The sequence below is a fragment of the Bos indicus x Bos taurus genome, chromosome 3 (genome assembly GCF_003369695.1).
Source record: "Bos indicus x Bos taurus breed Angus x Brahman F1 hybrid chromosome 3, Bos_hybrid_MaternalHap_v2.0, whole genome shotgun sequence".
Classification (NCBI taxonomy): domain Eukaryota; kingdom Metazoa; phylum Chordata; class Mammalia; order Artiodactyla; family Bovidae; genus Bos; species Bos indicus x Bos taurus.
In genome coordinates this window covers 54,857,345-54,963,600 of record NC_040078.1, presented here as the reverse complement: position 1 = coordinate 54,963,600, position 106,256 = coordinate 54,857,345, and the positions used below count along the sequence as shown (strand labels likewise).

Here is a 106,256-nt window from a genome sequence, read left to right as displayed (position 1 = left end):
TCACAGTTCATGTATTGCTGAAGCCTGGCTTGGAGAATTTTGAGCATTACTTTACTAGCATGTGAGATGAGTGCAATTGTGCGGTAGTTTGAGCATGCTTTGGCATTGCCTTTCTTTAGGATTGGAATGAAAACTGACATTTTCCAGTCCTGTGGACACTGCTGAGGTTTCCAAATTTGCTGGCATATTGAGTGCAGCACTTTCACAGCATAATCTTTCAGGATTTGAAATAACTCAACTGGAATTCCATCACCTCCACTAGCTTTGTTCGTAGTGATGCTTTCTAAGGCCCACTTGACTTCACATTCCAGGATGTCTGGCTCTAGGTCAGTGATCACACCATTGTGTTATCTGGGTCATGAAGATCTTTTTTGTACAGTTCTTCTGTGTATTCTTGCCACCTCTTCTTAATATCTTCTGCTTCTGTTAGGCAAACCACTTCAGTATTCTTGCCTTGAGAACCCCATGAACAGTATGAAAAGGCAAAATGATAGAATACTGAAAGAGGAACTTTCCAGGTCAGTAGGTGCCCAATATGCTACTGGAGATCAGTGGAGAAATAACTCCAGAAAGAATGAAGGGATGGAGCCAAAGCAAAAGCAATACCCAGCTGTGGATATGACTGGTGATAGAAGAAAGGTCCGATGCTGTAAAAAGAATATTGTATAGGAACCTGGAATGTCAGGTCCATGAATCAAGGCAAATTGAAAGTGGTCAAACAAGAGATGGCAAGAGTGAATGTTGACATTCTAGGAATCAGCGAACTAAAATGGACTGTAATGGGTGAATATAACTCAGATGACCATTATATCTACTACTGCAGGCAGGAATCCCTCAGAAGAAATGGAGTAGCCATCATGGTCAACAAAAGAATCTGAAATGCAGTACTTGAATGCAATCTCAAAAACGACAGAATGATCTCTGTTCGTTTCCAAGGCAAACCATTCAATATCACAGTAATCCAAGTCTATGCCCCAACCAGTAACACTGAAGAAGCTGAAGTTGAATGGTTTTATGAAGACCTACAAGACCTTTTAGAACTAACACCCAAAAAAGATGTCCTTTTCATTATAGGGGACTAGAATGCAAAAGTAGAAGTCAAGAAAAACCTGGAGTAACAGGTAAATTTGGCCTTGGAATATGGAATGAAGCAGGGCAAAGTCTAATAGAGTTTCGTCAAGAAAATGCACTGGTCATTAAGGTCAATAGACAGGTTAAATATTTCATGATGCTCCAGTTCAGTTCAGTCACTCAGTCATGTCCGACTCTTTGCGACCCCATGAAATAGCACGCCAGGCCTCCCTGTCCATCACCAACTCCTGGAGTTTACTCAAACTCATGTCCATCAAGTCAGTGATGCCATCTAGCCATCTCATCCTCTGTCATCCCCTTCTCCTGCCCCCAATCCCTCCCAGAACCAGAGTCTTTTCCAATGAGTCAACTCTTCACATGAGGTGGCCAAAGTGCTAGAGTTTCAGCTTTAGCATGAGTCCTTCCAATGAACACCCAGAACTGATGCTTACAATACTTTTTTTTTAAAGCTGTTAACAATGTTGTGATAGTGTCAGGTGGACAGCAAAGGGACTCCGCCATACACATACATGTATCCATTCTCCCCCAAACTCCCCTCCCGTCCAGGCTGCTGCATAACACTGAGCACAGTTCTGTGTGCTGTACAGTAGGTCCTTGTTGGTTATCCATTTTAAATACAGCAGTGTGTATATGTCCATCCCAAACTCCCTAACTATCTCTTCCCCATATCCTTCCCTGCTTGCATCCATAAGTTCATTCTCTATACGATACTCTTAAAACTATGCTGGTGCATAGCAAATTCTAGATAAATATTCCTTTACAAGTGAGTGTCTCTGAAGACAGGGAGGGTCATTTCTGAATGAAAGTGGAGGCTTTAGCCTGAAACAGCAACATTTCCCTCTCTAATTACAAGCAAGTGGGAGGACACAGCCCAAGAGGAAGATGAGCAGGCTGGGGAGATCCAGTGGGAACAGCTGAGAGGCAGGACGGTGATGTGGGGAGAGTCAGGCTGGAGGAGCTCAGAGCTGCCCAGCGAAGTCCAAGTACAGATTTTGGAGTTGGGCTGCTAGAGTTCAAACCTGAGGGCTCATGTCACTTATTTTCTTTTGAGACCCTGAAAATGAACTTAACTCTGTAAGCCACCATTTTCTTATCAATGTTGTAGGAAAAATGATAATTCCTACCTGATTCATTACTGTACAGCTGATAACATATAGACTCTCTGAAATTTTTAAAACTTTTTTTCATTAACGTACAGTTTCAACAGCAAACAAGTTAGACAATGTGTTATAATGTATCAGTGCTTTATGTAAGCTGCAAATTGCCAAGAATTGTAAGGTATCTAAAAATCCTTTTGTCAGAAAAAAGCATGAATTTTTTTAAACATAATGCCTCTCTAAAATTTACCTTTTTTTTTTTTTGAAATCTAGAGTGGGTTGGGAGCAGAGTTGGGAGAATAAAATGATCTTTTACTTCTGTGTTAATGTGAGAATTAATAAAGGGATGCTACTCATATCGAGTCAGCTGGCCAGAAAGAAGAGCTCTCAAGTAATATGTTTGGAGGTCAGTTATAAGAAGAACTGTCATTACAGACCCCAAGGGAAAAATCTTCAATAAGGGAGTCATCAGTGACAGTCTCCAACAGGAAAAGATGTACATGGCGTCTGCTAGAAGAATTGACTCCCCAACAACTCAGCCAATGAGGATGAGTTATCACCGTGAGCTCTTATGTTTTACCAATGGACTTGTTTTGAAAATAATCTTTCCCAACTCCTTCCTTTTCTCCATTAAATAATATTCTTCTTTGTTAGATTTGCCCATGGCTTTTCTATAGCTTGCTATTCTGGAATTAGACTTCCTTTGCTATTCCTGAATAAACTCACTTTTACTTGAAAAATAACTGCTTAATTTTAAGGTAAGCAGCTATAAACAAGAGGAATTGTAGATTCCCTTTCTGATATTAAATACTGATAAAGTTTTGTATAGGAGCTCTAGAGTTTACAATGTATTTTTTTTTTTCATTCAAAGTACACTGAGGTACCTAAACGAGAAACTTCAAAACTACCCAAGTAGAATGAAATAGTGTTATTAGATGGTAGAAGATGTCCAGTGTTTTTCAAAGATTATTGTTCAGGAGAGTTCTCTAAAGTAATAGTTAAAAGTACAGCAATTGTATTTTCAGCTAATACCACAAATTATTCTGAGGCAGTAACTGAATGGGCCAGGTATTAAAAACGGTGCATGATAAACCAACACAATTAGACCTTAACATATTATTTATAGTTGATTAGTGAGAAGGAAATTGAATAATTCTGTACAATAGAGTTGTGTAGTATTTGAGATGCTAAATACTTTAAAAAACTTTTTATTTTATATTGGGGTACAGCTGATTAACAATGTTGTGATAGTTTCAGGCGCACAGCAAAGGAACTCTGTCATACATATACATGTATCCATTCTCCCACAAACTTCTCTCCAATCTAGGCTGCCTCATAACACGGAGGAGAGTTCCATGTGCCATACAGTAGGACCTCATTGGTTAGTCATTTTCAATATTGCAGTGAGTACATGTTGATCCCCAAGTTCTTAGCTATCTCTTCCTCCCATTCTTCCCCCATGGAATATTAATATTTTTAATACAAAAATAATCCTGTCTGTGTTTTAAGATTTAAATAGTCTGTATGTTAAGGGCCTTCTTTTCTCTCTCTTTTTTTCCAGTGCCCAGCAAGGAATAGTCAGGATGCAGTCAGAGTCGGGGAGATAGGGACAGGGGGAAGCGACCTCAGCCAGTGCCTCTCTGAAGAGGTAGGCGTTGGGTCATGCAGTCCTAGGAAGGACTTCAGCCCCCTTTTCTCAGAAGAGTTAGGATGCACACCTCCTTATTCCATGGTGGGCTCCTTTCTGCACTCCTGGATGGATGCTGGAGGAGGAGCATCCATCCAGGACACGGTTGCATAGGCTGTTGCCTCCCAGCTGCCTCAGGTCCAAACTGAGAGGCTGAGTGGCAGGAGAAAAGCTCCCAGCAGGCTGCTCATCCTTTGCTCCTTCCATGACCCCTTGCCTCCCTTCCCGAAGTGTGGGTTCTGTGCTGGGGGATTTATTGCTCTTTCTAGTCAATCAAAAAGTGTTCATAAGTAAATTTTAGGAGTGTACTTGCTTTGTGTGTATTCTGCAGCCAGGGAACGATTTCTCACCTTTCTTTGCTTATTTCTGGAGCCCCTCCTGTGTTTGGTTCTGGGGAAAATGCTTCTCTTTAGAAACAGAAAACGGAACAGGCTGTTACATCCATCCTATAATGGACTGGGTTGATAAAAAGAGAGGAAATCAGGTCTAAGCCACATGACCTCTTTTGGAGAGGTTAGTTAGATTGTCTTTCTTTCTTCGTTTCTGTTTTCTGCTCTGAGGCACGGACACCAGATGAGGTGCGAAGAGTGGCATCCCTTCCTCCACACTCAGGCTTACAATCCCACCCTCAGTCGTCCTCCCCAGTTGGCTTTTGGGGGTCTTTTGTGTTTTCATACAGAATGAAAACCTTTTTCTTCTAGGTCTGTGAAAAATTCTACTGGTATTTTCATAGGGATAGCACTAATCTGTAGATTGTCTTGGTTATCATGGCCCTTTTTACAATACTGATTCTTCCAATCCACAAACATGGTATATCTTTCCATTTGTTGGTGTCATCTCTCATTTCCTTGATTAATGTCTTATAGTTTTCAGAGTACATATCTTTTGCCTCCTTAGGTAAGATTACTCTTATGCTGTTTACTGTTTTTGATGGAATGGTAAATGGGGTTGTTTCCTTCTCTTCCTGATGGCCCGTATTCAGTGTACTGAGTGCAATAGATCTCTGTTTACTAATTTTGCATCTCCTTCCCAATTTTAAGATGTTTTAATTCTATTTCTGGGAGAAATGCCATTGGTAACTTGATAGGGATTGTACTGGGTCTGTGTATTGCCTTGAGAAGCACAATCATTTGACCAATATTAATTCTTACAACACTTAACATGCATCTTTTCATCTATTTGTCTTGGTGCCAAGATGAAGATGTCCAGGAGACCTCACACTGATTAATATTCTTTGAGACCTGAAATTCTCTGTTAGTCCAGTGGATTGGACTCAGCACTCATACCACAAGAGCCCAAGCCCAACACTTAGCTTGAGAGTCAAGCCTCTGCAAGCCAGGCTGAATGGAAACAAACAAAAAGCAAAAGACAGCAACAGTAAAGAAAAGAATAATAACAAAGAATAAATACTAAGCTAAAAATAAAAAGAACAAAAACATACATTAGAAAAAAATAGCAATAAATATGGAACAGCAGTATTCAAAGTAAAGAAATCCACAATAGCAAAAAAAAAAAAGTGAAAGTGAGCGAAAGTCTCTTAGTCATGTCCGACTCTTTGTGACCCCAAGGACTGTAGCCTGCCAGACTCCTCTGTCCATGGCATTTTCCAGGCAAGAATACTGGAGTGGGAAGCTGTTCCCTTCTCCAGGGAATCTTCCCAATCCAGGGATTGAACCCAGGTCTCCTGCATTGCAGGTGGATTCTTTACATCTGAGCCACCAGGGAAGCCCAAGAAACCTGGAGTGGGTAGCCTATATCTTCTTCAGGAGACCTTCCCAAACCAGGGATCAAACTGGGGCTCTTGCATTGCAGGCAGCTTCTTTACCAGCTGAGCTACTAGGGAAGCCCACAATGGCAAAATAAATATAAGTCAGAAAGAAAAACACCAATACAATATTATACTAGCATATATATATGGAATTCAGAAAGATGGTAACGATGACCCTATATGCAAGACAGCAAAAGAGACACAGATGTATAGAACAGTCTTTTGGACTCTGTAGGAGAGGGCGAGGGTGGGATGATTTGAGGGAATAGCATTGAAACATGTATATTATCATATGTGAAATAGATGTCCAGTCCAGGTTCGATGCATGAGACAGGGTGCTCAGGGCTGGTGCACTGAGATGACCCTGAGGGATGGGATGGGGAGGGAGGTGGCAGGGAGGGTCAGGATGGGGAACACATGTACACCCATGGCTGATTCATGTCAATATATGGCAAAAACCACTACAATATTGTAATTAGCCTCCAATTAAAATAAATAAAAAAAAATTTAAAGACAAAAAAGTAAAAAAATAAGATAAAAAACTAAAACAATATTAATAATAATATAATTTTTTTTAAAGTAAAAAATAAAATAATTCCCTGGTGCATCCTCTCTCAGGATCCTTGCCCCCATGGTGAGCTACAACATATATCTCTGCCTCCCAGGCAGGCCGCCAAGGCCTCTAGGCAGCTCTCTGGACCTGTTGTGTCATCCGACCTCTGTGTGTGCTCTTCTCACCAGCGTTTACTCCTGGAGCTGCTTCTGCTCACATGTGCCTATGCAGGCTGTCAGGGATGCAGGTTTCCACAGGTACCCCATAAGGGCCGGTGCAGCTGGAAGAAGTCTTGGAAGGTGGTGATGTTCAGCCTTGGTCGAGTGGGGGCACAGGAGGTGCAGCTCAGCCCTGGGGAACCCCTGCAGCCGGGAAAGACCCTGATGGTTGGATGTGGTCCAGGGCCAGGGGCCTATCTGGCTGGAAGAGGCCTTGGGAAGGGTGCTATTCTAGCTTTCATTTGATTTCGATTAGCATGAAATCTCTTTTTCCATCTGCTCACTTTCAAACTGTATGTGTCTATAGATCTGAAGTGAGCCTCTTGTAGGCAGCATATACACAGGTCTTGTTTTTGTATCCATTCAGCCACTCTATGTCTTTTGGTTGGAGCATTTTGGATATGTACACTCAAGATAATGATCAATATGTATGTTCTTATGGCCAGTTGGTGAATTGTTTTGGAAATGTTTTTGTAGGTCTTCTTTTCCTCTTTCTTCATCTTTTGCTCTCTTCTTTTATGATTTGATGACTAACTACAATGTTGTGTTTAGATTCCTTGAGTTATTTGTGTACATCTATTACAGATTTTTTATTTGCAGTTACTGGGAAGTTTCTTTTTTTAATTAAAGACTATGTTGCCAACAAAGGTTCGTCTAGTCAAGGCTATGGTTATTCCTGTGGTCGTGTATGGATGTGAGAGTTGGACTGTGAAGAAGGCTGAGCGCCAAAGAATTGATGCTTTTGAACTGTGGTGTTGGAGAAGACTCTTGAGAGTCCCTTGGACTGCAAGGAGATCCAACCAGTCCATTCTGAAGGAGATCAGCCCTGGGATTTCTTTGGAAGGAATGATGCTAAAGCTGAAACTCCAGTACTTTGGCCACCTCATGCGAAGAGTTGGCTCATTGGAAAAGACTCTGATGCTGGGAGGGATTGGGGGCAGGAGGAGAAGGGGACGACAGAGGATGAGATGGCTGGATGGCATCGCTGACTCGAGGGACGGGACTCTGAGTGAACTCCGGGAGTTGGTGATGGACAGGGAGGCCTGGCGTGCTGTGATTCATGGGGTCGCAAAGAGTCGGACAGGACTGAGCGACTGATCTGATCTGATCTGATCTGATGTTGCTGCTAAGTCGCTTCAGTCATGTCTGACTCTGTGCAACCCCACCAGGCTCCCCGTCCCTGGGATTTTCCAGGCAAGAACACTGGAATGGGTTGCCATTTCCTTCTCCAATGCTTCAAAGTGAAAAGTGAAAATGAAGTCACTCAGTCATGTCTGACTCTTAGCGACCCCATGGACTGCAGCCTCCCAGGCTCCTCTGTCCATCGGATTTTCCAGGCAAGAGTACTGGAGTGGGTTGCCATTGCCTTCTCCAATGAAAGGCTATGTATGTATATATATATTTCAAGTTATTGATCTGTCATTTTCAAATACATTTTCAAAACCCTGCATTTGTATTCTCCTTCCTTCAAGATTACAATTTTTGATAGCCTATTTTGCATCTCTTTATTTTGTGTATCCTTTAATTGCTCCTTGTGGTTAGAGACCATTTTACTGCTTTTGTCCTGTAATCTCCATATTAGATTTGTGTGTGGCTTATTTCCTGCCTTTACTGTTGAGCCTTTCATTTCATAATTTTCTTGTTTTACTTATGGCCATTTTTGCCTAGAAGTTCTTTTATCATTTGTTGTTATTATTGTTTGGTGGTATTGAACTCTTTTAGCTTTTGCTTATCTGTAACACCTTTGAACTCTCCATCAAGTCTTAATGATTGCCCTGTTGCACATAGCAGGCTTAGTTTTGTTTTTTCCCTTTTATCACTTTAAATATATGGTGTCTATATATTTCATCTAGTCTGCAGTTTCTGCTGAAAAAATAGTTGATAGCTTATGGAAGTTCTTTTGCATATTATTTGCTTATATTCCCTTGTTTCTTTTAGTATTGCCTCTTTGTCTTTATTTTTTTTAATTTTTGCCCATCTTTTATTTTATTTTAAATTTTTATTGAAGTATAGTTGATTTACAATGCTATGTTAGTTTAAGGTGTACAGCAAAATGAATCAGTTATACATATACATATATCCACTTTTTTTTTTAAAGGTTCTTATCCCATATAGGCCATTACAGAGTACTGAATAGAGTTTCCTGTGCTATACAGTAGGTCCTGAGTAGTTATCTATTTTATATATAGCAGTATGTATATGTCAATCACAATCTTCCAATTTATCCCTCCCCTCCTATCCCTTGGTAACCATAAGTTTGTTTTCTAGGTCTGTGACTCTACTTCTGTTTTGTAGATAAGTTCATTTGTACTCTTTTTGTAGATTCCACATATAAGAGATATCATATGATATTTGTCTTCTTGTGTCTGAATTCACTTAGTAATGACAATCTTCAGATCCATCCATGTTGCTGCAAACGGTATTATTTTGCTCTTTTTATGGTTGAGTAATATTCCACTGTATATACGTACCACATCTTCTGTATCTGTGCCTCTGTTGAGGGACATTTAGGTTGCTTCCATGTCCTGGCTATAGCAAATAGTGCTGCAATGAAAATTGGGGTGCATGTGTCTTTTTGAATTATGGTTTTCTCTGGGTATACGCCTAGGAGTGCAACTGTTGGTCATGTAGTAGTTCTCTTTTTAGTTTTTTAAGGACCATCCATACTGTTCTCCATAGTGGCTATGCTGCGCTGTGCTCAGTTGTGTCTGACTCTTTTGTGACCCCATAGACTAGCCTACCAGGATCCTCTGTCCATGGAATTTTCCAGGCATGAATACAGAAGTGGGTTGCCATTTCTTTTTCCAGGGGATCTACCCTAGCCAGGGATTGAACCCTAGTCTTTTTTGTCTCCTGCACTGGCAGGTGGATTCTTTATCCCTGAGCCACCCGGGAAGCCCCATAGTGGCTGTACCAATTTATATTAATTTTATTTCATTTTATTTTTTAATTTATTTATTTTAATTGGAGGCTAATTACTTTACAATATTGTAGTGTTTTTTGCCATACATTGACATGAATCAGCCATGGGTATACATGAGTTCCCCATCCTGAACCCCCTCCCATCTCCGTCCCCATCCCATCCCTCAGGGTCATCCCAGTGAACTGGCCCTGAGCACCCTGTCTCATGCATCGAACCTGGACTGGACATCTATTTCACATATGATAATATACATGTTTCAATGCTATTCTCTCAAATCATCCCACCCTTGCCTTCTCCCACAGAGTCCAAAATCTGTCCTTTACATCTGTGTCACTTTTGCAGTCTCGCATATAAGGTCATCGTTACCATCTTTCTGAATTCCATATATATGCGTTAATATGCCTGGAAAATCCCATGGACGGAGGAGCCTGGTAGGCTGCAGTCCATGGGATCGCGAAGAGTAGGACACGACTGAGTGACTTCACTTTTACTTTTCACTTTCATGCATTGGAGAAGGAAATGGCAACCCATTCTAGTGTTCTTGCCTGGAGAATCCCAGGGACGGGGGAGCCTGGTGGGCTACCGTCTATGGGGTCGCACAGAGTCGGACATGACTGAAGTGACTTAGCAGCAGCAGCATACAGTATTGATGTTTTCTTTCTGACTTACTTCACTCTGTATAATAGGCTCCAGGTTCATCTGCTTCATTAGAACTGATTCAAATGCATTCTTTTTAATAGCTGAGTAATATTTCATTGTGTATATGTACCACAGCTTTCTTATCCATTCATCTGCTGATGGACATCTAGATTGCTTACATGTCCTAGCTATTGTAAACAATGCTACGATGAGCATTGGGGTACATGTGTCTCTTTCAATTCTGGTTTCCTTGGTGTATATGCCCAGCAGTTGGATTCCTGGGTCATATGGAAGTTCTATTTCCAGTTTTTTACGGAATCTCCACACTGTTCTCCATAGTGGCTGTACTAGTTTGCATTCCCACCAACAGTGCAAGAGGGTTCCTTTTTGTTCACACCATCTCCAGCATTTATTGCTTATAGACTTTTGGATAGCAGCCATTCTGACTGGCATGAGATGGTACCTTATTGTGGTTTTGATTTGCATTTCTCTGATAATGAGTGATGTTGAGCATATTTTAATGTGTTAGTTAGCCATCTGTATGTCTTCTTTGGAGAAATGTCTGTTAGTTCTTTGGCTCATTTTTTGGTTGGGTCATTTATTTTCCTGGAATTGAGCTTCATGAGCTACTTATATATTTTTGAGATTAATTCTTTGTCAGTTGCTGCATTTGCTATTATTTTCTCCCATTCTGAAGGCTCTTTTTACCTTGCTTATAGCTTACTTCATTGTGCAAAAGCTTTTAAGTTTAATTAGGTCCCATTTGTTTATTTTTGCTTTTATTTCCATTACTCTGGGAGGTGGGTCATAGAGGATCTTGCTGCGATTTATCTCAGAGAGTGTTTTGCCTATGTTTTCCTCTAGTTTTATAGTTTCTGATTGTCTTTTTTTTTTTTTTCCAAAGACATTTATTCAGCGTCATGATCAGACTATTACATTTAGCAATCAACAGCATGGGTGCAAAAAAAAAAAAAAAAAAATCTACATTAAAACCCTTTGTTGGAATGCTTTACACTTTCCACAGAACAGAAACTAAAATAACCTGTTACATAATTAGTCACAAGTACAGTCCTCGAGTTTTTTTGCTCATACACATGAGTATTGTCTAAAACATGTCTTCTCTGTAGCAGCTAGGCCCTGCCATCACTGTGCTTGGCTGAGTTCACAAATCTGTGGTAACCTGTAGCTTCCATGTCACTTCTCTGGCTCTCCTCTCCTGCTAAGCTTTGTTTCCTGGCAGTAATTAAAACCTCCTGCCACTGCCATAGCTACTGCTGCTGCTGGAGCCACCATAGCCACCTTGGTTTCATGGTTTGGCAAAGTATTGGCCTCCATCACCATAGGGGCCAGAACTTCTGCCTCCAAAGTTTCCTCCTTTCATGGGTCCAAAATTTGAGGATTGATTGTTGTAATTGCCAAAATCATTGTAGCTTCCGCCACCTCCAAAATTGCTTCCATCATTACCAAATCCATTATATCCATCCCCGCTGCCACCATATCCGCCACCACCACGGCTGCCAGCAAAGCCACCTCGACCACTGAAGTTTCCTCCACGACCAAAGTTGTCATTCCCACCAAAACCACCTCCACGACCGCCATCAAAGTTTCCAGAACCACTTCGACCTCTCTGGCTGGATGAAGCACTAGCCATCTCTTGCTTAGACAGGGCTTTTCTCACTTCACAGTTGTGGCCATTCCCAGTGTGGTATTTCTGAAAGACAATCTTGTCTACGGAGTCATGGTCATCAAAGGTTACAAAAGCAAAGCCTCTCTTTTTGCCACTGCCTCGGTCAGTCATGATTTCAATTACTTCAATTTTTCCATACTGTTCAAAATAATCTCTCAGGTGATGTTCTTCAGTGTCTTCTTTAATGCCACCAACAAAAATCTTTTTCACAGTTAAGTGGGCACCAGGTCTTTGAGAATCTTCTCTTGAGACGGCCCTCTTTGGTTCCACAACTCTTCCGTCCACCTTCTGTGGCCTTGCATTCATGGCCGCATCCACCTCCTCCACCGTGGTGTATGTGACAAACCCAAAGCCTCTGGAGAGCTTGGTGTTTGGATCCCTCATTACCACACAGTCTGTGAGCGTTCCCCATTGCTCAAAATGGCTCCTCAGACTCTCATCGGTTGTTTCAAAGCTCAATCCTCCGATGAAGAGCTTCCGCAGCTGTTCCGGCTCTTTGGGAGACTCTGATTTAGACATGATGGCAGTGGAGGTGGGGAAGACTTCAACGATGCTTTCTCGGTGGCGTCCACGGGCAGAAAGTTGGTTGTCTTTTTAATTATAATGTATCTTGGTGTTTTGCTCTGGATTCATGTTATGTGAAACACTCTCCACTTCCTAGATTCTAGTGTCTGTTTCCTTTTCCAGGTTAGGGAGGTTTTCACCTATGATGTCTTCAGTTATATTCTCATCCCCCTCCCTCTCTCTCTTCTCCTCTAGGACCCCTATACTACACTGAAAATATGTGTCAGCTTAATGGTATAGGGTCTCTCAAATTGTCTTCAACCTTTTGGGTAGGGACAGATCTTGGCACTGAAGAGTCCATGTGGCAGCTGCCAAGAGTGTTCATGTGGTTCAAAGTTCCTCAATATGGTTGCCACCCAGAATCCGTGTCTCCAGGGTGATCTACAATCACCACCTCGCCTCTGCAGGAGACTCCAAAATTAGCCAGTAGGACTGGCCCAGGCTCCTATCAAATTGCTGCTTTTTCTCTGGGTCCTCATGCGAGTGAAATTTTATGTGTGCGGTTTGAGACTGAGTCTCTATTTCCCAAAGTTCTGTGGGATTCCTGAAACTATGCCCTATTGGCCTTCAAAGTTAGATGCTCTGGGGCTCATCTTTCTGGTATTGGAGTCCTGTGTTCAAGAGCCTGAAGTGGGGCTCAGAACTCTCGCTCCTGCAGGAGAACCTCTACAATATGATTATTCTCCAGTTTGAGGGTTCCCTCACTCAGGGTGTATGGGATCTGATGATATTGTGATTTTGCCCCTCCTACCAATCTCCTTGTCATTCCCTCCTTATGTCTTTAATTACAGAAGATCTATTCTGGTATTTTCCCATCTTTTCCATTGATTGTTTCTCTGCAAGTAGTTTTGGTTTGGTGTGCTCATAAGTGGAAGAAAGCTCAGATCAGATCAGTCGCTCAGTCGTGTCCGACTCTTGAGCTCAGGGTCTTTCTAAAATTCCATCTTGGCTGTTGTCGAAAGTTATTTCTTAACTAAGCTTTCAAGAAATTGGTGTCAGGTTCTCAAATGACATATCAGTGTGTCCATAGAATTTAAGGCTGTATTTAAGTCTAATTTGAGAAAATCTGGGCAACAATGCATGAATTCTGCCTGTCTCCTCCCTTGTTTCCTTTCTTGCTTTGTTTGATTAATATTTTGTAAATGATAAGTTCTAAAGTTTATCTCGACCCTTCTTCATGAATGTAAAGTGCTGTTGTCAATTTTTTTTTTTAATTTTATTTTTAAACTTTACAATATTGTATTAGTTTTGCCAAATATCGAAATGAATCCGCCACAGGTATACCCGCGTTCCCCATCCTGACCGACCTCCCTCCTCCCTCCCCTACCCTCCCTCTGGGTCATCCCAGTGAACCAGCCCCAAGCATCCAGTACCGTGCATCGAACCTGGACTGGCGACTTGTTTCATACATGATATTATACATGTTTCAATGCTATTTTCCCAAATCTCCCCACCCTCTACCTCTCCCACAGAGTCCATAAGACTGATCTATACATCGGTGTCTCTTTTGCAGTCTCGTACACAGGGTTATTGTTACCATCTTTCTAAATTCCATATATATGCGTTAGTATACTGTATTGGTGTTTTTCTTTCTGGCTTACTTCACTCTGTATAATAGGTTCCAGTTTCATCCATCTCATTAGAACTGATTCAAATGTATTCTTTTTAATGGCTGAGTAATACTCCATTGTGTATATGTACCACAGCTTTCTTATCCATTCATCTGCTGATGGGCATCTAGGTTGCTTCCATGTCCTGGCTATTATAAACAGTGCTGCGATGAACATTGGGGTACACATGTCTCTTTCCCTTCTGGTTTCCTCAGTGTGTATGCCCAGCAGTGGGATTGCTGGATCATAAGGCAGTTCTATTTCCAGTTTTTTAAGGAATCTCCACACTGTTCTCCAGAGTGGCTATACTAGTTTGCATTCCCACCAACAGTGTAAGAGAGTTCCCTTTTCTCCATACCCTCTCCAGCATTTATTGCTTGTAGACTTTTGGGTCGCAGCCATTCTGACTGGCGTGAAATGGTACCTCATAGTGGTTTTGATTTGCATTTCTCTGATAATGAGTGATGTTGAGCATCTTTTCATGTGTTTGTTAGCCATCTGTATGTCTTCTTTGGAGAAATGTCTATTTAGTTCTTTGGCCCATTTTTTGATTGGGTCATTTATTTTTCTGGAGTTGAGCTGTAGGAGTTGCTTGTATAGTTTTGAGATTAGTTGTTTGTCAGTTGCTTCATTTGCTGTTATTTTCTCCCATTCTGAAGGCTGCCTTTTCACCTTGCTAATAGTTTCCTTTGTTGTGCAGAAGGTTTTAAGTTTAATTAGGTCCCATTTGTTCATTTTTGCTTTTATTTCCAATATTCTGGGAGGTGGGTCATAGAGGATCATGCTGTGATGTATGTCAGAGAGTGTTTTGCCTATGTTCTCCTCTAGGAGTTTTATAGTTTCTGGTCTTACGTTGAGATCTTTAATCCATTTTGAGTTTATTTTTGTGTAAGGTGTTACAAAGTGTTCTAGTTTCATTCTTTTACAAGTGGTTGACCAGTTTTCCCAGCACCGCTTGTTAAAGAGATTGTCTTTAATCCATTGTATATTCTTGCCTCCTTTGTCAAAGATAAGGTGTCCATAGGTGCGTGGATTTATCTCTGGGCTTTCTATTTTGTTCCATTGATCAATATCTCTGTCTTTGTGCCAGTACCATACTGTCTTGATAACTGTGGCTTTGTAATAGAGTCTGAAGTCAGGTAGGTTGATTCCTCCAGTTCCATTCTTCTTTCTCAAGATCGCTTTGGCTATTCGAGGTTTTTTGTATTTCCATACAAATTGTGAAATTATTTGTTCTAGCTCTGTGAAGAATACCGTTGGTAGCTTGATAGGGATTGCATTGAATCTATAAATTGCTTTGGGTAGTATACTCATTTTCACTATATTGATTCTTCCAATCCATGAACACAGTATATTTCTCCACCTATTAGTGTCCTCTTTGATTTCTTTCACCAGTGTTTTATAGTTTTCTATATATAGGTCTTTAGTTTCTTTAGGTAGATATATTCCTAAGTATTTTATTCTTTCCATTGCATTGGTGAATGGAATTGTTTCCTTAATTTCTCTTTCAGTTTTCTCATTATTAGTGTATAGGAATGCAAGGGATTTTTGTGTGTTGATTTTATATCCTGCAACTTTACTATAATCATTGATTAGTTCTAGTAATTTTCTGGTGGAGTCTTTAGGGTTTTCTATGTAAAGGATCATGTCATCTGCAAACAGTGAGAGTTTTACTTCTTCTTTTCCAATTTGGATTCCTTTTATTTCTTTTTCTGCTCTGATTGCTGTGGCTAAAACTTCCAAAACTATGTGGAATAGTAATGGTGAAAGTGGGCACCCTTGTCTTGTTCCTGACTTTAGAGGAAATGCTTTCAATTTTTCACCATTGAGGATAATGTTTGCTGTGGGTTTGTCATATATAGCTTTTATTATGTTGAGGTATGTTCCTTCTATTCCTGCTTTCTGGAGAGTTTTTATCATAAATGGGTGTTGAATTTTGTCAAAGGCTTTCTCTGCATCTATTGAGATAATCATATGGTTTTTGTTTTTCAATTTGTTAATGTGGTGTATTACATTGATTGATTTGCGGATATTGAAGAATCCTTGCATCCTTGGGATAAAGCCCACTTGATCATGGTGTATGATCTTTTTAATGTGTTGTTGGATTCTGATTGCTAGAATTTTGTTAAGGATTTTTGCATCTATGTTCATCAGTGATATTGGCCTGTAGTTTTCTTTTTTTGTGGGATCTTTGTCAGGTTTTGGTATTAGGGTGATGGTGGCCTCATAGAATGAGTTTGGAAGTTTACCTTCCTCTGCAATTTTCTGGAAGAGTTTGAGCAGGATAGGTGTTAGCTCTTCTCTAAATTTTTGGTAGAATTCAGCTGTGAAGCCGTCTGGACCTGGGCTTTTGTTTGCTGGAAGATTTTTGATTACAGTTTCAATTTCCGTGCTTGTGATGGGTCTGTTAAGATTTTCTATTTCTTCCTGGTCCAGTTTTGGAAAGTTGTACTTTTCTAAGAATTTGTCCATTTCTTCCATGTTGTCCATTTTATTGGCATATAATTGTTGATAGTAGTCTCTTATGATCCTTTGTATTTCTGTGTTGTCTGTTGTGATCTCTCCATTTTCATTTCTAATTTTATTGATTTGATTTTTCTCCCTTTGTTTCTTGATGAGTCTGGCTAATGGTTTGTCAATTTTATTTATCCTTTCAAAGAACCAGTTTTTGGCTTTGTTGAGTTTTTCTATGGTCTCTTTTGTTTCTTTTGCATTTATTTCTGCCCTAATTTTTAAGATTTCTTTCCTTCTACTAACCCTGGGGTTCTTCATTTCTTCCTTTTCTAGTTGCTTTAGGTGTAGGGTTAGGTTATTTATTTGACTTTTTTCTTGTTTCTTTAGGAATGCCTGTATTGCTATGAACTTTCCCCTTAGGACTGCTTTTAAAGTGTCCCACAAGTTTTGAGTTGTTGTGTTTTCATTTTCATTAGTTTCTATGCAAATTTTGATTTCTTTTTTGATTTCTTCTGTGATTTGTTGGTTATTCAGCAGGGCGTTGTTCATCCTCCATATGTTGGAATTTTTAATAGTTTTTCTCCTGTAATTGAGATCTAATCTTACTGCATTGTGGTCAGAAAATATGCTTGGAATGATTTCTATTTTTTTGAATTTACCAAGGCTAGATTTATGGCCCAGGATGTGATCTATCCTGGAGAAGGTTCCATGTGCACTTGAGAAAAAGGTGTAATTCATTGTTTTGGGATGAAATGTCCTATAGATATCAATTAGGTCTAACTGCTCTATTGTATCATTTAACGTTTGTGTTTCCTTGTTAATTTTCTGTTTAGTTGATCTATCCATAGGTGTGAGTGGGGTATTAAAGTCTCCCACTATTATTGTGTTATTGTTAATTTCTCCTTTCATACTTGTTAGCATTTGTCTTACATATTGCAGCGCTCCCGTGTTGGGTGCATATATATTTATAATTGTTATATCTTCTTCTTGGATTGATCCTTTGATCATTAGGTAGTGACCATCTTTGTCTCTTTTCACAGCGTTTGTTTTAAAGTCTATTTTATCTGATATAAGTATTGCTACTCCTGCTTTCTTTTTGTCCCTATTTGCATGGAAAATCTTTTTCCAGCCCTTCACTTTCAGTCTGTATGTGTCCCCTGTTTTGAGGTGGGTCTCTTGTAGACAACATATGTAGGGGTCTTGTTTTTGTATCCATTCAGCCAGTCTTTGTCTTTTGGTTGGGGCATTCAACCCATTTACATTTAAGGTAATTACTGATAAGTATGATCCCGTTGCCATTTACTTTATTGTTTTGGGTTCGAATTTATACACTGTTTTTGTGTTTCCTGTCTAGAGAATATCCTTTAGTATTTGTTGGAGAGCTGGTTTGGTGGTGCTGAATTCTCTCAACTTTTGCTTGTCTGAGAAGCTTTTGATTTCTCCTTCATATTTGAATGAGATCCTTGCTGGGTACAATAATCTGGGCTGTAGGTTATTTTCTTTCATCACTTTAAGTATGTCTTGCCATTCCCTCCTGGCTTAAAGAGTTTCTATTGAAAGATCAGCTGTTATCCTTATGGGAATTCTCTTGTGTGTTATTTGTTGTTTTTCCCTTGCTGCTTTTAATATTTGTTCTCTGTGTTTGATCTTTGTTAATTTGATTAATATGTGTCTTGGGGTGTTTCGCCTTGGGTTTATCCTGTTTGGGACTCTCTGGGTTTCTTGGACTTGGGTGATTATTTCCTTCCCCATTTTAGGGAAGTTTTCAACTATTATCTCCTCAAGTATTTTCTCATGGTCTTTCTTTTTGTCTTCTTCTTCTGGGACCCCTATGATTCGAATGTTGTAGTGTTTAATATTGTCCTGGAGGTCTCTGAGATTGTCCTCATTTCTTTTAATTCGTTTTTCTTTTATCCTCTCTGATTCATTTATTTCTACCATTCTATCTTCTAATTCACTAATCCTATCTTCTGCCTCTGTTATTCTACTATTTGTTGCCTCCAGAGTGTCTTTAATTTCATTTATTGCATTATTCATTTTATATTTACTCTCTTTTATTTCTTCTAGGTCCTTGTTAAACCTTTCTTGCATCTTCTCGATCTTAGTCTCCAAGCTATTTATCTGTGATTCCATTTTGATTTCAGGATTTTGGATCAATTTCACTATCATTATTCGGAATTCTTTATCAGGTAGATTCCCTATCTCTTCCTCTTTTGTTTGGTTTGGCGGGCTTTTATCCTCTTCCTTTATCTGCTGGGTATTCCTCTGTCTCTTCATCTTGTTTAAATTGCTGAGTTTGGGGTGTCCTTTCTGTATTCTGGCAGTTTGTAGAGTTCTCTTTATTGTGGAGTTCTCTTTATTGTGGCATTTCCTCGCTCTGTGTGGGTTTGTACAGGTGGCTTGTCAAGGTTTCTTGGTTAGGGAAGCTTGTGTCGGTGTTCTGGTGAGTGGAGCTGTAGTTCTTGTCTCTGGAGTGCAATGAAATGTCCAGTAATGAGTTATGGGATGTCTATGGTTTTGGGGTGACTTTGGGCTGCCTGTATCTTGGAGCTCAGGGCTGTGTTCCTTGCTGCTGGAGAATTTGCTTGCTATGTCTTGCCCTGAAACTTGTTTCACCCAGAGAGGTTTACAGCGTTATATGGAGAAGAGAAGAGTGAGGAGGGAGTTAGAGGTGACCCGAATGAGATGAGGTGGAGTCAATAGAGGAGAGAGTGGGCTCTTCAGTAATCTCTTCCTTATGTGCACTCCACAACTGGACCGCTCAGAGTTGTTCACAGAGTTATACAGAGAAGAGAAGAAGGTGGCAGAGGTGGCCAGGAGGATAAATGGGGGGAATGAAAAGGAGGGAGACAGATCCAGCCAGTAATCAGTTCCCTAAGTGTTCTCCACCGTCTGGAACACACAGAAATTCACAGAGTTGGGTACAGTAGCGAGGGGTTAGGGAGGAGACACAGGCGACCTAGTGGAGAAAAAGGAGAGTCCAAAGGGAGAGAGAGCAGTCAAGCCAGTAATCTCGCTCCCTAGTGAAAAATGGGTACTGAAGATTGGGTTCTTAAAGGTACAAAATTGGTATCAAATACATAAAAGCAAAAATTAAAAATCTAGAGTAGAGTTTGGAATTTCAAAAATACGATGTTAAAGAAAAGACGAAGTAAAAGAAAGAGAGAAAAAATGAACAAACAAAAACAAACAAGGTCGCAAAAATTATAAAGAAAATATAGGTACAAAATTGATAACTAATATCAAAAAGCAAAAGTTAAAAATCTAGAGTAGAGTTTGGAATTTCAAAAATACAATGTTAAAAAAAGAAGAAGAAAAAAGAAAGAGAGAAAAAAACAAACAAGAACAAACAAGGTCGCATAAATTATAAAAAAAAAAAAATACAGGTACAAAATTGATAACAGATACCAAAAAGCATAAATTAAAAATCTAGAATAGAGTTTGGAATTTCAGATATACAATGTTATTTAAAAGAAGAAGAGAAAGAAACAGAGAAAAAGAAAAAATAAAAAAGGGTCACAGAAATTATATAAAAACAAAAACAAAACAAAACTCTAGGTACAAAATTGATAACAAATACTAAAAAGCTAAAATTAAAAATCTAGAGTAGAGTTTGGAATTTCAAAAAATACAATGTTAAAGAAAAGAAGGAAAAGCAAAAAAAAAGGTCAAAAGATTATTAAAAATATATATATATGAAGTTTGCTTTAAAAAAAAGTGTCTTTTTTTTTTTTTCAAAGTAATTGGTTATAAAAATGGAAATTAAAGGAATAATAGAGGACTTAATTTTTTTTTTTTTTTTAATAGGCTCACTTGTTCAGTCGCACTGAGGGGAGGTAGGGAGGGAGGCTGCAAACAAATAACACTGGCGTGTGCTCGCAGTGCCTCAGTCACACTGGGTCTGCCCCCAGTTCACGGTGCGTGTAGCCTCTCTGCCCACGCTGCTCAGGCTCTAGGCTGCTCCACCGCGAGCCATTCGCCCCCCGCCCTGGGCTGCCTGTACTTCCCAGGTCCAAGCTGCTCAGGTTCAGGCACTCGGGTAGTCCTCAGAGGCGCAGACTCTCAGTTGGGCCTGTGTTTTGTGCCCTTCCCAGATCCGAGCAGCTCAGGTGATGAGGTGTTTTGAGCGCGTAATTGCTGCGACTTATCGCCTCCCCGCTGCTCGGTTATCTAGTTGTGTACAGGCACACCTTCTCAGGCAGATGTTGACCGTCCAGACCCCCAATAAGTTTTAGTTAGCAAAGAAGCCTGCTTACAGTTTTATAGATAATGTCTCTCTGGGGCTGCGATTGTCCCCTTCCGGCTCTGGCTGCCTATCACCGGAGGGGGATGGTCTGCCGCCGGCTATCTCTGTTCAGTCCTTTATTCCGTGCGCGGGCCTGGCGGTGTCATAGGTTAGGACTGGCTTTTCGCGTGGTAGATATCCCACAGTCTGGTTTGCTAGCCCAAGTTATTTCGCTCAGATAGTGCTCGGGGTATTCAGGCCAGATTCTTGCGATGCAGCCCGCGCCGCGCCTCCCTGCCCAGCCCCCGCTTGCTAATGGTGTATGCAGGCGTCTGCGCTGCTTCTCTGCTGGGGGAGTTACCGTAGGGCTCGCAATGTGCGGGTTTTAATTATTTATTTTTCCTCCCTGTTATGTTGCCCTCTGTGTTTCCAAGGCTCAGCGCAGATTCGGCAGTGAGAAGGTTTCCTGGTGTTTGGAAACTTCTCTCTTTTTAAGACTCCCTTCCCGGGATGGAACTCCGTCCCTCCCTCTTTTGTCCCTTTTTTTGTCTTTTATATTTTTCCCTACCTCCTTTCGAAGACTTGGGTTGCTTTTCTGGGTGCCTGATGTCCTCTGCCGGCATTCAGAAGTTGTTTTGTGGAATTTACTCTGTGTTTAAATGTTCTTTTGATGAATTTGTGGGGGAGAAAGTGTTCTCCCCATCCTACTCCTCCGCCATCTTAGCTCCTCCCCCGCTGGTGTCAATTTTAGGACAAAATGTGAAGTACAGTTTATGGTTAATAGAAGTGAAATTGAAAATGAAAGTAGGGCAGGATTACTTTGAAATAGGTCTAATGCTTGGAATCCAGCTTCTTATTTTGATAAAAAAATGTACTGTTTATGTGGGAAACAAACCAAAACCTTGATACCAGGGACAATTGAAACTTTTTGTAAATTGCATATAATATCAAGGTAAACGATGGTGAATTCTTTAAGTTTATAACCTGAAGAAAGTTCATTTTCCCACCTCTCTTTTAGAGTGTTTCTTTTGAGATATTTGGGCAAATGTACTTTCTCTATTTTTATAACTATGTTTCATGTGTACATCACTATAATTTGACATCGGTATATAGAAATAAATGATCACTACCACAAATACACTTGTCATTCATCACTATACAGTTGATTTTCTTCACCAATTTTGTCTGCCCCCGGCACCGTTTCCTCTTGTAATTGCCAATTGTTCACTGAATCTATGGGTTCATTTTGTTTTACTTTGTTTGCTTATTTGCCTTTTCTTTTTTGTCTCCTCATACGAGTGAAATAATATGGTATTTGTCTTTCTCCACTTGATCTGTTTCATTCAGCATAATAGTGTCAAGGTCCATCAGTGTTGCAAATGTCAGAATTTCATTCTATTTTATGGCTGACTAGTATTTATTGTATTTATATATAAAACATCTTTTTTGTCCATTTATTCATTGACAGGCACTTAGGTTGTTTCCATATCTTGACTATTGCCAATGAAACTGCAAAGAATATAAGGGTGCCTGTATCCTTTTGAGGTAGTCCCTGGTGGCTCAGATGATAAAGAGTCTGCCCGTAATGTGGGAGGTCTGAGTCAATCCCTGGGTCCAGAAGATCCCCTGGAGAAGGAAATGGCAGCCCACTCCAGTATTCTTGCCTGGAAAATCCCATGGATGGAGGAGCCTGACAGGCTACAGTCCATAGGATCAAAGAGTGATCACACGACTGTGTGACTACACTTTTATACCCTTTTGAATTACGTTTCCTATTCTTCGGGTAAATAACCAGAAGTGGAATAGCTGGGATATATGGGATAATGCTTAGGATCCTTCAAGCTAGGATTCAACAGTACATGAACTGAGAACTTCCAGATGTACAGATTTAGAAAAGGCAGAGGAACCAGAGATCAAATTGCCAACATCTGTTGGATCATAGAAAAAGCAAGGGAATTCCAAAAAAAAAAAAAAATGTACTTTTGCTTCACTGACTACCCTAAAGCCTTTGAGTGTGTGGATCACAATAAACAATAAAGTGTGTGGAAAATCCTTAAAAAAAATGGGAATACCAGACCACCTTATCTGCCTCCTGAGAAACCTGTATGCAGGTAAAGAAGCAACAGTTAGAACCAAGCATGGAGCAATGGAGTGGTTCAAAACTGGGAAAGGAGTACATCAAGGCTGCATATTGTCACCCTGCTTATTTAACATACATGCCGAGTACATCATATGAAATGCTGGGTTGGATGACTCACAAGCTGGAATCAAGATTGCTGGGAGAAATATCAATAACCTCTGATATGTGAATGACACCACTCTAATGGCAGAAAGCAAAGAGGAACTAAAGAACCTCTTGATGAAGGTGAAAGAGGAGAGTGAAAAAGCTGGCTTAAAACTCAATATTCAGAAAATGAAGATCATGGCATCTGGTCCCATCTCTTTATGGCAAATAGATGGAGAAAACATGGACAGGCTTATTTTCTTGGGCTTCAAAATTAGTGTAGACAGTGACTGCAGCCATGAAATTAAAAGATGCTTGCTCCTTGGAAGGAAAGCTATGACCAACCTAGACAGCATTTTATAAAGCAGAGACATCACTTTGCAAAAAAAGGTACATATAGCCAAAGCTATGGTTTTTCCAGTAGTCAAGTACAGATGTGAGAGTTGGACCCTAAAGAAGGCTGAACACCAAAGAATTGATGCTTTCAAATTGTGGTGCTGGAGAAGACTGTTGAGAGTCCCTTGGACAGCATGGAGATCAAACCAGTCAATCCTAAAGGAAATCAATCCTGAACATTCATTGGAAGGACTGATGCTGAAACTGAAGCTCCAATACATTGGCCACATGATGAGAAGAACCAACTCACTCTGGAAAAGACCCTGGGAAAGACTGAAGGAAGGAGGAGAAAGGGGCGACAGAGGATGAGATGGTTGGATGGCATCACAGACTCAATGGACATGAGTTTGAGAAAACTTTGGGTGATAGTAAAAGACAGGGAAGCCTGGCAAGCTGCAGTTCATGGGGTTGCAAAGAGTTGGACATGACTGAGTGACTGAACAACAACAATGGTAGTTTTATTTTCAGGCTCCCTGACATCTTGGTGGCTTAACCTATGTTCAGTTCTGGCTGTAATCATTTCTTCTCAGGGAGCTGAGATGTAAAATTATTCTTTCCAATGAGGGCAATTAACCTAACAATAGATTACTCAGCTTCCAACTTAGCATGAGTTGAACACTATGAAGCAAGGCTCAGAAAGTTCAGCATGTAATAGCAAATTCTGCAGTTTTCATCATCTTATGGGAAAACAAGATCCCATTGATCTTAAGTAAACATGCTCTGTACTGGCTAAAAAATGCAATGGAAAGGACTTATTTGCTTTGATATATAAATGAAACCATTTTATCCTTTCTAGTCGTGTGTGTGTGTGTGTGTTAGTCAGTCATGTCTGACTCTTTGTGATCCCATGGGATTGTAGCCCACCAGGCTTTTCTGTCCATGGAATTCTCCAGGCAAAAATACTGGAATGGGTATCCATTCATTTCTCCAGAGGACCATCCTGACCCAGAGATCGAATCCAGGTCTCCTGTATTGTGGGCAGATTCTTTACCATCTGATTACAGTCTACCTATATGCATGTTCTAGTGTTATTTGCTTAGTTGTGTCTGACTCCTTGCAACCCCATGGACTGTGGCCCACCAGGCTCCTCAGTCCTTGGGATTCTCCAGGCACGGATACTGGAGTGGGTTGCCATGCCCTTCTCCAGGGGATCTTCCCGACCCAGGGATTGAACCCAGGTCTCTGTCATTGGAAGCAGATTGTTTACTGTTTGAGCCATGAGGGAACCCCATGCATGTACTAGGCCTGCTTATTCAATGATATAAAAATGTCCTCTTTTTAAATTGTTATGAAGAGGAATTTCTTTAAGAGTTTTAATTCACCAGTAATATGAAGGAATGGAATTTCCCCCTACATTTCACACCTCTTTTCAGATGACCAAGGTTACTCTCTATAGAGAAATTTTGGCATGTTGATTGTGAATAACTCAATTCATAATAGGTACAAAACTGTTCTTTTATGAAAACATTTATACATAAATAATAAACACCTGAGAATCTTGAAAATTATGTATTCCATTATAACCAGCATTTCTAGCTCATTGTTAAAATTGTAGTTTATTATTTTTATACTTTTGTGTCAATAGTGAATATTTTTCAATGATTTTGAATTCCTTTATAATCATAGTAGAATCATAGAACACACCCAACTGGAAAGTGCTTTTCCTTTGAAAAAGAGAAATCATTTATTTCAAAAGAAAATTTTCTGCTAGATGATGGGTACTTTCATATATTTTCTAGGTAAGTATTAATGACATCACACAATACCTGTTGTACAGCGTGTCCAATGTACATGGATGAATTATCTTAATAAAATTGCTTACATAAAAAGGAGGCTTCAATGAGGGATTTTATTTGTCCTTTTGGTTTGGACAGAAGCCAGGGGCAAGTAATGAAGCTTCAGGTATAATAATGATGTTTGATTCTAGTGAGCAAGTAAGAGACAAATATTCAAGTCAATGGCAGATTGTAACTGAAAAAGGTATTTCCTCCATATGGTAATTAACATTAAAATATTTCAAATAATAGTGTGCTGTGTATGTTTAGATGCTGACTTCAATTAATACCCATAGGGTGGTTAATAGAATGTGAATTGACCAAATCTAGAATATAACATTTTAGAAAAGGTGATTTTTGTACAGGAAGTCTTTTCTGAATTAAGAAAAAGAGTCTGTTAAGGGGCATAAGAGCCAATAGTAATAATGAAATCAGTGTTGCTCAAGACATGTGATATATTGGGAAAACTGAGCAGGTCCCAATCCTCTTGCACGAACAGGACATAAGGTAGGGAGGGGCCATGGCTCCTGCCAGCTGTGCTGTTCCAAGGCTCCCTTCTACTGCTCTTATTAACCACATCCCAGAGAAGACCAGCCCTTGATAGAACTTTAAGGCCAGAGGACCTGCCATAACTGGTAACCATGGACCAGGTGTTTGCTTCATAGAGCAGGGCTTCCCTAGACTGCAGATTGGTTGTTTAAATGTTCTTGCCTGTGTTACACTCAATGCGAACACAATTAGCAGAAAAAAAATCTGAGCCTGAGGAGACCAAAGGACTCTACTTGACACTTTCTTCCTAGTCCTGCTTCCTTAAGAAGCTATTTCCCATATTCTTGAAGAGAAGTCTCTTTTCCAATCTGTGTGTTAAGCTTCTGTTTTTAATTTTAATAACTGTATTTATGTTTCAATAAGTAAGAATTTCTACAAAGTATAAAAGTCACAGAGGAATGTGTCATGCAAAGTTGGTTATCCTCTCATGTCTCACATCAAATATGCAGGTCCATTCCTATTGTGCTCATGGATACCAATTTCTTCTGTATTTTCCAAAGATAGATGATAATATATGCACATATTCATTATTTTTCCATTCAGTAATATAACTATACACACTTTCTGCATCTTGAGGTTTTCTCATGTTAGCACAAATAGAGTTTCTCTTTCACTTCAGTGACTGTAGAGTATTCCTGTGTAAGTGCGTCTCAGGATTTATCTCACTACTGTATGACAGATGGACTTTAAAGTTGTTTCCTCTTCTGGTATTATAACAATCCTGCAGCAAATATACTGCTACATACGTCATTTTCAATTTGGGTAAATAAACCTGCAAGATAAATTGCTAAACGTGGACTTCTGTATCAGCAATATTTGCATTTAAATCTTTGGTACATATTTGCACCAATTTTCACTCTCCCTAGCATTTATCAGAGACCCCATTTCCTGGTACCCTTGCCAGCCTGGTACCCTTGCCTTGTCCAAACTTTTCTTTCTGGACCATCTGGGAGGTGACAGAGGTCCCTCTTAATTTTACCTTGTACATCATTTATAATCAGTAAAGTTTAACACAATTTCTCTTGTATATTTCTGCCCATTTAAAAATGTCTCTGTTGCTTTTTCCTCACTGATTTCTAAGGGATCATTATAACTTAAAGAACTGATCTCCATGACTGTATTATAGACTGCAAATGTTCTTCCTCTTCTCATTTGTTTCTTGCTTTTCTTAACACTTTTCTAGAATTAATCATTATCTTACAAGTTGTTTTCCATTTATTAAAATTAACTAATTTAATAAAAAAAAATTTTTTTTTGCATGTGAGGCCCTGGTACTCACTTTTGTAATAACTTTAAATTTTTGGTAGTCAGTTTTTATTTGTAAGCTCCTCCTGAATAAAACTATAATGATAAACATATTTTAAAATGAACGGTAGTGTTACACTACTAAAACATAAGAAGCCTTTCAAAATATACTTAGTAGGGTTTCTCAGCCCCTTTCATACGATCACTGAGAAGTTTTAGTCCCACACAAAGTGATTTATAAGCCCCAGCGAATATTGCAATTAATGTCATGCTAGCCTGGGAGCCTGGTGGGCTGCTGTCTATGGGGTCGCACAGAGTCGGACAGGACTGAAGTGACTTAGCAGCAGCAGCAGCCATATCAAGGACATTTGAAATGAAGGGCTTATTTTCAGTTGTTTCAATATCTTCTTTTAGCTAATCTATCTCTTTAGTTAGCTCCTCAGCTTCCTTTTGAAATCCTTCTGTAAGTATTTCTTTTTGCATCTGTAAAACAGGAGATTCCTCTTTTGAAAATGCCCCAGATTAGCATTCTGTACCAAACAGCTACAGGTGATATGCATGTGCATCTATTTCTCTAATACCTTAGATGCTTTTTGATATTAGTCTAATATTTGCAAACATTTGTACCAGGGAAGAGAGAATATCCAGGATTTGGAGCTTCCCATGTTCCCTCAAGACCATCTTTCTGGGCACAGAAGACTTGGGCCTAGGTCATGCCTGAAAACTACCCCAAGAAGGGGTTCCAGCCCTAAGAATACACTTTGGGAGAATATGTGAGTGAATTCTAAATATTTGTCAGTTTCACTGAGGTAGAATGACCATACATATGTCACCAAAATGGTACTCCTGACTTGCTTTAGAACTCTGTCCATCAAATTCCAGACAGACAAAGAAAGCGTTTACTCTAGGTGTGTAAAATGAATCAGGCAGATGTGGAAACAAATGTAGTAAGTTTTACAGTTTAGTATCCTGTATTTCATACTGGCACAATCTGATACCTTCAAAAGCAGATGGAACTATTCCAGGTCTCTGATGGTTGTCCCCCAAATTCTAAGGACTCTAAGACTAAGGTCCTATTCACTTGGGAACAAATGTGATGCTGTAATCACCATGAACAGCAGCCCAGGAGCCTGGGCCATGTTATTGGTCCCATTCAAACACTAACACTACAGAAGGTGCTGAGTCTTTCAGAGGTAAACCTTCAGCAAGATTCACATCTCTTTGATGTTACAGTGAATCCTACGTTTTTGTCTTTCCCTCTGGGATCTGATTTAAGGTCAAATTCCTCTCCCTTTATCCCTGAGGAGTTAGGGGTTCCCCATCAGGTCCCGCCCAGGCCCGTCTAGACTTACCTTTGGCTTGTGCTCCAGCATCGTTTCCTGCTCTCTCAGAAGGGTTTCTCTTTCCCTATCCATCTTCTTTTACAGTTGGGTGAAGTTTTCTTTGAAGCTTCTCTCTTGTGCCTCCATTTTTTGTTCCTTCTCATTCTGTTTCTCTCTTAGCATCTCTTGTTCCCTCCTGCTGCTAAGTCACTTCAGTCGTGTCCGACTCTGTGTGACCCCAAAGACGTCAGCCCATGAGGCTCCCCCGTCCCTGGGATTCTCCAGGCAAGAACACTGGAGTGGGTTGCCATTTCCTTCTCCAATGCAGGAAAGTGAAAAGTGAGAGTGAAGTCGCTCAGTCGTGTCCAACTCTTAGCGACCCCATGGACTGCAGCCCACCAGGCTCCTTCGTCCATGGGATTTTCCAGGCAAGAGTACTGGAGTGGGTTGCCATTGCCTTCTCCATGTTCCCTCTTAGCTGTATCCTTTTTGGCACACTCAGCTCTTTTACAAGAGTTTTAAAGAGGGAAGAGTTATGCTGAGCTGTCACCTCCTTTGCTCAGAGATAAAGTGGCTTTAATATTGTGGGAAGGAGTCTGACTGTTCCTGCTACCACATCAGACAACATGTTTCAGCCCATGATGTAGAAGCACTGATTGGATGTACATATAACCCAAACTCCCTCGTTTATTTCCACACGTGGCAGAGAGGTTCCATGGAAGAAGAGGAAGGTCTGGTGTCAGGACGTGTTTGTTCCCACATTTGCCAAAGGGCAGCACAGGAACCACCTTCCCCTTTGAGAGCTCAGTCCTTCCTGTACCTGCCATGGCCTTGTCTCCATCTGTGAGGGCCTGGTCTGCCTGTAGGACGGCTTAGTCTGCTCTTCCCTGTGACTGCAGGAAGCTCTGGAGGACCTCGTTGGCCTGAGGAAACAACAAGGAACAAAGACTTATCAGGCAGCAAAGATGTAGTGTCTTGCTGTGGAAATTGTTGTTCAGTAAACCTACAGACTAGATCCTGTAAATTCTCCATCCTTTGTAGGCTCCCCAAATGGTTACAGACCCTAGAATTCTGTACAGGTCTACAAAGCCCCACCATCTGTTGTTCACATCTGCCATATCTGCATGTTCTTTTTCTCTTGACTAATGCTCATCTACTGTTCCTTTATTAGGGCATCGTTTATGCATACTTCAACTTGTCCTTTCTACCTCATCTTCCTGGAAGATTTCCTAAGCTATACTCTGAGTTCTGAATGGCTGCCAAGAACTCAAAGCTACCCCACCAGTAAACCACTTGCTGGCTGTGTTGTCTTAAGCAAATTCATAATTTCTCTGTACATCATAGTTCTCAATTTTGTTATGGCATGACAGTAGTACCCAATTCATTATTCTGAGGACTAAGATCATTGTCTAGGCAATATAGTGGAGTGGAAAGATCCTGAGTTCACCCTCAAAGTCTGTTTGCAAAACAACCATTGGTGAAAAACATGGAAACTATCAGCAGAGATCTCCTATGAATGGTGATATAAAGGAGGAACCACAGTGAGATGAGTAGGAGTAGTGAAGTCTCAGTACAGTCAAATTCCACAGCCCCATGTGGGCTAGTCATGATTGAGAGGATAATTGTAACCCTAAACGTTTTCCAAGGAGTGAGAATTCCTAGGTCTGTATCACCACCACCCCTCCACCACAGCGATGGATCTAGCACCTTGAAGACAATCCTCAAGAACTTTGCTGTGAAGGCCAGTGAGGCTGACTTTCAGCAGTCCCAGAGAGCTTGGGGAAATAAGAATCCCAGCTCTTACAGGGTGCACACTAAATGTCACATGTCCCAGGACCCAGAGAATAAGCGGTAATTTGATAGGAGCCTGGGTCAGACCTACCTGCAGCGTGGGGCCTGAGAAAGGGGATTTATTGTTATTTAATGGAATGGTTTTTCCAGTAGTCATGTATGGATGTGAGAGTTGGACTGTGAAGAAAGCTGAGCTCTGAAGAATTGATGCTTTTGAACTGTGGTGTTGGAGAAGACTCTTGAGAGTACCTTGGACTGCAAGGAGATCCAACCAGTCCATTCTAAAGGAGATCAGCCCTGGGTGTTCTTTGGAAGGAATGATGCTAAAGCTGAAACTCCAGTACTTTGGCCACCTCATGTGAAAAGTTGACTCATTGGAAAAGACTCTGATGCTGGGAGGGATTTGGGGCAGGAGGAAAAGGGGACGACAGAGGATGAGAAGGCTGGATGGCATCACCGACTCAATGGACGTGAGTTTGAGTGAGCTTTGGGAGTTGGTGATGGACAGGGAGGCCTGGCATGCTGCAATTCATGGGGTCGCAAATAGTCCGACATGACTGAATTGAACTGACTCAATGGAAGTGTGCTCGGAAGGTCAAATTAAGAGCAAACTTACCTGGAGCTGCAGCTAGGGGTCAAGTCAGCTGCCCTGGCTTGTCCCTAGGGCTCCTCCTGTGTCTCGCTCCTCTTGAAACCTGACTCTTATATTCAGAAGCTGAAAAGAAAGCAAGTCATTAAAGGCCATTCAGGTATTGATGGGGATTACGAGAAAAGAAATCAAAATTGAAAGAACATGGATTAAAAAAAAAAAAAAAAACCCAGAGGTAGGAATCTGGATGAATTGTGAGAAAGACAGGGGATGATTGTTCCTCCATGCCTGGCTGGGTAAGCATTTGTCCCTCCTACACAAGTGGCTTGAACGTGGCCCAAGTAATGTGCAGATGAGTGTTTAACAGTCTGTCTCTCAGGGGTGTTTTTGTGAGAGCGGGATTTGTTTATAAATTTTTTTCCACTTGAAAAATGTTTCATTTTTTCCTTTCTAAAGTGTTTCTTCTTTTTAACTCAGTGATTTTTTAATATAAATTTATTTATTTTAATTGGAGGCTAATTACTTTACAATATTGTATTGGTTTTGCCATACATCAACATGAATCTGCCAAGGGTATATACATGTTCCCCATCCTGAACCCCCCTCTCACCTCCCTCCCCATACCATCCCTTTGGGTCACCCCAGTGATTTTTTTTTCCATTAGTAAAAGAAATATGTGTGTGTACAAAATCCTTAATTTTATAGCCCACAGTCACTATTTTTCCTAATTTTTTAATTGGAGAATAATTGCTTCACAATGTTGTCTTGATTTCTGCCGTACACCACCACAAATCAGCCATAATTATGTGTATATCCCCTCCCTCTTGAGCTTCACTATTATTTTGTTAGAGTTTTCCTCTTTTCTTTTACTAGCGTGGATCCAGATTTGGAGGTTAAGGCTTGATTCATCCTTTCCATTCTTTTCTGTATCATTTAAGGCATTGTACTAACCTGCAAGTTAAAAGTTTGACTGCTGCTGTTAGGGAACCAGGTTCTTTTGCCCAAGGAGCTGCAAGCCAAAACATTGAGACCCCAGGTTTGCAGCAGAGAGTTTATTTGTGAGGTATCAACTAAAAAAGATGCACAATTTGAGAGTTGTGAGTTAAGTCTTATTTGGGACAAAATGAGGACTGTAGCCCAGAAGGCAGCACCTCAGGTAGCTCTGAGAGACTGCTCCAAAGAAGTAGTGGGGGATGTTCAATATATAAGGTTTTGGTGAATGGGGAGTTCAGTGCAATCAAGTGTTTACTTTACAAGAGTTTTTCTCCTAGTCACGAGGATATGATGTCACCATGAATGGATTTAGTGCTTTTCTAGATATGAAGGGGCTCTTCCCTGATAGCTCAGTGGGTAAAGAATCCACCTGCAATGCAGGAGACCCTGATTCGATTCCTGGGTCGGGAAGATCTGCTGGTGAAGGGGTAGTTTACCCACTCCAGTATGCTTGGGCTTCCCTGGTGGCTCAACTGGTAAAGAATCCACCTGCAAGGCGTGAGACCTGGGTTCAATCCCTGGGTTGGGAAGATCCCCTGGAGAAGAGAAAGGCTACCCACTCCAGTATTGTGGCCTGGAGAATTTCATGGGCTGTATAGTCCATGGGGTCGCAAAGAGTCAGACACGACTGAGCGACTTTCACTTTCACTTTAGATATGAGGAGATGCAGGGATTGGTATCATAAAATCTGTTTCCCCCAAATATCCAACTATATAAAGACCTGTCCCATCAGATTCCCTGGAGCACAGAGTACCTCATTCCACCCTGAACTTCCTCAGGGATTGTTGAAGGTCAACAGCTGCAGCAGCACAGGGTTCAATCTCCTCAGAGGCAGATGGCAAATGCCCTTATTATAGTTCATTTGTTGGCAGTGCTCTTGGCAAGTGCGCATTAATAGTTGACAGAGGCAACCCAGTAAGGCTGCAGGGGCTGTGATGACAGTAGGTCATGGGACAAGCAGATCTCTTCTGAGCAGACTCTGATGAGCTATATTGGTTTCCCTGGTTTCAGCCAAGTTTGTTGTGTTACAAGAGGAAGGAGTTTTCGAACAAGCTCTTCCCTTATCTGCTGTTCTGTAAAAGGAACTCAAGAATTTCCCTTAGTTACCAGTTTCTGTTACAGGTTTTTAACCCTATGAATCAGGGTTTGGCTATCCCATCTGTATTTCAGATGGCAGTGAGGGAAAGGAAGGACATGCAGAGTATAGTCTCAAAATTCTACACCCAAGCCTCCCCAAGAGCAAGGGCAGTTGCACAAATTCCCTATGCAGACTTCTCTAGCTGCAAAGGCAGCTAGAAAAGTATAATATCCTTAGATTACCATACGCTTATTTTGTAAAATAGAATGATACGATATTTGGAGCTGCAGAGTGTGTTATAACTGTAAAGGTGTATGTGACGATATCAGGGACAGATTTTTCTTGAATTCTGAGATCACACTTAGTATATTCAAGACTTGAACCCAAGCTGGGAAGATTACTATGGCCCCATAAGCCCAAGTCACTGAGATTGATTCAGAGGGAGATTGGGCATGTGACCTAAAACCAGATAAAGCTAATCTTTTCTCAGTTACCTGTATCCAAGAAAATTTTCTCTTTTTCTCTCTCACTCTTTGTCTTTTTTGGGCTCTCTTGATCTCCTGAGAGATTTCTTCATTAACTTTTTGTTTTCATTAACTTTTTGTTGTTGTTAGCGAAGGAATAAAGATGTATGATTCAGAATGAAAATTGTAATGCCATTTAGATATGTTTGGCTCTGCAACATGATGTATGTTATAAACATGATATATATTACTACTCACAAATAAATTTGGAGTCTTTCAGTTTCCATGGTTTGTAATTGCTTCAGGAAAAATACTTTAAAAGTTATGTCCCTTAACTTTAATTCACAAAAGTATAAAGTATTAGGAAAGGAAGAATGAGTAAAATGTGTTCGTAAATGGAAGGCAGTCAATGAGACGATTTAACTGAAGATTTTTATAGTTGCTATTTATTTAACTCCAGAAAAAGTGGTCTTGCATCTTGTTTTAGAAGTTGTGCTTCTTTGTCACCTAGTAAGGAAATCAGTCCTGAATATTCATTGGAAGGACTGATGCTGAAGCTGAAACTCCAGTACTTTGGCCACCTGATGCGAAGAACTGACTCATTTGAAAAGACCCTGATGCTGGGAATGATTGATGGCGGGAGGAGAAGTGGGAAACCAAGGATGAGATGGTTGAATGGCATTGCCAACTCAATGGACATGAATTTGAGTAAGCTCCGGGAGTTGGTGATGGACAGGGAGGCCTGGCATGTTGCAGTCCATGGGGTTGCAAAGAGTCAGACATGACTGAGTGACTGAACTGAACTGAACTGAACATTAAACCTTGTGTCCAGTGAAACATCTGAGAGGAAGAATCTCATTTCCACATCCTCAGAGTTTAGTGCCAGACCACAGGGTGTGGATGGACCAGCATTATAAACAGCTCGAACATGAAGTACTTGCAGTTCAGAAATATGAGTGCAGTTCTTCACATGGAAAATGTGGGCACAAAGAAGTACTAGCTCTTTGGGGGATAAAGTTCCTAGGCTTGGGGAGCTTTAGAATTGGAAAGAGTAACCATTGAGGCAAAATGTTTATAAAAACGAGGCAAAACTAAAAGCACCTTGGATGTTGCTGAGCACAGAAATAAACAAGATAAAAGAATAGACATTCAGGACTATAAAATTGTAAGGTGATAGAGCTTGATTGCTTATTTGGCTAATAAGTATGTCACTCTGCTTGCCAGCTGGAGTGGAGGTGTATCACCTGAGGAAGTTCAGCCTCAGTGTATCTGCAACACGTGGTAAAGGGATAACTGATAGCGTTCAAGCTAATCTCTCTTTAGATCTCATTTTTAAAGGAAAAAGTTATTTCTGGCTTAAGGTTCTTTTTACCATTTTTGAAGTGTCAGAGAGTTTACATGATCAAAGTCTGCAGACTTTGAAATAGTTGGGTAGGAGTTTCGGGGGAAGGTGTCTATTAGAGCTATACAGAAACAGAAAGCAGGATCTAATACAAACCGAAAGCCCCAGGTGTCTGTGCATTCATCCACAGTTAGTCTCATTCTGTGTTGTCCGTTGTTCTGAATTTTTGGGATCCACATGTAATTCACTGGGAATGGTTACCTTCTCACTCATCTCCACTACCTTTTAAGAATATTGGAGCCAATAGTCATATCATAATTGTATTATAACCTAATTTTATTTGTATTATACAATGTAATTGTATTACATATTACAGTTGTATTTCTATGTAATACATATAATACATATAATTACAGTTGTATTTCTATGTAATACATGTAATACATAATACATATTATGTATTACATAGAAATACAACTGTAATATGTTACATATAATACATATATGTAATACATATATTCAGAAAACTAAGATCATGGCATCCGGTCCCATCACTTCATGGGAAATAGATGGGGAAACAGTGGAAACAGTGTCAGACTTTATTTTGGGGGGCTCCAAAATCACTGCAGATGGTGACTGCAGCCATGAAATTAAAAGACGCTTACTCCTTGGAAGAAAATTTATGATCAACCTAGATAGCATATTGAAAAGCAGAGACATTACATTGCCAACAAAAGCAGAGACATTACATTGCCAACAAAGGTCCATCTAGTCAAGGCTATGGTTTCTCCTGTGGTCGTGTATGGATGTGAGAGTTGGACTGTGAAGAAGGCTGAGCGCTGAAGAATTGATGCTTTTGAACTGTGGTGTTGGAGAAGACTCTTGAGAGTCCCTTGGACTTCCAAGGAGATACAACCAGTCCATTCTAAAGGAGATCAGCCCTGGGTGTTCTTTGGAAGGAATGATGCTAAAGCTGAAACTCCAGTACTTTGGCCACCTCATGCGAAGAGTTGACTCATTGGAAAAGACTCTGATGCTGGGAGGGATTTGGGGCAGGAGGAAAAGGGAACAACAGAGGATGACATGGCTGGATGGCATCACCGACTCGAAGGACGTGAGTCTGAGTGAACTCCGGGAGTTGGTGATGGATGGACAGGGAGGCCTGGCGTGCTGCAATTCATGGGGTCGCAAAGAGTGGGACACGACTGAGCGACTGAACTGAACTGAACTGAACAAGTTCAGGGCATATATGTGTCTTTGCAGACCTTGTTTTCTTGGAAGCGGAATAAAAGCACTGTTGTTGTTATTCAGTCACTAAGTTTTTGTCCAGTACTCTTGCCTGGAGAACTCCATGGACAGAGGAGTGTGGCAGACTACAGCCCATAGGGTCTCAAAAAGTTGGATTTTCTATTTGCATTTCTAATGAGTTCTGACAATTCATCTGTAACACTAAAGAATTTCCTTAATAAATACATTCTGTGAGGCCTGTGTAATACCGTCAACAGGCAAGAGACCCTCGTGAGCACACCATACACAAGTCTAAGGAGAAAGGGAAAGGGATGTAGTAATGTCCAGAGAAGCTCAGTCTTCCTGTACTAAATACTGTGTGAAAAAACGGTTGCCTTGCTGTCTTCCTCCAGAATTGTTCATCAAGTACTTGTGTAGAACTTTGATTCCATCAGTAATTTAACAAATATTTATTAATTATAACGTCTGGAAGAGGCCTGGAGCCTTAAGATATGTGTAACTTTATTCCAACAGACGACCACTTGGGACTGAACATCAGAGCAGTGCAGGTTCCTTTCTCTCTCCTTTAATAGTCCTTTCCCTCACTCCTGACCCCTTTCTTTCTCTAAGCCACAATCGCTTCATGGCACAAATGCGTGTACCTCTTTCTTGTTTGCATTACTTGTGACGTGTGTCAGGAAGATTTGATGGGGAAACAGAACTCCTCACTGCCCCCTCACCCCCTTTACCACACCATCCAGACTTCCGGTGTTCAAGATATTCCTCTGATGACACCAGAGGGTCTTTGGGGACTGGACCAGCTGAAGGACTTATTCCAGAGACTTTGGTCAGAGAAGTGGCAATTGAGCATTAACCCTGAACCCTTCAGAAAGCAGTCATCCTATAGACTCTGTAGTTTGTCAGCATGTGGGTGGCATGTTCAGTGAGAAATGGATCCTCCTCACATCAAAAGCACAGTTTTATTTCAATAGACATTCCTTGAACTGGTAACAGTTATGGTGACAATATGAATTTTGCCAATTACTGACTCTTTTGTTTGCTATTTTAAACAATATCATTGTTCTGTGAGCCAAATGTGGTGGCTTCATTGCTGGGCAAGTCTCCTGGGAGAGAAACTGGAGGAACTCAGAGCACATGTGTTATGCAGTCTGTCCCAGAGAAAAGTGGCAGGTTCAGATGGGTGTGTGTGTACTTTCTGCCTGAATTCTTTCAGTACCATTTCCTAAAATTGTGCCCTTTATTTTGAGAACACTAAGCAGCAATTAATGTAGTAAGGAAGTGACAATTTGGGCCCGTGATGGGTGGAAGCTTATGTATTTATTCATGTTTACTGTTTCAACACCTGAAGCCTCAGTGGTGGTCTTTGTGGTGGGAGCTAAGTATACAATGAAGATTATCTAGTAGACAGGATCATGAGGTGATAGCTGCTAAGTCGCTTCAGTCGTGTCCGACTCTGTGTGACCCCATAGACGGCAGCCCAGGAGGCTCCGCCGTCCCTGGGATTCTCCAGGCAAGAACACTGGAGTGGGTTGTCATTTCCTTCTCCAGTGCATGAAAGTGAAAAGTGAAAAGTGAAAGTGAAGTCGCTCAGTTGTGTCCGACTCTTAGCGACCCCATGGACTGTGGCCCACCATGCTCCTCCGTCCATGGGATTTTCCAGGCAAGAGTGCTGGAATGGGGTGCCATTGCCTTCTCCACATGAGGTGGTAGAGGAGATAAAATGTAAACAGGTCATTTCAATGTCAAAATTATATAAAAATCCTGTGCTACCGGGGTACAGCCCCGGTGGATCCAGGGGTTTCGAAGGGGAGATGGCTTTGGCGATCAGGATACGATAGAATTAAAGATATAAAGAGTGGTTAAATAAGGATAGCTCAGTGAGAAAATTCAGTGGAGAAAAGAAGCTGGATAACTTGGTTTACGTGGAAAGCTAATAAAATTCCAAGATAAGGAATTTGTGTCACCTACATAGGCCGCAGGCATCCTCCCGTTCTCCAGAAGGAGAGGAGACACTAAGGCCTCCCCAGTCAGATCTTAGAAGTCCAGGCAAAATTAGTAGGCTTGATGAGCCTCCATTCTCCAGATGGGAATTCAGCCGGAAGGTGAGAGAAAGAACGACACGGGGAGACCAAGCTTCGGTGAACAAGGCCCGCACTTTATTTTCCAAAGTAGTTTTTATACCTTAAGTTGTGCATAGAAGATAATGGGGGAAGGGGTAGAGTCAGCAGTAAGCCAGGCTTTCTTCCTGCAAACTTATCATATGCAAAAGTTTAGGCGAATTACATCGTCTGGCCAAGAGGCCTGTTAACATTTTATAATCCTTTCTTCAGAAAACTTATTTTTCTCTAAAGGTGATTATTCTAAAGTCAGGTGCCACCCTCCGAAAGCATTAGATAAAGTTGCATTCCTATAGGGCAAAGGTGTGGTGGGCTGTAACAAGAAAAGAATTAACTCAAGGGTCCAAGGTTACAAACATTAAAGCTACTACTTACATTCCTATACACCAATTATATTAATCAATACACTGCCAGGGACACAATAGGTAGGGATATGGAAACTTAGCAGCAAACATTGGCCCAACAAGTGAAAAACCCTTCACCAATACAATTTCTAATCAATCTTTTAACTGCTCAAAGAATCTGTATTTAGACAGTTTAGAACATCTCATGTCTCTCATGGTTGGGAGGCTGTGAACAATCACATGTGGCCGGAAGAACCTGTTCAGGCAGGTTAGAGGACTTCCAAAGGAGTTTGTAGGTTGAAACATTCTTGTCATGCCCAGGAATTTTATTAACTGGAGCTGTAAGTTAACTCTTTTTCAGAGAGAGGTGGTGGGGGACAGGCCCCGTAAAGTCAGAGGTGTAGGTGAGAGCACAAAGCAGTAAAGTAGGCAGACTCTGGTTTTGGGGGTAGATGTTCGAGAATTTCCAGGGGGACTCCTGAGGCTCGATCGCACCTTTGGGTATGCCGAGCCTCCTTCCTCATGACCTTTGCCATGGGCGGAGTTCCTCACGCTGGCTCCCAGCACTGTGCTCTGAGTGAAACATGGTACAGTGGGGGCACAGAGAAGGGACACCATGCCCAGTTCATTTTAAGCACAAGGCCTAGCATTAGACAGCTGAGAAGAATTCTTAAATGTTGTGTTGAAATTGAAGAAAACCTCTTTTTTGAACACACTGTCTTCATAAGGTGTAGCAGGAATTTGGAGGTCATAACATTCCAGCAGACTTTACACCTAAAAATCACTTAGGGACTAGAAGTTCAAAGCCTTAATGACAACTACAGTATGATACGCATCTGGTGCTTTCTGCTTCCTGCTCTAATAAGTAGATTCCTCTTGTGGAGTTGACTTTTGATTTCTCACAGTATTCAACACTTGCCTTTTGTCATAAGAACTATTCCATCCCATGTATTATTATTATTTCTTATTTAATGTTAATAATTCTATTTATGTTTGAATAGGTGATAAATCATACAAAATATAAAACCCACAGAAGAATATGTCAGGTATTTTTTGTCTCAAATATGCAGGTCCATTCCTATTTTGCTTATGGATACCAGTTTATTTTGTATTTCCAGAGATAGAAGATAATATATTCATATATTGATTATGTTTTAAATCAGTAATGCAACTCACAGACTTTCTGCATCTTAATTTTTTTTTTTTTTTTTACTTATGATACATCTTAGAGATTTTCTCACATTGCCACAAATAGAGTTTCCCTTTTCACTTTAGTGATATAGAGCATTCTTGTGTAATTGTGTCTCAGGATTTACCTCGCTAGCATGTGACAGGGGAACTTTAAAGATGTTTCCAGTCTTTTGGAATTACAACAATCCTTCAATAAATGTATCACCATACATTCCATATTCAGCTTGTGTACATAAATGTTTAACCTAAATCCCTAAGTGAGAACTTGCTGGATCAACAGTATTTGCATTTAAATTTTGGTATACATCTGTATCAATCTGCACTCTTCCTAGCAAATATCAGGCTGCCAATTTCCTGTAACCCTTGCCAGGCCAGTGTCCTGTCAAAACTATACTTCTTGGCCCACTGAGAGGTGACACAGTTATCTCCTAATTATACTTTGCATACCTTTTATAATCAGCAAAGTTAAACATTTTAATTATCTTCTTATATGTTTACCCATTTAAAAAATGTGGTTGTTGTCATTTCCTTGCTGATTTATGAGGGCTTGTTAGATCGAGCCTAAAGAAACTCTCTCTGTGTCTATATCATAGGTGACTGTCCCCTCTCTTTATGCTTTGCTTAAAACTTTGCTATGAATCAATCATTATCTTTTAACTCATTTTGCATTTCTTTAAATTGGCCAAGTCAATCAAAATTATTTATATATTTGGATATCAGGCCCTGATTCTTTGGTAATAACTTCTTATTTTTAAACTTTTCTTGATTGAAACTACTGTGACATATACTTCAAGATTTAGCCACCCTTACATGAAGTTTTTTTTCATGTGCTTAACAGGAATTGTCAGCTCATTTAACAACTCACCTGAGATCCATCATATCTATACACGGTTAAGAAATCTAGATCGTGAGGCCATTAATATAAGGCCAATTTGTGTCAGAAGCCTTACATTTTCTAGGAGCCTATCATCTTTAGTTCTTTCGATTTCCTTTTGTAGTCGAAGTATCTCTTCATGTAATTCACTGGCTTTCCTTTCAAATCCTTCAGCAAGCATTTCTTCTTGTACCTGTAAAAAGAAGACAGTGCCCTGTTGAAAATATCCAACTATCAGAATTTTATATCTAACAACTACAGGAAATCAGCACCAGTGTCTATTTCTATATGGCCTTAGATGCTTTTTGATGCGTTTGTCCAATATTTCTAAATGTTTGGATGTGGGTGGGTAGAAAGAGTATTCAGAGTTTATAGCTTCCCAGGATTGACCTATACCAGTGACCCCAACCTTTTAGGTACCAGGAACCAATTTCATGGAAGACAATTTTTCCACAGACCAGAGGAGGGGAGAACGGTTTCAGGATGATTCAAGCATATCGTATTTATGTGCACACTATTCCTATTATATTATAAAGGAGAATCAGAGGGAGCCCCAAGCTTGTTTTCCTGCAACCAGATGGTTGCTGCTGAGGGGATGGGAGACAGTGATGTCTGAAACGTGTTGCTTATCTTCAGTCTACTAGGTAATCTCATTTCAGTTGCTGTTACTGCAAAAATGCCTGTTTCATGAAGACAGGATGTTGAAATGGAAGTGGGCTTTTCAGTGCTTTTGTGGCAACCTCAGGATATTTCACTTTGACGTTAATCTGGAAAGTATTTGACATTTGAAGCTGTCTCAAACATACTTTTAAGGCCACTGTCATTTGGGATTTCATGCAAATTCATCCTGTTCTAGCATGGATAAAGTTGATTCATTTGGTTTATTCACAAATGGGTCTTGGATCCTTTCCTTTCCAGTTTAGGGGTCTTTGTGTTTGGGAAATGAGGTTCAAACTGTTTTGAAAGCTGAGATAGGTGTTCATACACCGGTTGGGAGAAAGAGGCCCTGGCTCAGTCTTTTTCAAAATCTCTGCTAATGTTTGAAACATGTCAAAAATCCCAGTGTTCACTCATCATCCGCATACTTACAGTTTGCCTTTGAATGCAGCCATTTTATCTGCTGACTTGAACACAGTTGTCATTCTTCCATGAAGTTGACAGATTGAGTTTGTTGAATATGTCACACAAGTAAGCAAGTTTGGGTCACAACCCATTGTGTGTCACTGAAATGTGCCGCCAGTGCTGACTGTTTTTCTAAAAGGAATCTCTGGAGCGGCTCTCTTAACTCAAAAACTCTGGTCAGGGACCTACCTTTAGAAAGCTATCCCACTTTTGTGTATAAGAAGAGATGTGTGCGCTCTGCATCTGTTTCCTCACAGAGCTGGGAAAACAGACATGAGTTAAAGGTAGATACTTTAAATGGTTGACAATTTTAATCACATCGTGCAAAATGTTGTTACATTCAGGTGACATTTTTAATCTAGCCAGCATCTTTCTAAGGACAACACAGTGCGTAGACTCACATTTAGAAGCGAGCTCTTTGACCTGAACAGTGAATCGAGAAAGCCATTCAGTCATGGCAGCCACTCCGTCCATGCACATAGCAACACAAATGCCCGATTCAGGTGTCCTGATATGTAATCATTCAAAGACTTGAATAGTTCTGTGGTTGTGGTGTTGGTTGGCAACAAAACTGCACATAACATATCCGCATGCACATCCTCTCATCCTCTGAAAAATAGGTTCCTCAAAAACAAGACTGTTGCTTTGTTGTCAACATTCATAGACTTGTCAGCCTTGATTGCATACCACCATGACTCATTAAGCTCTGACAATTGTGCCTCAATGCCCTCTGCTATTTCATCAATTCGTCTAGTTATAGTGCTAGCCGAAAGAGGAACACGTGCCACCTTCTGAACTGCAGCCTCTCCTAAAAGTTCCTGACAAATGTCCTTGGCAGTTGGCAGGATCAACTCTTCACCAACTTTTCTTAGCTCTAGCATGTGGTTAGACACTAAGAATGATGCTTTCAGTGCAGACACGTTTGATGAAGTGGTGGCCTTCAATAATTGCTTCTGTTCTTCTTGTTCACATTTTTTTCTTTTGAAAAACTGCAAAAGCTTGTCCTTTAATACAGAAGGCTTGGTTTATATGTGGCGAATCAGTTTTGAAGGTTTCATGGCTTCGATGTGTAGCTGGTCACTATATATTATTCACAGGGGGTTGGAGAATGTGAACCACCTATTGCAATGGGCCTGTATTTTAAGTAGGGCTTTTGGTATTTTCTTTTAAATGCAACTTTCATTTTGTTGGCAGTCTTAGAGTCTTCTGTGGTCTCATCATTGGGTCTTTCCCCTTTTCAAAGAAGTTCTCCAGTGACTTTTTTTTTCTTTTAAACTTATTTTGGCTAGGCTTAGCTTGTGAGCTCACCAAAACTGTGATTGAGACAAGTGAGCAGTGTGGAAAAGAAGTGGGGACAGAAGTGGTAAACAAAATAATCAGTGGGCCATGTATGGACTAAAATAAGTGTTGGATCCTTACTTGAAACCTGCCACCAGATGTGCAATTGAAGTACATCAACTCACTTGCCAGTATAGAACCTGCCACTAGATGCAGCTTAATTGTCACTTGCCACTCACTGATAGGGTTTTGATATGAGTCTGCCAGCAATTGATTTATGATGGCCCTGTGCAGTCAAACCTCTCTGCTAATGATAATCTGAATTTGCAGTCACTCCCCAGCATCACTGCCTCAGCTCCAGCTCAGCTCCAGCTCAGATCATCAGGCATTAGATTCTCATAAGGAACACGCAACCTAGACCCCTTGCATGCACGGTTCACGGTAGTGTTCAGGTTCCTCTGAGAATAGGCAGAGTTCAGGCAGTAATGTGAGTGATGGAGAGTGGCTGTAAATACAGATGAGGCTTTGCTCACTTGCTCACCACTCACCTCCTGCTGTGTGGCCCAGTTGCTAATAGGCCACAGACTGCTACAAGTCCGTGCCTGTGGGCTGGGGACCCAAGCTCTACACCATCTCCCTGGGCAGAGAGGATCTATGCCTCAGTCAGGCCTTAAAGCTATACCAGTAATGTGTTCCAGCCCTAAGAATGCACTCTGGGAGGGAATGTAGGTGAATTCTAAATATTTCTCAGTTCCCCTGAGATAAAATGGCCACACTCATGTCACAAATAATGAGATCTGCTGACCCTCTTTAGGACACTGACTATCAAACTCTAGGTTTGAACAAAGAATATATTTACTCTAGGTGTGTAAAATGAATCAGGCAGATCTGGAAACAAATGTAGCAAATTTTAGAGCATTCAGCATCCCATATATCATACCAGGCACAATCTGATACCTTCAAGAGCAGATGGAACTATTCCCCGTCTCTGATGGTTGTACCAAAAATTCTAACGACTCTAACACTGAAGTCTTATTCATGTTGGGGCAAATATGACACTGTAATCACCACAAACAGCAGTTCAGGAGCCTGGGCCATGTTATTTTCCCTTCCAAACCCTAACACTACACAAGGTCGTGAGTCTTACAGAGGTGAGTCTTCAGCACAATCCATACCTCTTTGATGTTTACATGAAACATATGTCTTTGGAGTTCTCTCTGGGATCTGACTTAAGGTTGAAGTTCTATCCCTTTATTATTGAGAAACTAGCATTTTGTCCATCAGACTCTCAGTTCAGTTCAGTTCAGCTGCTCAATCATGTCCGACTCTTTGCGACCCCATGAACCGTAGTATGCCAGGCCTCCCTGTCCATCACCAACTCCCGGAGTCCACCCAAACCCATGTCTACTGAGTCAGTGATGCCATATGACTATCTCGTCCTCTGTCGTCCTCTTCTTGTCCTGCCTGCAATCTTTCCAGCAACATGGTCTTTTACAATGAGTCAGTTCTTCCCATCAGGTGGCCAAAGTATTGGAGTTTCAGCTTCAACATCAGTCCTTCCAACGAACGCCCAGGACTGGTTTCCTTTAGGATGGACTGGTTGCTTCCCCTTGCAGTCCAAGGGACTCTCAAGAGTCTTCTCCAACACCACAGTTCAAAAGCATCAATTCTTTGGCGCTCAGCTTTCTTTTTAGTCCAACTCTCTCATCCATACATAACCACTGGAAAAAACATAGCCTTGACTAGACGGACCTTTTCTGGCAACGTAATGTCTCTTCTTTTGAATATGCTATCTAGGTTGGTCATAACTTTCCTTCCAAGGAGTAAGCATCTTTTAATTTCATGGCTGCAATCACCATTTGCAGTGATTTTGGAGCCCAGAAAAATAAAGTCATCCACTGTTTCCCCATCTATTTTCCATGATGTGATGGGACTGGATGCCATGATCTTAGTTTTCTGAATGTTGAGCTTTAAGCCAACTTCTTCATTCTCCTCTTTCACTTTCATTAAGAGGCTTTTTAGTTCCTCTTCACTTTCTGCCATAAGGGTGGTGTCAGCTGCATATCTGAGGTTATTGATATTTCTCCCAGCAATCTTGATTCCAGCTTGTGCTTCTTCCAGCCCAGCATTTCTCATGATGTACTCTGCATATAAGTTAAATAAGCAGGGTGACAATATACAGCCTTGACGTACTCCTTTTCCTATTTGGATCCAGTCTGTTGTTCCGTGTCCAGTTCTAACTGTTGCTTCCTGACCTGCATACAGGTTTCTCAAGAGGCAGGTCAGGTGGTCAGACTCTGCCCACACCCAATTAGACTTACCTTCAGCTTGTGCGCCAGCACTGCTTCCTGCTCTCTTAGAAGGTTTTCTCTTTCCACCTCGAACTTCTCTTTCAGTTGGGCTATATTTTCCTTGTGGCTTCTCTCTTGGGCCTCCATTTTTTGCTTCTCATCATTCAGTTCCTGTGTTAGCAGATCCTGTTTCATCTCTGCTGCTTGTCTCTTGGTACGTTCCTCTGTTTCACAAAAGTTTTAAAGAAATAACAGTTATGCTGAGCTATACCTTCCTGAGCTCAAAGACTAAAATGACATTAAATTGGTGGGAAGGAGTCTGACTGTTTCTGCTACCACATCCTGCTACCACATCAGACAGCCTGCTTCAGCTTATGAGGTAGAAGCCCTGATTGGATGTACATAAAACCCAAACTCCCCTGGTTATTTCCATGTGTAGCAGAGAGGTCCCACAGAAGAAGAGGAAGCTCTGGTTCCAGGAAGTGTTTGTTCCAACACCTGCCACAGGGCAGCACAGGACCCACCTTCCCCTCTGAGAGCTCAGTCCTCCCTGTACCTGCCATGGCTTTGTCTGCATCCGTGAGGGCCTGGTCTGCCTTCAGGATGGCTGCCTCTACTTCTGCCTGTGACTGCAGGAAGCTCTGCAGGACCTGGTTTGCCTGAGAAAACAACAAGAAGCAAAGACTCATCAGGCAGCAAAGATGTAGTGTCTTGCTATGGAAATTATTGTTCAGTAAAGCTACAGATTGGACCCTATAGGTTCTTCATCCTTCTTGGGGCCCCACAGTGGTTAAAGACCCTGTAATTCTGTGCAGTTGTACAAACACCAATCCTCTACTGCTTGCAACTGTAGTCTCTGCACCTTGTTTTTCTTCTAATGCTCATCTACTCTTTATTAGGATACCATTTACTGACACTCCAACTTGTGGCCTTTACCTCCTCTTCCAGGAAGCATTCTTAAGTTTTATTCTGAGTTCTGAATGGCTTCCAGGAACAAAACAGCTGCCCTGTAAGCACTACTACTTGACAGTTGTGTGATCTTGGGCAACTTAGTACATTCTCCCCATGTCATATTTCTCAACTTTATAATACAGTGATAATATCTAATTTATATTATTTTGAGGACTAAATTGATAATCCAGCCAAATCACCTAAGGTACAGTTGATGTAGTGAGTGCTTAACATACATCAGCCATTGTCATCATCACCACCACCATCACTAACACTCATCCCTATCAATGTATATAATAACCATTGTCCCACCATATCCATTGACTATTTACATGTCCTTCTCAGGTAAGACCATAAACTTCTTGGAAATAGCAGCTTTTCTTTAATTTTCCCTATTCTTTGCAGAAAGCCCATTTGAGGGAAATTTCTTTTTAAAATTTTGTTATTTTATTTTTATACAACTTTTAAAGGTTACACTGCATTTAAAGTTACTACAAAATATTGGCTATATTCCCTATACTTTGCAATACATCTTTGTAGCCTATCTTACACCCAATCATTTGTACCTCACACCCTCCCTCCTGTATTGCCCCCACTCCACATTAGTAACAAATAATTTGTCCTCTATGTCTGTGAATCTTCTTCTTTGTTATGTTTACTAGTTTGCTGTAGCTTTGGATATCAAATATAAGTGATATCATCGGTGTTTGTGTTTCCCTGTTTAAGTTATTTCTCTTAGTATAAGTCAATCCATGTTGCCACAAATGGCAAAATTTCATCCTTTTATTTTTTAAATAACTGAGTATGTAGCATTCATATATATGCACACTCCACATCTTCTTTATCCATTCATCTGTTGATGGATATTTAGGTTGCTTCCATATCTTGGCTATTGTAAATAATGCTGCTATGAACTTTGGGATGAGAGTATCTTTTTGAATTGGTGTTTTGCAAAACCTAGTACATTGTTTGAATAAAAGGAATATTCTTTTTCATCTAGATCCTTGATAATAAGTCCTGTCTTTGGGTAGAAATATTTCTGGTTTGTTGAAGAGTAGCTAGCACGCTGTAGATATAAAAGCTGAAAATGTAAAGATATTGCCATGCTCTCCTTTCTCTACAAAAGTTGTGCTATGGTCTTAGAATTTCAAAAGAACCAACAAAAACCCTTGGTCTCCAATCAGTTATTCTTTCCCAGTCCCCTTACTCCTCACCTTAACTCCTTTCCTGGGAATGAGTTTATAGTTCTCTTCAAACTTGTTCCTTGCTTCTAAGTAGCAATGGTGTCCTCCAGGGACAAAGAAAGTTCCCTCTGAAATACTCATCATTAAGGGCTCTGAAAGCTTTTTAAGCTCAGCCTGACAATATCTGACAGATGCTTCTTCATTTTGCAACAAGAAATCATCTTTCTTTTTCTTGATCATGATCTGTTGGAAAAACAAGGAGAAATGCAATAGAAAGGAGCTGTTAGAAGAAAACATCCAATTGTGATCCTCTTGAAGGAAGCAATGGGACAACATTGGCACACATGAGCCACAGAATAATAGATACAGAGTCAGGAGACTAGCTTTAGTCCCAGGTGTGACCAACTCTGTGTGACTTATAGGAAGTCCCTTAACTTTCTTGTCTCCATGTCAGCATCTGTGAAATGGTGGGTTGGCAGATGTGAATTTCATTGTTCCTTTAAAAGTAGTAGGATTAATAGTGATAAATCCATCAACAATGAAAAATAGCAAGTTCAATATGATTTGAAGTAGGCTTTTTATGCATACTAGGTGCTTTAGATAAAATATATACATAGAAAATCAACTGCCTAACATAATGAGTGAAGTATATACTGAACAGAGTTTTGAACTTTTTCTGAATTCTTGTTTCATTGAGGGTTTGATTGTGTGAAAATATAGGAACAGAAATTTCATACCTGTCCTAATAAATTACAGTTGGGCTGGTTTTGCTCTGAGAGATTTTTGTAACTTGTAGGACATACAAAGGTAGACTGAAAGACAAGGTTTCAGTGATGGTGCTAATGGTAAGTAGAATTATGAACTCTAAGAATTCTCTCCTTTGGCGTTCACACTGCATAGTCCCTGGACCTATGAACATGATGAACGTTGATCCTGTGTTTAGATTATGTCTTATGGCAGAGGCTACTTTAAGAAAGTGAGATTACCCAAGTGGGCATTACATAATCATACAAGCCCTTTCCATGCAGTCTTCTCTAGTTGGTGGCACAAGAGGTAACTGGAGTGATTAGAAACAAAAGCAGAATACAATGCACCATTGCTGGCTTGAAGATGAAGGGGGGTTCCTAAGAGCCCATATGAGTTCTGATGAGAGATATATTCACATATTTACAAACGGGGAGGACACTCTGGCTTATACATGATTTAAATTAAACTTTATGCTAAATACAATAATCTGTTTTGTGGCCTATCAAACATGTACATCTGCTCTAACCATTAAAAAAGAATGCATTTAAAAATCACAATGGAGTAACTGTTGGGCAGGATTAAAAATTGAGCTTGGTGGCCATTGTGGATGTGGTTTCAGACATGTTTCTGCATCCCTGAGAACTTGAATCTTCTGAACTGTATCAAATTCAAGGATGCCACCATCCATTCTCAAAAGAGTGTCTGCTAGTAACTGGGAGCTGCACACTTAGGAACTCAAAGTGTACCATTGTAAAAATGCAATAGTTTCAGACCCCAAACAATCCTTCTTTATCAAGCACTCTTATTTCTTTCCAGCTACAATCTTAATTCTTGACAAATAATACAGGTAATTTTGTGGGTTTTGCCTATAGTAAGGGTTCCCCCCACCCTGCATTTTGTCATGCAACAGAACAGAATTCAAGTTCTTCTTTAATCTGTATCTTCTGGGCTCTAGTCCTCATTTGGCTGAAATAAGACTCTTTTCTTATCCTGAGAAAAGTTGTTTACTGATTATTCTTGGTGGTATTGCTAAACCCATTTGAACCTTGATTTGTTTTCAGCTTGCTGTACTCTGAGCACATCACCCATACACACCCTGCACTGGTGTGTGACCTAAAAAAGTGTGAGCTAATAACTGTGTGTTGTTTTAAGCACCAAAGCACAGGGTAAGTTGTTTACAGTAGAAAATAAAGAGGCCAGTTTTTAGGGAAAAAAAAAGGAAAGTGGCCTGTAGAGTCCTGTCATTCACAAGAATCCAAACTCCTTTTACAATGAGAAGCATATGAATCATAGGTGAATAGAAGGCGCCTAAGAACATTTCTCATCCTCTGCAGAGGATGAGATGGTTGGATGGCATCCCCCACTCAGTGGACATGAATTTGAGCAAACTCCAGGACATAGTAGAAGACAGAGGAGCCTGGTGTGTTGCAGTCCATGGGATCAGAGAGTTGGGCATGACTGACATACTACTGAACAATGGCAACGACAAAGAACATTTCTAGAACCACAGGAATCAGGAAGGATATATTCTAGGCCACATTACCGCAAGCTTCAGCTGGAAATCCTGATTTTCATCCTTGAAAGAGCACTCCATGAAGACTGCAATGGCTTCCTTCTCACAGGCTGCGTGCACCTCCAACAGCTCCTGGAGCGTGTCTGTGGGGAGGCTCAGTTGCTGGGCCATCTGCTCACTGTAGTGGTCAGCTGCCTTCTGCACAGCTGCTGAGTTCTCCAGCTGGGCCAGAGTTGTTACTGCGTTCTCCAGACAAGGAACTGATCCACTATTGATGGCATTTACATAGGCCTCCACCAGAGGCCCCAGCCCTGAATAATATATTACATTGTGTTATCCAAAAAGTTCATTTAGATTTTCCCATAAGATGCTACAGAAAAATCTGAACAAACTTTTTGGCCAATTCAATATTTTGAAAATAGAATGTTGTCATTCATTTTATGAACCTTAGATCAGTATCCTAAAAATCACTAAGATTTTATTGAGCTTGAAATTTTCTTTTCTTCTCTTTCTTCTCCTCATCTTCATATCCTTCTCCTTTTTCTTCTATAATTTTCTTATAATAACACCAGTGTCCCCTATTCACTCTCTTTTATGGTTGTCAGTTCATCACAATACAATATTAACTGAATGACCTCAACAATATGTTCAAAGTTCTCCTGGAACACTTTCCCCATTGTAGCAAAATACGGAGAACTTACATATGTAAATAAATTGTGTATTTTGTGGGTACTATTTCCAAATGAAAATGCAGTGCCCCATGTAAAAATGTCATCAAGAATTTCCAGACAGTGACAAAAACATTAAAACAGACAGGGCACATCTCAGCACAGGGCACTGTGAGACTGCTTAAGTAGCCTGTGCATGAAGCCAGCTCTGTTTATAAGACTGTATTTACATTTGTTTCTCAGTCTTTCAATGAGTTTACATGGATTCATGGTGTACTACTTATTTTCTGATTCATGTGAATTCACAAAATAACTTGTATGTCCTCACTAGAAACACTTATCCACCAGATGGCTCATCATAATGAATATTTGTATCCTAAACATACCTTCAATGTAATATTGGGTTGGCCAAAAAGTTCGTTTGGGTTTTTCCATAACATCTTACTGAAAACCTGAAAGAACATTTTGGCCAGCCCTACAGTTTCATGAGATATGACAGTCTTCATAAAACCCTCATGTAGGGAAATTTTAATGAAGTAACATGCACTTCTATGTGGGGCATAAATATGTTTTTCCAAATTATATAGAGAAGACACAACTGAAAAAAAGAAAACACTATTATTGGCAATCCCAGAGGATATTCACACATTCCTCACTCACACATTCCTCACCCACACATTCCTCACCCACACTGAATCACAGAGAGTCATGCTCTATCTAGCAAAGGAGGCTCACTTTTCCCGGTGACAGTGATTCCTTCTTTTAAGGTCTTGGTCTTTGCATGGGTATAGATATATGAACAGAAATCCTTTGATTGCTTCTGGAAATTCTCATCCAGTTGATTATCTGGCATTTCCTCAAGATGGAGTAATTGTCTTTTGTTGCTTGCAGGACGGTCAAAGACAAAACACTTCCGTTTGGGAAAAAACTTCCTGATACACTCTCTGGGCAAGTTGAAATTTTGAATTTGGGGACCTTCATCTGCAAAAGTGGAAAAAGAGCAATCACAGAAGCGAAATACTTCAGATAAGGGGGCTGAGGACTTTCATTTCCAGGTATTCTTGTATTGCTCTAATTCCTGTGCCTGTAAATCTTTTTCAGTCTTATGGTACTCTACCATGGAAACTCTGTTTTTGTACTGAGCCAAGAGTGAAGAACGTACTCCTGAGGAGGAAGAAGAAGCATCCATCCCAGCTGAAGAAACCTGTGATTGTTTTCCTCAGCCATTGTGTAGTATGCCATGGATTAATTATTTATTAAGTGAAGACCTCATACAGCTTATGGCAGAAACCCTGTTGGGGATTTATACAGACCTGCCAATGAACTCCCCTTGTGGCTCAGATGGTAAAGCGTCTGCTTACAATGCAGGAGACTAGGGTTCAATCCCTGGGTCAGGAAGATCTCCTGGAGAAGGAAATGGCAACCCACTCCAGTATTCTTGCCTGGAAAATCCCATGGATGGAGAAGCCTTGTAGGCTACAGTCCATCTGAGTGACTTCACTTTCTTGAAAGATAAGCTAATACAAATAATTGTCAGAAATACTTTTCTGATCTTACAGTCTCCATTTCAGATATGAAATATGGGCTCAAAAGTAAAGAAATCATAGAAATAAGGATATTCACAGTATTTCTGGGAAAGAAACCACGCGGGAGACAAATGATACACAAGGCAGTGAAGTTTTACAAAATCAGAGTTAAAAAAATGCGCATTCTATAAATATGTTTTGCAATTACTTTAGCATACACAACCTCATGGTAAGATTGGCCTAAATGAAACTAGGACACTTCATCAGTCTTTTGCATCATTTTCTGTTGGAAGTGACAGTAGCATCCAGAGAGATTCTGGGCATATACCTGCAGTTCCATAAATATTTATTGAAAGGGCAAATAAATGATTAAACAAACAAAATACATATTTCTTCTAAGTACCACTCATTATTCTATCTGCTAATTATAATCTGTTATAACTAATTTGTTATATAATATGACATACTATGTAAGGCTCTAGAATAGAGTGTGAGATTAGGCGAAAGCATTTGAAGACCTTTCACAGTCTCAGTGAAAGGACATAGCAATGCTTTTCTTTGGAGCTAGTTTGAGGTATAAATAATCTGTCTGTGAAGAATGTATCTATATAAGATAGTAAAATACACTGTGTGAAATGTATTTAAAAATTAATTATTTTGCTTACCTTATGATTCTGTATTTACTAATTTCAATTTGATGGGTTATATTTCTCAAATAGAAGAGGAGAAACATTTAATATGAAACACAGTATATGAGCCTGTCTTTTTTGTGGTATTACTTTTTCTAAAGTCATTTGGTAGAATATGGGATTCTAAATTTCCTCTGTGAGCTTAAGTTCTGGTCGCTGGGGTTTTCCCAGTAATAATGACTGAAGCCACCTCCCAGTCATTCACCAAGTACCATTAGCATGGCCTCAAATCCAACTTCAAATCAAGTTCTGACATCAAGGGCTCCGTTGACCCCACCTCCTACTGAGCTTCCTACCACCCTGGCCTTGCTCTGATACCTGGAATCAACTTCAAGGCATTCTCCAGGTACTCATCTTCTGTGATGGAGTTCCCGTCTAACTCCAGCTCCAGCATGAAATCCCGCACAGTCCAAATAAAGTCTGGAAAGAAACTCACAAATCGGGCTGAATCCTCTACTTCATCAGAGCTGGGAGATGATTTGGTTCTGATCAGCTCTGTTAATTCAGTCACATAGCTGGGACCTTAGCTAAGGAAAAAGAAGTACTCTCCAACACAGTTTCCAGATCTCACCTCAAAACAAGTTCTATCATTATTCCCTTTTGCCCCATTTTCCATCTTCATCAACCATAAGAATGAAGTCATGGGCAAGAAAAAAGTGTCAGTTGCTATTCCCATAAACTCAATGAAACATGGTGATTCAATTCCTGAAAGGATACTGCAGCTGCTGCAAGGCCTGATCGTTGATGCTGTTCATGCTGTTGTAGATAAAGGTGCTGCTCAGGAGCACAGCCAGGGCAAAGATCCACAAGTCATTCTTGGAGTCCTCCTAGAAAGTATGTTAGAGAGTGAGGACACTACTCCTCATGCTCTCATTCAGATGTTCATTTACTATAACAGCTGTACTGTAACTCAGTTGTAAGGTAAATAAATTTTCAAGACAATGATAAATTCAAACTTTCTGGTATTGACATTTTCCCCTTCAAGTACTTCAGTGTGATTAGCTATTAACAGAAGTGAATGACATCTTATATGTGATTAAAATGTTTAATACAGTGCCTGGAACATAGAAGTTGTACAATAGTAAGTGGGCAGTGGTTGCTTTGTAAGTTTTTCTAGATCACAATGTATATTAGAGACATAAATACTATTTAATCAAATTCATCGAATGCTAACTATGCATCTAGATAACAAAAGATACTTATTTGCTTACTAGGATATAAAGTTCCACATGATAATGCCCACCCTAGAGAGATGGCTTTCTTGAGGGACAGATATACATGGGAACATACAAATCTATCCACAATGACAAACAGCCTGGCATGGAACCAAATGTTGTACTGTAAAAGACAAAGTGGGAACTCCCAAAAGACAGAAAAAAAATGCTCTATGCATTCAGAGCCAGAATTAATTATGTCTGATAGTGACATGATGGCATCAGGTTGAAAGGAACTGGGCTTTCAAAACTTGCCAGAATGTGGATTTGTGGAGTTATAGGGACTCTGCAGGTAGAAGAGCTCACAGAAACTGATCACAATTGCAAGAAAGTGTGGTCATACAGAGAAATTACAAGGTTATTTTATTTGACTGAAGCGGTTTTTAGATGTTGAGGCTAAAAATGAGATTTGGAAGGTCATGAGTGACTTTGGAATTGATTATATATATATACTACAGAAATGGGCTCCCTGCATGCCAATGCAGGGGACATGAGTCAAGAACACCCCCTGGAGAAGAAAATGGCAACCCACTCAAGTATTCTTACCTGGAAAATCCCATGAACAGAGGAGCCTGACAGGCTACAGTCCATGGGGTTGCAAAGAGTTGGACACGACTTAGTGACTGAGTTCACATGCATACTACAGAGATACATGACACACAGTGGGGCAGCAAGGAGTTCTGCTGCACAGACACAATATATTCCAAGTGATGAAAGGTGAGAACCAACAAACAAGAATATGCTACCCAGCAAGACTCTCATTAAGATATGATGGAGAAATCAAATGCTTTCCTGACAAGCCAAAAATTAAGAGAATTCAGCACCACCAATCCAGCTTTGTTTGTTTAGCAACAGCAACAGTTGCTCAGTAGTGTCCAACTCTGCAAATCCCATGGACTGCAGCATGCCAGACTTCCCTATCCTTCACTGTGTCCCAGAGTTTACTCAAATTCGTGTCCACTGAATCAGTGATGCCATCCAACCATCTCATCCTCTGTCACCCCCTTCTCCTCCTTCCTTCAATCCTTCCCCTCATCAGGGTCTTTTTCAATGAGTCAGCTCTTTGCACCAGGTGGCCAAAGGATTCAAGCTTCAGCTTGAGCATTATTCCTTCCAAAGACTATTCAGGGTTGATTTCCTTTAGGATTGACTGGTTGGATCTCCTTGCTATCCAAGGGACTCTCAAGAGTCTTCTCCAGCACCACAGGTCAATAGAATCGGTTCTTCGGTGCTCAGCCTTCTTTATGGTCCAACTCTCACATCCATACATGACTACTGGAAAAACTATAGCTTTTACTAGATGCACCTTTGTCGGCAGAGTGATGTCTGTGTTCTTTAATACACTGTCTAGGTTTGTCACAGATTTTCTTCCAAGAAACAAACATCTTTTAACTTCATGGCTGAAGTCACCATCTGCAGTGATTTTGGAGCCCAAGAAAATAAAATATGTCACTGTTTCCATCGGTTTTCCATCTATTTGCCATGAAGTGATGGGTTTGGATGCCATGATCTTCATTTTTTGAATGTTGAGTTTTAAGCCAGCTTTTTCACTCTCCTCTTTCACTTTCATTAAGAGGCTGTTTAGTTCCTATTTGCTTTCTGCCATGGCATAAGGGTGGCATCATCAGCATATCTGAGGTTACTGATATTTCTCCCAGCAATCTTGATTCCAGCTTATGCTTCCTCCAGCCTGGCATTTCTCATGATGTACTCTGCATATAAGTTAAATAAACAGGGTGACAATATGCAGCCTTGACATACTTCTTCCAAGTTGAACCAGTCTATTATTCCATATCCAGTACTAATTATTGCTTCTTGTCCTGCATACAGGTTTCTCAGGAGGCAAGTAAGGTGATCTAGTATTCCCATCTCTTGAAGATACTTCCACAGTTTGTTGTGATCTACACAGTCAAAGGCTTTAGCATAGCCAATGAAACAAAAGTAGAAGCTTTTCTGGAATTCCCTTGATTTTTCTATGATACAACAGATGTTGACATTTGATCCCTGGTTCCTCTGCTTTTTCTAAATTCAGCTTGAACATCTGGAAGTTCATGGTTCATGCACTGTTGAAGCCTATCTTGAAGGATTTTGAGCATTACCTTGCTAGCATGTGAAATGAGTGCAATTGTGTGGTAGTTTGAACATTCTTTGGCATTGCCCTTCTTTGGGACTGGAATGAAAACTGACCTTTTCCAGCCCTGTGGCCACTGCTGAGTCTGCCAAATTTGCTGATATATTGAGTGCAGCACTTTAATAACATCATCTTTTAGGATTTGAAATAGCTCAGCTGGAATTCCATCACCTCCATTAGCTTTGTTTGTAGTAATGCTTCCTAAAATCCACTTGACCTCACACTCCAGGATGTCTGGCTCTAGGTGAGTGACCACACCATTGTGGTTGTCTGGGTCATTAAAACCTTTTTTGTGTATTTCTTCTCTGTATTCTTGCCTCCTCTTCTTAATCTCTTCTGCTTCTGTTATGTCCATACTGTTTCTGTCCTTTATTGTGCCGGTCATTCCATGAAAAGTTCCCTGGTATGTCTAATTTTCTAGAAGAGATCTCTAGTCTTTCCCATTCCATTGCTTTCCTTTGTATTGTTTACTTATGTGGAAGGCAAAGGAGAAAAGGAAATATATACTGATCTCAATGCAGAGTTCCAAAGAATAGCAAGGAAGCATAAGAAAGGTTTCTTTTATTTATTTTTTTAATTGAAAGATAATTACTTTACAGAATTTTGTTTTCTGTCAAACCTCAACATGAAGGAAAGGCTTCTTAAGTGAACAATGCAAAGAAATAGAGGAAAACAATAGAGTAGGAAAGACTAGAGATTTCTTCAAGAAAAGTAGAGAAACCAAGGGAAAATTTCATGCAAAGATGGGCACAATCCAGCTTTAAAAATATTAAAGGCACTTCTCTAGGCAGGAAACACAAGAGAAGAAAAGGATCTACAAAAATAAACCCAATACAATTAAGAAAATGGCAACAGAATTATACATATCAATAATTACTTTAAATGTAAATGGATTAAATGCACCAATGAAAAGGCATAAACTGGCTGGCCTGATGAAAACATGTGCATGTACGCACTTCCACTTACCACATCACTCTACTTAACCCCCCAAATTGTATGTAATTATTTTATATTGTTAGGGTAATCATGTTTTATTATGGCTTGCAATTATCTTTTATTTTTTTGTCCGGCTATTGATTGTGAAAACTGATACACATCTTTTATTTTTGTGATTATGTAACTATTATTCCCTTAATACTATTGTATCATGCTGCTGCTGCTAAGTCACTTCAGTTGTGTCCGACTTGTGCAACCCCATAGACGGCAGCCCACCAGGCTCCCCTGTCCCTGGGATTCTCCAGGCAAGAACACTGGAGTGGGTTGTCATTTCCTTCTCCAATGCATGAAAGCAAAAAGTGACAGAGAAGTCACTCAGTCGTGTCCAACTCTTAGTGATCCCATGGACTATAGCCTACCAGGTTCTTCCATCCCTGGGATTTTCCAGGCAAGGGTACTGGAGTGGGGTGCCATTGCCTTCTCCATAGTGTATCATGATTGGTCAACAAAAAAAATAACAAAATTCTATATCAGTGCAATGACCATTTAATAGAAAACCTGTAATCACTTTTTAAAATCCAGATGCAGATCAGAATTATCTTGGAAGTTTTTGAAAAATACAAATGCCCAGGTATTGCTTTTATTCCCAAAAGCTCTAGATGTGTTTCTAATGAACAGTCATATTTAATAGCAACTGGACAACATGATGACATTTTACTTTTCTCTACTTTGTTTCACCTTTTCTATTTCATATTCAGTGCTCCAATTTAGTTTAGTTTATGCTTTCCAATTTTTTCTGTCTCTTTTTTTTTAATGTTCTTTCTAAAGTCCTTATCAAGAGTAGTAGAAAAGCTTTTGTATATATATGCACATATATATTACACATAGTGTGTATTATATATATATATATATATATATATATATTTTTTTTTTTTTTTTTAGAAAACATAAATTTTTGCCTGACTAAAAATTATGACATTTTGATTCCATTTGTTTGACTTAGTATGAATAGAGTCCTAGATTTCTAATTTATATTCAATCAAAACTTTGATATAGTTCCATGTATTTTGGCAGAAGCACGCTGGCTGCGATGGATCGCGCAGAAACGTGGCCGAAAGGAGCTTCCCGTGCCCGAGGTCAGGGGCAGTGGCTGAGAGGAGCTACCACATGCCCAAGGTCATGGGAAGCGGCCGATAGGAGCAACTCCATGTCCAAGGAGCAGCGGCTGCACGGGTGCAGGAGGGCTTAGAGGAGCTACTCCACGTTCAAGGCCAGGAGGGGTGGCTGTGAGGAGATACCCCTCATCCAAGGTAAGGAGCAGCGGCTGCCCTTGCTGGAGCAGCCGTAAAGAGATACCCCATATCCAAGATAAGAGAAACCCAAATAAGACGGGGGGTGCTGCGAGAGGTCATCAGAGGACAGACACACTGAAACCATAATCACAGAAAACTAGCCAATCTGATCACATGGACCACAGCCTGTCTAACTCAATGAAACTAAACCGTGCCGTGGGGGGCCATCCAAGATGGATGGGTCATGGTGGAGACGTTTGACAGAATGCAGTCCACTGGAGAAGGGAATGGCAAACCACTTCAGTATTCTTGCCTTGAGAACCCCATGAACAGTATAAAAAGGCAAAATGATAGGATACTGAAAGAGGAACTCCCCAGGTCGGTAGGTGCCCAATATGCTATTGGAGATCACTGGAGAAATAACTCCAGAAAGAATGAAGGGATGGAGCCAAAGTAAAAACAATACTCAGTTGTGGAGGTAACTGGTGATAGAAGCAAGGTCTGATGCTGTAAAAAGCAATATTGCATAGGAACCTGGAATGTCAGGTCCATGAATCAAGGCAAATTGGAAGTAGTCAAATAGGAGATGGCAAGAGTGAATGTTGACCTTCTAGGAATCAGTGAACTAAAATGGACTGAAATGGGTGAATTTAACTCAGATGACCATTATATCTACTACTGTGGGCAGGAATCCCTTAGAAGAAATGGAGTAGCCATCATGGTCAACAGAAGAGTCCAAAATGCAGTACTTGGATGCAATCTCAAAAATGACAGAATGATCTCTGTTCATTTCCAAGGCAAACCATTCAATATCACAGTAATCCAAGCCTATGCCCCAACCAGTAATGCTGAAGAAGCTGAAGTTGAACAGTTCTATGAAGACCTAAAGACCTTTTAGAACTAACACCCAAAAAAGATGTCCTTTTCATTATAGGAGACTGGAATGCAAAAGTAGGAAGTCAAGAAACACCTGGAGTAACAGGCAAATTTGGCCTTGGAGTATGGAATGAAGTGGGCAAAGGCTAACAGAGTTTTGCCAAGAGAACGCACTAGTCATAGCAAACACCCTCTTCCAACAACACAAGAGAAGACTCTATTCATGGACATCACCAGATGGTCAACACCGAAATCAGATTGATTATATTCTTTGCAGCCAAAGATGGAGAAGCTCTATACAGTCAGCAAAAACAAGACTGGGAACTGACTGTGGCTCAGATCATGAACTCCTTATTGCCAAATTCAGACTTAAATTGAAGAAAGTAGGGAAAATCTAGGCCATTCAGGTATGACCTAAATCAAATTCCTTATGATTATACAGTGGAAGTGAGAAAGAGATTTAAGGGACTAGATCTGATAGACAGAGTGCCTGATGAACTATGGACGGAGATTTGTGACAGTGTACAGGAGATAGGGATCAAGGCCATCCCCATGGAAAAGAAATGCAAAAAAGACAAATGGCTGTCTGAGGAGGCCCTACAAATAGCTGTGGAAAGAAGAGAAGCGAAAAGCAAAGGAGAAAAGGAAAGATATAAGCATCTGAATGCAGAGTTCCAAAGAATAGCAAGGAGAGATAAGAAAGCCTTCCTCAGTGATCAATGCAAAGAAATCGAGGAAAACAACAGAATGAGAAAGACTAGAGATCTCTTCAAGAAAATTAGAGATACCAAGGGAACATTTCATGCAAAGATGGGCTCGATAAAGGACAGAAATAGTAGGGACCTAACAGAAGCAGAAGATATTAAGAAGAGGTGGCAAGAATACACAGGAGAACTGTACAAAAAAGAGCTTCATGACCAAGATAATCACGATGGTGTGATCACTCACCTAGAGCCAGACATCCTGGAATGTGAAGTCAAGTGGGCCTTAGAAAGCATCACTACGAACAAAGCTAGTGGAAGTGATAGAATTCCAGCCGAGCTCTTTCAAATCCTGGAAGATGATGCTGTGAAAGTGCTGCACTCAATATGTCAGCAAATTTGGAAGACTCAGCAGTGGCCACGGGACTGGAAAAAGTCAGTTTTCATTCCAATCCCAAAGAAAGGCAATGCCAAAGAATGCTCAAACTACCACACAATTGCACTCATCTCACACGCTAGTAAGGTAATGCTCAAAAGTCTCCAAGCTAGGCTTCAGCAATACGTGAACTGTGAACTTCCAGATGTTCAAGCTGGTTTTAGAAAAGGCAGAGGAACCAGAGATCAAATAGCCAACATCTGCTGGATCATCGAAAGAGCAAGAGAGTTCCAGAAAAACATCTATTTCTGCTTTATTGACTATGCCAAAGCCTTTGACTGTGTGGATCACAATAAACTGTGGAAAATTCTGAAAGAGATGGGAATACCAGACCACCTGACCTGCCTCTTGAGAAACCTATATGCAGGTCAGGGAGCAACAGTTAGAACTGAACATGGAACAACAGACTGGTTCCAAATATGAAAAGGAGTACGTCAAGGCTGTATATTGTCACCCTGCTTACTTAACTTATATGCGGAGTACATTATGAGAAACGCTGGGCTGGAAGAAGCACAAGCTGGAATCAAGATTGCTGGGAGAAATATCAATAACCTGAAGTATGCAGATGACACCATCCTTATGGCAGAAAGTGAAGAGGAACTAAAGAGCCTCTTGATGAAACTGAAAGAAGAGAGTGAAAAAGTTGGCTTAAAGCTCAACATTCAGAAAATGAAGATCATGGCATCTGATCCCATCACTTCATGGGAAATAGATGGGGAAACAGTGGAAACAGTGTCATACTTTACATTTTGGTGTTCCAAAATCACTGCAGATGGTGATTGCAGCCATGAAATTAAAAGATGCTTACTCCTTGGAAGGAAAGATATGACCAACCTAGATAGCATATTGAAAAGCAGAGATATAACTTCGCCAACAGTGGTCCGTCTAGTCAAGGACATGGTTTTTCCAGTAGTCATGTATGGATGTGAGAGTTGAACTGTGAAGAAAGCTGAGCACCAAAGAATTGATGCTTTTGAACTGTGGTGTTGGAAAAGACTCTTGAGAGTCCCTTGGACTGCAAGAAGATCCAATCAGTCCATTCTGAAGGACATCAGTCCTGGGTGTTCATTGGAAGGACTGATGCTGAAGCTGAAACTCCAATATTTTGGCCACCTCATGCAAGGAGTTGACTCATTGGAAAAGACCCTGATGCTGGGAGGGATTGGGGACAGGAGGAGAAGGGGATGACAGAGGATGAGATGGCTGGATGGCATCACCGACTTGATGGACATGAGTTTGGGAGGACTCCGGGAGTTGCTGATGGACAGGGAGGCCTGGCGTGCTGCGATTCATGGGGTCACAAAGAGTCAGACAAGACTGAGTGACTGAACTGAACTGAACTGAACTGATTTTGGCATCTGGTATTACTTCTAGAAGTCTGTGTGTGCTTAGTTGCTCAGTCATTGCCCTACTCTTTGCTACCCCCATGCATGCCAGGTTCCTCTGTCCATGGAGTTCTCCAGGCCAGAATACTGGGTTTGGTAGCCATTCTCTTCTCCAGGGTATTTTTCAGATCAAGGGATTTAACCCAGGTCTCCTGCATTACAGGCAGATTCTTTACTGTTTGAGTCACCAGAAAAGTTTATTATCTTAGTTGTTTTTTAAAAAGAAGTTTTTTGAATGAGGCTTGAAACTTCTAATACAATTCCAAGATATAAAGAAATACTATGTTATAAAAAATTAGGAATTTAACATGTGATATAGTATCATTAACTAAAGTTAAGATATTGTTCAAATTTCACAAAACTTTATGCTTGTGTCCCTTGTTTTCATACCTTATTCAAGACTCCACATTGTATTTAACTGCACTGAGCAGCTTCAGCTGCATGTAACAAATTCTGGTAAATTCTCTTTTCATTTTTATTCTATTACAAATATTTTCTAGTTTTCCTTGTTATGGCCTTTTGGATATATGCTGGAGAGGGTGTGGAGAAAAGGGAACCCTCTTACACTGTTGGTGGGAATGCAAACTAGTACAGCCACTCTGGAGAACAGTGTGGAGATTCCTTAAAAAACTGGAAATAGAACTGCCTTATGATCCAGCAATCCCACTGCTGGGCATACACACTGAGGAAACCAGAAGGGAAAGAGACACGTGTACCCCAATGTTCATCGCAGCACTGTTTATAATAGCCAGGACATGGAAGCAACCTAGATGCCCATCAGCAGATGAATGGATAAGAAAGCTGTGGTACATATACACAATGGAGTATTACTCAGCCATTAAAAAGAATACATTTGAATCAGTTCTAATGAGATGGATGAAACTGGAACCTATTATACAGAGTGAAGTAAGCCAGAAAGAAAAACACCAATACAGTATACTAATGCATATATATGGAATTTAGAAAGATGATAACAATAACCCTGTGTACGAGACAGCAAAAGAGACACTGATGTATAGATCAGTCTTATGGACTCTGTGGGAGAGGTAGAGGGTGGGGAGATTTGGGAGAATAGCACTGAAACATGTATAATATCATGTATGAAACGAGTCTCCAGTCTAGGTTCGATGCATGGTACTGGATGCTTGGGGCTGGTGCACTGGGAAGACCCAGAGGGAAGGTAGGGGAGGGAGGAGGGAGGAGGGTTCAGGATGGGGAACGCGGGTATACCTGTGGTGGATTCATTTCGATATTTGGCAAAACTAATACAATATTATAAAGTTTAAAAATAAAATAAAATTAAAAAAAATAAAAGTAGACATTTAATTTCTAAAGCCATGGAATTTTTAAAGTATCTTTGATATTAATTTCTCTTTTTGATATCAATTTCTCATTTTGATATCCATTTCTCATTTAAATGTTTTCTGCTCTTCAATCACCCTCTGTGTTTTTTTCAGTCTCTTAACTTTACTGAGGATTTCAGTGGCCAAGTCAAATATCTCTCTTGGTAAATGTCACAGTGCACTTATAAGTGTGTGGGTTATTTTAACATATCTTTTGATATTGATCTCTAACATAATTCCACAATGATAAGAGAACAGACTCTATGATTTCAATACTTTTATACCATGACTCTTTCGCACCTGATCTTACATCCTTGGATAAGTTCCAGTGTCTCCTAGTTTATAACCAATGGGAACTTGGGTAGAATTTGTATTCTGTTTTGTGAAAATTGTATAAATCTTAGTTATGTTGAACTGGTTCATAGTGCCTTTCAGGTCTACTGTATCCTTCTCCTTCTCTGTATATTCATTCCATTAATTTTTGAGAGTTTGATATTGAAACTCCAACTAAAATCTTAACTTATCTACATAAAATTTAATTATAATATATAGTGGTACTATATATAGCTTTCTTCTATATTTTCCAGGTCTCCTGTAAATGTGTTATCATATTTTCCAATTTAAAAAATAAGAAAGAAAGAGGAAAAAGAGTAGAGAAGATTCTCTGCCTTACCTTCTCCACATTGCCCAGGCCTTCAGTGTCCAGAAGGACCAAGATGTGGTTCTCCTTGGAGGGGTGGGGCACACACCACATCCAGATGCCTTTGGTTTCAGACCTCACTGTGGAGCCCAGACGGAAACCTGCACAGAAAGAAGAATGCAATGCACAATAAGAGCAGATAGTCCAGGCTGCCCATGGGTTACTTTGGGTAAAATTGTCGAAATGTGAGTGCGTGGCTGGGGGAAATGTGTTTTTGTTTCAGCGAGGACTGTCAGCTCCAATGTTTACACATGCTCAGGACCTTCCCAAGAAACATTTCTTGTCCCCTATTCACTTCATAACATTAATGGCTCATACTGTGTCACATTCCAGAATTAATGTGAACTCTATTAACCTTTCTATTTTTACCAGTTCCATATCCTCCACTTTCTGATAGAGTCCCAACAGTGAGAGGTACCAGAAAGAGAGCAGAAGTCAGGTGCCTGTTCCCTTGGCTCCCACCCTGGTGAGCCATGGTGTCCTAGTACCTCTGTTTCTCTGCCTTCGTCACATCTCCTTTCATTTAGCTCCATCCAGTTGTTCTGGTCTCTGTCACATTCTGGAATCCACTAACTGCCTATTTACCCTAGAGGAATTATAAAGGCTCCCTGGTCATTGTTTCTGCCACCCTCTGAGTGCTTCTACTTCCTTCAGAAAAATGGAGTGGTTCCTTTTTCTCTGCTTGGGCCCTTGTAATTGTCACTCCATTTACGGTTACCTGTTAAGTGGATCATCTGTGTCCTTCCAGGTTCTGAACTAATACATTAGCTTTTGTTAAATTGTTTTTTCCCTCCTTGTTTCCCCTGTATTTTCCTCATTTTTCTTCTCTTCAAAAAATGATGAAATCTTTGTTCATTGACTTGGGTGGGGATAAAATAGCAGGGGATTAGGAAAGACCTGTGAGAATTGTTTGCCCTTCTTTCTAAGGCTTAAACCAACAGAACATGATTATGTGAGGTAATGGGCTTCCCTGTTAGCTCAGACAGTAAAGAATCTGCCTGCAATGCAGGAGACCTGGGTTAGATCCCTGGGTTGGGAAGATCCCCTGGAGAAGGGAATGACAACCCACTCCAGTATCCCTGCTTGGAGAATTCCATGGACAGAGGAATCTGATGGGCTATACAGTCCGTGGATCACAGAGTCAGACAGGACTGAGCAACTAACACATATATGTGTAATAAAGCAAAATATGTCTTATCTATAGTCCAAGATTTTGACTGTCTGCCAGATGCCAATACTCCCTTCAACTGAGAATAGAAATGCATATGATGAAATGCCTAGGGGAGCATGGCTTAGGCCATTCAATTGCCATGTTCTGTGTATTCTGCTCTAGCGGGTATAAGACCTGAGATGATCTGCACTCTTCTACATCGTGATGGCATTTGACTGCTATCTGATTAATACAGACAAGTCTCAGCTCCCAGTTCCCCCAGGGAGAAAGGCAGGATATAACAGTAAGTTATATGAGGTAAAGGAGAGACAACGAATCATAAGAAGGTCAGGGGAGGAGCCAAGATGGCAGAGGAGTAGGACGGGGAGAACACTTTCTCCCCTACAAATTCATCAAAAGAGCATTTAAACGTCGAGTAAATTCCACAAAACAACTTCTGAATGCCGGCAGAGGACATCAGGCACCCAGAAAAACAACCCAAGTCTTTGAAAGGAGGTAGGAAAAAATATAAAAGACAAAAAAAGAGACAAAAGAGGGAGGGACAGAGTTCCGTCCCAGGAAGGGAGTCTTAAAAAGAGAGAAGTTTCCAAACACCAGGAAACCTTCTCACTGCCGAATCTGTGCCGAGCTTTGGAAGCACAGAGGGCAACATAAAAGGGAGAAAAAATAAATAAACAATTAAAACTTGCAGATTGCGAGCCATATGGTAACTCCCCCAGCGGAGAAGTAGCGCAGACGCCTGCACACACCATTAGCAAGCAGGGGCGGGGAAGGGAGGCACGGCGCGGGCTGCATCGCTTAGAGTAAGAACCTGGCCTGAATACCCTGAGCGCTATCTGAGCGAAATAATTTGGGCTAGCAAACCAGACTGTGGGATATCTACCACGCGAAAAGCCAGCCCTAACCTAAGACACCACCAGGCCCGCACACGGAACAAAGGACTGAACAGAGAAAGCCAGCTGCAGACCTTCCCCCTCCGGTGACAGGCAGCCAGAGCCAGAAGGGGGCAATCGCAGCCCCAGAGAGACATTATCTATAAAACTGTAAGCAGGCTTCTTTGCTAACTAAAACTTCTTGGGGGTCTGGACGGTCAACATCTGCCTGAGAAGGTGCGCCAGTTGTACACGCAGGTAACCGAGTGGCGGGGAGGCGATAAGCCACAGCAACTGTGCTCGCCAAACACCTCATCACCTGAGCTGCTCGGACCTGGGAAGAGCACAAAACGCAGGCCCAACCGAGTCTGTGCCTCTGAGGACTACCCGAGTGCCTGAACCTGAGCGGCTTGGACCTGGGAGGTACATGCAGCCCAGGGCTGGCCTCGGATTGATCCCGGCAGAACAACCTAGAGCCCGAGCAGTGTGGGCAGGGAGGCTACACGTGCCGTGAGCGGGGGCAGACCCAGTGTGGCTGAGGCACTGCGAGCGCACGCCAGTGTTATTTGTTTGCAGCATCCCTCCCTCCCTCCCCACAGCGCAACTGAACAAGTGAGCCTAAAAAAAAAAAAGTGTCCTCCACCGTCCCCTTTGTGTCAGGGCAGAAACCAGACACTGAGGAGACCAGCAAACAGAAGAAGCTATAGCAGAGGGAAACGCCTTGGAAGCTACAGGCAATAGATTAAAACCCAGTGGTTACTACGGACTACATAGGAAGGGGCCTATAGATCTTGAGAAATGTAAGTCGGACCAAGGAACTAGCCAAAAATGAACTGAACCCACAATACTCACAATAAAACCAGAGAAAGTCCTAGATATACTTTTACTATTTTTACGATTATTCTTTCTTTCTTTTTTTTTTAAATTTTTAAAAAAATTTTAAGTCCTCTATTGTTCCTCTAATTTTCACTTTTATAACCTATTACTTTGCAAAAAAAAAAAAAAGACCCTATTTTTTTCTTCTTCAGCAAACTTCATATATATATTTTTTATAATTTTTTGACCTTGTTTTTTATTTTTTTTTCTTCTTCTTTTCTTTAACATTGTATTTTTGAAATTCCAAACTCTACTCTAGATTTTTAATTTTAGCCTTTTGGTATATGTTATCAATTTTGTACCTATAGTTTTTTTTTTTTTTATAATTTCTGTGACTTTTTTTCCCGCCTCTGTTTCTTTCTCTTTTTGTTTTATATAACATTGTATATGTGAAATTCTAAACTCTACTCTAGATTTTTAATTTATGCTTTTTGGTATTTGATATCAATTTTGTACCTGTATTTTCTTTATAATTTTTGCGACATTGTTTGTTTTTGTTTGTTTGTTTGTCTTCTCTCTCTATTTTTCTTCTTCTTTTTTTTAACATTGTATTATTGAAATTCCAAACTCTACTCTAGATTTTTAACTTTTGCTTTTTGGTAGTAGTTATCAATTTTGTACCTATATTTTCTTTATAATTTTCACGACCTTGTCTGTTTTTGTTTGTTCGTTTTTTCTCTCTTTCTTTTCCTTCTTCTTTTCTTTAACATCGTATTTTTGAAATTCCAAACTCTACTCTAGATTTTTAATTTTTGCTTTTAGGTATTTGTTACCAATTTTGTACCTTTAAGAACCCAATCTTCAGTACCCATTTTTCACTAGGGAGCGAGATTACTGGCTTGACTGCTCTCTCTCCCTTTGGACTCTCGTTTTTCTCCACCAGGTCGCCTGTGTCTCCTCCCTAACCTCTCTCTACTCTACCCAACTCTGTGAATTTCTGTGTGTTCCAGACGGTGGAGAACACTTAGGGAACTGATTACTGGCTGGATCTGTCTCCCTCCTTTTCATTCCCCCCTTTTATCCTTCTGGCCACCTCTGTCTCCTTCCTCCTTCTTCTCTTCTCTGTATAACTCCGTGAACATCTATGAGCGGTCCAGTTGTGGAGTGCACATAAGGAAGTGATTACTGGCTAGCCCACTCTCTCCACTATTCATTCCACCTCATCTCATTTGGGTCACCTCTAACTCCCTCCTTCCTCTTCTCTTCTCCATGTAACGCTGTGAACCTCTCTGAGTGACCCTCATGGTAGAGAAACTTTTCATCTTTAACGTAGATGTTTTATCAATGGTGCTATATAGAAGGAGAAGTTTTGAAACTACTGTAAAAAGAAGACCAATAACTGGAAGCAGGAGGCCTAAGTCCAAAGCCCGACTCCAGGGAACTCCTGACTCCAAGGAACATTCATTGACAGGAGCTCATCAAATGCCTCCATACCGACACTGAAACCAAGCACCACACAAGGGCCAACAAGTTCCAGGGCAAGACATACCAAGCAAATTCTCCAGCAACAAAGGAACACAGCCCTGAGATTCAAGATACAGGCTGCCCAAAGTCACCCCAAAACCATAGACATCTCATAACTCATTACTGGACATTTCATTGCACTCCAGAGAGAAGAAATACAGCTCCACCCACCAGAACACCGACACAAGCTTCCCTAACCAGGAAACCTTGACAAGCCGCCTGTACAAACCCACACACAGCGAGGAAAGGCCACAATAAAGAGAACTCCACAAACTTCCAGAATACAGAAAAGACACCCCAAACTCAGCAATTTAAACAAGATGAAGAGACAGAGGAATACCCAGCAGGTAAAGGAACAGGATAAATGCCCACCAACCCAAACAAAAGAGGAAGAGATAGGGAATCTACCTGATAAAGAATTCCGAATAATGATAGTGAAATTGAGCCAAAATCTTGAAATTAAAATGGAATCACAGAAAAATAGCCTGGAGACAAGGATTGAGAAGATGCAAGAAAGGTTTAACAAGGACCTAGAAGAAATAAAAAAGAGTCAATATATAATGAATAATGCAATAAATGAAATTAAAACCACTCTGGAGGCAACAAATAGTAGAATAACAGAGGCAGAAGATAGGATTAGTGAATTAGAAGATAGAATGGTAGAAATAAATGAATCAGTGAGGATAAAAGAAAAACAAATTAAAAGAAATGAGGACAATCTCAGAGATTTCCAGGACAATATTAAATGCTACAACATTCGAATCATAGGGATTCCAGAAGAAGAAGACAAAAAGAAAGACCATGAGAAAATACTTGAGGAGATAATAGTGGAAAACTTCCCTAAAATGGGGAAGGAAATAATCACCCAAGTCCAAGAAACCCAGAGAGTCCCAAACAGGATAAACCCAAGGTGAAACACCCCAAGAGACATATTAATCAAATTAACAAAGATCAAACACAAAGAACAAATATTAAAAGCAGCAAGGGAAAAACAACAAATAACACAAATAAGGGAATTCCCATAAGGATAACAGCTGATCTTTCAATAGAAACTCTTCAAGCCAGGAGGGAATGGCAAGACATACTTAAAATGATGAAAGAAAATAACCTACAGCCCAGATTATTGTACCCAGCAAGGATCTCATTCAAATATGAAGGAGAAATCAAAAGCTTTACAGACAAGCAAAAGCTGAGAGAATTCTGCACCACCAAACCAGCTCTCCAACAAATACTAAAGGATATTCTCTAGACAGGAAACACAAAAACGGTGTATAAATTCGATCCCAAAACAATAAAGTAAATGGCAACAGGATCATACTTATCAGTAATTACCTTAAATGTAAATGGGTTGAATGCCCCAACCAAAAGACAAAGACTGGCTGAATGGATACAAAAACAAGACCCCTACATATGTTGTCTACAAGAGACCCACCTCAAAACAGGGGACACATACAGACTGAAAGTGAAGGGCTGGAAAAAGATTTTCCATGCAAATAGGGACCAAAAGAAAGTAGGAGTAGCAATACTCATATAAGATAAAATAGACTTTAAAACAAAGGCTGTGAAAAGAGACAAAGAAGGTCATTACATAATGATCAAAGGATCAATCCAAGAAGAAGATATAACAATTATAAATATATATGTACCCAACATAGGAGCACCGAAATATGTAAGACAAATGCTAACAAGTATGAAAGGAGAAATTAACAATAACACAGTAATAGTGGGAGACCTTTATACCCCACTCACACCTATGGATAGATCAACTAAACAGAAAATTAACAAGGAAACACAAACTTTAAATGATACAATAGACCAGTTAGACCGAATTGATATCTATAGGACATTTCATCCCAAAACAATGAATTTCACCTTTTTCTCAAGCGCACATGGAACCTTCTCCAGGATAGATCACATCCCGGGCCATAAAGCTAGCCTTGGTAAATTCAAAAAAATAGAAATCATTCCAAACATCTTTTCTGACCACAATGCAGTAAGATTAGATCTCAATTACAGGAGAAAAAGTATTAAAAATTCCAACATATGGAGGCTGAACAACACACTGCTGAATAACCAACAAACCACAGAAGAAGTCAAAAAGAAATAAAAATTTGCATAGAAACGAATGAAAATGAAAACACAACGACCCAAAACCTGTGGGACACGGTAAAAGCAGTCCTAAGGGGAAAGTTCATAGCAATACAGGCACACCTCAAGAAACAAGAAAAAAGTCAAATAAATAACCTAACTCTACACCTAAAGCAACTAGAAAAGGAAGAAATGAAGAACCCCAGGGTTAGTAGAAGGAAAGAAATCTTAAAAATTAGAGCAGAAATAAATGCAAAAGAAACAAAAGAGACCATAGCAAAAATCAACAAAACCAAAAGCTGGTTCTTTGAAAGGATAAATAAAATTGACAAACCATTAGCCAGACTCATCAAGAAACAAAGGGAGAAAAATCAAGTCAATAAAATTAGAAATGAAAATGGAGAGATCAAACAGACAACACAGAAATACAAAGGATCATAAGAGACTACTATCAACAATTATATGCCAATAAAATGGACTACGTGGAAGAAATGGACAAATTCTTAGAAAAGTACAACTTTCCAAAACTGGACCAGGAAGAAATAGAAAATCTTAACAGACCCATCACAAGCATGGAAATTGAAACCATAATCAAAAATCTTCCAGCAAACAAAAGCCCAGGTCCAGATGGCTTCACAGCTGAATTCTACCAAAAATTTAGAGTAGAGCTAACATCTATCCTACTCAAACTCTTCCAGAAAATTGCAGAGGAAGGTAAACTTCCAAACTCATTCTATGAGGCCACCATCACCCTAATACCAAAACCTGACAAAAATCCCACAAAAAAGAAAACTACAGGCCAATATCACTGATGAACATAGATGCAAAATTCCTTAACAAAATTCTAGCAATCAGAATCCAACAACACATTAAAAAGATCATACACCATGACCAAGTGGCTTTATCCCAGGGATGCAAGGATTCTTCAATATCCGCAAATCAATCAATGTAATACACCACATTAACAAATTGAAAAATAAAAACCATATGATTATCTCAATAGATGCAGAGAAAGCCTTTGACAAAATTCAACAACCATTTATGGTAAAAACTCTCCGGAAAGCAGTAATAGGAGGAACATACCTCAACATAATAAAAGCTATATATGACAAACCCACGGCAAACATTATCCTCAATGGTGAAAAATTGAAAGCATTTCCTCTAAAGTCAGGAACAAGACAAGGGTGCCCACTTTCACCATTACTATTCAACATAGTTTTGGAAGTTTTAGCCACAGCAATCAGAGCAGAAAAAGGAATAAAAGGAATCTAAATTGGAAAAGAAGAAGTAAAACTCTCACTGGTTGCAGATGACATGATCCTCTACATAGAAAACCCTAAGGACTCCACCAGAAAATTACTAGAACTAATCAATGACTATAGTAAACTTGCAGTATATAAAATCAACACACAGAAATCCCTTGCATTCCTATACACTAATAATGAGAAAACAGAAAGAGAAATTAAGGAAACAATTCCATTCACCAATGCAATGGAAAGAATAAAATACTTAGGAATATATCTACCTAAAGAAACTAAAGACCTATATATAGAAAACTATAAAACACTGGTGAAAGAAATCAAAGAGGACACTAATAGATGGAGAAATATACCATGTTCATGGATTGGAAGAATCAATATAGTGAAAATGAGTATACTACCCAAAGCAATTTATAGATTCAATGCAATCCCTATCAAGCTACCAACAGTATTCTTCACAGAGCTAGAACAAATAATTTCAAAATTTCTATGGAAATACAAAAAACCTCGAATAGCCAAAGCTATCTTGAGAAAGAAGAATGGAACTGGAGGCATCAACCTACATGACTTCAGGCTCTACTACAAAGCCACAGTTATCAAGACAGTATGGTACTGGCACAAAGACAGAAATATAGATCAATGGAACAAAATAGAAAGCCCAGAGATAAATGCACACACATATGGACACCTCATCTTTGACAAAGGAGGCAAGAATATACAATGGATTAAAGACAATCTCTTTAACAAGTGGTGCTGGGAAATCTGGTCAACCACTTGTAAAAGAATGAAACTAGAACTCTTTCTAACACCATACACAAAAATAAACTCAAAATGGATTAAAAATCTAAATGTAAGACCAGAAACTATAAAACTCCTAGAGGAGAACATAGGCAAAACACTCCCTGACATACATCACAGCAGGATCCTCTATGACCCACCTCCCAGAATATTGGAAATAATAACAAAAATAAACAAATGGGACCTAATTAACCTTAAAAGCTTCTGCATATCAAAGGAAACTATTAGCAAGGTGAAAAGACAGCCTTCAGAATGGGAGAAAATAATAGCAAATGAAGCAACTGACAAACAACTAATCTCAAAAATATACAAGCAACTCCTACAGCTCAACTCCAGAAAAATAAATGACCCAATCAAAAAATGGGCCAAAGAACTAAATAGAGATTTCTCCAAAGAAGACATACAGATGACTAACAAACACATGAAAAGATGCTCAACATCACTCATTATCAGAGAAATGCAAATCAAAACCACTATGAGGTACCATTTCACACCAGTCAGAATGGCTGCGATCCAAAAGTCTACAAGCAATAAATGCTGGAGAGGGTGTGGAGAAAAGGGAACCCTCTTACACTGTTGGTGGGAATGCAAACTAGTACAGCCACTATGGAGAACAGTGTGGAGACTCCTTAAAAAACTGGAAATAGAACTGCCTTATGATCCAGCAATCCCACTGCTGGGCATACACACTGAGGAAACCAGAAGGGAAAGAGACACGTGTACCCCAATGTTCATCACAGCACTGTTTATAATAGCCAGGACATGGAAGCAACCTAGATGTCCATCAGCAGATGAATGGATAAGAAAGCTGTGGTACATATACACAATGGAGTATTACTCAGCCATTAAAAAGAATACATTTGAATCAGTTCTAATGAGGTGGATGAAACTGGAGCCTATTATACAGAGTGAAGTAAGCCAGAAAGAAAAACACCAATACAGTATACTAACGCATATATATGGAATTTAGAAAGATGGTAACAATAACCTTGTGTATGATACAGCAAAAGAGACACTGATGTATAGAACAGTCTTATGGACTCTGTGGGAGAGGGAGAGGGTGGTAAGATTTGGGAGAATGGCATTGAAACATGTAAAATATCATGTATGAAACGAGTTGCCAGTCCAGGTTCAATGCACGATACTGGATGCTTGGGGCTAGTGCAGTGTGATGACCCTGAGGGATGCTATGGTGAGGGAGGAGGGAGGAGGGTTCAGAATGGAGAATACATGTATACCTGTGGTGGATTCATTTTGATATTTGGCAAAACTAATACAATTTTGTAAAGTTTAAAAATAAAATAAAATTGTAGTTGAAAAAAAGAAAAGAATCATAAGAAGGTGACAGTAGTGAGCTGCTTCTGCTAGTGAACTTTGACTGGGCACCAATTTTGCTTGTTTGTTTTTGTTCTTCCTGTCATTTAATTGGGATAGTAGTGACATAATTCAAGTTCTTTAAAACATAACCAGGTGAAGGATTTCCTTAGTAATGGAAATCACCTCCTTATTACCTGATGTTATCTTGAATAAAATAAAAAGGAATATTGTTGAAACACCTTGACTGTTGAAACATCTTGACTGATATCATTTCTTAGAGTTCTCAAATTTTAATCACCAAAAAAATGACCTATTAAGTATTTTAGCCTGGCAAAATAAAAGTGCTCTCCCCTGCCTAGTTGTCAATAATTTCTTAAAAGAAAGACAAATATAAAATTTTTAATTTGAGGCCAATGGGTGAAAGAAAGAGGAAGGCAGGAAGAAGTCTATCTACTGGTACTACTTACCTGTAATGAGGCAAATAATGTGCAAGTGTACAGACACCAGGTCAGCCAAAGCTAAAAAAAATTCTTACCCAATTTTTATGATGATGTGGAGAATTCCACTTACTGCTAATATGCACATAAATTGCACATAAAACTTGAAACACTGTTTGATATTATCTTGAAAACCTGAAAACATATGGACTCCATGACCCAGAAATGGCACTTCTGAGTATATCAAACAAGGGTAGCTAGTGTACACGTGCACCAGGATATAGATACAAGAATATTCACAACAGTGAACCCATAAAAGTTGGAGCTACAAATAATACCAGTGTTCATCATCAATGAGTGAATAACTAAAAGTTCCTATCCTCCGTCAATAGCATACTCTACAGTGGTGAATATACATGAATTATAGATGTGTATGACAAACTAGATGACCCTCATAAACTTCTTGTTGAGCTAAAGAAGCAAGACCCCCATGATTGTCACAATGTAACTCCCTTTGTATTAAGTTTGAGCAATCCTTAACAAATGCAGAAACATAATTTAAAGCCATTTTTAAAAAGGAAGAATGAAACAATGCACCATGGAAATCAAAACATGGGTGAGACGTTTTGATTTTGTTGTGAAGGTATGAGAAGGCATGATTTGGGCTTTTGGGTGTTGAAGTATTTCTTGATGTGTGTACTGATTACACAGATGATCACTTTAGGTTTATCACCTTTGTTGTGTGTGTATATATATATTTATGCACTGTTCTATATGTATTATAGTTCAGATAATAGAAAAGACTAAGTAGAGAAATGGGTATAATTTACCAAAGCTTGGAAATAAGGAAATTAAATGAAGCAAAAAATGATGGATGGTAGCCTCATTGAGATATGAGAGTTTTAGGAATTCATCTGTGTGTATTTCTTTACATCTCTTCTAAAAAACAGAGCATGTTGAATAACATTTGTGTGCTATTTGAAATAACCCTGTGGTTTAGGGCAAAAGTGATGAAGGAGAAAGGAAGGGAGTCATTTTTGAAGATGAACCCTTGAGAAGATGGCAGTGAATGGGATTGGGACAAATAAGATGGACATTTTGATGGGTCTGTGAACTCTCCATTACTGGATACAAGAGGGAACATTGTGGAGAGACAGGTTTGGAGTTACAAATTCAGTGGTGGGAATTAAGAAGTTGTTTAAAATATCATGTAGGAAACGAGTTGCCAGTCCAGGTTCGATGCATGATGCTAGATGCTTGGGGCTGGTGCACTGGGACGGCCCAGAGGGATGGTATGGGGAGGGAGGAGGGAGGAGGGTTCGGGATGGGGAACACATGTATACCTGTGGTGGATTCATTTTGATATTTGGCAAAACTAATACAATTATGTAAAGTTTAAAAATAAAATAAAATTAGAAAAAAAAAATAAGAAGTTGTTTTTAGTGGGGAGGAGTTAGGCTCTTCCTTAACAGGGCACTAGAGGAGGATGATCAGCAGCCTGTGTTATCACTGTTTCCCAGCAAATGGTCCTGAACAATACTCACCGTGGTTCTGTTCTGCCAGGCGGTTCATCAGGTAGGACTTTCCTGTCCGATACAGCCCTACAATGGCCACCACCACCAGAGGCTGAGATATCTCGTCAAGAATCTTCAGTGCTTTAGGGTTTACTGATAGTTGATTTTTCCGGTTTTCCACCAAACAGATGGGGTCCATTTTGGTAGCTCGAGATGTCATGGGACTCTGTAACCCAGAGGAACAACTCAGTAGACTATAAGATCTGGAAGTCACCTCTCACAGCGAGCATCAGCCTTCTGCTTGTGGAACTTATATATCAATTCTCCACGCTTTGCATGTTTCTAAAAGGTAAGTATTTAGCCAACCTGTGTCAAGGCCTGTACAGGTAAATTATGGAAATTATCTTATTGATCTTTAAATGAACTCTAAAACAACCTTGCCCGCATGAGCCCTACAGTGAACAGAATGAGAAAACAAAGTATTGATGATGGAACCTTGAAAACACTAACATTTTGGGGGTGAGTAGAGGCAGATGGGACATGAAGGAGATGAGGAGTGATCAGAGATGATTTTTGGAGTGTCAGAATGATTTGGTCACTCATTAATTGTACAAATATTCACTGAGAACCTACCATGTGCTGAACACTGCTCTAGGGGCTCAGTATCAAACTGAAGAAAATGGATAGAAATCTCTGCCTTATGGTACTCTATTCTAGTGGAGGAAACAGATAATATAGAAAGTAAAACCAAAATACATATATGTAAGGCTTGTACATGCTCAGCCATATCCAACTCTTTACCATCCCATGGACTGTAGCTTGCTAGGGTTCTCTGTCCTTGGGATTTTCCAGGCAAGAATACTGGAGTGGACTGCCACTTACTACTCCAGGAGAGCTTCCCAACCCAGGGAGCAAACCCATGTCTCCTGCATTGGTAGGCAGATTCTTTAACACTGAGCCACCTGGGAAGCCCTATATGTACATGAGAGGGTAGTAAAGTATCAGAAGGAAATGAGCAAGCAATGGCCTATGGAACACTGAGGGTTGAATTTATGGAGAGGCTATCCAGGGAAGACCTTGACAATTAAGGCAAGATGAAGGTGATCAGTGTCCTCATCCTTTGATGAGAACAGACAGATGCAGGGAAGCAGTGGGAGCAGAAACAGGCTGGAAGAGGAGGGACTGTGAGAGAAAGAAGTTGAGATAATGAATGCAGCTTTCTCTCAAAAAAAAAAAACAAAACAAAAACAAAAACAAAAAAAAACAACAGAATTTAAGGTACCTATACAATGTTGTGCATGTAAGAATTAATTTATTAACAGAAATTATAGGATATTTCTAAAGCAGATAGAGAAGAAATGTAAGCAACCAGGGTGTTGTCAGATCTGCCTAGATATGTCAGAGTCTCACATCTGGGCTAGCTTCTACTTTAAATAATTTCATTACAATGGTAGGGTGTTTCATGATCTCAAGAGACAGACTGCAGTAGCAGTCAGAGAGCTTGGATTGTCCCTTTATTTTCTCAAAGACTATGCTAAGCAACGTCCACATGTTGCCATACTTTATGAACTGTGTGATGACTGGGAAGATTAATTTCTCTGTGCCTCAAGTTTCTCTTCTGTAAAGTGGTGACATGAAAAGTAAAGATCAATCTGTCATTAAGGTCGTTGTTGTTCAGTTGCTAAGTTGTGTCCAACTACAGCATGCTAGGCTTCTTTGTCCTTCACTATCACCCGGAGTTTGGTCAAAATCATGTCCACTGAGTCAGTGATACTATCTAACCATTTCATCCTCTATCATTCCTTCGCCTCCTGCCCTAAATCTTTCCCAGCATCAGGGTCTTTTCTAGGTGGCATTTTGCATGAGGTGGCCAAAGTATTGGAGCTTCAGCTTCAGCATCAGTCCTTCCAATGAATATTCAGGGTTAATTTCCTTTAGATTGACTGATTTGATCTCCTTGCAGTACAAGGGACTCTCAAGAGTCTTCTCCAGCACCACAATTTGAAAGCATAAATTTTTTGGCACTCAGTCTTTATGGTCCAACTCTCACATCCATACATGACTAGTGGAAAAACCATGGCTTTGACTATACACACCTTTGTTGGCAAAGTGACGTCTCTGCTTTTTAATATGTTGTCTAGGTTGTCATAGCTTTCCTTCCAAGGAGCAAGTGTTTTTTTTAATTTCACGACTGCAGTCACTATCTGCAATCATTTTAGAGCCCATGAAAATAAAATCTGTCACTGCTTCGACTGGATGCCATGGTCTTAGTTTTCTGAATGTTGAGTTTTAAGTCAGCTTTTTCACTCTCCTCTTTCACCCTCATGAAGAGACTCTTTAGTTCCTCTTCAATTTCTGCGATTAGAGTGGTATCATCTGCATATCTGAGGCTGTTGATATTTCTCCTGGAAATCTTGATTCCAGCTTGTGATTCATCCAAACCAGCTTTTTGCATGATGTACTCTGCATATACATTATGAATAAATAAGCAGGGTGTCAATATAAAGCCTTGTCATCATCCTTTCCCAATTTTGAACCAGTTCATTGTTCCATGTCTGGTTCTAACTGTTGTTTCTTGACTTGCATACAGGTTTCTCAGGAGGCATTTAAGGTGGTCTGATATTCATGTCTCTTGAAGAATTTTCCATGGTTTTTTATGATGCACAGTCAAAGGCTTATCATAGTCAATGAAGCAGAAGTAGGTTTTTTGGAATTCCCATGCTTTTTCTATGATCCAACAGATGTTAGCAATTTGATCCTTGGTTCCTCTCCCTTTTCTAAATCCAGTTTGTACATCTGGAAGTTCTCATTTCGTGTATGGCTGAAGCCAAGCTTGAAGGATTTTGAGCCTTACCTTGCTAGCATGTGCAATGAGAGTGACTGGACAGTAGTTTGAACATTCTTTGGCATTGCCCTTCTTTTGGGTTGGAATGAAAACTTACCTTTTCCAGTCCTGGGGCCACTACTGGATTTCCAAATTTGCTGATATATTGAGTGCAGCACTTTAATTGCACCATCCTTTAGGATTTTAAATAGCTCAGCTGGAATTCCATCTCCTCCATTAGCTTTGTTCATAGTAATGCTTTCTAAGGCCCACTTGACTTCACACTCCAGGATATCTGACTCTAGGTGAGTGATCACTCCATCGTGGTTATCTAGGACATTACTTTTTTGTGTGTGTAGGTCTTCTGTGTATTCTTTCCACCTCTTCTTAACCTCTTCTGCTTCTGTTATGTTCTTACTGCTTATATCCTTAATTGTGCCCATCTTTGCATGAAATGGTTCTCTTGATATCTCCAATTTTCTTGAAGAAGTCTCTAGTCTTTACCATACTATTGTTTTCCTCTATTTCTTTGCATTGTTCACTTAAGAAGGCCTTTTTATTTCTCCTTGTTATTCTCTGAAACTCTGCATTCAGTTGGGTTTATCTTTTCCTTTCTCCCTTGCCTTTCACGTCTTTTCTTTTCTCAGCTAATTGTAAGGCCTCCTCAGACAACCACTTTGCTTTCTTGCATTTCTTTTTTTATTTTTTTGGGGGTGGATTGTTTTCATCATTGCCTCCTGTACAATGTTATGAATCTCTGCCCATAGTTCTTCAGGTATTCTATCAGATCTAATCCTTTGAATCTATTTATCACCTCCAGTGTATAATCAAGGACTTCCCTCATAGTGCAGTCAGTAAAGAATCTGCCTGCAATGCAGGAGATCTGATTCAATTTCTGGGTTGGAAAGATCCCCTGGAGAAGGAATCGGCAACCCACTCTAGTATTCTTGCCTGGAAAATAATCCCATGCACAGAGGAAACTGGCAGGCTACAGTCCATAGGTTCACAAACCAAACCAGTGTATAATGATAAGGGATTTTATCTAGGTCATAGCTAATGGATTAGCAGTTTTTGCTACTTTCTTCAATTTAAGCCTTATTTTTTTCAATAAATAGCTCATGATCTGAGCCACAGTCAGCTCTAGGTCTTATTTTTGCTGACTGTATAGAGCTCCTCCAATATGGGCTGCAAAGAATATAATCAGTCTGATTTTGGTATTGACTATCTCATTAAAGGACAGAAATGGTATGGAACTAACAGAAGCAGAAGATATTAAGAAGTGGCAAGAATACACAGAAGAATTGTACAAAAAAGATCTTCATGACACAGATAATCACGATGGTCTGATCACTCACCTAGAGCCAGACATCCTGGAATGTGAAGTCAAGTGGGCCTTAGAAAGCATCACTATGAACAAAGCTAGCAGAGGTGATGGAATTCCACTGGAGCTATTTCAAATCCTGAAAGATGATGCTATGTAAGTGTTGCACTCAATATGGCAGCAAATTTGGAAGACTCAACAGTGGTCACAGGACTGGAAAAGGTCAGTTTTCATTCCAATCCCAAAGAAAGGCAATGCCAAAGAATGCTCAAACTACTGCACAACTGCACTCATCTCACATGCTAGTAAAGTAATGCTCAAAATTCTCCAAGCCAGGCTTCAGCAATACGTGAACTGTGAACTTCCAGATGTTCAAGCTGATTTTAGAAAAGGCAGAGGAACCAGAGATTAAATAGCCAACATCTGCTGGATCATCGAAAAAGGAAGAGAATTCCAGAAAAACATCTATTTCTGCTTTATTGACTATGCCAAAGCCTTTGACTGTGTGGATCACAATAAACTGTGGAAAATTCTGAAAGAGATGGGAATATCATACCACCAGACATTCCTTTTGAGAAACCTATTTGCAGGTCAGGAAGCAACAGTTAGAATTGGACATGGAACAACAGACTAGTTCCAGATAGGAAAAGGAGTATATCAAGGCTGTATACTGTCACCCTGATTGCTGCTGCTGCTGCTGCTAATTTGCTTCAGTCGTGTCCGACTCTGTGAGACCCCATCGACGGCAGCCCACCAGGCTCCTCCGTCCCTGGGATTCTCCAGGCAAGAACACTGGAGTAGGTTGCCATTTCCTTCTCAATGCATGAAAGTGAAAAGTGAAAGTGAAGTCGCTCAGTCGTGTCTGACTTTTTGCGACCCCATGGATTGCAGCCTACCAGGCTCCTCTGTCCATGGGATTTTCCAGGCAAGAGTACTGGAGTGGGTTGCCGCTGCCTTCTCCCATCACCCTGCTTATTTAACTTATATGCAGAGTTCATCATGAGAAAGGCTGGGCTGGAAGAAGCATAAGCTGGAATCAAGATTTCTGGGAGAAATATCAATAACCTTAGATATGCAGCTGACACCACCCTTATGGCAGAAAGTGAAGAGGAACTAAAAAGCCTCTTGATGAAAGTGAAAGAGGAGAGTGAAAAAGTTGGCTTAAAATTCAACATTCAGAAAACGAAGATCATGGCATCTGGTCCCACCACTTCATGGGAAATAGATGGGGAAAAAGTGTCAAATTTTATTTTTTGGGGCTCCAAAATCACTGCAAATGGTGATGGCAGCCATGAAATTAAAAGACGTGGAGAGGAGCTAAGATGGCGGAGGAATTGGATGGGGAGAACACTTTCTCCCCCCACAAATTCATCAAAACAACATTTAAATGCCGAGTAAATTCCACAAAACAACTTCTGAATGCTGGCAGAGGACATCAGGCACCCAGAAAAGCTACCCATTGTCTTCGAAAGGAGGTAGGAAAAAATATAAAAGACAAAAAAAGAGACAAAAGAGGGAGGGACAGAGCTCCGTCCTGGGAAGGGAGTCTTAAATAGAGAGAAGTTTCCAAACACCAGGAAACATTCTCACTGGTGTCTGTGCTGAGTCTTGGATGCACAGAGGGCAACATAACAGGGAGAAAAAATAAATAAACAATTAAAACCCACAGGTTAAAAAAAAACAAAAACAACCACAGGTTACGAGCCCTACGGTAACTCCCGCAGCGGAGAAGCAGCGCAGATGCCTGCACCCGCCACTAGCAAGCAGGGACTGGGCAGGGAGGCGTGGTGCGGACTGCATCGCTTAGAGTAAGGATCTGGCCTAAATACCCCGAGCGCTATCTGAGCGAAATAATTTGGGCTAGCAAACCATACTGTGGGATATCTACCACGCGAAATGCCAGCCCTAACCTAAGACACCACCAGGCCCGCACACGGAACAAAGGACTGAACAGAGATAGCCGGCTGTAGATGGTCCCCCTCCGGTGACAGGCAGCCAGAGCCAGAAGGGGGCAATCGCAGCCCCAGAGAGACATTATCTACAAAACTGTAAGCAGGCTTCTTTGCTACCTAAGACCTCTTGGGGTTCTGGACAGTCAACATCCGCCTGAGAAAGTGTGCTGGTTGTACACCCAGAAAACCGAGCAGTGGGGAGGCGATAAGTCGCAGTAACTGTGCTCGTCAAACACCTCATCACCTGAGCTGCTTGGACTTGGGAAGGGCACAAAACGCAGGTCTAACTGAGTCTGCACCTCTGAGGACTACCCAAGTGCCTGAACCTGAGTGGCTTAGACCTGGGAGGTGCAGGCAGCCCAGGGCCGGCCGCGGATGGTTCCCGGTGGAGCAACCTAGAGCCTGAGCAGTGTGGGCAGGGAGGCTACATGCGCCGTGAACGGGGGCAGGCCCAGTGTGGCTGAGGACTGCGAGCACATGCCAGTGTTATTTGTTTGCAGCATCCCTCCCTCCCCACAGCGCGACTGAACAAGTGAGCCTAAAAAAAAAAAAAAAAAGTGTCCACCACTGCCCCCTTTGTATCAGAGAGGAAATTAGACACTGACTGCTACTGCTACTGCTAAGTCACTTCAGTCGAGTCTGACTCTGTGCGACCCCATAGACGGCAGCTGAAGAGCCCAGCAAACAGAAGAAGCTATGACAGAGGGAACCGCCTTGGAAGCGACAGGCAATAGATTAAAACCCTGTGGTTAGTACCGACTACATAGGAAGGTACCTATAGATCTTCAGAAATATAAGCCAGACCAAGGAACTAGCCGAAAATGAACTGACCCCACAATATCCACAACAACACCAGAGAAAGTCGTAGATATATTTTTACTATTTTTATGATCATTCTTTCTTTCTTTTTTTTTAAATTAAAAAAAAATTAAGTCCTTTATTACTCCTTTAATTTTCACTTTTATAACCTACTATTACTTTGCAAAAAAAAAGACTATTTTTAAAAAAAAAGCAAACTTCATAATATGTATTTTTTATAATTTTTGTGACCTTTTTTTTTCTTTTCTCTTTCTTTCTTTTTTTTTTCTTCTTTTCTTTAACATTTTATTTTTGAAATTCCAAACTCTACTCTAGATTTTTAATTTTTGCTTTTAGGTATTTGTTACCAATTTTGTACCTTTAAGGACCCAATCTTCAGTACCCATTTTTTACTAGGGAGTGAGATTACTGGCTTGACTGCTATCTCCCTCTTTGGACTCTCCTTTTTCTCCACCAGGTCGCCTATGTCTCCCCCCTAACCCCTCTCTACTCTACCCAACTCTGTGAATTTCTGTGTGTTCTAGATGGTGGAGAACACTTAGGGAACTGATTACTGGCTGGATCTGTCTCTCTCCTTTTCACTCCCCCCTTTTATCCTCCTGGCCACCTCTGCCTCCTTCCTCCTTCTTCTCTTCTCTGTATAACTTCGTGAACATCTCTGAGCAGTCCAGTTGTGGAGTGCACATAAGGAAGTGATTACTGGCTAGCCCGCTCTCTCCTCTATTGATTCCACCTCATCTCATTCAGGTCACCTCTACCTCCCTCCTACCTCTTCTCTTCTTCATGTAACGCTGTGAACTTCTCTGGATGACACTCATGGTGGAGAAACTTTTCATCTTTAACCTAGATGTTTTATCAATGGTGCTGTATAGAAGGAGAAGTATTGAGATTACTGTAAAAATAAGACTGATAACTGGAAGCAGGAGGCTTAAGTCCAAACCCTGACTCCAGGGAACTCCTGACTCCAGGGAACATTAATTGACAGGAGCTCATCAAATGCCTCCATACCTACACTGAAACCAAGCACCACACAAGGGCCAACAAGTTCCAGGGCAAGACATAGCACACAAATTCTCCAGCAACACAGGAACACAGCCCTGAGCTCCAATATACAGGCTGCCCAAAGTCACCCCAAAACCATAGACATCTCATAACTCATTACTGGACACTTCATTGCACTCCAGAGAGAAAAAAATCCAGCTCCACCCACCAGAACACCGACACAAGCTTCCCTAACCAAGAAACCTTGACAAGCCACCTGTACAAACCCACACACAGTGAGGAAATGCGACAATAAAGAGAACTCCACAAACTACCAGAATACAGAAAAGACACCCCAAACTCAGCAATTTAAACAAGATGAAGAGACAGAGGAATACCCAGCAGGTAAAGGAACAGGATAAATGCCCACCAAACCAGAACAAAAGAGGAAGAGATAGGGAATCTACCTGATAAAGAATTCCAAATAATGATAGTGAAATTGAGCCAAAATCTTGAAATCAAAATGGAATCACAGAAAAATAGCCTGGAGACAAGGATTGAGAAGATGCAAGAAAGGTTTAACAAGGACTAGAAGAAATAAAAAAGAGTCAATATATAATGAATAATGAAATAAATGAGATCAAAAACACTCTGGAGACAACAAATAGTGGAATAAGAGAGGCAGAAGATAGGATTAGTGAATTAGAAGATAGAATGGTAGAAATAAATGAATCAGAGAGGGAAAAAGGAAAATGAACTAAAAGAAATGAGGACAATCTCAGAGATCTCCAGGACAATATTAAACGCTACAACATTTGAATCACAGGGGTCCCAGAAGAAGAAGACAAAAAGAAAGACCATGAGAAAATGCTTGAGGAGATAATAGTTGAAAACTTCCCTAAAATGGGGAAGTAAATAATCACTCAAGTCCAAGAAACCCAGAGTCCCAAACAGGATAAACCCAAGGCGAAACACCCCAAGACACATATTAATCAAATTAACAAAGATCAAACACAAAGAACAAATATTAAAAGCAGCAAGGGAAAAACAACAAATAACACAAATAAGGGAATTCCCATAAGGATAACAGCTGATCTTTCAATAGAAACTCTTCAAGCCAGGAGGGAATGGCAAGACATACTTAAAATGATGAAAGAAAATAACCTACAGCCCAGATTATTGTACCCAGCAAGGATCTCATTCAAATATGAAGGAGAAATCAAAAGCTTTACAGACAAGCAAAAGCTGAGAGAATTCAGCACCACCAAACCAGCTCTCCAACAAATACTAAAGGGTATTCTCTAGACAGGAAACACAAAAATGGTGTATAAATTCGAACCCCAAACAATAAAGTAAATGGCAATGAGATCATACTTATCAATAATTACCTTAAACATAAATGGGTTTAATACCCCAACCAAAAGACAAAGACTGGCTGAATGGATACAAAAACAAGACCCCTACATATGTTGTATACAGGAGACCCACCTCAAAACAGGGGACACCTACAGACTGGAAGTGAAGGGCCGAAAAAAGATTTTCCATGCAAATAGGGACCAAAAGAAAGCAGGAGTAGCAATACTCATATCAGATAAAATAGACTTTAAAACAAAGGCTGTGAAAAGAGACAAAGAAGGTCACTACATAATGATCAAAGGATCAATCCAAGAAGATATAACAATTATAAATATATATGCACCCAACATAGGAGCACCGAAATATGTAAGACAAATGCTAACAAGTATGAAAGGAGAAATTAACAATAAGACAATAATAGTGGGAGACTTTAATACCCCACTCACACCTATGGATAGATCAACTAAACAGAAAATTAACAAGGAAACACAAACTTTAAATGTTACAATAGACCAGTTAGACCTGATTGATATCTATAGGACATTTCATCCCAAAACAATGAACTTCACCTTTTTCTCAAGTGCACATGGAACAGGAGAAAAACTATTAAAAATTCCAACATATGGAGGCTGAACAACACGCTGCTGAATAACCAACAAACCACAGAAGAAATCAAAAAAGAAATCAAAATTTGTATAGAAACGAATGAAAATGAAAACAAAACAAACACAAACCTGTGGGACACTGTAAAAGTAGTCCTAAGGGGAAAGTTCATAGCAATACAGGCATACCTCAAGAAACAAGAAAAAAGTCAAATAAATAACCTAACTCTACACCTAAAGTAACTAGAAAAGGAAGAAATGAAGAAACCCAGGGTTAGTAGAAGGAAAGAAGTCTTAAAAATTAAGGCAAAAATAAATGCAAAAGAAACAAAAGATACCATAGCAAAAATCAACAAAGCCAAAAGCTGGTTCTTTGAAAGGATAAATAAAATTGACAAACCATTAGCCAGACTCATCAAGAAACAAAGGGAGAAAAATCAAATCAATAAAATTAGAAATGAAAATGGAGCGATCACAACAGACAACACAGAAATACAAAGGATCATAAGAGACTACTATCAGCAATTATATGCCAATAAAATGGACAACGTGGAAGAAATGGACAAATTCTTAGAAAAGTACAACTTTCCAAAACTGGACCAGGAAGAAATAGAAAATCTTAACAGACCCATCACAAGCATGGAAATTGAAACTGTAATTAGAAATCTTCCAGCAAAAAAAAAAAAAGCCCAGGTCTGGACGGCTTCACAGTTGAATTCTACCAAAAATTTAGAGAAGAGCTAACATCTATCCTACTCAAACTCTTCCAGAAAATTGCAGAGGAAGGTAAATTTCCAAACTCATTCTATGAGGCCACCATCACCCTAATACCAAAACCTGACAAAGATGCCACACAAAAAAGAAAACTACAGGCCAATATCACTGATGAACATAGATGCAAAAATCCTTAACAAAATTCTAGCAATCAGAATCAACAACACATTAAAAAGATCATACACCATGACCAAATGGGCTTTATCCCAGGGATGCAAGGATTCTTCAGTATCCACAAATCAATCAATGTAATACACCACATTAACAAATTGAAAAACAAAAACCATATGATTATCTCAATAGATGCAGAGAAAGCCTTTGACAAAATCCAACATCTATTTATGATAAAAAGTCTCCAGAAAGCAGAAATAGAAGGAACATACCTCAACATAAGAAAAGCTATATATGACAAACCCACGGCAAACATTATCCTCAATGGTGAAAAATTGAAAGCATTTCCTCTAAAGTCAGGAACAAGACAAGGGTGCCCACTTTCACCATTACTATTCAACATAGTTTTGGAAGTTTTGGCCACAGCAATCAGAGCAGAAAAAGAAACAAAAGGAATCCAAATTGGAAAAGAAGAAGTAAAACTCTCACTGGTTGCAGATGACCTGATCCTCTACATAGAAAACTCTAGAGACTCCACCAGAAAATTACTAGAACTAATCAATGAATATAGTTAAGTTGCAGGATATAAAATCAACACACAGAAGCCCCTTGCATTCCTATACACTAATAGTGAGAAAATAGAAAGAGAAATTAAGGAAACAATTCCATTCACCATTGCAACGAAAAGAATAAAATACTTAGGAATATATCTACCTAAAGAAACTAAAGACCTATATATAGAAAACTATGAAACACTGGTGAAAGAAATCAAAGAGGACACTAATAGATGGAGAAATATACCATGTTCGTGGATTGGAAGAATTAATATAATGAAAATGAGCATACTACCCAAAGCAATTTATAGATTCAATGCAATCCCTATCATGCTACCAACGATATTTTTCACAGAGCTAGAACAAATAATTTCACAATTTGTATGGAAATACAAAAAAACCTCAAATAGCAAAAGCTATCTTGAGAAAGAAGAATGCAACTGGAGGAATCAACCTGTCTGACTTCAGGCTCTACTACAAAGCCACAGTCATCGAGACAGTATGGTATTGGCACAAAGACAGAAATATAGATCAATGAAACAAAATAGAAATCCCAGAGATAAATCCACACACATATGGACACCTTTGACAAAGGAGGCAAGGATATACAAAGATATTGATTAAAGACAATCTCTTTAACAAGTGGTGCTGGGAAACTGGTCAACCACTTGTAAAAGAATGAAACTAGAGCACTTTCTAACACCATGCACAAAAATAAATTCAAAATGGATTAAAGATCTAAACGTAAGACCAGAAACTGTAAAACTCCTAGAGGAGAACATAGGCAAAACACTCTCCGACATAAATCACAGCAGGATCCTCTATGACCCACCTCCCAGAATACTGGAAATAAGAGCAAAAATAAACAAATGGGACCTAATTAACCTTAAAAGCTTCTGCACAACAAAGGAAACTATAAGCAAGGTGAAAAGACAGCCTTCAGAATAGGAGAAAATAATAGCAAATGAAGCAACTGACAAGCAACTAATCTCAAAAATATATAAGCAACTCCTGCAGCTCAATTCCAGAAAAATAAATGACACAATCAAAAAATGGGCCAAAGAACTAAATAGACATTTCTCCAAAGAAGACATACAGATGGCTAACAAACACATGAAAAGATGCTCAACATCACTCATTATCAGAGAAATACATATCAAAACCACTATGAGGTACCATTTCACACCAGTCAGAATGGCTGCGATCCAAAAGTCTACAAGCAATAAATGCTGGAGAGGGTGTGGAGAAAAGGGAATCCTCTTATACTGTTGATGGGAATGCAAAGTAGTACAGCCACTATGGAGAACAGTGTGGAGATTCCTTAAAAAACTGGAAATAGAACTACCTTATGATCCAGCAGTCCCACTGCTGGGCATACACACTGAGGAAACCAGAATTGAAAGAGACATGTGTACCCCAGTGTTCATTGCAACACTGTTTATAATAGCCAGGACATGGAAGCAACCTAGATGTCCATCAGCAGATGAATGGATAAGAAAGCTGTGGTACATATACACGATGGAGTATTATTCAGCCATTAAAAAGAATACATTTGAATCAGTTCTAATGAGGTGGGTGAAACTGGAGCCTATTATACAGAGTGAAGTAAGCCAGAAAGTAAAACACCAATTCAGTATACTAACACATATATATGGAATTTAGAAAGATGGTAACAATAACCCTGTATACGAGACAACAACAGAGACACTGATGTATAGAATAGTCTTTTGGACTCTGTGAGAGGGGGAGAGGGTGGGATGACTTGGGAGAATGGCATTGAAATATGTATAATATCATATGTGAAACGAGTCGCCAGTCTAGGTTCGATGCACGATACTGGATGCTTGGGGCTGGTGCACTGGGACGCTGTGGGGATCCTGAGGGATGCTATGGGGAGGGAGGAGGGAGGAGGGTTCAGGATGGGCAACACATGTATACCTGTGGTGGGTTCATTTTGATATATGGCAAAACCAATACAATATTGTAAAGTTAAAAAATAAAATAAATAAAAAAATAAAAGACGCTTACTCCTTGGAAGGAAAGTTATGACCAACCTAGATAGCATATTGAAAAGCAGAGACATTACTTTACCAACAAAGGTCCATCTAGTCAAGGCTATGGTTTTTCCTGTGGTCATGTATGGATGTGAGTGTTGGACTGTGAAGAAAGCTGAGCGCTGAAGAATTGATGCTTTTGAACTGTGGTGTTGGAGAAGACTCTTGAGAGTTCCTTGGACTGCAAGGAGATCCAACCAGTCCATTCTGAAGATCAGTCCTAGGTGTTCTTTGGAAGGAATGATGTTAAAGCTGAAACTCCAGTACTTTGGCCATGTCATGCGAAGAGTTGACTCATTGGAAAAGACTCTGATGCTGGGAGGGATTGGGGGCAGGAGGAAAAGGTGCGACAGAGGATGAAATGGCTGGATGGCATCACTGACTTGATGGACGTGAGTTTGAGTGAACTCCGGGAGTTGGTGATGGACAGGGAAGCCTGGTGTGCTGCAATTTATGAGGTCGCAAAGAGTCGGACACGACTGAGTGACTGAACTAAACTGAACTGAATTTCCCTTCACCATGACAAGGCTGTGATCCATGTAGGGTATTGGGGTCATTAGGAGGATTATGTATCTCATAATGTTTACCATACTCTTCAAGTTATACAAGCACATAGTCAATCCTATATAATTTTACAATTGTGTGTCTCTGAAGACTGGGAGGGTAATTTCTGAATGAAAGGGGAAAGTTGGCTTTGGCCTGAGAAAGTGACAATTCCTTCCCTGGTTGCAGCAATGGGAGGGCACAGCCCAAGAGGAAGATGAGCAGGCTGGGAGGCCCAAGCAGTAACAACTGAGAGGGAGGACAGCAGCGGGGGAAGAGTCAGGCTGAAGGAGCTGAAAGCTGCCCCGAGATGTCCAAGTACAGGTTCTGGAGTTGGGCTGCCAGGGTTCAAACCTGAGGGTTCAAGTCACTTATTGTCTGTTGAAACCTTGAAAAAGGAACTTACGTACAAAGCCTCCATTTTCTTACCAGTGTTATAGGAAAAACATTAATTCCTGCCTGATTCATTACTGTACAGTTGGTAAGATATAAGTTCTCAGAAAGTTTTTAAAAATTTTCATGCATTAATGTATGACTTCAACAGTAAATAGGTTGGACAATATGTTATAATGTGTTGGTACATTCTTTAAGTTGCAATTTTCCAAGGAATATATCTTATCTAAAATCTCTCAGTCAGGAAAAAACATGAATTTGCTCAAAAGAATTCCTCTCTAAAATTTCTCCTTCTCTCACACTCTCTTGCTCTTTTTTTTTTTTTTTCTACAGTGGATGGGGAGCAGAGATAGAGCAGTAAAATGACCTTTTACTTCTGTGTTTGGTGAAAATTAATAAAAGGAAACTTCACTCAAATGGAATCAGCAAGCCAGAAAGAAGAGCTCTCACACAGTACCACTGGAGATCAGTTATGAGAATTGACAATCACAAACCCCAAGGAAAAAATCTTCAACAGGAGATTCTCCAGTGAGAGTCCCCAACAGGAAAAAGTATGCCTCACATCTCCTAGAAGAACCCAGGAGTACCCCAGCAACCCAGCCAAGGAAAAAGGGTCATTACCTTGAACTCTCGCTTTCCTCCAATGGACTTTCTTTTAAAACAATCCTTCCCAACTTACTACTCTTCTCTATAAAATAAGACGGAGGAACTTCCTCTTTTTCTTGGTTGAATTTGCCCCATGTCTTTTGCTACAGCTTGCTTGTCCCAAATGACAATTCCCCTGCTATTCCTGAGTAAACCCATTTTTACTTGAAAAATCACTATTTTTAAGGTGAACAGTTTTAAGCAAGAGGAATAGTAGCATTCACTCCTGAGTCAGAATATTCATAAAGCTTTGGTAGGACACCATAAGTTTACCATGTATTTTTTTAATTAAAAATATTCTGAGGTTTTCAAATGAAGAAACTTCAAAACTAAATAACTAGAATGAAATAGTGTTACTAGATGGCAGAAGATGATGAACAGTTTCCAATGGTTACTATTCAGTAGAGTTATCTGAAGTGATAGTTAAAAGTACCCCACACTCTGTATTTTCAGCAAGCATCAGAAGTTATAAGAGGCAGTATTTGCATGGGCCAGGTATTAAAAAAAAAAGCATAGTAAATAAACATGAATTGGCTTACAGTAAGTATTTTTTTTATTAAGAATGAGATTAAATTATTTCAAATAATACAGTTTTGTATTATTCCGAATATTGAATGTTAAGAGAAAAAAAAATCCACTGTTAATCTGTTAGGATTTAAATTGTCTGTGGACTACCACCAGTGCCCAGCGGGGTGCAGTCATGATGGAGAGGGCTGGAGGAGGAGACTTCACCCAGGGCTTCTGCGAGGGGGCTGAGAGTTTAGGCCCTCAGTCCTAAAAAGGACTTCAGCCCCTTTTTCTCAGAAGATGAAGCATACTCTTCTCCTTGTCCCATGCCGGACTTTTTGCTCCAGCCCTGCTTAGGGGGTTCCCTTGGACAACAAGGAGGTCAAACCAGTCAATCCTAAAGGAATTCAATTCTGAATATTCATGGCTGAAGTTAAAGCTCCAATATTTTGGGTACCTAATGTGAAGAGCCAACATATTGGAAAAGACCCTGATGCTGGGAAAGATTGAGGGCAGAAGCAGAAGGAGTGAAACAGGATGAAATGGTTGGATGGCATCATGGACTCAATGGACATGAGTTTGAGCAAACCCCAGGAGGTAGTGGAGGCTGGGATGCTGCAGCCCATGGGGTAGCACAGAGTCGGACACCATCTTAGCAGCTGAACAACAGCAACTCCTACATGCTCCAGGAGGAGCAGAGCATCAGGGTGACATGCCTCAAAGCCAACCAACTCTGAGCTGCTTGAGCTACGCTCTGACCCCACGGGGGGATCCTCGCCTCCCCTCCCCCAGGATAGGGTCTGCACTGGGGGATTTTATTGTCCTTATTTAATAGAAGAGTGCTTGGAAGGTCAAGCTTAGGAACAAACTTACATGGAGCAGACGCTGCAGCTGGGAGTCAAGTCAGCTGCTCTGGATCGCCCCTAGGGCTCCTCTTGCCTCTGGCTCCTCTGGAAACTGCTCTTATATTCAGCAGCTGAAAAGCCAGTTGGTTATTAAAAGTCACTCGGTGTGGGTGGGGTTTATGAGAATAGAAATCGAAAGGACAGAAGGACTTGTATTTTTTTTTTTTTTCCTTTCCTGGAGGCAGTAACCTAGATGCCTTCCAGGAAAGCCAGGGAGACAAGGGTTCCTCCCTGCCTGGCTGGGTAAACCCAACTTCATCCCTCCTCCACAGGTGACTTTGGCATTCCTGACCCCACAGTGAATGGGACCCAAATAATGGTAGGATGAGAGTTCAATAGCCTTTCTCTCAGGGGTGTTTTTGTGAAAGAAGGGGTTTGTTTATTAATTTTTATTCAGTTGAAAAGTCTTTAATTCATTTCTTTTTCCCTTCCTTTTTAAAAAACTATTTTCTTTTTAACTCAGTGGTTTCTTTCTTCATTGGAGAAGTAAATGGCAACCCACTCCAGGGTTTTTGCCTAGAGAATTCCATGGACAGAGGAACCTGTGTATTTAATCCTTGCTTTTATAGCCCAGAAATACTCTCTCTTTTTTTTTTTTTCTGTTCTTTTACTAAGGTGGATCCACCTTTGGGGTTTGGGCGTTCATTAAGATTTCTTCCATTCTTTTCTGTATCCTAAGGTGTTGTACTACCCTACAAGTTAAAAGCTTGACTGCTGTTGTTAGGGAACCAGGTTCTTTTGCCCAAGGAGCTACAAGCCAAAACACTGAGACACCAAGGTTTGCAGCAGAGGCCACCCAGTAAGGAGGCAAGAGAACAAGTCTCAGGTCTGCCTCCCAAGAGGACAGGGGCTTAGAATATTAACAGGAGCAAGAAGCAGAATGGTCTTATGCCTTAGAGAAAAGTGATTGGTGGTAAGGAAAAGTGAGATAATTGGTGTTCTGTGCAAGTTTATCTTGGTTACATGCTTCTTCATGGGACACGTGCAAATACAGAGGATTTGGTGTGAAACAGGTTGGTGAATTTTGGGCTGTGATGACAGTGGGTCGCCTATGGGACAAAAGATCTCTTCTGCACAGATTCTGATGAGCTGTATTGGTTTGACCTGGTATCAGCCAGTTTTGTTGTGTTACAAAAGGAGTTTTCAAACAACCTGTTCCCTTATCTGCTGTTCTGTAAAAGGAGCTCAAGAATTTCACTTAGTCACCAGTTTCTGTTACAGGTTTTTAACCCTGTGAATCAGGGTCTGGCTATCCCATCTGTATTTCAGATGGCAATGAGGAGAAAGGAAGGACAGGCAGAATGTAGCCTCAAAGCTCTATGGCCAAGACTCCCCAAGAGCAAGTGCTTTGGCACATATTCCCTATGCAGACTTCTCTAGTTGAAAAATCAGCTAGAACAGTATAAAAATCCTTAGTCCGATTGCCATATGCTTATTTTGTAAAATAAAATGATATCGTATTTGGAGCTGCAGAGCGTGTTGAAACTGTAAAGGTGTATGTGACAATATCAGGGATGGATTTTTCTAGAATTCTGAGACTACACTGAGTAGATTCAAGACTTGAATCCAAGCAGGGAAAATTACTGTGGCCCTGTAATTCCTGAGCCACGAAGATTGATTTAGGCGGAGATTAGGCGTATGACCTAAAACTGATAAAGTTAATCATTTCTCAATTACCTGGATCCAAGAAATTTCTTTCTTTCTTTCTTTTTTTTCTCTCTCTCGCTCTTGGTCTTGTTCTGTCTCTCTGTGTCTCCTCTCTTGTTTTCATCAACTTTTTGTTGTTGTCAGTTAGGGTATAAAGATTTGTGTTTCTAGATGAAGACTGTAAGGCCACTTAGATATGTTTGGCTCTGGAACATGATATATACTATTACCAAAGTATTTACAAGTGTTATATGAAAACAGATTATTATAGTGTGTGCGAGTAATACATATAGCAGCATATAAAAATAGATATTAAGAGCAAAAATGCCTGTCTATAGTCATGCATAAAATCGAAGAAAATTTCAGCTTTATAGAAGACATAATATTGTTGTATTTGTTTGTACCTTGTGGTACATACAAATGTACTTTACTCAGCTGGTAAAGAATCCACCTGCAATATGGGAGACCTGGGTTCGATCTATGGGTTGGGAAGATCCCCTGGAGAAGGGAAAGGCTACCCACTCCAGTATTCTAGCCTGGAGAATTCCACGGACTATACAGTCCATGGGGTCATAAAGAGTCGGACATGACTGAATGGCTTTCACTTTATAATATGGCTTCCAATAAATTGAGAAAATGGCAGAATTGAAAGAATAAGGAAAGTCACAATTTTAAGGACACACTTATCCCACTTCAGAGATTAATAGAACCAACACACAAAATCAGTAATGGTGTTGAAGACATGAGGTGAAGTGGTGTTATTTGCTCGGTCATGTCTGACTCTTTGCAACTCCATGGACTGTAACTCATCAGGCTCCTCTGTCCATGGAATTCTCCAGGCAAGAATACTGGTGTGGGTTGCCATTTTCTTCTCCAGGGGAATCTTCCTGACCCAGAGGTCAAACCCATATCTTCTGCACTGTAGGCAAATTCTTTAACATCTGAGCCACCAGAGAAGCCCAAAGATTTGAAGAGGATAATTAGCAAATTGAACAAATAGATATTTAATATGTTGATAATTGTGATCAAACACTGTAGAAAACATATTTTTTCAGGTTAACAAATTAAAGTCAAGCAGAGTATACCAGTTTACCATAATACTATGTTAAAAAAATATTCCCTGGTGGCTCAGATGGTAAAGAATCTGCCTGAAATCCAGGAGACCCAGGTTCAATCCCTGGGCTGGAAAGATCCCCTGGAGAAGGGAATGGCTGCCCATTCCACTATTCTTGCCTGGAGAATCCCATGGACAAAGGAGCCTGGCAGGCTATAGTCCATGAGTTTGCAAAGAGCTGGACACGACTGAGCAACTAACAATTTCACTTTTCAATGCTATAGAACAGTGACAAAAATATAACTGAAGATTCTTATACTTTTATATTATAATTCTAAATAATATATAGGTCACAAAGAAATTTATTTGAAAAATAGAAAATATTTTTAAATGAGAAATACTGATATTACTATATTTCAGACTTTAAGATGCAGTTAAATCACTAATTTCAGTGAAATTCATATCCTCAAGCCATAAACTAGTAAAGAATTAAAGTAGAAAACAAGCTAAATATCAATCTCTTCAAGTGATCCAAATGAGGAAAAAGTAGAAGAAACCAAAATAAAAGCAAAACAGACTTAGTGAAGTAGAAAACCACTATATAATAAGAGAGTCAAAGCAACCAAAATGTTTGTAAAATTGGTAGTTTATGAAATTGGTAAACTTAGAGTGACTAATCAAGAGAAATGAGATCCATGTTCCAAACTACTAAGAATCCAAAATGTCTCAAGAGAACATTGCTCCAATCTGAAAAGAAAAAAAAGGCCAAATAATCTATAAAATCATTCTTTTAAAGACCTATCCCAAGTTAGGTCACAAAGCAAGAAGATAGAATTTCAAAGAGTTGCAATCCCTTTTGAGAAGATGAGCCACATAAACAAGTTATCTTTTATCTGATTACAGATATTAGAATAACAAAAATTTTAATAAACTTCCTGCATATTGCACAATGGCCAGAATCCCCAATAAACCTTGACATAAGAGAAATTCACACATACTCATATAAAATCTTCCATTGGCCATCAGGTATCATAAGAAATAGTAGCTGCAGGGCAGGAGATATGCAATAACCTTTGTTGGGCAGACTGACTGAGTTTTTCAAGGTTTTAGGTGCAACAGATTTACCTGGAAAACCTAAGAATATGCAGGCATTCAACAAAGCCTTGCAGTAAGTAAATAAACAACAACAAAACAAAAACAGCAGTCTATCATTGGAATAGGTCAAGAGCACAGAGACTGCCCACAAGACAGGTATGCAGGGTCTGCTAAAGGTTGAGGATGGAAGAGGAAAACTAAAAGAGTCTTCTGGTGCTTCAGGTCTTCCACTACAAATAGTAGAATTCCACTGGAGGAATGTGAAGCTTGTGGTGGACTTGATGGAGTGTAGCAACAACAAAACTCAGCACAGATGAATTACTACACTGACTAAATGCCCCCCACAATCATCCTAACCAAAATAGAGGTTGTGCTATTTTTCAACTATAAATCTTATTATCTCAATATCCACTTTTTTTTACAGTGCTAAGCATACAATAAAAATAGAGTCAAGCAAAAACAAGAAACAAACAAAAACAAACAAAGAAAAAAACCCAACTTAAAACTATGCATCATAATGAGATAAGACAAAGAACAGAAACAATATCAGAAATAAACCTAATGTGGAACAATCAGGGCCTTTGAAATCACTATTACTATGTTGAAAGATCTACTGGAAAGGTGAATAACACACATGAACACATTAAAATTTTTTAAAGATTGCATGCTATTAATAGAGTTAAGTGGAAATCCTATAAAAGTAAAGCACAATATCAGTGACTAAGAATTCTTGAAAAGGAATTAACAGAAAATATGTGAACAAATTGGTGGAAAGAACCATACAATCTGAGATAGATCGATAGTCATTAACCACATGGAAATACAGAAATAGAGAGAAAAAAATACTCTGAGCCTTCAATAGTTTAGGATATCCCCCAGTACAATGACAAAAGTTTTCTCATGCACATAACTGGAAAAATAAAAATAGAAGAAGTAAAGAAAGAGGCAGGAAAAATACTTGAAGAGAAAATTTCCCAAAATTAATAAAAGAGACGAATTGCCAATCAAAGGTTCACAGAACCCCAAACAAAACAAATATAAGATAAATACGGCCTTGCGCCCCACAGACTAGTAATAAAAGCCAATTATGAACAGAAAATCTTAGAGACAAGCAGTGAAAAAAGAAACATTACACAGAGAAGAACAAAAACTAGGCTTGGAAAGAAACATTGCTAAGAATTATATAAGCTAAGAAAAAGCGGAATAACATCTCTATTAAAGTGTTGAATGAAAAATGTCAACCAGAATTATCTACAGAGTAACAATGCCTTTAAAGTGAATGCAAAAGATTTAAAAAATATAGTGTTTGTATGTGCCTTATTGGTGGGAATGTAAATTGATGAAGCCACTATGGAAAACAGTATGAAAGTTCCTCAAAAGACTAAAAATATAACTACCATAGCAAGGGTATGGTATGGGCATGGTACATGTTATGAGTTTATGTAAGCATTACACTCAGTATTCATGATTGTTCTGCACTCATGAACTAATCGCTTCCTCAAGGCCCCACCACCAAAACCAGCACATTGGGCATAAGTTTTTCAACATATGATATTTGGAGAGACATACTGATTTAGATGGTAGTAGAAAAGTTCTCGGAGAGGGCAATGGCGACCCACTCCAGTACTCTTGCTTAGGAAATCCCATGGACGGAGGAGCTTGGTAGGCTGCAGTCCATGGGGTCGCTAAGAGTTGGACACGACTGAACGACTTCACTTTTCCTTTTCACTTTCATGCATTGGAGAAGGAAATGGCAACCCACTCCAGAATTCTTGCCTGGAGAATCCCAGGGACGGGGAAGCCTGGTGGGCTGCCGTCTATGGGGTTGCACAGAGTCGGCCACGACTGAAGCGACTTAGCAGCAGCAGCTGCTGCAGAAAAGTTCTCTAGGGCAGGCAGGGGTCCCCAACATCCCCCACCCCCTGCTGCAGACTGGTACTAGTCCATGGCCTGTTAGGAACTTGGCTGCACAGCAGGAGGTGAGCTGCAGGGCAAGAAAGGGAAGCTTCATGTGCCACTCCCCATCACTAGTATCACCGCTTGAACTATCCTCTACCTCCACTCCCATTGTCTTCCATAAGACCAGTCCCTGGTTCCAAAACGTTTGGGGACCACTCTTCTAGGGAAACCAAAAGATAGCAGAGAGACAAAAACATTAACAGTAAGGAAATGTTATTTCCTGACACAGCAGCCAAAACAAGTGGTAAACACAATCTAACCTGTTGACAGTTAACATAAAACCTCACACTATAGACATATTTACATCAGGTCCTTCAAAATATTAAACTATGCCAGCTTTCAACAAAAAATTACTAGACATGCTAAAAGGCATAAAAGCAGTCTGAAGCATCAAATCGAGTATCAGAACCAGAATCAGACATGAAAGAAATTTGCAAATTATCAGACAGCTAAATTTAAAATTACTGTGATTAATATGCTAAGAAATCTAATGGAGAAAGAGGAAAACATGAATGAACAAGTGAGTAATGTAGGGAGAGAAATGGAAATTCCCACAATTGTAAGGAGATACAAGAAACTAAAAACAGGCTGACAGAATGAAGAATGTCTTTGGTGGGTTCATCAGTAGACTGAACATGATTGGGATGGACTCAGTGAATTTGGAGGTCCGTCAATAGAAACTTCTCAAATTGAAAAGCACATCATATTCAACTACAAAAAATCAAACAGAAAATCTTGAAATAAGGCAAAGAGATTTTATTTTACTCATAGAGGCACTAGGGTAAGAATTATATCAGACATCTCCTTTGAAAGCATACAAGCAAGAAGAGAATGGAATGAAATAATTAAAATCTTGAAAGAAATAGCAACACCAAATTAGAATTCTGTATCTACTGAAATTATTCTTCTGAGTGAAGGAGAAATAAGTACTTCCTTAACAAGCAAAAATTGAGGAAATCTATCACCAGGAATCCTGATTTGTAAGAAATGTTTAAAGTTCTTCAGAGGAGGAAAATGATATATCAGAAATTTGGATCTACATAAAGACTGGAAGAGCACTGAAGGAGGAATAAATGGCAAGAAAATAAAAATATATTTCTCTTATTCTAAGTTGATCTAACATACAACAATTTATTAAAACAATAATAGCACCAATGTATTTGAAGATTGAAGAGTATGTATGAGTGAAATGAATTATAGCAATGATACAAAAGACCAGAGAGAAGAATTAGGAATATTTTGTCATTTTAAGGTGCTTGTGCTATTTGTGATGTGGTATAGTGTTATTTGACACTGAACATGGATTGGTTAGACATGTATATTGCCATCTCTAGGGCAAACAGTTTAAAAAAATTTTTAAAGAGGTATAATTGCTATGCTAAGAAAGGATAGAAAATGGAATCATATAAAATGCATAATTAAAACCAAAAGTTAGAAGAGGAGTGAAAGATAAAATAGTGACAAAGATATGGGCAATGAATAGTGAAAAGTATAAAGTCAGGTGGATATTAATCCTACTATATAATGTAATCAATTATCAGTAATCAATTTCAATATCAATGGTCTAAATACACCAATTAAAAGACAGAGACTGTCAGAGTGGATTAAAAACACAAAACTCAATTATCTGTTGTGTACAAGAAAACCACTTTAAATATAAAGACAAAAGTAGACTAAAGGAATGGAGATTATGGCATATCATATAGGGTATATATAGATTATAGTATATGTCATATACGGTATATATAGATGATGGTAGATAACATCAGTTTAGTTCAGTTCAGTCCCTCAGTCATGTCTGACTCTTTGCAATACCATGGACTGCAGCACACCAGGCTTCCCTGTCCATCACCAACTCCTGGAGCTTGCTCAAACTCATGCACATCGAGAGGGTGATGCCATCCAACCATCTTATCCTTCTCCTCCTTCCCTCAATCTTTTCCAGCATCAGGGTCTTTTCCAATGAGTCAGTTCTTCACATCAGGTGGCCAAAGCATTGGAGTTTCAGCTTCAGCATCAGTCCTTCCAATGAATATTCAGGACTGATTTCCTTTCAGATTGACTGGTTTCATTTCCCTGCACTCCAAGGGATTCTCGAGTCTTTCTAACACCACAGTTCAAAAACATCAATTCTTTGGCACTAAGCTTTCTTTAGAGTCCAGCTCTCACATTCATACATGACTAATGGAAAAGCCATAGCTTTGACTAGATGGAGTTTTATTGGCAAAGTAATATCTCTGCTTTATAATGTGCTGTCTAGGTTGATCACAGCTTTTCTACCAAAGAGCAAGTGGCTTTTAATTTCATGGCTGGAATCACCATCTGCAGTGATTTGGAGCCCCTCCAAAAATAAAGTCTGTCACCGTTTGCATGTTTCCCTATCTATTTGCCAGAGTGATTGGACATCATGCTATGATCTTAGTTTTCTGAATGTTGAGGTTTAAGCCAACTTTTTCACTGTCTTCTTTCACTTTCATCAAGAGGCTCTTTAATTCCTCTTCACTTTCTGTCATAAGGGTGGTGTCATCTGCATATCTGAGGTTATTGATACGTCTCCCAGCAATCTTCATTCCAGCTTGTGTTTCATCCAGCACAGCATTTTGCATGATGTACTCTGCCTACAAGTTAAAGAAGCAGGGTTACAATATACAGCCTTAATGTACTCCTTTCCAGATTTGGAACCAGTCTGTTGTTCCATGTCCAGTTCTACCTGCTGCTTCCTAACCTGGAAACAGATTTCTCAAGAGGCGGGTCAGGTGGCCTGGTATTCCCATCTCTTGAAAAATTTTCCACAGTTTTTGGTGATTCATACAGTCAAAGGCTTTAGCAGAGTCAATAAAGCAGATATAGATGTTTTTCTGGAACTCTATTGCTTTTTTCATAATCCAGTGGATGTTAGCAATTTGATCTCCAGTTCCTCTGCCTTTTCTAAAACTAGCTTGAATATCTGCAAGTTCATGGCTCACGTACTGTTGAAGCCTGTCTTGGAGAATTTCGAGCATTACTTTGCTAGCATGTGAGATGAGTGCAATTGTGCAGTAGTTTGAGCATTCTTTGGCATTGGCTTTCTTTGGGATTGGAATGAAAACGGACCTTTTCCAGTCCTGTGGCCACTGCTGAGTTTTCCAAATTTGCTGGTATATTGAGTGCAGCACTTTCACACCATCATCTTTTAAGATTTGAAATCGCTCTACTGGAATTCCATCACCTCCACTAGCTTTGTTTGTAGTGATGCTTCCTAAGGCCCACTTGACCTCAAACTTCAGGATGTCTTGCTCTAGGTGAGTGATCACAATATCATGGTTATCTGTGTCATGAAGATCTTTTTCTGCATAGTTCTTCTGTGTATTCTTATCACCTTTTCTTAATATCTTCAGCTTCTGTTAAGTCCTTACAATTTCTGTCCTTTATTCTGCCTATCTTTGCTTGAAATATTCCCTTAGTAGCTCTAATTTTCTTGAAGAGATATCTAGTCTTTCCCATTCTTTTGTTTTCCTCTATTTCTTTGCATTGATCACCAAGGAAGGCTTTCTTATTTCTCCTTGCTATTCTTTGGAATTCTGCATTCAAATGGGTATATCTTTCCTTTTCTCATTTGCCTTTCACTTCTCTTCTTTTCTCAGCTATTTGTAAGACTCGTCTGACAACCATTTTGCCTTTTTGCATGTCTTTGTCTTGGGGATGGTCTTGATCACTGCCTCCTGTACAATGTCATAAACCTCTGTCCATAGTTCTTCAGGCACTTTGTCTATCAGATATAGTCCCTTGAATCTATTTGTCACTTCCACTGTATAATAGTGAGGGATTTGATTTAGTTCATACCTGAATAGTCTATTGGTTTTCCCTTCTCTCTTCAATTTCAGTCTGAATTTGGCAATAAGGAGTTCATGATCGGAGCCACAGTCAGCTCCCAGTCTTGTTTTTGCTGACTGTATAGAGTTTCTCTATCTTTGACTGCAAAGAATATAATCAATCTGATTTTGGTGTTGACCATCTGATGATGTAGAGTCGTCTCTTGTGTTGGAAGAAGGTGTTAGTTATGACCAGTGCCTTCTCTTGGCAAAACTCTGTTAGCCTTTCTCCTGCTTCATTTTGTACTCTAAGGCCAAATTTGCCTGTTACTCCAGGTATCTCTTGACTTCCTACTTTTGCATTCTATTCCCCTATGATGAAAAAGACATCTTTGTAGGTGTTAGTTCTAGAAGGCCTTGTAGGTCTTCATAGAACCATTCAACTTCAGCTTTTTTGGCTCTAGTGGTGGGGCATAGACTTGGATTACTGTGATATTGAATGGTTTGCCTTGGAAATGAACAGAGATCATTCTGTTGTTTTTAGATTGCACTCAAGTACTGCATTTCATACTCTTGTTGACTATGATGGCTACTCCATTTCTTCTAATTGATTCTTGCCCATAGTAGTAGATACAGTGGCCATTTGAATTAAATTCACCATTCCAGTCCATTTTGGTACACTGAATCCTAAAATGTTGATGTTCACTCTTGCCATCTCCTGTTTGATCACTTCCAATTTACCTTCATTCATGGACCTAACATTCCAGGTTCCTATGTTATACTGTTCTTTGCAGCATTGGTCTTTACTTCAATCACCAGTCACATCCACAACTGGGTATTGTTTTCGCTTTGGCTTCATCTCTTCATTCTTTCTGTAGTTATTTTTCCACTCTTCTCCAGTAGCGTATTGGGCACCTACTGACCTGGGTAATTCATCCTTCAGTGTCATATATTTTTTTCCTTTTCATACTGTTCATGGGGTTCTCAAGGCAAGAATACTGAAGTGGTTTGCCATTCCCTTCTCCAGGGGACTGCATTTTGTCAGAAATCTCCATTATGACCCAATCCATTTTGGGTAGCCCTACATGGCAGCGGCCGAGAGTTCCAGGCTGCAACAGCGCAGGAACGGCCGAGAGGAGCTACCCCATGCCCAAGGCCAGGGCTGGCGGCCAGGAGGAGCATCCCCATGTCCAAGGAGCGGTGGCTGTGTGGGTGCAGGAGGCCTGAGAGGAGCTATTCCACGTTCAAGGTCAGGAGGGGCGGCGGTGAGGAAATACCTCTCATCCAAGGTAAGAGAAATCCAAGTAAGACAGTAGGTGTTGCAAGAGGGCATCAGAGGGCAGACACACTGAAACCATAATTACAGAAAACTAGTCAATCTAATCACACTAGGACCACAGCCTTGTCTAACTCAATGAAACTAAGCCATGCCCTTGGGGCCACCCAAGACGGGTGGGTCATGGTGGAGAGGTGTGACAGAATGTGGTCCAAGGAGAAGGGAATTGCAAACCACTTCAGTATTCTTGCCTTGAGAACCCCATGAACAGTATGAAAAGGCAAAATGATAGGATATTGAAAGATGAACTCCCCAGGTCAGGAGGTGCCCAATATGCTACTGGAGATCAGTGGAGAAATAACTCCAGAAAGAATGAAGGGATGGAGCCAAAGCAAAAACAATACCCAGTTGTGGATGTGACTGGTAATAGAAGCAAGGTCTGATGCTATAAAGAGAAATATTTCATAGGAACCTGAATGTCAGGTCCATGAATCAAGGCAAATTGGAAGTGGTCAAACAAGAAATGGCAAGAGTGAATGTTGACATTCTAGGAATCAGCGAACTAAAATGAACTGAAATGGGTGAATTTAACTCAGATGACCATTATATCTACTACTGTGGACAGGAATCCCTTAGAACAAATGGAGTAGCCATCATGGTCAACAAATAGTCCCAAATGCAGTACCACCCATTCTCTAAGAATAAACCAATCTCATTAATTTCTGGTTGATACTTCCTAGATATCGTTTCCATAAATCATTTATATTTTCTTACTCACATTTTTAATAAGAAAGATCACATTTTACAAATATATGGAAATCACTCTATATCACTTCATAGAAAGCTTGCTCATTCTTTTTGATGGGTGCCTACTCCATTAAATGTATATACCATAGTTTACTTAACCACTCCTTTGTGTGGGCACTTAGATTGCTTCTAGTGTTTTTCAATTACAGTGCTGCAATGAATAACCCTGCTTTCACATTGTTGCAGCTGTTTCTTCAGAATAGATTCCTGGGAATGAAGGGTTGTGCTGTCAAAAGGCAAGAGTATATACTTTTGTTGCTTATTGCCAAATTTTTTGCCAGAAGAAGGGTATACCAGACTGCATTTCCACTGGCTCAGCTTGTATCACATTTCCATAACATGGAGATTTTTTTCCTTGTGTCTCACATATTCTGACTTCATTACAAAATTTCCTTTCAAAGCTTTTCACCTTCAAATTTTGGTCTTTGGACAGGACACACTGAGCTGTCTCACCTCAGGCATATATAACAGGCAGCCTACATCTGGGGAATATTATGTCAAACATTTATATAATGTGAAACACATGCCATCCTAATCCAGTCTTGGACCTAGTTTCTCCCAAGTCTGTTCCTGGGCAAACTCTGGATCAGACTGAGACTCGGTCCCCAGTGGCTTCCTCCTCTCAGGGACGGGCACTGCTGAGCTGCCATAGTCCACCTGTCTAGCGACTCACTGGTTCCTAACTGTTGACCTGCATCTGAATTCATGTGTTTTTGCCCAAGACTGATACCTCTAATCTGAATCTCACTCTTCATGACAAATTGAAATTACAATGGAGTAATCATAGTTCAGACATACAAAACTAGAGTTGAGTGCCATTAAGAATTTAGTCTAAGGCATATCCTAGCACCATGAAAAGCTTGGATTTTCTCTGACCTGTATCACACCTAAGGACAGCATCAGCTGTGTTTGGGACAACATCTGCTACCTGCAACTTTATGGTTCAGGATTCCCTCCTCCCCCCACCCTGTGGAAGTTTAAAACCATTTCAGCGATTTAAACCTCAGCAACCAATTCAGGTCCTTACTTTTTGCCTTAATTATAATCCTTAACACAGAATTGTAAATAACTGGTCTTAGTTTTGACCTTTATAAACTTTTTCTACTTTGTAGTCAAGAGGAACACAAGTTTTTAAGTGTTTCTTGAACTTGTCTCCCAGGCCGCAGTCCTAATAAACCTTGAGTAAAACACCTCTTCATTTTAATCAGGTCATAGTTTCTGAAATTTTTGTTAACACTCTATATTTCACTCAATTATGTTACCAAATTTTGACCTCCTTGTGTTTGAAGATTTATTCTTTATTATCTCCGTATATATCAACTAGCATATTGCTTTTAATTACCTCAGGTAATGAAGCTACTACTCTTATGAAACATGATCTTATAAATGATCATGTTTCCTCTCTGAACTCTGTTATATATAAAGTATTTATTCACATGATTTTAGTCATGACCTCTTTAACCAGGACTTGATAATTTGACAATTTTATAGCATTAAGAGAAGTTGAAGTTTTCTTTTAGTAATGCCCTACTTGCCTTGTTAACGTCAATGTCTCAATCCCTGTAACTGGAAGTGATCATGATAAAACTTTTATTAACTTTTTGAGGTATCAACAAAGACAGACTAAGGCATGCTGGTTTTTATTCTTATCCTATAAGAAAGCACGATTGCTTCTGTTATAGTTGATTACTTCTGACTTCTGGCTGAAGACTGGAATCTTATATGATGCTAGTCTTGCCACCTATCTGGCTTCCCATTTCTCTAGGGGTGGCTAAAAAAATATTTTTTTTTTTTTCCTATGACAGTACTGTACTCATTTCCTCTTACAACAGTGGCCCACTAGGACTGCTGGCAAGAAGACTGTCTGGTTTTAACATGAGACATAGCACTTTTATAAAATGAGAATCAATCAGTTACTGACCAGAAAAAGTGGCTGCACAAAGATTTTGTAAGCTCCCAAATTACAATAACCTTTTTTTGTCGACCCCAAGTTCTAGCACTTTGAAAGTTTGCAATAAAGACAGAAGTGAACTCTGAGCTTTAGTTAGTGGGTTTTATAAAAAATAAAGACACTTTAATAAAGTATCATGAAAGAATCTTGAAGCATTCCTGGCTCTCAGTTTAGACTCTGCCTCTGCTGGAACCTAATTCAGCACAGAGCTCAGCAGTGGGCACTTAGAGGACACCCTGCTGCCCAACATCAGACTTTCATCTGAACTCATGACAGATCAGGCTCTGCGCAGCCTGTCTTGGTATGATTGTTTTAGAGAAAGTGTGCTCCCTCCCGTAAATCTCTTCCCACCCAGCCTCAGTCTTACCCGGTGGAGAGATCCTGTAGAGGTGAGCAGAAAGCTGCCTCAACTGGAAGGTTAGAAGAGCTTGTCCTCTTCGTGTTTCTTCTGAGTTTGGTTTCACTTTTCTCTCTCACTGGCAATTTGGCCTTTATTTTATACCTCCAATCTCCTGGGGCTTCTCAGATTTTCCTCACCCAATGATAAGAAAGCGAAACTATCAGGCAATGTCTGCAAAGAAATAGCACTGAAACTGAAAGTAGAATCTAAGGCTACAAAGGAAATGCAAGAGCTATGCTAGTGAGAGAGCATGACATGATTTCTCAACTGGAACCTTTAAATTTTATAATTAGAAAACGTCTTAGAGACTGCTGAAAAGAAAAATGAGAGAAAGATCCATTGGATCAATTAAAATAATGCTGTTTATTTCTTCTTGGAGACAGTTTGAAAAGTATTAGGATGAGAAAACCTACTATAATGATTTTCTAGGTCCAGTTAGATTCAGTCACAATGTAGCTGGTTACTCGTGTTTAGTAAGTGAGAACTGTAAGTTCTCCAGGGGAATGACTGTGTCATACATTTTTTTAATTCTCCATACTTAACCCTAGTACTGGCACTTAGTGCCTAATAAATAATAAAAAATGAGGTTATATTCCATTTTTTGCACACTTGATTCATACCCAGTGACAACTTCTATACATACATTATCCCCTCTTATTCTTATACCTCAATATTTTTACCACAATATTATTTACTTTTACCACAGTATTAGAGAGATTTAATAATGTGCTAAAACCACAAGGTAGTAAGTATGATTGAACCCCAAAAGTCTTTCTCCAGAACCCATGCTATCAACCACCTCACTTAATACCTCTGTTGTTGCCAAGTGAACAATAATAATAATAATGTTTCTTATTTATCAATTGCTTCCTAGGCCAAACTCTTTACATATTATTACCTATTGCATATAATAATTAGGCAGCTTGAATTTGTAGTCCTTGGGCTCTTTGGGGCTTCCCTTGTGGCACAGCTGGTAAAGAATCTGCCTGCAATGCAGGAGACCTGGGTTTGATCCCTGGGTTGGGAAGATCCCCTAGAGAAGGGGAAAGCTACCCACTCCAATATTCTGGCCTGGAGAATTCCATGGACTGTATAGT

General features: G+C 40.0%; 2 protein-coding genes across 6 annotated transcripts; both read right to left on the bottom strand.

The window, feature by feature from the left end:
- Window positions 1-10,890: 10,890 nt before the first annotated feature.
- On the bottom strand, window positions 10,891-12,222 carry LOC113889648 (heterogeneous nuclear ribonucleoprotein A1-like). The gene has a single exon (XM_027536635.1). The coding sequence runs from the start codon at window positions 12,181-12,183 to the stop codon at window positions 11,284-11,286; it is 900 nt and encodes a 299-aa protein (XP_027392436.1). The 5' UTR covers window positions 12,184-12,222; the 3' UTR covers window positions 10,891-11,283.
- A 26,941-nt stretch (window positions 12,223-39,163) lies between these two features.
- On the bottom strand, window positions 39,164-105,475 carry LOC113889641 (guanylate-binding protein 4-like). Of its 5 annotated transcripts, none has more exons than XM_027536617.1 (12): window positions 105,127-105,475; window positions 74,869-75,064; window positions 63,016-63,143; window positions 52,746-52,855; window positions 52,347-52,543; window positions 50,549-50,794; window positions 49,176-49,456; window positions 46,916-47,128; window positions 45,307-45,409; window positions 44,781-44,974; window positions 41,371-41,440; window positions 39,164-40,252 (listed from the first exon to the last, which is right to left on the bottom strand). In XM_027536617.1, exons 2-11 carry the CDS (start codon window positions 75,056-75,058, stop codon window positions 41,381-41,383), a joined length of 1,722 nt encoding a protein of 573 aa, XP_027392418.1. In that variant the 5' UTR covers window positions 75,059-75,064; window positions 105,127-105,475; the 3' UTR covers window positions 39,164-40,252; window positions 41,371-41,380. The 5 variants fall into 5 exon arrangements, with proteins under 5 accessions (XP_027392418.1, XP_027392416.1, XP_027392417.1 ...); XM_027536615.1 differs by lacking the exon at window positions 41,371-41,440 and adding an exon at window positions 91,148-91,250 and having other exon boundaries at window positions 105,127-105,391; XM_027536616.1 differs by lacking the exon at window positions 41,371-41,440 and having other exon boundaries at window positions 52,746-52,852; window positions 105,127-105,392.
- Between the last annotated feature and the right edge of the window lie 781 nt (window positions 105,476-106,256).

Coding starts and splice junctions, on each gene's coding strand:
- LOC113889641 (XM_027536615.1), bottom strand. CDS start 75,058: ATGACATCTCGAGCTACCAAAATGGACCCCATCTGTTTGGTGGAAAAC. Junction 50,795..52,346: donor TGCCTTGAAGTTGATTCCAG/GTATCAGAGCAA, acceptor CCACTTTTGCAG/ATGAAGGTCCCCAAATTCAA. Junction 49,457..50,548: donor AATCACTGTCACCGGGAAAA/GTGAGCCTCCTT, acceptor TATATTATTCAG/GGCTGGGGCCTCTGGTGGAG.
- LOC113889648 (XM_027536635.1), bottom strand. CDS start 12,183: ATGTCTAAATCAGAGTCTCCCAAAGAGCCGGAACAGCTGCGGAAGCTC.